General features: G+C 40.8%; 6 protein-coding genes and 2 long non-coding RNA genes across 42 annotated transcripts; 5 read left to right on the top strand and 3 right to left on the bottom strand.

The window, feature by feature from the left end:
• Positions 1 to 29,114: 29,114 nt before the first annotated feature.
• On the bottom strand, positions 29,115 to 42,347 carry LOC103705434 (putative polygalacturonase At3g15720). 9 transcript variants are annotated; one of them, XR_015975497.2, is made up of 10 exons: positions 39,947 to 42,347; positions 32,811 to 32,933; positions 32,219 to 32,353; positions 31,225 to 31,374; positions 31,093 to 31,113; positions 30,755 to 30,962; positions 30,544 to 30,625; positions 29,906 to 30,010; positions 29,511 to 29,698; positions 29,115 to 29,255 (listed from the first exon to the last, which is right to left on the bottom strand). XR_015975497.2 is itself a non-coding variant. In XM_088716338.2 (10 exons), the coding sequence occupies exons 1-9, from the start codon at positions 40,220 to 40,222 to the stop codon at positions 29,629 to 29,631; spliced, it is 1,170 nt and encodes a 389-aa protein (XP_088572464.2). In that variant the 5' UTR covers positions 40,223 to 42,347; the 3' UTR covers positions 29,117 to 29,255; positions 29,582 to 29,628. The 9 variants fall into 9 exon arrangements, 8 of the variants coding, with proteins under 8 accessions (XP_088572464.2, XP_088572467.1, XP_088572463.2 ...); XM_088716338.2 differs by having other exon boundaries at positions 29,117 to 29,255; positions 29,582 to 29,698; XM_088716341.2 differs by lacking the exon at positions 29,906 to 30,010 and having other exon boundaries at positions 29,117 to 29,255; positions 29,582 to 29,698.
• Positions 34,456 to 37,336, top strand: LOC120111280 (uncharacterized). The gene is made up of 2 exons (XR_015975498.2): positions 34,456 to 34,784; positions 36,137 to 37,336. It is a non-coding gene; the product is annotated as an uncharacterized LOC120111280 (long non-coding RNA).
• A 4,304-nt stretch (positions 42,348 to 46,651) lies between the features above and the next one.
• On the bottom strand, positions 46,652 to 51,004 carry LOC103705435 (putative polygalacturonase At3g15720). Its single transcript, XM_089928128.1, has 6 exons — positions 50,612 to 51,004; positions 48,567 to 48,774; positions 48,359 to 48,440; positions 47,702 to 47,810; positions 47,384 to 47,500; positions 46,652 to 47,059 (listed from the first exon to the last, which is right to left on the bottom strand). The coding sequence occupies exons 1-6, from the start codon at positions 50,780 to 50,782 to the stop codon at positions 46,823 to 46,825; spliced, it is 924 nt and encodes a 307-aa protein (XP_089784254.1). The 5' UTR covers positions 50,783 to 51,004; the 3' UTR covers positions 46,652 to 46,822.
• A 4,032-nt stretch (positions 51,005 to 55,036) lies between these two features.
• LOC103705367 (uncharacterized) lies at positions 55,037 to 69,707 on the top strand. 15 transcript variants are annotated; one of them, XR_016399338.1, is made up of 9 exons: positions 55,037 to 55,286; positions 56,795 to 56,828; positions 56,920 to 57,029; positions 57,173 to 57,264; positions 57,365 to 57,612; positions 57,770 to 57,850; positions 57,933 to 58,109; positions 67,565 to 68,856; positions 69,506 to 69,707. It is a non-coding gene; the product is annotated as an uncharacterized LOC103705367 (long non-coding RNA). The 15 variants fall into 15 exon arrangements; XR_016399337.1 differs by lacking the exon at positions 55,037 to 55,286 and having other exon boundaries at positions 55,293 to 57,029; positions 67,565 to 67,648; positions 67,736 to 67,795; positions 68,666 to 68,856; XR_016399332.1 differs by having other exon boundaries at positions 56,795 to 57,029.
• Positions 69,708 to 74,884: 5,177 nt separating this feature from the next.
• LOC103705368 (protein gamma response 1) lies at positions 74,885 to 78,568 on the top strand. 2 transcript variants are annotated; one of them, XM_088716332.2, is made up of 4 exons: positions 74,885 to 75,055; positions 76,053 to 76,124; positions 76,204 to 76,799; positions 77,610 to 78,568. In XM_088716332.2, the coding sequence occupies exons 3-4, from the start codon at positions 76,406 to 76,408 to the stop codon at positions 78,332 to 78,334; spliced, it is 1,119 nt and encodes a 372-aa protein (XP_088572458.2). In that variant the 5' UTR covers positions 74,885 to 75,055; positions 76,053 to 76,124; positions 76,204 to 76,405; the 3' UTR covers positions 78,335 to 78,568. The 2 variants fall into 2 exon arrangements, with proteins under 2 accessions (XP_088572458.2, XP_008787266.4); XM_008789044.6 differs by having other exon boundaries at positions 74,887 to 75,055; positions 76,053 to 76,799.
• Positions 78,569 to 81,704: 3,136 nt separating this feature from the next.
• LOC103705369 (transcription factor bHLH48-like) lies at positions 81,705 to 89,711 on the bottom strand. Of its 6 annotated transcripts, none has more exons than XM_088716334.2 (7): positions 88,717 to 89,711; positions 88,491 to 88,637; positions 88,310 to 88,375; positions 85,356 to 85,478; positions 85,033 to 85,107; positions 84,200 to 84,422; positions 81,705 to 81,937 (listed from the first exon to the last, which is right to left on the bottom strand). In XM_088716334.2, exons 1-7 carry the CDS (start codon positions 89,278 to 89,280, stop codon positions 81,900 to 81,902), a joined length of 1,236 nt encoding a protein of 411 aa, XP_088572460.2. In that variant the 5' UTR covers positions 89,281 to 89,711; the 3' UTR covers positions 81,705 to 81,899. The 6 variants fall into 6 exon arrangements, with proteins under 6 accessions (XP_088572460.2, XP_088572459.2, XP_008787267.4 ...); XM_088716333.2 differs by having other exon boundaries at positions 81,705 to 81,940; positions 88,717 to 89,710; XM_008789045.6 differs by having other exon boundaries at positions 81,705 to 81,940; positions 85,356 to 85,424; positions 88,717 to 89,706.
• Positions 89,712 to 105,303: 15,592 nt separating this feature from the next.
• On the top strand, positions 105,304 to 122,289 carry LOC103705436 (uncharacterized). 4 transcript variants are annotated; one of them, XM_026803981.4, is made up of 13 exons: positions 105,311 to 105,823; positions 113,741 to 113,845; positions 113,932 to 114,075; positions 114,631 to 114,747; positions 115,997 to 116,107; positions 117,273 to 117,335; positions 117,423 to 117,549; positions 119,161 to 119,243; positions 119,328 to 119,544; positions 120,561 to 120,688; positions 121,229 to 121,303; positions 121,410 to 121,530; positions 121,816 to 122,289. In XM_026803981.4, exons 1-13 carry the CDS (start codon positions 105,632 to 105,634, stop codon positions 121,914 to 121,916), a joined length of 1,584 nt encoding a protein of 527 aa, XP_026659782.2. In that variant the 5' UTR covers positions 105,311 to 105,631; the 3' UTR covers positions 121,917 to 122,289. The 4 variants fall into 4 exon arrangements, with proteins under 4 accessions (XP_088572452.1, XP_088572453.1, XP_026659782.2 ...); XM_088716326.2 differs by lacking the exon at positions 121,816 to 122,289 and having other exon boundaries at positions 105,304 to 105,823; positions 121,423 to 121,530; XM_088716327.2 differs by lacking the exons at positions 113,741 to 113,845; positions 113,932 to 114,075 and having other exon boundaries at positions 105,308 to 105,823.
• A 1,909-nt stretch (positions 122,290 to 124,198) lies between these two features.
• Positions 124,199 to 142,692, top strand: LOC103705370 (SWAP (Suppressor-of-White-APricot)/surp domain-containing protein / D111/G-patch domain-containing protein). 4 transcript variants are annotated; one of them, XM_088716330.2, is made up of 10 exons: positions 124,199 to 124,428; positions 124,849 to 125,277; positions 127,866 to 127,992; positions 137,826 to 137,932; positions 138,082 to 138,225; positions 140,953 to 141,087; positions 141,370 to 141,549; positions 141,985 to 142,163; positions 142,251 to 142,304; positions 142,473 to 142,692. In XM_088716330.2, exons 2-9 carry the CDS (start codon positions 124,884 to 124,886, stop codon positions 142,275 to 142,277), a joined length of 1,293 nt encoding a protein of 430 aa, XP_088572456.1. In that variant the 5' UTR covers positions 124,199 to 124,428; positions 124,849 to 124,883; the 3' UTR covers positions 142,278 to 142,304; positions 142,473 to 142,692. The 4 variants fall into 4 exon arrangements, with proteins under 4 accessions (XP_088572456.1, XP_088572455.1, XP_088572454.1 ...); XM_088716328.2 differs by having other exon boundaries at positions 124,200 to 124,428; positions 124,826 to 125,277; XM_088716331.2 differs by having other exon boundaries at positions 124,201 to 124,428; positions 124,941 to 125,277.
• Positions 142,693 to 142,921: the final 229 nt, after the last annotated feature.

Raw genomic sequence — 142,921 nt, 5'->3', positions numbered from 1 at the left:
TTATCACTAGGTCAGTGACGGGATTAATGACAAATGTAGTGACAAAATGTGTGACCATGTCTGTGACGACTAAATCTGTCACTAAAGGTTGTGACAGATCAGTGACCAAACTTGTGACCGCATTCTGTGACAAAATCAGTGACCAAGTTACCTTCGTCACTAACTCCGCAACTAGATAGTGACGGGAAATACATAATTTCTTAAATTTTTAATTCTTGAATTTGTAACGGCTTAGTGACGGCGGTTCTGTCACGGGAGTTAGTGACGGGAATCTCCACCGTCACTGATAATTTAGTGACGCGTGTTTTTGTAACCAAATCAGTGACGGGAGCTCCGGTCACCAATTCCATATTAGTAACCGGAAACACGGTATAGTGACGGGAATCTCCGTCACTATACGCGTGTTTTCTGGTAGTGAAGATCTTCAAATGTTCATCGACATCAAAGAAGGACAAACAAACTAACTAGCTAATGACTCTGATACTTGCACTCTGCGCCCATCCCATCCAAATCTAAGCATCCTGCAACTCTGATAAAAAGAAAGAAGAAAAGGGGATGAGCTTTACAGCCCAGTAAGAATCCCTATGCATCCACACCAACACAATAATAATATAAATCTGAAAATCACGACAAGTCGATGCACATATCATGAAGTCATAAACCGGCTATCAAAGCTCAAATAATCAATATAAGTATGTACATAAAACATTAATAAAAGTCCAGCCACACAAGAATGATATAGCATATGATAGCTTATAAACCTGTATTATAGTTTCAATGCCTTTTCTTCAACTTGATTCGGATTAATTATCTTTCCAACTTTGGGTCAAATCTCGGTCACATTTCTCAGCCTATGGTGGGGCAACCAAATTATCACATTTTCAGCTTGTGGCAGGGCCTGCACAATATAGTTCCACATTTCTAGCCTGTGATGGGGCCTGCCAAAGTATCACATTTTGAGCCTGTGGCGGGGCCTGCACATTATAGTTCCACATTTCTAGCCTGTGAGGGGGCCTACCAAAGTATCACATTTTCAGCCTGTGGCGGGGCCTGCACATTATAGTTCCACATTTCTAGCCTGTGAGGGGGCCTACCAAAGTACCACATTTTTCAGCCTGCGACGGAGCCTGCCATAATAACAAGATAAACCCAAAGTCCCTTTTCATACAATCCAGTTTACATCCACACATCAATTCATTTATATTTATCTTCGGCTTTAAACTAACCACGGTCACGTTTCCAGCCCGTGACGGGGCAACCAATATCACATAGTTAGTTTAGAGTACCACATCCATCAGTCCAATTATGTAGGTGTAAGTTATGCGCATGCATGCATCCATCATAATACCAACCACAAGCGAATACGATCATAATATCAACCACAAGCCAACACGATCAAAATATAATTTAATATAAAACTATTTTTGATTTATCTGGATTATAGCATATCATACATATCTAAGTATAAAAATATTATATCATGCAGGATTGGCGTACAAGGATCCTTACCTTTGTTGAAAATTTAGACAACCAATCACCCGCCCTCACGGCGATAAAGAATCGGAATGCACAGAATCCTGCTCAACATCCTCTCGTCCAACAGATTGTTCCCCTACAGAACTAAATTATCATTAAAATTTACTCAAGATATATGATAATCCAGGACCCCTGTTTAATCCTCTAAAGGGTCCTCTAAAATCTAGTATTCCAAGACTATCCAACAATCCATGATCTCCCTGAATTAAACTAGAGAGAAAACAGACTAATAAGAGACAGCATCTAGAGGGAGAAGATAAAATAACAAAGAAGAGAGAGAGTCGGCTCTCTCTCTCCCCCTCTCTTCCTTCTTCTTCCCGTAAATAAAACAACAAAGAAGAGAGAGAGAGCCAAAGAGTTGGCTCTCTCTCTCTCTCTTCCTCTTCCTTCCTCCTTCCCGACGGAAAGGAGGAGAGCGCTTGGTAGCCGGCGGCCCATGGCCGGCGACGCCCCATGGTGGTGCCACACCCGGCGACGGCCGGCTGGAACGGAAGGGGAGAAGGCCGAACAGAGGCTCGGCTTCCCCATCAGCCCGGCGGCTTCCCGGCCACATCCCCAAAGAAATAATAGCCAAAGACGAAGGAGAAGAAGGAGAAGGTGCTCACCTTGCCTCCGGCGAGCTCCTCCCGGCCGGATCGACGGCGACCGCTCCGGTTCCTCCCGCGGCAAGGTAAAACCCAATCTCCCTTCTCTCTCTCTTTTTTTTTTGTGTGTGTGTGTGGAAGCCCTCGGTTGATGCCCTAGGAGAGGAGAGAGGGGAGATCTTCCTGATTTGGTAGGATTTATCACCCTATTATCTCTCTTCTGGTGGATTCGAGAGGAGGGAAAATACTTTCGAAACAGGGGAGGGAGGCATTTCAATCGGGAGACTCCCTCCCCCTTGCACGTGTTGGGCCGCCCTTGTTCAAAGGCCAGCCCAACTCAAATGTGGGTCTTCACATTCTCCCCTCCTAAAAAAAATTTCGTCCTCGAAATTGACATACCTGAGGTTTCAAAAAGTTGCGGATACTTGACTTTCATCTCTTCTTCGAGCTCCCAAGTAGCCTCTCTTTCTGTATGATTATTCCATTGTACCTTCACGAAAGGAATGGTTCGATGTCGTAGTACCTGATCTTTTCTATCCACAATTCGTACCGGGAACTCCTCATAGGTTAAATCCTCCTGAAGATGTAATGGTTCATATGCTACCACATGACTCGGATCTGGGACATATTTCTTCAACATTGACACATGAAAAACATTGTGCACACTAGACAAAGCCGGTGGTAAAGCCAGTCGATACGCCACCTCCCCAACTTTGTCCAAAATCTCAAACGGACCAACATATCTAGGGCTTAATTTGCCACGAACTCCAAATCTCATCACACCTTTTGTAGGTGACACTCTCAAGAAAACATGATCTCCAATTTGAAATTCCAATTCTCTCCTTCTATTATCAGCATAACTCTTCTGGCGACTCTGAGCTGTACGAAGTCGTTCTCTGATCATTTGCACCTTATCAACAGTCTGTTATACTATCTCTGGACCTAATAATTTTCTCTCACCCACATCATCCCAACAAATAGGAGATCGACACTTCCGGCCATACAACGCCTCAAAAGGAGCCATTTGTATACTTGCTTGATAGCTATTATTGTAAGCAAACTCTATTAATGATAAGTGGCCATCCCACGCTCCTCCTAGATCCATGACACAGGCTCTCAACATGTCTTCCAAAATCTGGATGGTTCTTTCTGACTGTCCATCGGTTTGGGGGTGAAAAGCTGTGCTAAAGCTCAATTTGGTTCCAAGAGCCTTATGAAGACTCTTCCAAAACTGTGATACAAATCTACTGTCTCTATCTGACACAATGGTAACTGGGACCCCATGCAACTTCACAATATGCTCTATATATAAACCTGCCAATCTCTCTAAGGAGAAACCAACTCTGAAAGGTAAAAAGTGTGCTGATTTAGTTAGCCGGTCAACAATTACCCACACGGCATCATTACCTCGTAGGGTTTTAGGCAAGCTAGTCACGAAGTCCATGGTGATATGCTCCCACTTCCATTGAGGAATAAGTAGAGACTGTAATGGTCCCGCAGGTCTCTGATGTTCTGCTTTTACCTGCTGACATACTAGACACTGAGCCACAAATTGAGCAATATCCTTTTTCATACCACTCCACCAAAAATGTCTCTTTAAATTCTGATACATCTTTGTGCCTCCTGGATGCATTGTATAAGCCGAGCTATGAGCCTCCTCTAAAATTTCATTTCTTAGTTCTGGAATTTTTGGGACACACAATCTGCTACCAAATCTTAAAGAACCATCCTCATGCACATGAAATTCACTTTGGACACCAGTTTCTATTGTTCCCCTTACCCTCTGTAATTCTGAATCCTCTTTTTGAGATGACTTAATTCTCTCAATCAAGGTAGGCTGTACCATAAGATTAGCAAGTCGTACCTGAGGATCATGCAATCGTACTACAATCTCATATCTCTCTAGGTCAAACAAAATGTTTCTTTGTGTAGTGATCAAGGCCGCTAATTTATTTGAAGATTTCCTGCTTAGAGCATTGGCCACAACATTTGCTTTTCCCGGATGGTAATTAATAGTTAAGTCATAATCCTTTAATAGCTCGAGCCATCTCCTTTGCCTCAAATTCAGCTCCTTTTGAGTATAAATATACTTCAGGCTCTTGTGGTCCGTAAAAATTTCACAATGTTCACCATATAAATAATGCCTCCATATTTTTAAAGCAAAGATCACAGTTGCTAACTCCAAATCATGAGCAGGGTAATTCAGCTCATATGGTTTCAACTGTCTAGAAGCATAGGCTATCACCTTCTCATTCTGCATAAGAACACAGCCAAGACCTTTGTGTGATGCATCACTATAGATGCTGAAGCCTCCTGTTCCAGATGGAAGGGCCAATATCGGAGCTGTCACCAATCGTCTTTTCAACTCCTGAAAACTCTGCTCACAATCCTCCTTCCATTCAAATTTTACTTGCTTTTGGGTTAGACGAGATAGAGGCATGGCAATACGAGAGAATCCCTCAACGAATCTCCGATAATATCCTGCCATTCCCAAAAAGCTGCGCACCTCGGACACATTAGTAGGTCTACTCCAATCAACAACTGCCTCTACTTTCTTTGGGTCGACAGAGATGCCATCCTTGGAGATCACGTGCCCGAGAAAGGTGATACTGTTTAACCAGAACTCACATTTCTGCAGCTTGCCATAAAGCTTGTTTTCTCTAAGAGTTTGTAATACTATCCTCAAATGCTCCTCATGCTCTTGTGGACTTTTGGAATAGACTAGAATGTCATCAATAAATACTACCACAAATTGATCCAGGTAGGGTTTGAACACCCGATTCATAAGATCCATAAAGGCTGCTGGTGCATTTGTTAACCCGAAGGGCATAACCAAAAACTCATAGTGTCCATATCTAATTCTGAATGCTGTCTTTGGTATGTCTTCAGCCTTTATTCTCAACTGGTGATATCTGGAGCGTAGATCAAGTTTTGAGAAGATTTGTGCCCCTTGCAGCTGATCGAACAAATCATCAATTCTCGGTAAAGGGTATTTGTTCCGCACTGTTACTCCATTTATTTCTCGATAATCTATACAAAGCCGGAAACTGCCATCTTTCTTTTTCACAAATAGTACAGGAGCACCCCAAGGAGAAACACTAGGCCTGATGAAACCCTTGTCTAACAGCTCCTGTAGTTGTTCCTTTAGCACTTTTAATTCAGCTGGAGCCATCCTGTATGGGGCCTTAGAAATCGGTCCAGTGTTAGGAATCAAATCAATGGAGAATTCAACCTCTCTATCGGGGGGTAATCCTGGCAAATCCTCTGAAAAGACACCAGGAAATTCCCTCACAATAGGAATGTCTTCTAGTTTGAGTTCTTCCAGCTGGGTGCCCATTACCATGGCTAAGAATCCTTCATCCCCTTTCCGAAGGAGTCGCTTGGCCTGTATGGCTGAAATTACTTTTGGCGGAGGTAAAATTCTGTTGCCATTAAAAGTAAACTCTGGCTGACCAGAAATTTGAAATTTTACTGTTTTCTCGAAGCAGTCAACAGTGGCATGATATGCTGCCAACCAGTCCATCCCAAGGATCATGTCGAAATCCTTCATCCCTAGGACTAGTAAATCTACTTTCATTTCCCTGCCTTCAATATTCAAGATACAATCTTTGCAGATAAAGTTAACTAAGATTACATCTCCATTAGGGATGGACACACACAGTTCAGTCTCTAGTGGCAAGGAAATCAATGTACTATTTCTTCCAACAAAATCAGCAGATACAAAAGAATGAGTAGCTCCAGGATCAATCAAAATATAGGCATTCATGGATGAGATTTCAATTGTACCTGTCACCACGGTGTTAGAGGCGTCGGCATCGTGTTGTGTAAGAGCATAGACTCGACCCTGAGTTCTAGGCCTCTGCTGTCCTCCTCGTTGTTGTTCATTCTGAGATACTTGATTTGCTGGAGCTCCCGAAATAGGCTGAGACGTTTGTCGAGCCTGTTGCTCACTGCGATTAGGACATGTATTTGCCCTGTGGCCCTGCTGGCCACACGAAAAGCAATTCCCATTGAACCAGTTGCACTCGCTCTGATAGTGGGGTCCGCCACATCTATAGCATTTCACAGTATCCTTGCGCTGAGCCTTATCATTCACAGTAGTTTGTTTCTTGGGCCTGAATTCAGTATTTTTGCCATGCTTATTTTGTAACTCAGCTTGCCTGTTTCTCTTTTTCAAAATTCTTTCCCTCTCTTCTTGAGTGTCATTCAAGCCCCTTTCAACTACCAAAGCCTTGTTAACCACATCCTTGTAGGAAGAAAGCTCGAAGGTAGACACCTGTTGTCTGATTCGGGCTCTAAGTCCACTTTCAAACTTTTCAGCTCGTTCTCTTTCATTCTCCACCTGTCCTGGGGCATACCTGGCCAGTTCCTCAAACTTTGCAGCATACTCTGCGACCGTCATATTCCCCTGCTCTAACCGGGTAAACTCTCGAAATTTCTGCCGTCTCACGCTTTGGGGAATATACTTATCACGGAAAAGCTCCTTAAATCCTTCCCAAGTCAAAGATGTAGCATTCTGTCCCATCTTTCCACATTCCACCAAATATCCGCTTCTCCCAGCAGCATAAATGTAGCAAAAGTGACCCTATCCTCATCAGGGCACTCAGGGCATTGAAAACTTTTTCCATTTCATTCATCCAAGTCTCAGCCTCTAAAGGGTCAGAAGTGCCTTTAAAAGCTGATGGTGCAAACTTTTTGAATTCTGCCAAACTGACATGATGCTCTTGCCGACTTGTAGCCCTCTGTAGATACTGAGGAGTCACCTGCTGCTGCTGATGTTGTAACTGTTGCTGCATAAATTGTTGCTGCTGTTCCATGAAGCGTTGTTGCATCTCCATCATTCTCATCATGTCTGAACGGGAAGTAGCTTGTTGTTGCATCATTGTTTGCATCATCTGAGAAGCACTCAGTGGTTCATTAGGCTGAATTCCAGGCTCACCCGAGGTTCCTGTCCTTGGAGTTTCCGGGGTTCCCATTTCCAGAGCACTACCAACAGGGTTGACGTGGTGTTCCTGCGGGTGCATACTCCTGGCTGGCGAGGGTGGAACACCTTCTTGTTGTTCGGAGGGCGTCCAAGCAGCGGAGCCATCGGCAAAGTGAGTCGGCCTCCTATTACACCCACGTCCACTCCCTCGTGCCATATCAACCTACACAAGTTACTTTTAACATTCTAAGATTGCAAAGAAAATGTATCTATGGGGTACTTTAGTAAGTCATTTAATATTCTTCTCCCCATTCACTCTCACCTGAACCTAAACCCTAGGATACCTTAACCTTTAGCTCTGATACCACTCTGTCATGCCCCGAACCCAGCACCCGGGTTCGGTACGCGACCGGCCGCATGAGCCCTAGAGCAGTGCCCTAAAGATCATGCAAGGCCTATGATTAACAAAGATTCCAATAAATCCACAATTAATCTAGTAATTCAAATAGAGCAGTCCGACATGTCCAAATAAACAAATTAGTTCAATTACAAGATCTTCAAATGTTCATCGATATCAAAGAAGGACAAACAAACTAACTAGCTAATGACTCTGATACTTGCACTCTACGCCCATCCCATCCAAATCTAAGTATCCTGCAACTCTGATAAAAAGAAAGAAGAAAAGGGGATGAGCTTTACAGCCCAGTAAGAATCCCTATGCATCCACACCAACACAATAATAATATAAATCTGAAAATCACGACAAGTCGATGCACATATCATGAAGTCATAAACCGGCTATCAAAGCTCAAATAATCAATATAAGTATGTACATAAAACATTAATAAAAGTCCAGCCACACAAGAATGATATAGCATATGATAGCTTATAAACCTGTATTATAGTTCCAATGCCTTTTCTTCAACTTGATTCGGATTAATTATCTTTCCAACTTTGGGTCATATCTCGGTCACATTTCTCAGCCTGTGGTGGGGCAACCAAATTATCACATTTTCAGCCTGTGGCAGGGCCTGCACAATATAGTTCCACATTTCTAGCCTGTGATGGGGCCTGCCAAAGTATCACATTTTGAGCCTGTGGCGGGACCTGCACATTATAGTTCCACATTTCTAGCCTGTGAGGGGGCCTACCAAAGTATCACATTTTCAACCTGTGGCGGGGCCTGCACATTATAGTTCCACATTTCTAGCCTGTGAGGGGGCCTACCAAAGTACCACATTTTTCAGCCTGTGACGGGGCCTGCCATAATAACAAGATAAATCCAAAGTCCCTTTTTCATACAATCCAGTTTACATCCACACATCAATTCATTTATATTTATTTTCGGCTTTAAACTAACAACGGTCACGTTTCCAGCCCGTGACGGGGCAACCAATATCACATAGTTAGTTTAGAGTACCACATCCATCAGTCCAATTATGTAGGTGTAAGTTATGCGCATGCATGCATCCATCATAATACCAACCACAAGCGAATACGATCATAATATCAACCACAAGCCAACACGATCAAAATATAATTTAATATAAAACTATTTTTGATTTATCTGGATTATAGCATATCATACATATCTAAGTATAAAAATATTATATCATGCAGGATTGGCGTACAAGGATCCTTATCTTTGTTGAAAATTTAGACAACCAATCACCCGCCCTCACGGCGATAAAAAACCGGAATGCACAGAATCCTGCTCAACGTCCTCTCATCCAACAGATTGTTCCCCTACAGAACCAAATCATCATTAAAATTTACTCAAGATATATGATAATCCAGGACCCCTGTTTAATCCTCTAAAGGGTCCTCTAAAATCTAGTATTCCAAGACTATCCAACAATCCATGATCTCCCTGAATTAAACTAGAGAGAAAACAGACTAATAAGAGACAGCATCTAGAGGGAGAAGATAAAATAACAAAGAAGAGAGAGAGTCGGCTCTCTCTCTCTCTCCCTCTCTTCCTTCTTCTTCCCGTAAATAAAACAACAAAGAAGAGAGAGAGCCAAAGAGTTGGCTCTCTCTCTCTCTCTTCCTCTTCCTTCCTCCTTCCCGACGGAAAGGAGGAGAGCGCTTGGTAGCCGGCGGCCCATGGCCGGCGACGCCCCATGGTGGTGCCACACCCGGCGACGGCCGGCCGGAACGGAAGGGGAGAAGGCCGAACAGAGGCTCGGCTTCCCCATCAGCCCGGCGGCTTCCCGGCCACATCCCCAAGGAAATAATAGCCAAAGACGAAGGAGAAGAAGGAGAAGGTGCTCACCTTGCCTCCGGCGAGCTCCTCCCGGCCGGATCGACGGCGACTGCTCTGGTTCCTCCCGCGGCAAGGTAAAACCCAATCTCCATTCTCTCTCTCTTTTTTTTTTTTTTGTGTGTGTGTGGAAGCCCTCGGTTGATGCCCTAGGGGAGGAGAGAGGGGAGATCTTCCTGATTTGGTAGGATTTATCACCCTATTACCTCTCTTCCGGTGGATTCGGGAGGAGGGGAAATACTTCCGAAACAGGGGAGGGAGGCATTTCAATCGGGAGACTCCCTCCCCCTTGCACGTGTTGGGCCGCCCTTGTTCAAAGGCCGGCCCAACTCAAATGTGGGTCTTCACATGCATAATCTTATCTGATCAAGCATTATATTTTCTCATACTAGTGCATTAATTTAAGAAACTAACAGTTGTAACAAAGTAAGCATTTCATATAACAAACCAGTCATAAAACTATGCATGTCCATTTATGCAACTTCATAAACATGGCTATGAATCATAAAACTTTTATCATTATCCCATGCTTTGAAATCCGTACTCGTCATTATTCATGCTTTGAAATCCGTACTCATCATTATTCATGCTTTGAAATCTGTACTCATCATTATTCATGCTTTGAAATCCGTACTCATCATTATTCATACTTTGAAATTCGTGCTCTCAAATGATAGTGCAGCTATGGTCACTATTATTACCCGTGACAGGGCCATAATCTTTACCAACTATTATTCCCCGTTGGCAGGGTCTAAGCCAAGCTATTATAACCCGCTGGCGAGGGCCGTATGCCGAGCTACTATAACCCGCTGGCGAGGGCCATAATATTTGCCAACTATTATTCCCCGTGCTGGGTCTAAACTAAGCTACTATAACCCGCTGGCGAGGGCCGTATAACGAGCTATTGTAACCCGCTGGCGAGGGCCATAATCTTTGCCAACTATTGTTCTCGTTGGCAGGGTCTAAACCAAGCTACTGTAACCCGCTGGCGAGGGCCGTATGCCGAGCTACTGTAACCCGCTGGCGAGGGCCGTATGCCGAGCTACTGTAACCTGCTGGCGAGGGCCATAATCTTTGCCAACTATTGTTCCCCGTTGGCAGGGTCTTCTTCCAGTTACTATTACCCACTGGCGGAGGTCGTAAAGCCAAGTTACTTTTACCCACTGGCTGGGGTCGTATGCCTAGTTACTGTTACCCACTAGCTGGGGTCGTGCATAGCGATCTGAGAGTTCTTAAAAAACATATCATGCTTTTCATAAATCTTTTCTCATCGGTACATTGGAAAGTGAATAATGGCATCATGTTGAATAAAATTCATGATCATGCTGAAAACTTTATTTTTCTTTCCATGCATCTTTCTACATCATCATAATCATGTATAATTAATATAATAATCATGATGGATGCTATTTATCCAAAATCATGCAATCATTTGCTAACACATGTTGGATCCTAATTTTGTGAAAATATAAATAATCATATACAACTTCATAATCAAATAGTCACAAGTATTTGATAAAACATAAGATTATATCCGGATTACTTACATTTTCCACAATTCATATACACAATTCCAAGTCTATAAATAATACTTTTTCATTATATAAAACGTGATACATGATCCATAATAAGATTAAGATAGGTTACTTATATTAATTTGCTCACCAAATGCCAATTCTCCAATACCTAGCAAGATCATTAAATTACATGTCACTTGCACATTTAATTTCTATTTATTTATAATCTTAAAGTCATTTACAGCCCATCCATTGGACTCAATTTTATTTTCGGGTCTGTAGCCTAATTGAATTTCTGGTTCAGATCTAATCTACTTCTTGGCTCAGATTTGATTCAATTACTTGTTCAAGTCTGATTCAGCTTCTGGTTAAAACCTGATTCAACCTCTGATTCAGGTCTGATCCAGCTTCTGGTTCAGGTCTGAGCCAATTCCACCCAATTGCCCTCTGGTTCAGGTCTGGGCCCATTTGCATTCAGGCCCGACGTTTAATTAGGTTCTAGATGAGACCCTTGGCCGGATTCAACTACTGGGCCCATTTGTATTCAGGCCCAGAAACACAATTAGTTAATTTATAATTAAACCTTATCAGTTCTAATTAATTTAAAGGGAACCTAGCCTCAAACTATATTCAATTTAGTCCCTATATTAAAATTTGAGCTTTTCAGGCCCAGTTAGTTTTGGTTTTAAGAACAATGGGCTCGAATCAGGGCCCAGCCCAGCCAGGGCTTCTAAACCCAAGTTTATTTGAAGCCCACTCTGGAAATCAAGCCCATTTCAGCCCACCACATTTTTTTTCTTTTCTTTTCCTTTCTTTTCTTCTTTTTCTTTTCTTTTCTTTCTTCTTTTTCTTTTCTTTCTTCTTCTCCCTTCCCGAACCTTCTCTTTCTTCCTTCTTCGTTCCATCCCGATCTCCTCCCCTTTTCTCCTCTTCTCCCACGAAACGAGCTCGAAAGGGTGCTCGGGATGAGGCCGGCCCGAAGCCGACGGTGCTGCGGCCAACCGGCGGCACCGACGGCGGCCAAGGTCCCACCTGCGGCAGCCGCGGCCCGACTGGCAGCTCTACTCCTCCACCTCCGGTGGAGGAGATGGGTCACGGCTAATTCATGATTTTGAAATCTTGATTTACCAGCTTATAGCTAATGAAACTAATTTAGATGAATGATTTCAGGTAGCCTATCTGATAGACAAACTACCCAATTTCTGGTCTGATTTTGCTATGACTCTAAGCCATGTCCAAAGAGGTCTTACCCTAACCTAAGTTTTGAACTCGATTGGAATTGAAGAGCAATATAGGCTCAGGATTAAAACCTCTACTGGATACAAAAACAATGCTTATAATGTAAAGGCTCCACCTAGGAAAAGTTAGAACCGACCCTTCAAAAATAAGTATTACAAAAAGAAGCCCTACAACCCTAGAAACCCTAACCACCACAATGGAAAACCTATCCATTCTCAGGAGCAGAAGAAGAAGAAAGAGGAAGGTGGTGTTCGTTTTTATTATATCTGTGGTCGGACCAACTATTTAGCTCTCCAGTGCTTCTGTAAGAAGACTGCACCTCTTCAATCCAAGAAGAAAGGTCCACACACAATCAATGCTCAAGTCAACATAGTGACTTCCAGTGCTGGCTCCTTTGAGATTGCTTTAAGGTCTCAAGTGGAGGAGCTGTGATCATGGCAAATAGCTTGGAGGCGTGTGTGCTAGGAGTGGGATATGTAGACTTAAAGCTTACTTCTGAAAAATTTCTGTCCCTACACGACGTCCAACATGTTTTGGTCGTTAGGAGAAACCTAATTAGTGGTTCCTTGCTTGTCCAGCAAGGCTATCATCTTGTTTTTGAGTCCAATAAAGTTGTAATTTCTCATGGTGTAATTTTAATGGAAAAGGATTCCTTAGTGAAGGATTGTTTAAGTTGAATGTAATAGTTCCTTTAATAAATAAAAATTCTTTGATCATGAATATAGAGCCTCCTTCTATTTGGCATGGTAGATTAGGTCATGTAAATTATAATATAATTAAGCAACTAATGAACCTAAATTTAATACCAAAAAGTGATCTTAAGAACCATTAAAAATGTAAAACTTGTGTAGAAGCCAAACTTCCTAGAAAGCCTTTTAAATCTGTTAATAGGGATTCAGATCTATTAGAGTTGATCCATAGTGATATTTGTGACTCTGGTAGAACTTCTAGGGGAGGTAACAGATACTTTGTGACCTTCATAGATGATCCATCCAAGTTCTGTTACATCTACCTAATTAAAATGAATGATGAGGAACTCAGCAAATTTAAGATTTTTAAGATTGAAGCTGAAAATCAACAGAAAAAATATTAAAATTTTTAAATCATATCGAGGAGGTAAATATACATCTAATGATATAACTCAATAGAAGAGAGAAGGGAATAGTTACCCTACCAATACTTTGCTTCTCGTTTGGTTCGTGGGAAGAGGCTAGGAGGGAGAAAGTGTGGTCAACAGAAAAATAGAAAAATACTTCATATTTTGTTGGAGCTTTCAAAGGAGAGAGATAGAGAAGCAGCTTTTCCATGGGAATACGATTTCTTTATTTTATGAGAAAAAAAAATCTATATGGGACATTGAAAAATCTAATTCTCACTTGCTAGGAATTGGGATAAATATTTTTCTAGAAATGCCCATTAGCTTTTAGACAGAATAGGAATAGATTTTTTCTTTTATTAAGGATATAACATGTATTTTACATAACTTTTACATAACTACATCTTGATTCCTTTACCCGCTGATAGTGGTTGCTGATAAGTTGCTGATTCTTCTTGGCCCCTAATCTGGAAGATGAAATGGTGGATGGTAGTGGTTGGTAGTCATCTTTAGAAGTGGCCATAACGTGTAGGTCTAGATTCATTCAGGTATTGGTAAATGTATTAATATTGGCTACAGAATGGCTAAGCAGAGTTGGAGATCTAAGTGGAGGTTAAAATCTTTGGTGAGCTGTCTGGGACGAAGTGGCTATTTGGACTTTTTTTTTTTGTTTTGAGAATTTTATGTAATGGCCCTAATGGGTCATTATAGAATAGAAAATTGGTTTGTTGGATTGTGACCTAAATTTACCATGATAAGTACTGAAGAGGAAATATAAAGTGATGAAGGACAAAATAAAAGAATTAATGGTTTAGTCTTACAGTCTTACATGGCTTGATTAGTATAAAAAGTTTTGGTCGTAAATGGTGATATTATGAAAAGTTGTTCTGCATGTGAATGCACAAAAAATTCTTTCCTTGCTGCACTTGTCCATTTTCTTCCTCCTTTGTAAAAGGATTTGGTGACGAACACCCTAGAAAAGAAATTGAACGCTAAAAATTTCGAAATGGCAAAGACCAAGACATGGATCGATGACCTCCAAATTGTTCCACAATATTATTTAATTTATCGGTTGTTTTTATGCATGCTTTTCTCCATCCTTCATCGTTTGTAATGAGCATGAAAAGTGGATACTGCATTCCTTGATTTCCAAAGGCAGCCAAGTTGGCAAAATGCTTATAGTTGCTGGCCTCCTCAGGTTGGTATAAAGCATGATCATGCTTGGATACTTCTTTGAGATACTCAGGGCATGAGAATGGACAATTTGGCTTGATAACTAGGTCAAAACACATCAAAATTTACTGTATAGATCGCTTCTGTTATTAGCCCACTATAAGTTCAATAGACTTTCGGAATTTTGGTCAATCCTGGAGTTTACACAGACAATCAGAAGCTATTCTGGTGTTGATATTCCAAGAAACAACAATTTCAATTTGGCGTCAAACACGAGAGCGCCGGGACGATCGGATGTTTCTTTGTTCCAAACGCATTGAAGCAGAAGTTTGTGATGTTCCTCCGTGGATCTGCAGATTTGAGTCTGACATTGTCCAGGACAATGTCTGTGCAAGGATGGCTTTGGCTACACTTGATGAGGATGGCTTCATCGGTGGCTGATGATCCCACCAAATCAACATATCGCACGTCACTCACTTGAACAGCCGAAGTCTTCACCAAATGGGACAAAGAGAGGGCAGAGAGAAAAAGAAGTCTCTTGTCAGAGCGAAACTCTGAGAAAGCGCCAACGGCTATCCCGCCGTTGACAGGTTACCGACGTTTTCACAACGGCTAGTATCCCGCCGGAGCACCTTCCGGCGGTGTGCTAGGCGACGGGGTCTCCCCGGTGCTGCGAGAGGCCAGCCGCCTAAGGTCTTCGGGCGGCGGGGCGAGCGACACGACTGCTCGGCTCTGAGAAAGTGGCCCTGAGACGAGGCCGGCGCAGCGGACCAGGGGCACTGAGAAACCGGCGAACCCCTCGGCGGTGTGCTAGGCGACGGGGGTTCTCTGGTGTCGCGGGAGGTCGGCCTCCCAAGGTCTTCGGGCGGCGGGGCGAACGACACGAACACCTCGGCGATCCCTGGGCTGCTACTAAACACTTTCCTCTCTCTTGCAGGGCCTCCGATGGATCCGAAGGGGAAGCAACCGGCGGGGACGGCAACGGAAGGACTGGCGAGAGGAAAAGGTAAGGGCCCTAACGCTTGGACGAGGCCGGGGCCGTGGGTGACTCAGTGGCCCACGGCTGCGGAGGTGGAGCGGCTGAGCCGCTGCTTCCCGGAGGTCCTGACTCCTCCGGAGGAACCGATTGCGGCGGCCCGGCTCGAGTGGGAAGGGAGGGCGGCGGTGGCCCGTAGCTTCGGCCGCCGCGTCCCAGCAGAGTGGGTGGCGAAAGATGTCGCCGCCCGCTCAAAGTTGAAGGAGGTGGTGGCCGTCCCGCTTGCGGACGGCTACCTGGCCCTGAGGTTCCGGTCGACGGAGGACCGGGACCGGGCGTTGAGCGACGGCCCGTGGGTGGTGGCCGGGCAACTGCTCGCCATGACCCCATGGGTTCCCGATTTCGAACCAGGGGAGGAGGCTGTGCAGACGGCCACCGTGTGGCTCCGCTTGCCCCGTCTGCCGCCGGAGTACTGGTCTACGTCGACCATATTCCATATTGCCGCTCGGGCGGGCCGGCCGGTCGCCGTGGACAGCGTCACGGAGCAACGCCAGGCGATGGGATTCGCCCGTGTGAAGGTGGTGGTCGACACGACCAAGCCTCTGCTACCGGGAATGTTGATCCAGGGGAAGACGAAAGTGCGATGGCAGCCTTTCGTCTTCGAAAGTGTCTCGGCACTGTGCTCCCGGTGCGGGCGAATGGGCCACCAGGCAGGGACTTGCCGCTTTCCGGCGACCCCTTGCGCTACTGGGGCTTCGAGTTCGTCCCCGGCGGAGGCGAACCAGGGGGGTGGGCCTGCTCAACCGTCTTCGGGCGGTGGGGAGGAGGCGCAGGGACCGATCTATGGTCCCTGGATGATGGCGTCACGACAGAGACCCCATCGGGAGCCCCCGCCGCGGCCGGGGAAGACGAGCGAGCCGCACTCGGGGCCCGGTTCGTCTTCGACTCGGCCGCCGCCCCCGGTGGCTCGCCCAACTTCGCCAGTGTCCCCGGCGGACACCGACGGCTGGCAAAAGCCAGCGAAGGTGGCACGCCGCCGGTCTCCGCTCGCCGGTGGGGGGGAAGGGCTCCCGGCGCTCTCCTTCGGCCCCCTCCAAGCTGACTCGGACGATCTCCTATCCGAGTTGGGGGACCCGGGGCCGAGTCTGTGTCTCGGCGAAGGCCCGAGTCAGGCCGTTCCGGAGTCCAGCCGGGCGGCTGCGGCCTGCGTCCAAACCCAGAAGCGGCCGAGGCCGCTGGCGGGCCTTGGCCCAGCTGGGGAGTCTCGGCAGGGGGCCCAACTGGCCCTTACTGTTGTGGGCCGGGGCCAACAGCACGGGCCAGCCCAGCGCGCCCGGGCCCAGAGGGCCGGGCGTCGGGGCCGGGGCCGTGGGCCGGTGGGGGCGGCCCAGGATGGGGGCCGTGCGCTCGGCGCGGCTGACGCCGTTGGCGCGCCGCGCGCCATCGGCGCGTCCACATCCAGGGACGCAACGGCTGGGGCTGTGGTCGCGGGGGCCCAGGTTCCGCTGGGCCCGCGCGACGTTACGCGCGGCCAGCAGGCCGCGCGGTCTGCTGTGGAACCGCGGGTGGTGGGCCTTCCGGCCCAGCCCACGGTTGCATCCTTGGGCCAAGCTGCGGCTGGCCCAACGGCCCAGCCAGCTTCGGCCCCGGGGAGTTGCGCCGTACTCGCGGTGCAGGGCCTGGGCGAGGAGTCTGCTGGGCCTTTTCGGTACAGCCACCCCTCTCGAGGAGAGCACGGTGGCCACGCCCCCCTGAGTGAGGTACAGCCATGGGCTGTGCAGGGTGGTACTGGCCCCGATGGAGTCTTCCGGTTTGGCCCTCTGCCCCTGGTTGCGGATGAGCAGGGGGAAGCCTCCTCTAGCGAGAGCAGGGCCAGGGATCACCTCAGGCCTTTTCCGGAGGAGTGTCAGGCCGCGCCACCGAGACCAGGAGAGGGTGCGGACCACATGACTACCGTGCAGCGTATCAGGGCGGCAGTCATGCAGTCCACTTCTGACGAGCAGGGGTTGGGCCCAGGCATCGTACCTGAGGCTGGCCCCGCTTACCAGGGGGAGGATGGGTCTGAGGCCGACTATGTGGACTGTGATCCATGAGGATCCTAGCTTGGAATTGTAGGGGGGCAGCCAAGCCGTCCTTCATGTCTTCCTTCAAACGATTAGTGCAAATTCATTGCCCAGAGATCTGCGTCCTTAGTGAGACCCGGCTATCTGGTGAGGGGCTTGCACGTCTGAGACGACGTCTGGGGAGGGACTGGGAGACATACGCAGTCGAGTCCCAGGGGTTGTCGGGAGGTATCTTGCTCCTGTGGAGGCGTGGAGTGGCGACTTTTGATGTCTTCCACAACTGCTCTCAGCAGGTAGTTATGGTTGTATCGGCACCTGATGCTCCTCCGTGGGTTTTGTGTGGGGTGTATGCGAGCACGAATCACAGGGTCAGGAGGGTCCTCTGGCAGGAGATTGCGAGTCTCACTGCCCAGGGTGTCCCGACAGTTGTTGTTGGTGACTTCAATTGCATCCTGAGTTCGGGTGACAAGAGGGGAGGGGTTGCCTTCACAGATAGAGTGGACAGGAGGGAGTTCCGGGATTTTGTGTCACGCACGGGCCTGGTGGACTTAGGTTACTCAGGACCTCAGTTTACTTGGTGCAATAATCAGCTTGGCAGTGCTAGGGTTTGGGAGCGTCTGGACAGGGCCTTTGCGTCCCCAGACTGGTTTTTTCTCTTTCCGACCTGCAGGGTTACTCACTTACCTCGGATCGCCTCGGACCACTGCCCCCTGCTGATTTCTACATCTCTGGGACCCAGGCATCATAGCCCCTTCCGCTTTGAGAAGGTTTGGCTTTCGTACCCCCAGTCCTGGGATATTGTACGTGATGCATGGCGCCTCCCGGTGCGTGGAGACGCTATGCACCGGGTGTCGCGCAAACTAGAGTTGGCCAAGAGGCGTCTCCGGCGATGGAACCGCGAGGTTGTGGGCGATATCTTCCGGAGAGTGGAGGGGGTTGAGACCGCGATCTCCGAGTTGCAGTCGAAAGAAGATTTGGAAGGCACGCTTTCGTCGAGCGATATGGGTGACCTTCAGGGGCTTCTTGCGACGCACCACTCCCTCCTACGACAGCACGAGATCTTCTGGCGTCAGAAATCTCGAGTCCAGTGGGTGCGTGAGGGTGACCGCAATACTAGTTTCTTTCACCGGACTACGATTATTCGGAGGCAGCGGAGCACGATTCACTCGCTGCGAGATGGGTCGGGACATCGGGTGGAAGGTGAGCCCTCCATTCGTCAGACCTTGGTGGATTTCTTCCGCACCAGATGGACGGAGGAGGAGGAGTCCGACGATAGTGACCCCATCCCTCCTCCGCGGGTGGATGTGAGGATCGAGGATGATGAGAACGAAGCCCTGGTCCGACCGGTGTCGGCACAGGAGGTTCAGGAGGCAGTCTGGGCTTTGGCTCCAGACAAGGCTCCGGGACCAGATGGGTTTCCCCCGTTTTTCTTTCGACGATATTGGGGTATTATTCAGACAGCGGTGGTTGAGGCCATTCAGTGCTTCTTCTCCCAGGCGGTGATGCCAGGGGATTGGAAGGCTACCTTCATCACGCTCATTCCGAAGCGTCAGGAGGCGGCCGAGCCCTGTCACTTCAGACCCATTAGCCTGTGCACTACCTTGTATAAGGTAGTGGCCAGAATTATGGTTCGGAGGATGAAGCCCCTTCTGCCTGGCATCATCAGTCAGGAGCAGGGGGCGTTTATAGCTGGCAGAAACATTTTCCATAATGTTCTGTTGGCTCAGGAGATGATGTGGGACCTTCAGCGAGCATCGAAGCGACATAGCCTGATGGCTATTAAGCTGGATATGGAGAGAGCTTATGACAGGATCAGATGGAGATTTCTTCAGCAGACACTGGAGGCGTACGGATACCATAGGCAGTGGATCGACTGGGTGCTGGGGTGTGTCAGGGGGCCAAAGTTTTCGATTTTGGTCAATGGCACACCTTCTCCTTTCTTTGAGTCTACTATGGGGCTGCGTCAGGGATGCCCTTTATCTCCTTACTTGTTTATTCTTTGTGCTGATATTTTGTCTCGTGATTTGCAGAGGGTGTGTGCCCGTAGGGAGTTGGAGGCCTATGTTCCCGCCCCGGGGGCTAGTCCTCTTTCCCACTTACTCTTCGCTGACGATTGTCTTCTTTTGGCCAGGACGCGGGTTTCTGATGCACGGGTCCTTCGTAGGGTGGTAGCAGACTACTGTATGGCGTCGGGCCAGAGAGTCAACTTCCAAAAGTCAGCTGTCCGCTTCAGTCCGAGTACGGAGAGCAGGGTCAGACAGGAGATTCGTGGGATTTTGCAGATTCCTGAGCAGGAGGAGACATTGACCTACCTGGGAGTTTCCATCACAGGCCGCAGATTACGAGTGGCAGAGTGTTCCAGCCTGGTGCAGCGGGTGGAGAGCAGGTTGGAGGGATGGAGAGCAGTTTCCCTATCTATGATGGGGAGACTGACTTTGATCAGATCAGTGTTGGGGTCCATGCCAGTTTATCTCATGGCCAACACTGTGGTTCCGAAGACGACCTTACTGAGGATTGAGCGACTGTTGCGGTGCTTCCTGTGGGGGTCACATAGCGGAGGCCGCGGGGTGCATCTGGTAGCCTGGGAACACGTATGCCGGCCTACCAGCGAGGGCGGTCTCGGGGTGCAGTCCCTGCTGGAGCGTCGCGAGGCCTTCATTGCTCGGCATGCAGCTCGGTTCCTGCTAGAGCCACACGGGCTGTGGAGTCAGGTGATGGCCGCCAGATATGGACGTGACGGCTCAGAGGTGGCATGGAGTGGGCGGCGAGTCTCCTTCATGTGGCGTGAGATTGGGAGGTATGTGCCGACGGTGTCGGCAAATACCAGGTGGATAGTAGGCGATGGGCGGAGTATTGATGTGACTGCGGACCCATGGGTGGACACTGTCCCACTGAGGTGCTGGCCGACCATGATTGATACTGCGGCGGCGGAGGGACTGCGGGTTTTTGATCTTCTGGCCCCAGGAGAGTCAGCATGGGATGATGCCCGGTTACGTCAGCTGTTCGGGGTACATCTAGCTGAGAGGATCCGGTCTCTTCCGGTGCCAGGCTATGGGGGGCCTGATGTTAGGGTTTGGGGCACTTCCTGCCGATCCAGGGTCCGACTAGGAGATCTCGCCGGTGTTATCCAGCAGGAGCATGAGCCAGGGCCGGACTACACTTGGATCTGGAGGTCAGGGCTTCCCCCGAGGGCTGCACTTTTCCTATGGAAGGTGGCGTGGGACCGTCTCCCGACGAGAGCAGCGCTGAGTAGGCGAGGATGTGAGATCCCTGCGGAGTGCGGGACATGCAGTGTGGAGGAGTCGGTCGACCACGTGCTTTTCCAGTGTTCGTGGGCGAGGTCGGCATGGCAGTGGGCAGGGTTCCCGCAGGAGGTCTGGCATGGGAGGCCTCAGTTTTTACAGACGATGCAGCAGTGGTTGGTCCGCCCTCGGACATGTCAGGAGGCTATTCGAGCGACTTGCACAGCACATCAGATCTGGCTGGCAAGGAACGCTCGTACCCTCGGTGAGCGCAGGGTGTCACCGAGGTTCGTGGTGGAGCTAGCGCGCGTACAGGCATTGGAGATCAGATCCTCTTCAGATGGACCTCTGATAGCTCGGGACACCTGGGGTTCTCTTTCTGCTTCGGCAGCTTCTCAGATGGTGTTTTTCACCTGGGAACCCCCACCCCCGAGTTTCCTCAAGGTCAATTTCGATGGATCGATTTTGGATGGAGGTGCGCGAGGCGGTGCGGGCTTTGTGATACGGGACCTGCACTCCAGAGTCGTGGCAGTAGGGGGCTGTCAGTTGTTCGGCACGTCGGTCCCCGGGGCTGAGTTACGAGCTGCCTGGGCCGGTCTTCGTTATGCGAGGCAGGCTTTGCAGGCTGGCTCGATTGTTTTGGAGGGCGACTCAGCCACAGTCATCAGTTGGATTCAGAAGGGGCTGAGGGGTGAGGGCTCAGACCACCCCCTGGTTCGGGACATAGGGATGATGTGTGGGGTTGGGGTGGCCATTCAGGCGAAGCATGTATTTCGAGAAGCCAATGGGGCAGCCGACTGGGTGGCTGCCTTCGCGGCTCATCATTCAGGATATACCTTGTGGGTGGGAGAGGGGGAGCTGCCTCTGGCTCTCCGTGAGATTGTATTTTTTGACTTTATTGGGTGTATTCGTACACGTTTTGTATGAAAACCCGCTTTTAGCAAAAAAAAAAAAAAATGGGACAAAGAGAAATAAAATTAGAAGTTTGGAATATTTCACATAACCACAGGGCAAAATGATCTTTTACTAATTGGAATCAATTTCATGCGTTGAATATTACACATTTCTTCTTTATTCTCATTTTCTTTTTCTTTTCATATGAGGAATTCTATATACACCCCTACTAGCAGTTGATGTGAGGTTATTGCAAGAAAAATAGATGATTGCAACTCATTAAACATGTATACGGAATGGTTTTCTTTTCACATTAACTACATTATGAAAAAGAAGACCTTTACCTTGTTCGGGCCATCACCATAATATTGGTCTATTATTATCGGAAATTGTACTGAAGTGAAGTTGATATGCTCGAATAATACCCTTTTGGTATATCCGTGTCCACCCTAACAAGAAGGAAATTGAGTTAGCGGACGGAAACTCAAACTTTCATGCAACCATGATAAGAGACCAAAACGATCCCATTCCAAAAGCCAGCCAGACTTATTCAGCTGATTGGCATCTCTCCTCAGCAGAGAGTTCCTGTCTGCAATTCTAAGAACACAACACTAGTTGCTAGGTGAACTACATCGTGATGCTCGTTAATTTTATTTCATTCGAACAAAATCCATATCCAGAGTTTACCTGGCATGTCTTTATTCTTACTCCATTTGTAGTCCCATTGAATTGGCAATGGGAAACACGAATCCCCTCCACTTTGGCTTCGGAGTTGTCTTCACCCAAGCTTCCAATACTGCAAACATTTAAGTAAACACCTTAGAAATGGAGATGGATGTGGGAAGCTTTTCGACCGACTAGTTGACACTTAATTTACTTAGATTATATATGCACATATACATGCATACATATGTACGTACGTACATGCATATGTATATGTGGAGAGGGGGGGGGGGGGAGAGTAATGGTGGTAAAAACACCACCTCACTATTCATCGAGAAGATACAAAGGGCGTGCAGAGGAGGGCAACCTTGAAGAAGGAAAGAGAGGAAGAATGGATAATGGAGGAAGAACTAAAGAAAGAAGAGAGAAACTTATCACTGGAATCTTAGGTACATGAAATTGTGATCCTGGAAGGAAGAATCAGCTTGCCTAGTGGTTCTACCAGTTAGATGCATGATCATTACACCAAGTGTGAAATTTAGTAGAGGCAATAACCTTATACGTTATACATTTGCTCCTAATGATCTTCCTTAAGTGAAACCAAATATTGTGACAAGTGGTGAAAACAAACCTTATGCCATGGCCTGGACCACATCTTACATGACTGATATTAACATCCTTGGTGCTGGTCTCAATAGATATGCAATCATCTCCTGCAATCATATAAAATCATATGGTTGTTCAAAACTTAAAATTTCCTATGTTTTCATTTATTCTATATATTAATATAGCTGTGTCATTTGCAGCGAACAATCTAGATTTATAGTGAAGAAGAGACTACCTGTACCGATGACAGAGTGCGAGATTTGAATGTGACGGCTTCTTTGGACGTGTATACCGTCCGTGTTAGGACTATCTTCAGGAGCTGTAATGGTGATCCCACTCACACTAACCACAAAAGATCTTTGTATGGTGAGGTGCATCATAGGGCTGTTTTTGAAATTTAAGCCTTTCAAGTTGACATGTGTGCACTTTCTAACAACAAATGCCTGCACCGAAACATTTTTTGTGATAAAGTTATGGCTAAACAAGGTTCCTGAAACAGTAAAAGACATAAGTTGCAGAGCAAATTTAGGCCTAAGCCCTTATATATACATATATGCTATTCTTAATCCGTCTGCAGTCAATAAACCAAGTTGACATTTATCACTATCTAGTTTCGTATGATTTCGAATCATAATTATTGTTTCAAAACATGAAAGAAAATTTTTAGCACCTGTATGTGGGATAAAAGGCTGATTTTACACAACGACTAGCAACATTTTGATCCTAACCTTGTAAATATGTAGCCCCTGTATTGCATTTAGGCTTGACAGAATATGGATGACTGCCACTCATTGCTCCGAGATACTCGGACCATGTTAGGTGGAGACGTTATCTTCAAGGCCAAGCATGTCTACATGTAGGCCAATGGAGCTATGGATTGGGTGGCCTCGTATATGGCTGAGCACTCTAGGTGTGCTCTCTAGATTGGTGAGAGGGAGCTGCTTAGAGCGCTCCAAGACTTATTATTTTTGGACTTTTTTGGATGTATTTATACTAAAAGTATATGAGTCATCTATTATAGCAAAAAATAAAAAATACAAAAAATAAAATGGTTCAATTAGAAATATAGTTTTTTGATAAAACAAATAATATTATTGAACGAATGAAAATTACAAAATTTTCGGCTTTCAAATGAAAAAAGTTAAAATGTGTTTTTGAAATAGAGAGAGTTGAAAAACTGAGTCCGTAAATTGTAGTCTCCCAAAGTAGATAATAGTCAATCATTAAACCTGGTGTTCTTGATACCAAATTCAAATCAATATGCTAAAAAGGAACTCATGCTTTGTCATATTGACCATCCAGCCCTAGTTATGGTACTGTACTAAGATTATATGTTATGAATATATTGGAGGTTCAAGAGCACTTACAGTGGGTCCATTCTTGCATTTCTGCAACAGAAAGAAAAACAAGAACATTTAATTACATATAATACTCGAGTAAAAACGGTGGAAATGAAGACATGAAAATGAGAAAAATGCATGGAGAGAGAATTCTAACCTGCTTAGCTCTACAATCATACCAAACAGCGCCTTGACCATCGATGTAGCCTGTTCCATTAATTGTTATCCCTTCAATACCTACAAAGCTAATCCAATGGTTCTCCCTTACCGCCCGAATTTTGTAGGGCGACATAATAGTTCCATCAACCTACATATTCCAAGGTCAACATGATTACGGAATGCTTAGTGATATATTTTGATACCAAACATCTTATCCAATTTCCAATCTCGAGTGCAAAATAAGAATGGAGTCATGCTTGAAGGCACCCATTTCAAAGCGGAGCACGAAATGATCGATTTAGCTTGAAGGATTTGGCGTGGTATGCGAGAGTTAATTATTGGGTTTAAGATATTTTCCCCATGCACGTGACAAGCACACCAAAGCATCTTTCCTTAAAAATACTAAATTTAGAAAACAATATGGGGAAAGAAGCGGAGGCATTGGATATTTGAGTCCCTAAATCCTTAAATTAAAAAAAAAAAATTTATTTTTCGAGAGGAACGAAAGAAAGTCCACCCACATTATTATAATTATTACCCAGTTTAAAGCAAAAAATATATATGACTATTAATACAAGCTCCAATTCACTTAAAATAATATTTTTTATTACTATTATTTTCTTCGGATCTCAAGAATTAACCCTGCACCTTCAATCTAGCATATCGTATTCACTATGTGAGGATGTTCACCAAGAATAGTGAGCCACTAGCAACAGCAGTTATTTCAGCCACTAAATTTGCAAATGACGCTAGAAATAATACCTGTACATTGATGTAAGACTTGCAAGGCCCCCGGAAGTAGAGTTGGTGCGCCAAGAATGTATACCCTGAAGGTATGAGAAAAGTTGGAGCTTTAGAATCCGAGCACGCTGCATTCCATGTGTCCGTCAATGCCTGATGGATGAGACTCAGATTATTACATGAATCCATACTAACACATATAATAGTAGTGCACTTAACGCATTTCTGATGCAAGAGGAAGCCTTCAGTTGATTGCTTATTACTTATCTAACTAGATTTAAATCTATTCTACCACTACATTGTGCTTGTGTTGGGACGTAACTTGTGCATGCATGGTGAAAGCACAGGATGTCCGGATGGCATACGTGCGCATGAAGCGCAATCATATGCTATGATCAGAAATTGCTCTCGTAACTTCCTTATAGCTACAAGCGAGGATAGGTGAGTTAAAACCGCATTTTTTGTCATTGTATTCTTTTGTGACTATGGCATGCTACAAACTTCTAGAAGACAATGAAAGTGAGTATCACCTTGGGTTGTAGATGGGTTAGGTTGAACCGAGGGAAGCTTGACCCCGATCCAATCTGATTCTAAGTCAGATTTTAATGTTGGATCCAAATGATCAAAGCAGGTCAAGTCAGGTCCATAACAAATAGTTTAGACCCTTAAAATCAAAATATTACTAAGTAGATGGTAAATCAATTACTAGCATATTAATGTGATTATATATTTTTCTTAAAACTTCATGAGTGTTGTACAAAATTAAATAAGGCTATAAATAGAATCAGTTATCGGATACAGATTCGGTAGTTGTCTATCTATATTCTTATCTATTTTTATTTGATGGATATGAATACGAATATAGATCTTAGTCGGATGCTTAAATTGTTATTTATATCTAGATAAATTTAGTTAAGAAATGGATATCGACAAAAATCAGCAAAATCACATATATTTTCCATATGTTGTTTGCATTTGTGTGTGCGCGTGCGTGAGAGAGAGATGGGTTGATCAAAGAGGTTTATACCTGGGCGTCGTCTGTTTTGCCATCTCCTTTGGCTCCTTTATCTATGACATTGTAGATCGGACCCGACAATACCCCAACCGCAAGTGAAGCAAAAAGTAGAAAGGTAAAAGCACGCACAGATCCCTGAAATATAAACACTATACTTAACAAGAGACAAACTATACTTAAGAAAAGAGAAACATGAATAGACACAACTCATTTAATCGTATACTGTAGCCAAAATGAAAAAAAAAAACAAAAACAAAATTATCACGTTCCTCACCATGCTATCCTCGGATTACAGGTGAGGAATGAATAAAAAAAGCAGCGCCCACACCCTCCATTATATAGACATCTTGCTCGCTGTACACCTCTCAGATCAAATCATGAAGTACATCCAAGAGTTTCGATTTATGGTGATTATTTTCCTTTCATGCTAGGTTCATTGTTATATGGTCATCCATTTATTAGGGCAAATTTAGGATATGGTTGATTAATTGCGTGCCAATAGAGTCCTAGCTAGTTACCCTAACAGTGAGAAAAAAAAATCCCATGCGAGGTGCAAATTGGAGTTGACAGGCTCTAATTAGGGCAATCATGGACCAAAGGTTATGTAATTAGCCTTAAATTAATCCTCCTCTTATATAGAAAGTTGCTAGCTGCAGGGAGCACAACACCATATATGGCCGGTGATCATTTTCACCGATGCATTGTCATATTACCATCTATTTATCTCCTTCAATGCGATTTGGTCATCAGAGCACCAAATTTTCTTCACATGCTTCGTTCCAAACATGCCTAAAAGATCTCTTTCTTGTCTGATTTTGATTTTTTTTATAATTATCAGTAATTTTTAGAAAATTGCATCTAATACAGTCTAGCACCATAACACTTCTTCATGAAAACATGTAACAGCTTTCAAAGCGAAAGTGAAAGTATGAAAGGTAAAACCTCTTCCTATTTATTTGCGTCTTATTAAGAAATATAAATATAATCTAATAGAGAGAGAGAGAGAGAGAGAGAGAGGAGACAGGAGAAGGGCCATTAACAAACGAATGGAGTCAATTCTTTTTTTTTTTGATGAAAACGGCAATTCATATAGCTCTAATGTGAGTACATCCTGCCAAATCACGAGAAAGTAAAGAGTACAAGAAAATGGGTATATCTGCTGCGGATGTCCAGAGGAACTCTCCAGTGTGTCGGGCGATAAAGGAGGCGATCCAGTCTGCTGCCTGGTTCGCCTCCCGAAACACATGTGCTGCCTAAAAATTGCTCATTTTCTGAACCAATCTGCGAGCCTCCCGGATGATTGGATGCCCATCTCCAAACCTGTCCCCTCTCTGGATCCAGTCAATCACTATAGCAAAATCTCCCTCAAGACACACCCGTGCAGCACCAAATACCCGCCTCGCATAGAATATGCCCTCTCAGGCTACCCGAAGCTTCACCCCAATCACCGGAGTCAAATCTTTGAAACACCCCCGTGAGCCATATCTTTGAAGAGAAGGGTACAGGATTTTTGCAGCCACCAAGGCTGTTGTACACTATATCCAAACTATCATTACTAGCTAATCTGGGACAAGGATATGCTACAAAAGGAAGTGAAAAAATTGCAATTCCATTACTCTAGCTTATCAGTGTGATATCATTAGGCTATCAACAAATTAAATTTTGGTAGTGTATATGGATGGTATTTATCTGATATCTATTATGGAGAAATGGTTGGATTGTTCATTGCATTAATCATTGGGCATGATATCAATGATAACAAGCTAAGGAAATGGTTGGATGTAGAGGATGACATTGATTTTATAGATGACTGCATAGAAGACAGCCTTGTGATATAAATAGGTTTGGAAAATCATCAGAAAAAAAGAGGATAGCTTTAACTATTCTCTTGTATCCTAAAATAACTTGAGTCAATTTTTACTACATTTGAGCTCAAATCTGTGCCAACTCATCCATGCTAGCTAAAATAGCTAAATAGCAAGTACATTCTACATGTGAGACTAAAATAACTAAGCTTTAGCCTTTTCCCTCCTCCCCTGCTTCCCAGACAGAAAAAAAATAAAAATCACAACCAAAATAAAGAATAAGAAATAAAATGAATTGACGATGAGCTCTGATCGACTATGTATATAACAACAAACCCTAAATCATATTTTTTTTGCCATCTATTGAAGGTTTCGAAACTTCATACTAGAATTCAAAAGTGGAGCAAAGTTTCTAGTAGAACAAAAGATGTATCCTAGCTCTTAATTTGGAGGTTAAAATATTTTTATTACTGCATTCTTTAAAAAAAGAACCTGCTGGCTGCTCCATACCCACCCTAACCTACATAGGCATATTGACTAACTCCAGAGATGATAGGGATTTGTCTAACCAAAAGTGGTGGCCAAAAATGCCCATTAAGTCTAAAGCGCCTATTCCTAAACTATTACGTGCCTTATTCAGTGATGAAAAGCTCCGAAAACTTTAAAGACACGTTTGGTTTATAGAAAAAAAATTTTCTCACCGAAATATTTTTTTTGAAAAAATAATTTCTTGAAATATGATGCCTGAGAAAATGGTTTTGGCATATTTGGTTGATCATGAAAGAATGACACATTCCAGAATGGCTTATTTTTAGTTGAACATCTACTTTCCTAGAAAAGTTTTATAAAATACCTATTATACCCATAATAAAAAAAAAGACCTTATCCATAAATTTTTATAGCCTAAGGGTACTTTTGAAAAAGAAAAACAACTCCAATTTCCAGCTAGTAGAAAAGTAGCTTTTTCATGAAATATGGAAATCTTATTTTCATGAAAATGCTATTTTTTCATCTTTTTTTTTTTAAGCTCCAACCAAACAAGAGTCATTTCTTTATTTTCCCCGCAAGTTATTTCATTTATCATTTACATTATTGCATTTACAAAGTGATTGCATTATAGAGACCTTCGGTCAATCATGATCTCTGTTGATACAAGTGATGGCTTTCCAAGAAGCAGTAACTTCATTGCCCGTCGAAACTGGCGAGTGCAGGGATTACCGTACCGTTTATTTTTCCATGTACATTAAAGCAGAAGGCTGTTGCTGGCTCTTTAGGGTTTGCAGATGTGATATTTACATTCGCCAATGTAATGTCTGTGCAAGCTTTGCTTTTGCTGCACCTTAGAACAATGGCTTTATCATCAGCTGATGATCCTGCAACCTTGTCAAATTGCACATCGCTCACTTGAACGGCCGACGTCTTCATCCCCATCGAATGCAACAAAGGAAAACAAACCAAGTGATTTAGAAAAATTTGTACAACCACCAGAAACCAAGATATGAAGTTATATTGCAACTATATATCTTGTTTTTTCCAATCATTAATTTTGTTGCGAGGAGTGCTACACCCATGCACACCTTGAGATGTGAAGCATCTACATGCATTGCAACTATTTTTCTTCATATATGCTCTTCTGTGTGGTCGATGCAAGAATAAGAGACCGTTGCAACTCACCAAGCAGGAAGTGATGTCATGTTCATATTGATTGCTGCATTGCTACATTCTTGAAAAGGTGGACGTTTTACCTTGTTGGCACAGTTGTTGCCATGCTCGCAATAATATTGATCTATTATTATGGGCCTCCTTGTCGAAAACATAGTGATATTCCTAAACAATATCCCTTTTGCATAACCACGTCCACCCTAGCAGGAAGGAACTGAGTTAGCAGGGGGGAAAAACTAAACTTTCATACAAATATTGTAGTAGGGCAAAAAGTACTATTCTAAGAACCAACTGCACTTAATTTCAGATGATTGGCATCTCTTCAGCAGAGAGATCCAGTCCGCAAATGCATAATGTTTATTATTTTTTTACTATAAGAACAAAATACACATTGAGAGTTTACCTACCATGTCTTTATTCTTGCACCATTGGTAGTGTTGTGGAAATTACAGGAGGAAACATGAATTTGCTCTACTTGTGCTATGGAGCCGTCTCTACCCAGGCTTCCAATACTAGAAACAAGCAAGAAAACGAGGCTCGTTGGTTAAGACACGCTCTCAAAAGGAGTTATAAGACATGTCAGGATGATTTAGTCAGGTTCAACATGCCGTCACTTATTTTTCAGAATTTTCAAAAAAAAGATAGAGAGACCTATATTCCATGCTGCAGTTACCTAGCAAGATTGCAGATATTTGGAGATGCATCATTCAAGATTCAAACCTAGAACTTCTGATTACTAAGCAGAAATGTATGATCGCCAAGGCACGCCCCGATTTATCGTTGTCATGACATTACAAAGGCATAAGCATAGTGTTTTGATATAAAATCTCAGACAAACAGTGTTGTCCTCTGATTTTATAAGCTGTTCAATTTAGTTACATTTTAAAGACTATATTATGCTGATCATCCAATTCGGATTATGTTTTTATAATAAGCATTTAGTTTCCCATTTCATCGGCATGAGTGGTGGTTTTCATGGTGTTCACATATTTTCTCTCCATGACATTGCCTATATGAAATGTTGCGACGAGCGGCGAAAACAAACCTTATGCCATGGCCTGGACCACAGTCTATCCGACTGATATTTATGTTGTAAGTGCCGTTTCCAATGGATATGCAATCATCTCCTGTAGTCATAGAAAAACAGACACCAGCTTAGAGTCTAAAATTTCCGATGTTTCTAATATAGTTTGTTTCTAATGTAGATTGTATTATAAGCAACAAACAATCGAAATTTATAGTGAAGAGGAGATTACCTGTACCGATGGTAGAATGAGTGATTTGCACCTCTTGGCTTCTTTCGATGTGCACGCCATCTGTGTTTGGACTATCTGCAGGAGCTGATATGTTGAGCTTGGTGAGATTGGCACCAACAGTGTTGTGTATGCATACATGCATCATGGGACTGTTCTTGAAACTTAAGCCTGTCAGCCGGACGTGCGTGCAACTTCCAATATAGAAGGCCTACTTAAAAACAAGTTTTAACATCTCCTGATGGATATAACAACTTCAGATCAAATCACATCTTCATAATAATATTATCCATTTAAGTTTTATCATCTACATTTATTTGTAGGAAGTTAACAGCACCCACCACGGGCGCTCTTGCACATTGCTGCGATAGAAAAGGAGAACAAAAAGAACCAATGAGCACAGTGGATTGTCGAACAAAAGTAGTGAAATTTTGTAAGTGAAATATATTCAAGTGAGGAGAGAAAATGACAACCTTCTGAGCTCTACAATGCCACCAAATGGCGCCTTGACCATCAATCACGCCCGATCCATTAATGGTTAGACCCTTAATGAACATAAAGTCGATCCAGACTCCTTTCTTTAATATCCAAGTTTTATTGGGTGCCAAGATAGTTCCATCAATCTACATTCCAGGTCCCAAACAACGGTATTAGAAATTCATCAATACACCTGCCAAAGTCATTTCCTTTTTTTTTTTTTAGAGCACGGATCATGTACGATGCACAATTTACACCGCAAAGTGCTGTATAGCACTCGGTGCACTCTATCAAAAGATAAACGGCTATCAAACAAGGCAGTTTTAATTACATGATATACACGGTGCCTTGTAAAAAAAATTCTAGTTAGAAACTATATTTCCAACTCTACAATAGAGGATTATAAGCCAGTCACATATCTTCTTAGAGCCCAGCAAATCTATTGTCTTAAAATGAGGACATGTCTAGATACCAGACATCCTATCCAACTTGTAATTATCTTCCAAGAGTTGAGAACTAAGAATGGAGCAATACTAAGCACACATGTTTCATGTCCATAAATAATTCTTCTACCACGTGGCATGGGGGATTGGTCTAACTTACGATATTTGGTGCAAGACATGGGGGAGAGGTTCGTTAATTACCAATGCAATACTAGCGCACATAAAGGACCGATCGGACCTATTTTCTTAGGGTTGTTAAATTTAAGAAATTAAAAAGACCGAAAGCAGTTGAGACATTGGGTTCCTCGATCCTCAAATTCTTAAATTTGAACCATCAAAAATGTACTTGACCTTTCATTATCTTCAAATTCTAGAAATAAGAAAATCGGGCAGCCTACGTTGTTATGCTTTACCTTCAACCATCCTATTTCATCAACCCATCTCTTCAGTCCTCTACAGTCCAGCATATTGTACGTATACATTGGATATATTAGCAATACTACATACTTTTAACCGATAATTTCGTAACTAATGCAAGAAATAGTACCTGTACATGGATAGAAGATTTGCAAGGCCCCTTGAAGGACACTGCACTCAGCAAGAATGTCTTCCCCGCAGGTACAAGGACGGAAGTCCGAGCTTTAGAATCCGTGCATGCCGCATTCCATGCAGCCATGAATGCCTGCTTGGTAAGAGATACCATGAATACATTATCCATATTGTATCATGTAGCGCATTCGTTAACTAAATTATGGTTTTTTTGGATGGACGGTACGTGTGGCGATGTTAGCTAATCTTGCCATATATAGCTTATTTTGCACTTAGGTGGATGAGAAGATGCATCCTTGCAAGTTGCGAAACAGACGACCAAAAATGGTCTGATGAACGTAGGACCCTTTTCGCCACTGTGAAACATATGCTGCTGTCATGCTATCAACAAGCCGAGCGAGCAGCTAAAAGAGTTCACATCAGCAAAATCACATTGGTTTCCATGCATGTCGCCTAGAGACAAGGAATCGCTCCAAGATTTTCTTCTATGTAGGGTCATTTGTCATATTCTATCTTCAACTACGTGCATCCTTCACACATCTAAATCATTTCGTGTTTGCATGTGTTGAGGGAGAGATTAGAAGTTCCACCAGGGTGTCATCCATTCTGCCATCTCCTTTGGCTCCGTAGCCTGCAACGTTGTAAGTTGGACCTGACAAGACCCCAATAGCAAGTGAAGCAAAAACGAGAACGGGGAAAACGTATGCAACTCCCTGCAAATATATACAGAGATTATATCAAAAAAGAGACAAACGAACAAAGACGCGACTTGTTTAAGCGATATTGGAATCGAGATAAAATATAGAAACAAAATAATCCGCTCCATCACCATGCTATCCTTGGTTTAGTGGTTCGTGACAAGTTGTACAAAGTTGTACAACGTTGAACCCTTCCTACAAACAAAATGTAAAAGCCAGAGCTACTACTCTTATAAGATGGTCAATTAAAAAAGAAGAAAAGAGGGGTGAAGAAAAACAATAATATACCTCGATGATTCAAAACCTGATTCACGGGACTCAACCTTTGTCCTTTTCTTTTCAGAGTACATCTTGAAATATTTCGCCATTACTTGAGGAAAAAAAGAAGAAAAAATGAAAGCAAAAAAGGAAAAAATGACGTAATGATCAAAAGATTGCTGAGAGAAAGCACAAGGCAAAAAATAAGAAAAGGAGACGGAGAAGCAGGATTTGTACTATTCTTGGAGGGCTTGGTATCTTCAAGGATTCGAGTTCGAGTGGCCATAGCTGTTTTGCCCTAGATCACATGAGAAGTGGTGAGAGTGGCAATGGTTTAAGGGTTTCAGGGGAGGAAAGATGTTAGGGTTTTGTTGACTCTAAGAAGCCTGACTTGATCTGCAAAATTTGCTTTATTTCTAAATGGAGGCGGTGGATTGATGTCAGCACCAGAAGAAGGAGGAGAAGAGAGGAGACGCTTATAAGAGCTAGGGCATTAATCGAGAGGGGGCTAATATTTGAATCGATTTGGCCTCCGACGATGCTTATAAGCATCGTTGTAAGTCTAGCCTTTAGACGACACTTTTTAAGTGTCGTCAATTCTGAAGCTTTACCGACGCTTTTTAGAAGCATCAGCAAAGTTTGGCGCTGAACCAAAATTTTCTGATGCTTCCTCCTAGCGTCAGAAAATCTCGCTTTTCCTGTAGCTACTGCTTCATAAATTATAGCACACTTGCTTATTAAAATTAGTGCATACAATTCATAAATCCAGTACTCCTCGCGTTACTGTATTTCTTTTGAACTTTAGAACAGATATATTTTCTATCAAAATTTTATCCCCGGATTGGTACAGCAGAATTTTTGATCAAATTAATGAAAAAAAAATTAATTGCCAAATTGATAAGATAAACCTCTATATTCTTGAATTGATGTGGTGGATCTGAACATTTATAAACTAATGATATGAATATCAATGTATAAGATCGTCATGTCTGAAACTAGATCAAACTCCAGCTCCTAAACTAGATAGGACGCCTACATCACCTGAATTGGTCACCACTCCTCCTAAAACTCATGTCTCCTTATCTGTCACCTTTATCAACTCAGTTTAAGACCTTGGTTATGCCCCATGATAAGCTGTGTTAATAATAAAAATCAAAGATTAATAGCACCGATAGATAAGCCATAAATCCAAAGTTCAAGCAACTACTGGAGTGGCGAGGAGTTTATTAACGTAAATTAGCTATATCAAATGACATGACAAAAAGGAATTATTGACAGAAACAATTGTAGAGTGGGGTGGAAAAATAATGGTCCCTTACTGTGAAAACCAGCCCATAAGACAGTGAGCTAATGGGCCAAGCCCAACATAGCCGGCCCATCTGGAGACCCAGAGGTGGTGATCGCCAGCTGAGGCGGTTACAACCGCCTGACAGCCATGATCACCACCATTCTTCTCCCCCACTCCCCCACACTAGGGCTATAAGAACCTAGGAGTCGGACCGAGAGCTGTGGTGCCGAAGGGGGAAGGATTCTCAGCTCGCCACCTTGTTGTGCCGCCGGAGCAGACAGAGGAGCTCGCCGGAATCCTCCACGGCTCATCGGAGCTTGGTAATCCCTTAATTCCCTTTCTTTTCATTAACGGTTTACCAACTATTAGCTTAGATATATTCTAGTTAGGGGATGATTAACAGAGGAAGAAGGGAAGGGAGAAGATGAAGAGAAGGAAGGAGAAGGATCTAACCAATGATTGGCTGTTATCCGACATTGGCCGGAGATCCTCCTCCTTCACCCGACGGTGGCTTTTCCTTCCCATTAAAACCCTAGATCTAAAGATGTAAAGAAATCAACCTACCTTTGATGCACGGAAGGGCCCTCGGCTCGGATAGATCTGGTTTCCAGGGGTGGAACCAGTGTGATCTTCGCCGGAGGGGATCGGAGAAGACGGCCAAAGGGAGATTTCCCTGTTGACCGTGGGTGCCGCCGGCTCAGTGCACTGCGGACGCCATCCGGCCGACCACAGACATCGGCCGTGCACCACGCGAGCACCCCTGGCTTCGGCTGGGCCTCGTTGCTCCTCGATGGGTGCCGCACCCCATCTCTTCCACTGGAGGTGGAGGAGAGCGGCCATTTGGGCCGCGGCCACTGCAGGAGGGGCCACGGCCGCCGTAGCTGCCGCCGGTTGGCCGTAGCGTCACCGGCCTCGGGCCGGCCTCCTCCCGAGCGCCTCTCGAGCTCGCCTCCCAATTTCATGGGAGAAGAGGAGAAGAGGAAGAGGAGCTCGGGGAGGGAAGAAGAAAGAGGAGGAAAGGAAGGTTCGGGAAGAGAAGAAAAAGAAAGAAAAAAAAAGAAAAAGAAAAGAAAAAAAAAAGAAAAGAAAAGAAAAGAAAAGAAGGAAAGAAGGAAAAGAAAAGAAGAAAGAAAAAATAAATAAAAAATGGCTGTGGGCCAAAATGGGCCTGATTCAGAAGTGGGCTTCAAATAAACTTGGCTTTAGAAACCTGAAGCCGGGCTGGGCCCTGATTCAAGCCTAGTGTTCTTAAAACCAAAACTAACTGGGCTTGAAGAGCTCAAATTTTAATATAGGGACTAAATTGAATATAGTTTGAGACTAGGCTCCCTTTTAAATTAATTAGAACTGATAAGGATTAATTATAAATTAACTAATTGTGTTTCTGGGCCTGGATACAAATGGGCCCAGTAATTGAATCAGGCCACGGGCCTGATCCAGAAACCAATTAAACTTTGGGCCTGAATGCAAATGGGCCCAGACCTGAACCAAAAGCTGGATCAGACCTGAATCAGAGGTTGAATCAGATCTGAACCAGAAGCTAAATCAGAGTTGAACCAGAAATTGAATTGGGCCATGGGCCTGAACCAGAAATTGAACTAAGTTATTAAGAAAGATAGTAATTAAATGAAGTCGAATGTGTAATTAACAAGTAATTTAATGATCTTGTTAGGTATTGGAGAATTGACAGTTGGTGAGCAAATTAAGGTAAGTAACCTGTCTTAATCTTATTATGGATCATGTATCACGTTTTATAAGATGAAAAAGTATTATTTATGCAATTGGAATTATGTATAAGAATTGTGGAAAAAGTACCTGATATAATCTTATGTTTCATCAAATACTTGTGATTACTCGATTATGAAATTGTATATGATTATTTATGTTTTCACAAAATTAGGATCAAGCATGTGTTAGCAAATGATTACAAGATTTTGGATACATAGCATCCATCATGATTATTATTATTATATTATGTACACATGATTATGATGTTATAGAAAGATGCATAGAAAAAAAAAATAAAATTTTTAGCATGATCATGAATTTTATTCAGCATGATGCCATTATTCACTTTCCAATGTATCGATGAGAAAAGATTTATGAAAAGCATGATATGTTTTAAAGAACTCTCAGATTGCTATGTACGACCCCCGCCAGTGGGTAACAGTAACTAGGCATACGACCCCAGCCAGTGGGTACGACCTCCGCCAGTGGGTAATAGTAACTGGAAGATAGACCCTGCAGTGGTAAAGGCCTTGCCGTGGGAATAAGAGCGGCCATAGCTACACTACCATCTGAGAGTATGAATTTCAAAGTATAGAATAATGGCAAAAGTTTTATGATGCATAATCATATTTATGAAGTTGCATGAATGGACATGCATAGTTTTATGACTAGTTGGATTATTTGAAATGTTTACTTTATTACGAGCACAGATTTTAAAGCATGAATAATAACATCACAGATTTTAAAGCATGATTAATGATGAGTACGGATTTCAAAGCAAGAATAATGATAAGTACGGATTTCAAAGCAGTGAATAAAGACAAAAGGTTTACATCTGGTTTGATTATAAGAAATGCTTACTTTGTTACAACTGTTAGTTTCTTAAAATAATGCACTAGTATGAAAAATATTATGCTTGATCTGATAAGATTATGCATTGTTACTTACTGAGCTTTATAGCTCATATCCATTTATTTATGTTCTTACAGATGAATAGGAGATGCTAGGAACAAGGAGCGTGACATGCTTCAGGGTTATGGGGAAAAGAAAATGAAACATTAAATGTTGCTATTTTTAGATGCTTTGTAATCAATCTTTTATTGATGAAATATTTGATAACATTTAAGAATATAATTGTTCATAATTGATTTGAAGTTTTGAAGTGGCTGCGTGTTATTGCGGGTAAAGGTTTGCAATAGCACGGCCGTGTCATGATCCGAATTCGGGGCGTGACATTTAGTGGTATCAGAGCAATAATTTTAACCATGATTAAAAACCTTAAGACTAATCATGGGAATGGGTAGTAAGTTAGCTTTCACATAATCGGAATAACAATAATAATAAGAAAAAAATAGCAATAATAATATTGGTTTATATTGTCTTAGGTGACAATGAGCAACAAAAAGAAGGAATGTAGGGCTAATACAAGCCATTCTAGGGACGTGATTGTGACAGAAAAACTATCAAAGCTTAGGTTAAGATCATTATGAATTGTGATTGGAAAACTGCTAGAACTTAAGTTATGATCACATGGGATTATGACCAAAATTAGAATCAGAGAATAAGTTTAAGATCACTAGGGTTTGTAACAGAAATATATCATAGCTTAAGGTTATGATCACTTAGGACATGACAAAAATAGTAAAATTACATTAAGTGCTTAAGTGAAAGATTACTAAGCATTGTAAGTACCGGGTTTGGTATTCGATGAGTACGGAAGTACTGGATAAGATGTTTTTGATCATGATGAGAGATGTCTGACCAAAGATAAGTGTAGAAAGGTTAAATATGGCATTGCGGTTATACTATGTTCGGATATTGTATAAGTAACTCGAAAGTTTAAAATTGATATAAATTTGGATGTGATTATTAGAGTGTGATTTGTACATGGATTGGTCATAGAATTGGAATGAGTCAAGAAGGATTTTATTTTATATAGTATTATAAAGGATTGTTCTTCAAGGTTAAATCTGTATGCGGATTATAATTGGTATTGGCATACTTAGATATTGCAAATAGTTGTATTTCTATTGGTGGATTAAAATTCTTAAGACCATAGACTGTGCATGTTGATGGGAGAATTCTAGTTATTTGAATTTTCATGTTTGGATTGGGCTATTAGATCTTTTTCATAATTATTGGACACTATTGGGTGTGTTAGTTTAACCTCAAGTCCAGGTTTATGATTTGACAAAGGATCTTTGATATTGAGTGGAGACTTTGATTTTGGAGATACTTATTAAAATCGGAATGCTTGCTAACTGGGCTCGCAACCAAAGTGTGAATAAGCTATGTTGGGAGTCCTCTCAGTGGATATTTCAGGTTATGATTAATTGAATTTTGACCAAAATTTAGTGAAAGAGAATTGATCATGGAATATTATCATATAATGTAATTATTTGTTTATTAGTTAATTTGGAAGTTCATTTTGATATGGGGGGGAGTATGAATGAAACTCTTATGTTGAAGAAAAATATATTGTGAGTTATTGCAAATAGGTCTATTTTGTTATTTAAGAATTGATTTTATTGTATTTATCTTGGTGGAATTACTAATAATTTTAATTATCGCCTTTGGATCCAAATAATAGATCTTATTCATGTTTATCGGGGACTATATGATGTATATGGAATTTCAATTCAAAGTTTAGAATTATAAGTTAATCTAGGATCTTTTGTCAATATTGTTGAGGTTATTGTTGAAACCTAAATTTGCATGAAGAATTTAAATTTTAGAGACGTAGATGGTTATGATGGAAGATCTTTGAGGTTTGACTCATTTGTGTTGAATTAAAGTCTTGTAATTTGGTGGAGCATTAAAAAAAAAAAATCTAGTTATAAGAATTTGACTTGGAATTGTCCAGTTGAATTGATAAGAGAATTAAGATTCAATACATTTTGGGAATTACAGTAACGAGCCTATATGATGATTTTGAATGGAACAATTGACTTGAGAGTTAATCTGTATTAGATGTATTCAAGAATCAAATATTCTTTCTTTTAGGCTTTACTTGGAAAATTGAAAATATGGATCTCTTTAGTTCATAATACAAGTAGTATTTTGATCAAAAGTTATTACTAAATCCAAAGATTTTAGTGTTTTGAATCAGAGTGCGCAGCGGAAACATGGTAGAATGTTAGATAAAAGACTAAGTAACTTCATTTGTTTAAGAATTAAGGAATGTAAATTTCGAGGACGAAATTATTTTAAGGAGGGAAGAATGTGAAAACCAGCCCATAAGACAGTGAGCTAATGGGCCAAGCCCAACATGGCCGGCCCATCTGGAGACCCAGAGGTGGTGATCGCCAGCTGAGGCGGTTACAACCGCCTGACAGCCATGATCACCACCATTCTTCTCCCCCACTCCCCCACACTAGGGCTATAAGAACCTAGGAGTCGGACCGAGAGCTGTGGTGCCGAAGGGGGAAGGATTCTCAGCTCGCCACCTTGTTGTGCCGCCGGAGCAGACAGAGGAGCTCGCCGGAATCCTCCACGGCTCATCGGAGCTTGGTAATCCCTTAATTCCCTTTCTTTTCATTAACGGTTTACCAACTATTAGCTTAGATATATTCTAGTTAGGGGATGATTAACAGAGGAAGAAGGGAAGGGAGAAGATGAAGAGAAGGAAGGAGAAGGATCTAACCAATGATCGGCTGTTATCCGACATTGGCCGGAGATCCTCCTCCTTCACCCGACGGTGGCTTTTCCTTCCCATTAAAACCCTAGATCTAAAGATGTAAAGAAATCAACCTACCTTTGATGCACGGAAGGGCCCTCGGCTCGGACAGATCTGGTTTCCAGGGGTGGAACCGGTGTGATCTTCGCCGGAGGGGATCGGAGAAGACGGCCAAAGGGAGATTTCCCTGTTGACCGTGGGTGCCGCCGGCTCAGTGCACTGCGGACGCCATCCGGCCGACCACAGACATCGGCCGTGCACCACGCGAGCACCCCTGGCTTCGGCTGGGCCTCGTTGCTCCTCGATGGGTGCCGCACCCCATCTCTTCCACTGGAGGTGGAGGAGAGCGGCCATTTGGGCCGCGGCCACTGCAGGAGGGGCCACGGCCGCCGTAGCTGCCGCCGGTTGGCCGTAGCGTCACCGGCCTCGGGCCGGCCTCCTCCCGAGCGCCTCTCGAGCTCGCCTCCCAATTTCATGGGAGAAGAGGAGAAGAGGAAGAGGAGCTCGGGGAGGGAAGAAGAAAGAGGAGGAAAGGAAGGTTCGGGAAGAGAAGAAAAAGAAAGAAAAAAAAAAAAGAAAAAAAAAGAAAAGAAAAGAAAAGAAAAGAAGGAAAGAAGGAAAAGAAAAGAAGAAAGAAAAAATAAATAAAAAATGGCTGTGGGCCGAAATGGGCCTGATTCCGAAGTGGGCTTTAAATAAACTTGGCTTTAGAAATCTGAAGCCGGGCTGGGCCCTGATTCAAGCCTAGTATTCTTAAAACCAAAACTAACTGGGCTTGAAGAGCTCAAATTTTAATATAGGGACTAAATTGAATATAGTTTGAGACTAGGCTCCCTTTTAAATTAATTAGAACTGATAAGAATTAATTATAAATTAACTAATTGTGTTTCTGGGCCTGAATACAAATGGGCCCAGTAATTGGATCAGGCCACGGGCCTGATCCAGAAACCAATTAAACTTTGGGCCTGAATGCAAATGGGCCCAGACCTGAACCAGAAGCTGGATCAGACCTGAATCAGAGGTTGAATCAGATCTGAACCAGAAGCTGAATCAGAGTTCAACCAGAAATTGAATTGGGCCATGGGCCTGAACCAGAAATTGAACTAAGTTATTAAGAAAGATAGTAATTAAATGAAGTCGAATGTGTAATTAACAAGTAATTTAATGATCTTGTTAGGTATTGGAGAATTGACAGTTGGTGAGCAAATTAAGGTAAGTAACCTGTCTTAATCTTATTATGGATCATGTATCACGTTTTATAAGATGAAAAAGTATTATTTATGCAATTGGAATTATGTATAAGAATTGTGGAAAAAGTACCTGATATAATCTTATGTTTCATCAAATACTTGTGATTACTCGATTATGAAATTGTATATGATTATTTATGTTTTCACAAAATTAGGATCAAGCATGTGTTAGCAAATGATTACAAGATTTTGGATACATAGCATCCATCATGATTATTATTATTATATTATGTACACATGATTATGATGTTATAGAAAGATGCATAGAAAAAAAAAATAAAGTTTTTAGCATGATCATGAATTTTATTCAGCATGATGCCATTATTCACTTTCCAATGTATCGATGAGAAAAGATTTATGAAAAGCATGATATGTTTTAAAGAACTCTCAGATTGCTATGTACGACCACCGCCAGTGGGTAACAGTAACTAGGCATACGACCCCAGCCAGTGGGTACGACCCCCGCCAGTGGGTAATAGTAACTGGAAGATAGACCCTGCAGTGGTAAAGGCCTTGCCGTGGGAATAAGAGCGGCCATAGCTACACTACCATCTGAGAGTATGAATTTCAAAGTATAGAATAATGGCAAAAGTTTTATGATGCATAATCATATTTATGAAGTTGCATGAATGGACATGCATAGTTTTATGACTAGTTGGATTATTTGAAATGTTTACTTTATTACGAGCACAGATTTTAAAGCATGCATAGTAACAGCACAGATTTTAAAGCATGATTAATGATGAGTACGGATTTCAAAGCAAGAATAATGATAAGTACGGATTTCAAAGCAGTGAATAAAGACAAAAGGTTTACATCTGGTTTGATTATAAGAAATGCTTACTTTGTTACAACTGTTAGTTTCTTAAAATAATGCACTAGTATGAAAAATATTATGCTTGATCTGATAAGATTATGCATTGTTACTTACTGAGCTTTATAGCTCATATCCATTTATTTATGTTCTTACAGATGAATAGGAGATGCTAGGAACAAGGAGCGTGACATGCTTCAGGGTTATGGGGAAAAGAAAATGAAACATTAAATGTTGCTATTTTTAGATGCTTTGTAATCAATCTTTTATTGATGAAATATTTGATAACATTTAAGAATATAATTGTTCATAATTGATTTGAAGTTTTGAAGTGGCTGCGTGTTATTGCGGGTAAAGGTTTGCAATAGCACGGCCGTGTCATGATCCGAATTCGGGGCGTGACACTTACCATTCCCAAGTTAGTTAAAGGTTACACATGGAACTATAGTTGCAAATAATATTTTCTGTACTGCTCCAAACTGCCTGTTCGGAATGTTCCATACCATACTAGGTCAGCACTGATAGGAAAATATCAATCGATTTGGTACAGGTCTCATACCAATCCGTACCAATCGAAACCAATCTGTACCATCAGTATCGCTTTGAATCAGAAATCTAAATTATAATTGTATTGGGTGTGTAAGATCAAACCACTACATGTGATCCAAAACATGTCAAGCTGAATTATAATGATCTCCTTCTTTCTCTTCCACCAGAAATCTAAATTAAATATGAATTTTTTCATGATGGTCGACAAGCGAAAAAATTCACGCTTTCATGGATCATATATTGATGCTGAAAGGAAAAATAATAATAGATGGACCTAGGGATTTAACGTTAAAATTCTCTACCAATACAAAACCAAAGGAAAAAATTGTCTTTCAAGAAGTCAGTAAAGTGGAAGTCATGAGATTTGCAATTAAGAGAGAAAAGATAAAAAAAAATAAGTAAAAGTTATGATCATATTATTGGAAAACCGATGGTTCTTGAAGTGTTCAACTAAAGAAAGGAAGCAAAAAACGGGCCGGAGAGCTAGAATTCTTGAAAAGGGGAAGAAAAGAAGGCACCAGTGCTTTGGAGGACGATGCAAGGGTACAAAGCTGGCTTCAAACATTGCCCTCCTCCTCTTTATTCTCCTCAGCCCCACTTTGTCTGCTCAATTCTTTCTCTAGTTTCATGAGGACAAGGCTGCGAATGGGTTAAAACGGCCAGCAAGACTCAACTATTTTCTGTAAAGATTACTTTGAGGAAAATATTTGCAACTTCCTAGTTTAATGACAATTTTTATTGGTCCTTGAGTAACAAACTTAGCACGAGAGTCGTTGACTTTACTTACACTCGGCAAGTTTGAAAGACTTTGCTTTACAAAGATAAAGTCAAGAAAAGTTACCTGAAGATTCTTGATTCAGTAGCAAACAATTTTTAAATCACTAGATTACAAGCTTCACGCCAAGTCGGCAAAAGTCTTTGGCAAGCCACACGACTTTTGGTAAGTTTGACGAGGCAAGTTTGGTGCATAATTCGGCTTCCCAATATAGGCGAACTCACTACTAGACCTTCTCCAATCCTTCCCATAATGGCTAGATTTAGTAAACCTCCTAGATCACGTACGTAACCATCCCAAAATTTGGCACGCTCTATGTGTCACGCCCCGAGCCCGAGGCGCGGCAGATGCCACACGCCCGCACGGCGGGCCGCACAAGCGTGCAAGGCAGCAGATCATATCGGAGCAATCACAGATGTTCAAAACTTATTTAAGGATAATCACAGATGCTTAAAATTGACATAAATAATTAAAGTCATTCAAAAGCAATCTTATAAAATTCCAAAATAACATTTGCTAACATAATTCAAATGTCCAAACTAAACTAACTAAAATGCCAATAACTGAAAAATCATCGGAAAATCTAACGCACTCCTCAATCCCGTGAGATCAAACCTCTGGATCTGAAAAATGGAGAAAACAGAATAATGAGCTACACTAGCCCAGTAAGCAACAAAATACCCCAGAGTGGGGTCAAAACATATCAGATCAAAATGCAAAATAATGACTGGGAATAAATCACAAATAATATCATTTTTCTCTTTTCAAAACTTATTACCATTTTTACAAAACTCTGATATCATAATCTCAACATAATAGGCTACGGCCACGTACCCCAGTGGCATGGTTGCACAAAGTGCCAAATCCACTATTTTTATCCACCGATGGCAGCCGGTGTAGCACAAAAGTGCCAAATCCACTATATTTACCCACCGATGGCAACCGGTGTCCAGAAACCACTATTTTAATCACCGGTGGCACGGTGTCGAAACTGGTTCCTCACAGATTACAAGTCGACAGGTCCAACGTATAATCTCCAATGGCGGGGCCAGAACAGAGCAGAACAGATCATAGCCATGCTGAGACTATATATATATGGAAACAGATTTCATAAATTGCCGAGTCATAGTCTACGGATTTCAGAGCATATAACATAATTATCAAATGAAATTTAATATGCCAGACCCATTTTACTAAATACAAAACATATTTCAAAATTTATTCCACTAATAATTATTTTAGAAAAATGTACTTTGAAGTATTAAGTTACTTACCTCTTCTCGCTTAGCCCCTACTTCAGATAGGCGGATCAGGTTCACCTGTTTAAATTTAATTAATTCTTTGTTAATTTTAGAGCTAAGCAGAACTAAAAAATAATAATAATACTATTGTACATGGCCCAACAGGGCCCAGAATTGGCCCATAATGGGCATGGCCCGATAGGGCCCATATCGGACACGGCCCAATGGGCCCGCATAGACTCGGCCTAATAGGGCCCCCAAGGTTGGCTTCTAATTGGTTCATTTATGCAATAAAATTTATTGCGGGGACTAATACTTAATTACAGGATGCTGTTCTATAATAAAACTTGAGTAAAGGAACCAAACAACATATTTGAGGACCTTTACGTAATAAATCTTTCTTATAGGGATCCATCATAAATTACAGAAGACCCTTTTTATGAAATAATATACTATCAGGGCTTAATTGCAAAATTCCATTTATTGGCTAAACAGGTTCCAGGTTTCGGGTCGGGTTTCGGATTTTTGGATTTCTGATTTCGGATTTTGGGTTTTTTTTTTAACCAGGCCCAAGTTGGGCCCACAGTGAACCGGGCCCAAGTCAGGCCCCCGGTGAACAAGGCCCATGCTTGGCCCTGTTCGGCTCGTAGGGGCCTTCTTCCTCCCCAAAACCCCACGGACAGGGAAGGGGGAGGAGGAAGAAGGAACATTGGGGGGAAGGAAGAGGGCCGGCATGATGGCCGGCCTGGGTGGCCGGAGGCCATCCCTCGGTCGATGGCCGGCCGACTGCGGTGGCGGCCGGTGGCCGCTGCGGTGGCCGGCGTCAAAAGAGTAACCGAGAATGATCTCGGTTTGGGGCCAAAATAAAGAAAATATGACATGATTGATCTTAGATTCAAAGGCTGGAGGGAGCTTACCGGCGGTGGCAGAGGCGGTGGGAGGAAGATCTCGACCGCGGGAGCCTCAATCCGATAGCAAGCGGCGGCGGCGACAACACTTTCCGAAGGAGAAGTGATCCAGAAACAGGGGAGGCTCGGGTGGTGGTGGTGGATGGCCGAGGCGGCTCACCGGCGACTTGGGAAGCTGGAGCAGATGAAGGAGAGGGAGAGGATAGGGAGGAGAGGAAGAAGAGGGGGCTTGGAGGTGACCGATTGAGGAGAAAATGAGGGTTTTTATCAACCCCCTCGTAACGGCTCTCCGCCGCGAAAATCACGGCGGTCGAGCGAAATCCACGGCCGTGGTTGGCTGCGGATTGACCGGAGGGGGGGTGCCGCGGGATACCCGCGGCACCCTTGCCCTGTTTTTTCCCGGAGAGGATCGCCATTGCGATCCTCTGTTCCGGCTCTTCCCAAAAGAAGAACGGGACTGAAGTCGGCAGCCGACTTCAGCTCATATCTTACACTATGTAAAGAATATTATTTGTTTAACTAAAACTCATTGGCGATGTTTCAACTAGTTGTGCAAGCTTTTGCCAAGACATGTATATTTTCAGTTTTTTTGGAACATACCCTTGCAAATATAGCTTATTATATTATTTATCCTTCAAAAATCACTATTTACAGACATACTCTGGAAAAACATAGATCTTCACAATATTAGTTAAAGTATTAGAATTTTCAAGGATATCACTGCATAAGGGTAAAAGTGTGTATTTATGCTTGAAATAATTATTTTTAACACTGTTGGTCAAAAATCTAAATGGGGGGTGTAATTGCAAATGAGGGATATATGTGCGGATATTGATTGTTGAGGAACAAATACGCAATGAGCCATATTTATAGGTGTATTTTTGCAAAAAAAAATATATATATACTTTCCATATAAAAGAAAAACAAAAATTTCTTTGATGAGTGCCAACTAGCCCTAGCATGTTGTGTGCCGAGACTAGCTCATACATATTCGGCACTCTAAGTTCCAGCTAATCAATCCTGGTACTCTGCATGTCGAGACTAGCTCGTATTTTACGAAAACTTAGCATCGAAGTTCTAGCAAGTCCACACATGTAACATGCCAAAAATAGTTCATATTTGACATGAAAAAGGTAAGATGAGTTCTAACTAGTCCCAATACGTGACATGATGAGACTAGTTCATATTAATTTGACATTCCAACTAATATTCAAATTTGTCTCGATCGTTTGGACTCCATATGTTAATTTTTTCGAATGAAACTTTTAACTCAATGATTAGCTAAATTTCATCAAAAGTTATTTCATTTATCATTTGCATTACTGCAGTTACAGAGTAGGATAGCATTATAGAGACCTTCAGTCAATCATGATCTCTGTTGATACAAGTGATTGATGTTTTCCAAGAAGCAGTTACTTCATCGCCCGTCCAAACAGGGGACTGCAGGGATGACCGTACCGCGTGTCTTTCCATGTGCGTTCAAGCAGAAGGCTGTTGCTGGCCTTGCAGGGTCTGCAGATGTGATATTTACATTCGCCAATGTAATGCCTGTGCAAGCTGTGCTTTCGCTGCACCTTAGAACAATGGCTTCATTGTCAGCTGATGAACCTGCAACTCCGTCAAACTGCACATTGCTCACTTGAACGGCCGACGTCTTCATCACCATCGAATGCAACCAAGAAAAACAAGCTAAGTGATAAATTAGAAAAATTTGTACAGCCACCAGAAACCAAGATATGAAGTTACATTGCAACTATCTTGTTTTTTCCAATCATTTTGATGCAAGGAGTGCTACACCCATGCACACCTTGAGATGTGAAGCATCTACATGCATTGCATTAACTATTTTTCTTCATACATGCTCTTCTGTGTGGTCGATGCAAAAATAAGGCATCGTTGCAACTCACCAAGCAGGAGGTGATGTCATGTTCATATTGATTGCTGCATTGCTACATTATTGAAAAGGTGGACGTTTTACCTTGTTGGCACAGTTGTTGCGATGCTCGCAATAATATTGATCTATTATTATGGGCCTCCTCGCCGAAAACATAGTGAGATTCTTAAACGATATACCTTTTGCATAACCACGTCCACCCTGGCAGGAAGGAACTGAGTTAGTAGGGGGAAAAACTAAACTTTCGTACAAATATTGTAGAAGGACAAAAAGTACTATTCTAAGAACCAACTGCACTTAATTTCAGATGATTGGCATCTCTTCAGCAGAGAGATCCAGTCCGCAAATACACAATGCTTATTAATTTTTTACTATGAGAACAAATCCACATTGAGAGTTTACCTGCCATGTCTTTATTCTTGCACCATTGGTAGTCTGGTAGAAATTACAGGAGGAAACATGAATTTGCTCCACTTGTGCTATGGAGCCATTTCTACCCAAGCTTCCAATACTAGAAACAAGCAAGAAAACGAGGCTCGTTAGTTAAGACATGCTCTCAAAAAGAGTTAAGACATGTCAGGATGATACAGTCAGGTTCAACATGCCATCACTTATTTTTCAGAATTTTCAACAAAAGATAGAGAGACCTATATTCCATGCTGCAGTTACCTAGCAAGATTGCAGATATTTGGAGATGCATCATTCAAGATTCAAACCTAGAACTTCCGATTACTAAGCACAAATGTATGATCGCCGAGGCACGTCCCGATTCATAGTTGTCATGACATTGCAAAGGCATAAGCATAGTGTTTTGATATAAAAGCTCAGACAAACAGTGTTTAATTTCCTCCGATTTTATAAGTTATTCAATTTATTTACATTTTGAAAACCATATTATAATATGCTGATCATCCGATTCGGATTTTGTTTTTACAATAAGCATTTTGTTTCCCATTTCATCGATCAACAAAATGAGTGGTGGTTTTCATGGTCTCTTCACATATTTTCTCTCCATGACGTTGCCTATGTGAAATGCTGCGACAAGCGGCGAAAACAAACCTTATGCCATGGCCTGGACCACAGTCTATCCAACTGACATTTAGGTTGTAAGTGCCGCTTCCAATGGATATGCAATCATCTCCTGTAGTCATAGAAAAACAGACACCAGCTTAGAGTATAAAATTTCTGATGTTTCTAATATAGATTGTTTCTGTAGATCGTATTATTTGCAACAAACAGTCGTAATTTATAGTGAAGAGGAGATTACCTGTACCGATGGTAGAATGAGTGATTTGCACCTCCTGGCTTCTTTCGATGTGCACGCCATCTGTGTTTGGACTATCTGCAGGAGCTGATATGCGGAGCTTGGTAAGATTGGCACCAACAGTGTCGTGTACGGTTACATGCATCATGGGACTGTTCTTGAAACTTAAGCCTGACAGCTGGACGTGCATGCAATTTCCAATATTGAAGGCCTACATAAAACAAGTTTTATCATCTCCTGATGAATATAACAACTTCATATCAAATCACATCTTCATGCGAGCACCGAGAACATGCTAGCTCTAGCTGTTCTTGTTTTGTTTCGTTTGGTTTTGTTATGACTCGGCAGCGGCGGCAACCATCTATTTATCGGATATTCTCAGAATTCTTTTGCAAACATGATGCATCAATCTTTAAACCTGAATGCATCACAAGAAGTAGGTTTGGCATATCAAGACTAGCAGCATCTCATGCTTCCTTCTATGGGTTGTTATATATGGAGGTTCCATATATACAATGAGATATTGCTCGCCCAGATGCTTGAGATATTTCATAATAATATTATCCATTTAAGTTTTATGATTGTCTTGGCTACTATCTAAGGTAAAAGAAAGTCTTGGCAATGACATGTTAGTAATAAACAGAATATACTTTGACCAACAGATCAACCAATATAACTGTTGCCATAATTGTGTTTAAGAAGTCATCAAAAGAAAATGATTCTACGAAGAATATATATAGATGTTAAATAAATTACCAGTAACAGTTGTAGGAATGAAATGTTCAATGTTTTTGACATAAAAATTGATTTGGCCATTGGAAACACAGAGATTAGTTAAATGGCTAATAATATAATCTCCAAAGCAAAATTCCAGGAATCATATATAGCTACCATTATATGCCATGCATACATGTTTATTTGTAGGAAGTTAACAGCACTCACCATGGGCGCTGTTGCACATTGCTGCGATAGAAAAGGAACAAAAAGAAACAATGAGCACAATTGATTGTCGAACAAAAGTAGTGGAATTTTGAAGTGAAATATATTCAAGTGAGGAGAGAAAATGACAACCTTCTGAGCTATACAATGCCACCAAATGGCGCCTTGACCATCAATCACGCCCGATCCAGCGATGGTTAGACCCTTAATGAACATAAAGTTGATCCAGTGTACTTTGTTTAATATCCAAGTTTTATTGGGTGCCAAGATAGTTCCATCAATCTACATTCCAGGTCCCAAACAAATATATTAGAAATTCATCAGTACACCTGCCAAAGTCATTTCCGAATTTTTTTTTAGAGCACGAATCTCCTACGATGCACAATTTACACCGCAAAATGCTATATAGCACTCGGTGCACTCTATCAAAAGATGGATGGCTATCAAACAAGGCAGTCTTATATATGCAGTGCCTTGTAAAGAAAAATTCTAATTAGAAACTATATTTCCAACTCTATAATAGAGGATTATAAGTCAGTCGCATATCTTCTTAGGCCCCAACAAATCTATTGTCTTAAAATGAGGACATGTCTAGATACCAAACATCATATCCAACTTGTAATTATTTTCCAATAGTTGAGAACTAAGAACATTGGAGCAATACTAAGCACACATGTTTCATGTCCATAAATAATTCTTCTGCCACATGGCATGGGGGATTGGTCTAACTTACAATATTTGGTGCAATACATGGGGGAGAGGTTTGCTAATTACCGATGCAATATTAGCGCACATAAAGGACAATTCAAACCTATTTTCTTAGGGCTGTTAAATTTAAGAAATTATAAAGACCGAAAGCAATCGAAACATTGGTTCCCCCATCCTCAAATTCTTAAATTCGAACCATCTAAAATGTGACTTCTTCTCATTATTTTCAAAATCTAGAAATAAGGAAATCGAGCAGCCTGCATAGTTATGCTCTACCTTCAAACCTCCCCATTTCATCAACCCATCTCTTCAGTCCGGCATATTGTACGTATACATTAGATATATTAGCAATACTACATACTTTTAATCGATAATTTCATAACTAATGCAAGAAATAGTACCTGTACATGGATAGAAGATTTGCAAGGCCCCTTGAAGGACACTGCACTTAGCAAGAATGTCTTCCCCGCAGGTACAAGGACGGACGTCCCAGCTTTAGAATCCGTGCATGCCGCATTCCATGCAGCCATGAATGCCTGCTTGGTAAGAGATACCATGAATACATTATCCATATTATATCATGTAGCGCATTCGTTAACTAAATTATGGTTTTTTGGATGGACGGTACGTGTGGCGATGTTAGCTAATCTTGCCATATATAGCTTATTTTGCACTTAGGTGGATGAGAAGATGCATCCTTGCAAGTTGCGAAACAGACGACCAAAAATGGTCTGATGAACGTAGGAACCTTTTTGCCACTGTGAAACATATGCTGCTGTCATGCTATCAACAAGCCGAGCGAGCAGCTAAAAGAGTTCACGTCAGCAAAATCACATTGGTCTCCATGCATGTCACCTAGAGACAAGAAAACGCTCCAAGATTTTCTTCTATATAGGGTCGTTTGTCATATTCTGTCTTGAACTACGTGCATCCTTCACACATCTAAATCATTTCGTGTTTGCACGTGTTGAGAGAGAGAGAGAGAGACAGGGAGAGATTAGAAGTTCTACCTGGGTGTCATCCGTTCTGCCATCTCCTTTGGCTCCGTAGCCTGTAACGTTGTAAGTTGGACCTGACAAGACCCCAATAGCAAGTGAAGCAAAAACGAGAACCAGGAAAACGTTTGCAACTCCCTACAAATATATACAGAGATTATATCAAAAAAGAGACAAACGAACAAAGACGCGACTTGTTTAAGCGATATTGGAATCGAGATAAAATATAAAAACAAAATTATCAGCTCCATCACCATGCTATCCTTGGTTTAGTGGTACGTGACAAGTTGTACAAAGTTCCTCGAGAGTATACTCAGCCCATAAAAATGAATGAGAGCCCGTCCATTTTATAGAGATCTGGTTCATTGTACACGTCCTCTATCCTAATAAGAAAATTGTTATATAGTGCCCAAAAAAAAATGAAATTAATTGTTATATGGTCATATACACTGATTTTTTTTTTTCCTTATATGGTGCAAATTCAAGGGAAGAGTGATTGCTTCCCAAAACTCTTGACCCGAATACTATGACGTTACAATATCATTTATTTTTCTACTAATATCATTTAATGATGTATATTAATTTCTATCCCTTTTCTTATTATGTATCGCACAATGGTCATTTACTAGCATATAATACACAGCAATCCTTTTAATAACAAGTGGTATAATATTATAATGAATGCGGTATGATATTTTTGTTAGTTTAAGAAATAATATGCTTACTTATCAATTACGTTATTTATTTTTATCTTTATTTTATATCATAGTTATGGATAGTTAATTATATCAATATATTATTGCCAAAAATAGCTTTTGTCTTGAAAGTTTGAGTTAATTATATAAAACTCATGAGTAAGAAATGTAAATCTTGCCATAATAATAATGACAACAACAATAACGATGATGATGACAATGATCATTATGAAAACAAACAAAATTAAGAAGATAATGAAAAGTAGACAATTTATATGTTTAAACAGTTCTTACCATAATAATAATGGCAACAACAATGATGATGGCAATGACAATGATCATTACAAAAGCAAACAAAATTAAGAAGATCATGAAAAGTGGAAACTTTATATCTTTAAACAGTTCTTACCATAATAATAATGACAACAACAATAATGATGATAATTACAATGATCATTATGAAAACAAACAAAATTAAGAATATAATGAAAGGTGAAAAATTTATATCTTTAAATAGTTTTTACTATAATAATAATGACAACAACAATAATGATGATGATTACAATGATCATTATAAAAACAAACAAAATTAAGAAGATAATGAAAGGTGAAAAATTTATATGTTTAAACGGTTCTTACCAGAATAATAATGACAACAACAATAATGATAATGATGACAATGATCATTATAAAAACAAACAAAATTAAAAAGATAATGAAAAGTAGAAAATTTATATCTTTAATTAGTTGGCTAGCAAATCAAATTAGCGAAGCCATTAAACCAATAGAAGAGAGAAGGAAATAGTTACCCTACCAAACACTACTTTGCCACTCGTTTGGTTCATGGGAAGAGGAGAGGAAAAGTGTAGTCAACTAAAAAATAGAAAAATACCTCATATTTGGTTGGAATTTTCAAATGAGAGAGATAGAGAAGTAGCTTTATCATGGAAATAAGGTTTCCACATTTCATGAGAAAAAATCTATATGAGATATGGAAAAATTTAATTCTCACCGGCTAGAAATTGGAATTTTTTTTCTAGAAGTGCTCTTTAGCTTTTAGATAGAATAGAATTAGGTTTTTTCTTTTATTAAGGGTTGCGCAAACTGGAGGGATGGCAGGCCAGTGCTCTCTCCATGCGGAGAGAGTCATCTCGATACGTTCAATCCTGAGCTCGATCCATGTTTATTTGTTGTCCCATACCATGGTGCCATTAGCTGCATTGCGGTGTATGGAGAGACAATTCAGGAGCTTCCTGTGGGGGCGCTAGGGGGGCAGGAGTGGAGTTCATCTTTTGGCCTGGAAGACGGTCTGCCAATCAACCAGGAGTGAAGGTTTGGGGATTCACTCCCTGCTTGAGAGACGGGAGGTGCTCGCGATCAAAGTAGCAGCCATATTTCTCTTGTAGCTGAGCAGCCTTTGGGGTGCCCTGATACGGGCTAAGTACGGGGATCCAGCTGACGCATCTATATTCCGTACTAGTGGTTGCAGCTTTTTTGTCTGGAGAGAGATCTGCGCCCGTGCCCCGGTGGTTCTGCCGGAGATCAGATGGAAGATTGGGGATAGTCAGGGTATTAACATTTTGGAGGACAACTGGTTCTCTGAGGTCCCGCTTCACAGCTGGCCCACCATGATTGATGTCGACTGTCTGGAGGGGTGCAGACTTTATGATTTACTTACCCCGGGAGAGGGGGCAGGCATGGGACGAGGATCTTATTCGACAGGCCTTCGGGGAGCAGCTAGCCGAGCGCATCCTCTCTATACCGATTTCATCTATGGGGGCGGCAGATAGGAGTGTGTGGAGCACGACGGAAAGTTCGGAGGTGAGGGCTCGGGACTTAGCCCAGGTGGTTAGGAGGGTTCCGACCCGACAGATTGAGGGAAGCTGGATCTGGAGGTTGCGCATCCATCCATGAGTGACTATGTTTGTTTGAAAGATGGCCCACCAGAGGTACGCTGGTTCGGCATGGGGTACATGTCCCCTTCGAGTGTCCAACGTCCCTGGAGGTGGAAGAGTCCATCTTTCATGCCATGTTTGGATGCCCGAGGGCCGCCCAGATCTGGGGATGTGCTTGGGGGCCCTATGATCCACGGCTGGGGTGGTCATCGACTAAGGCCCTATTTGGAGGAGCTGTTGGCAGTAGAGCTGTTGGAAGTAGAGCTGTTATAAAAAGCTGTTTGCTGTTTGGTAACTACATTTCTAAATTGCTATGGCACTTTAACATTTATTTGGTAAACAACTGAGAAAGTACTTTTGTATGACAAAATGATCATAAAGGACATTACTAGTATTATACAATAGTGCATAATAAAATATAATATATATTAATACATAAATATATGATATAGTATAATATTAATGTAATGTAACATAATATTATTATAATATAGTACTATAACATTGTATACTATAGGATAATAATTTAATATAATATTAAATTATTTAACATAACATAATATTATAGTATATTATATTTATAGTATAATACAATAATAAATGTATAAAATATTATAATTATTAGTATAAATTAATTTTTTACTCTTTTGATGACCATTTATTTCTCTAACAAATTTTCTAACTAGGTGAAAAAATTGGTTAAATAATTACTAATATTTTTTATTTATTTATTTATTTATTATTTTATTTCATTGAAATATATTTATTTATTATTTTATTTATTTATTTATTCGTTCATTTATATACATATTTATTTATTTATTTATTTTTCTTTTTTTTCTTTTTCGGCGGCATTGAGGAGAAGGAGATAGAGAGGGAGAGAGAGAGAGAGGGGGATGGTAAGAGAGAAAGAGGCGGTGCGATTGAGATTTTTGGGAGGAAAAAGAAACTTTTAAATGGGGGTATTTTGGTCAAAAATACAGCTTCCCGACAAAGCTGAAAACAGCGTTTTCGGAAAGCTCCAAAATTGAGCTTCTGCCAAAAAGCTATTTTCAGCTTCCCGCAAAAGCTGAAACAGCTTCTTAGAAATTTTACCAAACACATTTTTTTACCTAAAAGTACTTTTGGAGGGCCAGAAAGTGCTTTTTGGCCCTCCAAAAGCTCCCCAAACAGGGCCTAAGGACCTCCTGCTCTTCTTGGATACTTCAGTGAGGAGGACGGGCCTGGAGGGACCAGGGATCAGAGTTGCCTATCTAGCCTACTACTGCTAGCTAGATAGGGATGCCCGGATCTTCGACGACAGCGAAGTTCATTCAAGAGTGGTTGCGAACAGGACCCTTCGTTATGCGGAGGAGATCCCCGCACTGTCACGCTGTCAAAGCTGCCTAGCTAGCCTACCATCACCAATACCGAGCGGTCTCCTCCATCCACCGGAGAGGAATGACTGACGTCATACGCATATGAATGTCCTCTTCTTTTTTTTGCGTCAAGGTATGAGTTCTTGGCCTTCTCCCCTGACCGTTCTTGGCGCTTCTTTAGATCTATCACAAGAAAATATCCTCCTCGGTATCACCTTCTCTTTCGATCATTCTTTATGCTTCTTGAGATCGTTCTTGAGATAATTTGCAAGAAGATTTAGGCCTTCGATTTAGGATTTCAGTAGATGTTCTTTTATTGTTTTTATTTCTCGTAGATCCATCGGTTTAATTGAGAAATTCGGGTTCCAATGCTACACATGTTGTGAAGTGAACTACTCATCTTTTAAGGCTGTTCACCAAGGAGCTGCTTAAAGATCAGACGAGCTGGGGAATAGTCGGTCCGTCGGTTATTCAGGCTTTCTTTTGAAAGTTTTAAGCGATTTTTAGAAAAACTTTTTGAAAGTTATCTTTATGATAGCCTATTCCGAATGGGGTATCTTTATGGTTTCCTGAACCCGCCTGCACCTATTTCTAAGGTCTCTCCATATGTGATTTTGTTCTGCTTTTCCTTGATCCCCAAACCAGTTTTTCTGCAGCCAGTGTTTAACCTGATTTAATTTTCTTGGTGCAAGATTTAGTTTTTCAAGAAATCATCTGTTTTAAATTCTTGATAACTTTGTGGGTTGTACACTTATTTGAACGTGTTGCTGTATTGCTTTGATTGTTGATCTAGTGTTATCACTAATTAATTTGTAGTATCTGTTACTGAAGATTTTTTTTTTACTATGGATTACATTTACGGAAATACAAATGGCCTCTCTATTTTATACATACTCATGTTGACATCAGGTTGTGCGGGTCGTCCAAGAACATCTGATCTTTTTGCAATTCCTTTTTTTTTATTAAGTCATTTTTACTATAATTAACCTTATTTATGGTGTCTATTACTGGAGATATCAATTTGTTTCCTCTAGAATTTGGCTTACAGAAGTAAATTTAGTTTCTCCACTCTATATGTGCTATTTTTTTGCGGATTTGTGAAATATTGTGTTGTTTGCATTGTTGGTGGTCTTTCATCATCTGATCTTTTTTGCAATTACACTCTTGGTCATCATTAATTGTTATTATGTTTTGTCATCCTCTAACTTTTAATCTTTCACAACATTTAATCTTCAACCAACTTGGCCTCCATGAAATTCTGTATCAAATGATAGATGCTACACTGCTTATATATTTTTAAGAAAAATGATAAGAAACAATGAAGGTCTTCAGTCATAGCCTAGACAACATTGTTGTTGTCTGATATTAAGTCACCGTCAACAAGTTTTACTTTTGTCATACTTGCCAGCAGTAGTTTTTTCCTTTATATATATATTAGTCCATAAAAGTAGGTAATCGTTCCCTTTAGCATTATGTTAGAAATTAAATGAGCATCCATTCTCAGACTCGTATGCCTGAATCGTTGATGACTAGAGAAGATTAAAGTTAACATGATGTGGAGTGTCTAACAGAGTTGCTCTCATAATTACTTAAACACAAATAGTACTTTGTTAACACCAAACACTTCTATTGAAGCTCCAGGATCTTAGCTCCTCGTTCAAATCTCCAAGAGGAGGTGAGAGCTTTGGCTGAGCTTTTCCTTTCTTCTACCGTCCAAATTTTTCATCAGCATTTCTCTGTTCTTCCATAAAATTTCTCTCTATCAGATTCTTTGGTCTCTATAGCAAGCATATATTGAACAGAGATTGGAGCAGGAGAGAGATGTTGATGGAGGTGTACGTGGAGAATATGAAGAGTTTGTGTGCTTAAATGAACTGTGATTCCTTATACTCTCTTCTTTTGTTGCATTTGGATCTTTGGATCTCTATATATTTGTGGAGTTAGGTTTCGTGTAAGCTAATGAGTTTTCTTTGTTTTTTTCTCTATACATGTCTCGCTATCTTTTGTTTGGGGACTTAGTGATCAAGGAGGACATGGGCATGAGATCCATTGAGGAGCAAAAGTAGAAGCATTGATCAAGGCTTTAGAGAGAGAGAGAGCGCTACAGCTAGGTCTTCTTCTCCTGCCCCAGTTATCCCCTTTTTTGCTCTTGTATGTTTTCTTTTTAATTTCTCTTGTTGCTTCGGTGTCAAATCCTTCTCACACATGCAGATACACCAGTGCGCCCAAATACACAGTCTCACACTGCAGCATATATTAGCAACAGAATAGTCGTCTTTAGCTCTTAAGATGGAAAGAATGAAAGCTCTTTCTTTTTTATGAATCTGACCGGAGAAAGACAAAAATACGGCAAATTAATGGCTTTAAGGGCACATGCGAGCAAAGTAGCTCTTTTGTCATGTCTTCAAAGAAATGGCGGCAATCAGTTTCTTGCTGCCTCTTTGTTCTGGAAAGATCAGGTACAGCTATTCCTACCACCACAAGAGATTGTGGGCCCTCGTGCACTTGACACATGTCCAAAGTGGACTGCTTTTAGCTATTCAATTGTGGCATCCATATTTAGCAGTTGAATTACAATTCACCCGGCTATCTTTCTTGGTTGGCGGCTGACTTCAGCCAGGATCAAAACCCTGCCACCTTGCCCTACTATCTGAGCAAGCACTCGATTGTGTCTTTCTTTAGATTTCATTTAGACAGGTATGCAGTAGATGTTCATATAAAATATCTCGTTCTTCTACATGTTTCTTGTAATTACTTACAATAACTAGTGATATTGAAGGTAGGGAGCCTGGAGAGAGAGCGGCTGAACAAGGTGGTTGAAGATATGGTGAAGATAAAGCCTAGATTGACTCTGAGACAGTGGAGACGAAGCAGAGGAAGCTCTCTTACATGGAGAAAGAATCCTCTACCCTTTCCAATGTCATCATTTTCTAAGACATCCAAAGATATTAACTAGGTATATGATATTCTCATTGATCTTGCCATCAAAAAACAAAAAGATATACTCAATGATCTAAAAAGATATACCCTTCAACAAAAGAGATCTCACCCAACTGCATGTATAGTGTTGTTTCTTTATTTGCAAGTTATTGGAGAAGTATGATATATGGGTTGGCAGTGATTGACCTGGGGACAGGTAGGCAGCATATCTAGGTGTTGTTTAGGTATTTTGACAGCTTAACCATTCTTTTCTTTCTCTCTTCCTTTCTTTCTCCCTTCCTCTCTTTTTTTTGTTTTGTTTTGTTTTGTTTTTTTTAAAGGTTGGGAGAACTCCAATCATCACTTATAGCCAGTTATTTCATTTGTCGAAACATTGGGATCTCTGCCAACTGCATGTATATTGTTTCTTTATTTGCAAATTTAATTGGAGAAGTATGATATGTGGTTGGCACTTGGCAGTGATTGACCTGGGGACAACTAGGCAGCATATATGAGTGTTTTAGGTATTTTGACCGGTTAACTACTCTTTCTTTTCCCCTTCCTTTCTTTCTCTGTTTTGTTTTGGTTTGTTTTTTGTTTTTTGTCCTTGGGAGTACTCCAATTGGTTAACTATTGCAATTGGATCTTTTATAGTCGGAGCCAGGCATCACCTAGAGCCTAGTTACTCCATTGTTCAAAACGTGCACACCTCAGTTTCTCATTGAGTGGGTTTGAGATAGGCCCACCTTTTGGTCTGGAATAGAAATTGATTTGTTCTATATATATTGCAACATATAATTGTTTGAGTTAGCCAGAATCAGTTTATGTGATTGGGACTCAACCTAAATTATTTTGCAGGGACAGCAAATAGACTCGGTGGTACCTGATTGCAATTCTTTTGCATCAATCTAATATATCTGGATTGCAACATGGATATATAAATATAGGATCATCTTAACATTATCATCTACAAATATGTCTCAATACTTTGGAAGTCAGGTTTATTGCAGGTTGAAAAATCATTACAAAACCAAAACAAACTTTGAGATCTAATGGAACTTTCTTGACCATAAAAATAAAAGATATAATTAGCTTAGCTAGTTAGTTTTGTTTAGCATTTTCAGGAAATGATGCGCCTAAATCTGGATAATGTTTGTCTTGTTCCACAGATCTGCCACTTGCTTTTTGTGGTACCTGTTTCTTTTTATAAAAACATGTCCAAATTTAAATTTTCCACTACTTGCCCAGCCTTGTTTTTTGGGTCTGGTAATTGTTCTAGATGGTGATCAGCTTGAGGGAGGACTTGAGTTAAATTCAGTCTTTAACTTTTAAACCTTGATACCTCTATGAGGATCTGGTGCGGGCACCAGAATCCAGAAAAGACTCCAATCAATTAACTCAAGGTCACTGTGGCTTTGATCGAGTCCTGTAAATAAATTCAATAAGTCAGAAAGCAAGCCTCAATAAGTCAGAAAGCAAGCCAAGTCAGGACATGTTGCATGTTTCTACCACCACCTTTGCACACCCTTGGAGCACCACCTCGGCATCCACATCAACATCAGCTGGCCACCTCACCACCACTCCAACCAATGGAAGCACGCCAACCAGGATGAAGTCAAGCATAAGGAGCCGACCACATCATCTCATCAAAGAAACCAATGCAACGTCATGCCACCTCATCAGAAGAACCAATCACCATGCCACCTCATACAAGTTGACACGTCACCCAAATTCAAAGTCCAAGAGGTCGGCCACAATTTAAATGCAAGAAAATTTCAAATGGGAGCCAACAACTTTTCAAATCCTCCCCCTTAAAGCCGGCCAACTTTCTTTCCTTTTCTCTAGCAACCAAGCCTTCAAATGTGGAGCGCCATTCATTATGTGTTTAAATTTCAAATCATGAGGAAAGTCTATAAATACCTCCTCATGATATCTTGTAATTTCAATTGATGAATGAATAAAAAGTGCTTCTTTCTTCCTTAGCAATCTTGCTTTGTCACCTTGAGAGAAGGTTGGGCGTGAGGCCCTTGTTCCAAGTTGGGCGTGAGGCCCTAAAGCCACTACCACATCCACCGCTGCCCTACCTCCTCTCGCCTCCTTTTTCTTTTGTGATTTCCATTCCCCTCTCACGCCAAAGTTCTAATCCCTATTTCTTTGCAGGTCCTTAAAGTACTCCATGTCATTGGGTCAATTATCCTTCCAAACCAATAGCAAAAGGGCCCTGTTGCAACGGAAGATGAAGCTTGGTCATCCAATCATCAACCTTCAAGAGTGAGATCAAGGATCCTCCTCCAAAAAAATTTCAGAAGTTCAATGTTTGGTAAACCTCAACTCTAGGTCTGATTTATTGAAGGAAGTGTCCTAATCAAGTGGTTTCTCAACCACAACGGTCCATTCTTCTAAGTCCTAAATGAATTAGTACATGCGGGTAACTAGTCTTGAAATTACTATGCTCATGTTAATGTTTTCTTATCCCATATGTGACTGAATTTTCTGCTGCTATTAGGTTAGTTAATCAACATAACTTACTGATAATCCTTATGTTTAAATCCCTCGCATTCATCCCGCATCATTTTTGGTATCAGAGCAAGGTTAATTAGGACACGCACATTGATTATGCTGAAATTCTGCACTTGCTGAAATTTCTGCACTTTCCTGAAATCCATTGATGCCAAAATCCTAGTTTGCATGCCTTATTAAGTTTATGAATTAAATCTGAATATTTCAAATTTTAATTCCGAATTTTAGTTATTAAAGTTGAGATCTGATCTCCACAAATTCAGGATTTGAAGTTAACAATTTCAAAGTTAAATTTGAAATTCTAGGTTTGGGCTCCAAATCTGAAATTTCCAAATCTAAAATTTCCAAATCTGAAATTTCCAATATGACTTTTGCATTCGAATTTCAAAACTTGAAATTTTGAAATATTAGATCTGAAATCCAAATTTGAAATTCAAAATTCGAAATTAAAAATGGGAACTTAAATTGAAACAAAAAAAAATTTGAGATTCAAAATTTAAATTTGAAATTTAAACTTGAAATTTGAAATTTGAAATTCAAAAGCTGAAAACTAAAATTCAAATCTGAAATTCAAAATTCAAAAATTTAAATTCGAAATTTGAAATTTGAAATTTTAAATCTCAACTTGTGTGGACATTTAAAATAGTTGCATCCATCATAAATCATATTAAGGGCACTCTAATTGCAACATAAGGGAAGGATTTCATCACCTTTCCTTAGCCCAAAACAACCACCCTCATAAATCTAGAACCTAAGCCTAATTTAAAACTCAACTAGCCAACTTAACTTAGAAACCACAACGAGTCTTTAGGCTAATTGAATTTGGCTAATTCCTTGCTGTCTAGAAAAGTTCCGATCAGGGTCGTGGCTACCATCTTATCTGCCCAGCCCCGTTAAGCGGTTGGTGTCAGCTAAGTATGGTTAATGGCGGTTACATGAACTCTTGGTCCAACTGGCCTGGGCAAGTGGTGAACCAATTTTGATTAGATAAGTCTTTGATTTAGATTTAGCAAACCCTAGCATAGGCTAGTCATTTTGTTTTGTCTTGAGCCTTGTATGACAACTAGATCAGGATCACCCTACAACCCATCACATACACAACCCATTGAAGCCATGGACCCCAATCTTGAGACCATCCTAAGGACTATGACTGAGCAGTTCAAACAATTGAACAATAGGTTTGATCAAGTTGAGGAGAGGCTAGGAACCCTAGAGGAAAATCAACAGACCCGCGTGGAACCTGAATTGACACCCCAACCCCATCGCCACCTTTTCACTCCTGAACATAATCAGCGACGACCACAACAGGATCATGTAGACCAGGATGAACGAGCCCTTAGGAGTATCAGACTTGATGCACCCTCCTTCGAAGGAAGTCTAGACCCTAAGGTATACATTGATTGGGAAAATGACATGGATCAATATTTTGAGTGGTATGAAATGTCGGAAGAAAGAAAATTCAAATTTGCCAAGCTTAGGTTGACACGACATGCAAGGTTATACTGGGGAAATATTGAGAGGATCACTAGGCAAAGAGAAGAACTACCTATCAATACATGGAGACAGATGAAAATTAAGCTAAGAGAGAAATACGTCCCATTATCCTACGAACAGAGGTTACTAGATCAATGGCAAAGATTAAATCAAGGAGGAAAAACTGTATCTGAATACATTACCAAATTTGATGAGTTCGCTATGAGGTGCAACATAGTCGAGTCAGAAGCCGTAACCCTATCTAGGTTTAGAGCTGGTCTTAAGGAGGACATTCAAAGGGAATTGTTCTTAAGGGAAATTCATGATTTAGACCAAGCCTACCAGATTGCCAGAGACTGCGAACGATTCCAGAGGGGACCCATTTTTCGACGACCTGAACCCAATAGGATTAGCAACCCTGGAAGCAGGCCAAACCCAAGTTCAAACCCATCACACAGACCCAATCCTATCACTCCACAGGCTCGTAGGGACGACAAAGGAAAAGCCCCTGAAGGTAGAAAGGAAAACAATGTCCCTTGTTTTAGGTGTCATAAAATAGGACATTATGCAAGCCAATGCCCCACTAGAGCGTTACACATAGGAGAAGTAGAAGAAGAAGATCCTGAGACCCTAGAGAATTATGGAGAAGAAGTCTACGAAGCAGAGACCAATTTGGTAGATGAATATGAAGAAGAGGAAGAAATCATTGAGACGTCTGAATTTCTAGGAGTTGTGAGATGTATATTGACCCAGGCTAAAGAACAAGAAGATTGGCGTAGGACCAACATCCTACAAACCTTTATCAAAATAGGAGAAAAAGCCTGCAAAATCATCTTAGATAGTGGAAGCTGTGTCAATGCCATATCAACCAACACCATCAAGAGTTTAGGGTTGCCTACCGTACCCCATCCCAATCCCTATAAGGTATCTTGGATAAATTCGACCTCAATACCCATTAAACTTAGATGCCAAGTCCAGATACAATTCCAATCCTATCAGGAGAAGGTATGGTGTGATGTCCTTCCTATGGGAGTAAGTAGCATTATCCTAGGCAGACCATGGCTATACGATCATGATGCTACCCTGTTTGGACGATCAAATTCATGTTCCTTCAATCATAATGGAAAGAAAATTGTAGTTCACCCTACCCCACCTAAGGACAACATTAAGAGGGGAGCTAGTAGTAGTCTGAAGGAAAAGAAACCTGGATTGAACCTAATCAATGCTAAGGAATTAGAGCAAGAGATCAATGAAGGTTCACCCATTTGGATGTTGGCTGTTAAGGAGACCCTGGACCAAACCCCAGTAGCACACCCTCAAGAAGTGGTTGAAATCTTAGAGGAGTTCAAAGATGTATTTCCTAAAGATCTTCCTGACAACCTACCACCTTTAAGGGACATTCAGCATGCCATAGACCTAGTTCCAGGAGCCACCTTGCCCAATCTACCCCATTATAGGATGAATCCTTCAGAGCACCAAGAATTGCAAAAGCAAGTTGGCGAGTTACTTAGGAAAGGGTTCATTAGGGAGAGTTTAAGTCCTTGTGCAGTACCTGCCCTTCTGACCCCTAAGAAAGATGGCACTTGGAGAATGTGTGTAGATAGTCGTGCCATCAATAAGATTACCGTCAAATACCGTTTTCCTATTCCCCGTCTAGACGACATGTTAGATATGATGGCCGGAGCCACGGTATTCTCCAAAATCGATCTTAAGAGTGGCTATCATCAAGTAAGAATTAGGCCGGGGGATGAATGGAAAACCGCCTTTAAGACTAAGGACGGCTTATTTGAATGGGTAGTGATGCCTTTCGGTTTATCCAACGCACCTAGTACCTTTATGAGGATCATGACCCAAGTTTTAAGGACATTCATTGGAAAGTTTGTAGTGGTCTATTTCGATGACATTCTTATATATAGCAAAACAAAAGATGACCACTTAAATCACCTTAGACAAGTTTGTCAATCACTTAGACAAGATAGCCTCTATGCTAATCGAAAGAAATGTGAATTCATGACACATAGGACTATCTTTTTAGGATTTGTCGTGACCACTGAAGGAGTATCTGCCGATCCCGAAAAAGTCAAATCCATAATCGAGTGGCCAGTACCCAAAAACATTCATGACGTTCGTAGCTTTCATGGTCTAGCCACATTCTACAGGAGATTCATTAGAGGATTCAGCACAATTGTCGCCCCCATTACTGATTGCCTTAAGAGAGGAAATTTTGAGTGGACCAAGGCAGCTGAAAAGGCCTTTAGAGAGATTAAGGACAAGATGACACAAGCACCTATATTGAGATTACCCGACTTTTCCAAAGTTTTCGAGGTTGCCTGTGATGCATCAGGAGTCGGGATTGGAGGCGTTCTAAGTCAGGAAAACCACCCAGTAGCATTCTTTAGTGAGAAATTAAACGATGCCAAGCTAAGGTATTCTACCTACGATAGAGAGTTGTATGCAGTGGTCCAAGCCCTAAGGTACTGGAGACACTACCTTCTGCCACTAGAGTTTGTCCTATACTCCGATCATGAAGCCCTACGTTTCCTCAACTCTCAGAAAAAGTTGAACCCTAGACATGCGAAATGGGTAGAGTACATCCAGGCCTATACCTTCGTCCTGAAACATAAGGCTGGAAAAGAAAATCGTGTTGCCGACGCCCTTAGTAGACGATCTATGCTCCTCACTTCTGTTAGTACCGAAGTCATAGGTTTTGAAAGGCTCAAGGAGGAGTATGAACATTGCCCCGACTTTAAGGAAACCTACCAATCAATCCGTCAAGGACCCTCGAGCCAATTTTCCGATTTTACCATTCACGACGGATTCCTCTTCAAAGGAAATAAGTTGTGCATTCCCCGTACCTCCACCCGAGACTTTCTAGTTTGGGAAATCCACGCAGGAGGCCTAGCTGGTCATTTTGGTAGGAACAAAACCATCTTAGAAGTTGAAGACCAGTTCTTTTGGCCAGGTCTAAAGAAAAACGTTGCCCAAATAGTAGCCCGATGTCGAACCTGCACCACAGCAAAGCAACAACGACAAAACACCGGTCTATACACTCCCCTACCAGTCCCCGAATGCCCTTGGCAAGATATTAGCATGGACTTTGTGTTAGGATTACCCAAAACCCTGAGAAAACATGATTCAGTATATGTCGTGGTAGACCGATTCTCCAAAATGGCACATTTCATACCTTGTTCCCAGACTTATGATGCCTCAAAAATAGCTAAACTTTTTCTAAATGAAGTGGTTAGGCTACATGGTTTACCCAAGACCATCGTATCAGATAGAGACGTTAAGTTCACTAGCTATTTCTGGAAGACCCTTTGGCATATGCTAGGAACCAAACTCAAATTCTCCACTGCCTACCACCCTCAAACTGATGGTCAGACCGAAGTCGTTAATCGGAGTCTAGGGAACTTATTGAGATGCCTTGTCGGTGACAACCTAGGAAACTGGGATCTCCTATTATCACGCGTTGAATTCGCTTATAACAGCTCAGTCAATAGATCCACAGGAAAGAGTCCCTTTGAGATTGTCCATGGATATAAACCTAGGAAACCTGTAGATCTTATTCCATTACCCTCACATGCACGAGTCTCAGAGACAGCAGAATCATATGCACAACATGTCAGGGATTTACATAATGAAATCAGTAAGAAAATTGACATGAGTAACAAAGCTTATGCGCAAGCAGCTAATCGTCACAAACGGGCTAAGGAATTCATTGAAGGAGACTATGTAATGATTAGACTAAAACCTGAAAGGTTTCCCCCGGGAACTATGAAAAAATTGCATGCCCGCAGTGCAGGTCCATTTAGGATATTAAAGAAAATTGAACCTAACGCTTATGTGGTTGACTTACCCCTTGATTTTGGTATTAGCTCGACCTTCAACATCTCAGACCTTATAGAGTATAAGGGACCAACATTGATACCTAGTGAGCCTTTTGATCATGCTCCCATTGAGAGTGAACCCACACCTGAGTGCCCTCCAGCCACATTTCCAGAATCGAGAGATAGGGTTGAACATGTTTTGGATGATCAAGCTATCACCACCCGGAACAAAGGGTACCAACGCTATTTGGTTCACTGGGAGGGTCGACCAAAATCTGATGATTCATGGATTACTCGAGAGGACCTACAGAGACTTAACCCAGATCTCCTAGAAAAGTACCACAGCCAAACCAACCCCTGTTCGACAGAGTCGAATTCTTCCCACCCCGGGAGAATTGGTGCGGGCACCAGAATCCAGAAAAGACTCCAATCAATTAACTCAAGGTCACTGTGGCTTTGATCGAGTCCTGTAAATAAATTCAATAAGTCAGAAAGCAAGCCTCAATAAGTCAGAAAGCAAGCCAAGTCAGGACATGTTGCATGTTTCTACCACCACCTTTGCACACCCTTGGAGCACCACCTCGGCATCCACATCAACATCAGCTGGCCACCTCACCACCACTCCAACCAATGGAAGCACGCCAACCAGGATGAAGTCAAGCATAAGGAGCCGACCACATCATCTCATCAAAGAAACCAATGCAACGTCATGCCACCTCATCAGAAGAACCAATCACCATGCCACCTCATACAAGTTGACACGTCACCCAAATTCAAAGTCCAAGAGGTCGGCCACAATTTAAATGCAAGAAAATTTCAAATGGGAGCCAACAACTTTTCAAATCCTCCCCCTTAAAGCCGGCCAACTTTCTTTCCTTTTCTCTAGCAACCAAGCCTTCAAATGTGGAGCGCCATTCATTATGTGTTTAAATTTCAAATCATGAGGAAAGTCTATAAATACCTCCTCATGATATCTTGTAATTTCAATTGATGAATGAATAAAAAGTGCTTCTTTCTTCCTTAGCAATCTTGCTTTGTCACCTTGAGAGAAGGTTGGGCGTGAGGCCCTTGTTCCAAGTTGGGCGTGAGGCCCTAAAGCCACTACCACATCCACCGCTGCCCTACCTCCTCTCGCCTCCTTTTTCTTTTGTGATTTCCATTCCCCTCTCACGCCAAAGTTCTAATCCCTATTTCTTTGCAGGTCCTTAAAGTACTCCATGTCATTGGGTCAATTATCCTTCCAAACCAATAGCAAAAGGGCCCTGTTGCAACGGAAGATGAAGCTTGGTCATCCAATCATCAACCTTCAAGAGTGAGATCAAGGATCCTCCTCCAAAAAAATTTCAGAAGTTCAATGTTTGGTAAACCTCAACTCTAGGTCTGATTTATTGAAGGAAGTGTCCTAATCAAGTGGTTTCTCAACCACAACGGTCCATTCTTCTAAGTCCTAAATGAATTAGTACATGCGGGTAACTAGTCTTGAAATTACTATGCTCATGTTAATGTTTTCTTATCCCATATGTGACTGAATTTTCTGCTGCTATTAGGTTAGTTAATCAACATAACTTACTGATAATCCTTATGTTTAAATCCCTCGCATTCATCCCGCATCAGGATCGCCTTAGCTAATGTTCTGCATGCCTGAATTTTCTTTTGTGATATTGCATGCAAGTCCCTCATCATGTGAGCATGAATGGTACTTGTCGGTTTGTAGCATTGTCTGTTCTAGGCTCAGCAAAGAGAACAGAAGAAAAGGGTAGGAAAATTTATTACAGGTTCTGAATTGTATTGACTGATATTGATACATCCTGGTACTCACTTTTGTTTCTCTGCTTCATTGCAGACACTGGAGTTTCTTCAACAAGAAATGGCCATCCTATCAGAAGAAATAAAACAGAAAAAGGTATGCTGCAGTGAGAGTTCTATTACATTTTCTTCATATCGGTTACCAAATTTTTGGTTTTTAATAGATTATACTAATCAAAGATCACAGATGAGTTGAACATCAAACATTAGGCTCTGGTGAAGTCTTTCGAAGCTTTTTTGACCTGTCATATCTCCCCTTTGCTTGTCTTATGCTTCCTGTTTGCAATTCTGTATAACAAAAACTTTTAATATTCATATTTTCCGTTCTTTTTGCCTTGTCGTTAGGACTGGTTGAACTCACATAAGCAGAAAATGATAGAAGATGCTTGACTAGTAAGTTTCAGTAATATTCACTGGGATCCTATGCACACTTGGATACAATATTGAATTGCAAGCACTCCTTGTTTGTATGACTGGTTCAGCTGTACAATAGTAACATGAAAATAGGTACCATATCAATTTTCTTCCTATGAAAATAGTTGTAGTCCTCATATGCAGTTCTTGTTGCCCAAGTTGGACTAATCTCAGCTATTTTTTTTTTTTTGTAAGTTAAAGTTTTTCGCTGTAGAGCATGGATTACTTGTATGTGTACAAGAAAGTTTTAACTCCATCTGTTAGTGTAATTACAGTCTTGCCTACTAATTAGATAAGCTTATCTCCAATTTTACCATTAATCTGATGATTTTACTGACGTAGGCTGAGGAACGTCCCAGTATGACAGTGAATGACTACATTGGTGGTTTGATGCTTCTGATACATATTTGTTTGTTTGTTTACTTGTATTCATTGTTAATAACAGAAGAGTGCAGCATTTTTTTTGGCCGGATATTCTTACATATCCTTTCTATGAATAGTTAGAATCATATCTTGTTTTAACTTATTCTATAATCATCTATATGCTTGATAGTTATGTACAATCGCATCAGCAACATCTGCATAAGAATCTGTGATCTCCTTTATAAAGTGAGTTATCCTCTCTTCATTTGGTTGAGCAATCTGCTGTGACCTGATGTCTCGATCGGACTCTGCAAAAAGCCAAAAACTAAGCTTGAAGAACTAGAAGCAAAAGAATCCGAAATTACTGCAGCCAAGAACAAGGTATACCTTTTTATCATGGGTGACAACGAATTTACAAAGATGAGATCTAATGTTCTAGAATACTTGCACTCTCTACAGGATCAGATCAATCAACTATAAATGTAGTAGACTTCTGTTTCTAAATAAGCTCCGGTAAAAATCACATTTATATGTGCTTAAAATTTGAGAATGTGACCCCAATCCCTGTGTGTGGCCTGTCAAACACTCAAGAAAGGTCCAAAACAGCTGAAATGAATAATTAAATGCTAAACCAGTATCATAGATTACTGATACACAGGTGACTATTTTTATAAGCACTAAATTTAATTTATTTGATGTGCTATTGCAGCACAGCAAGCCAACTTCCCCAATGAGAGGTTTGTGGTCTCTCGCAGCCTGCTCCTGGTGGACCAGGAACTCTGGCAGCTGTGCAGATTTAGCAGAGTTTATGAGCATTTGCCTGATGGCAAATACTTGCGTTTGTTTCCCTGGATTTAATGGATTGAGCACCTTCTAGCTGGAGGAGCGTAAACACTCTTTGAAAAATAGCAGCTACTAGTTTTTCAGCCTGTAATAAAATCCTATAGATGGTAGTTACTGCAGCACCTGCGGTTTGGCAACCTTTGGTAATGATGTTGTAACTTTTGTATTGTATCTTCTTTGCCCACAGGGAATTTCACAAGCTGTTACATGACAATGTGGAGAAGAGTACAGGGTAGAGCTGATGGGTGAAGGTACGGGTTGCATGCTCAAGACCTCAATACTGTTCAAAACTGTGCAATGCACTGAACACTGGTCTTTGTAAAACTGGTAAACACAAAAAATTTGGGGAAAAAAGAAGAAAGAAAACTAATGGTTATATTATTGGTAGACTTGGACTGTGTGATGTGCTGTTAAATTCTACGTTCTTGGGTTCAGGTAAGTAATCATTGCTAAAGATTTGTCACTTGTTTTATTACTCAATTTGATGATCGATTAATCATGAAAAAGATCAGGTTCTTTATGTCCAGATATCACATGTACATGTAACTTGAAGCTGACAAATGTCAAGTAACTTGTGAGCAAATGACTCAATATCATGTTCAAACACAGATTTCAGAATTAGGAACAAATGCTGGAATATGCTGTAGAATGTGAAATGTAATTTGATAGAAGCTTGTGCGATAATAGGGGTGCAAATGGATCAGGTCGGGTCCTGAGTAATCTCGACTCGATCCAGTTTTTTGTTCGGATTCTAATTTTGGATCCAGATTCGACCCAATTGAAGATCGAGTCAGATTGTATCCAGGGCTACAATTTTTTATCCAACAAGTGATTCGGGTTGGGTCGGATTCATGTATAGCTCAAATCCGATCCAAAAAAATTCAGATCCAGATCAGGTCCAAGTCGGGTTCGGTCCAAGTCTGGATTATAACACAAAAAAAAAGAGCTGGAAAAAAGCACTGCACCAAAAAAAAAAAATCCACATACACATGGGTTTTCAAGTTGTAGGGCTAAATGCCCAGTATTTTTATGTTGAGATCAAGGCTAAACTACTAGCCTAGGATCATAGGATTCTGTAAACAAATTTCAACATAAAAAGAAATGGTAATTCAAACAAGAAAGAAAAGGCTGAAATAAGGAAAGAGTGGAGAAGCCTTCGGGCTCGTTTGGTTCGCGGGAAGCATTTTCCTTCCTAGGAATATGATTCCTGGGAAACAAATTCCTAGGAAGAGAATGCCTAGGAAAGTAATTTTGGCATGTTTGGTTGACCATGGGAAAGTGACAAATTTCCAAGGTACTTATGTTTGGTTGGCCATCCACTTTCCTAGGAAAGTTATATATAATTCCTATTCTGCCCTTAATAAAAATTAGGTTTTTAATGCCTCTTTAATGCTTCTTTAATGCTGAAAGGACTTTTTGGGAAAAAGTAAAAATGGAGTGATTCCCACCTCATGGGAAAGTAACTTTCCCATGTTTCTCATGGGAAAGACTTTCCCATGAAATGTGGGAATCACATTCCCATGGGAATATAACTTTCCCTTCTCTCTCCTTTGAAAACTCCAACCAAACAAGAGGCATCTCATTACTTTCCCGTTGACCACACTTTCCCCCCTTCTTTTTCCGCGAACCAAACGAGCCCTTCAAGTAACCAAATCCCTCCTCTCTGTCTCTCCACCCAAAACAAACATACTGTCCCCAACTTCCCAAAATGCCCCTATTCACGCTAGGAAATTCTCCATCTCCCTTCCATCAAGGGAAAGACTTGTAGCCAGCTCCTTTTCGCGTTTTATATGGGGCCTTTGCTGCCTTCTGGTCCCGGACCACGGTTGGACACAGAAAACAGGGCAAGGGACAAACTAGGGACTTCGATGCCGGTGGTCACATGCTTATGTCCTTTGTAGCATGTAGGGAGTCCCTTCTTTCTAGTCGGCACAACGGTCATCGCGAGTTGAAGATATAGGATTTCGGAGGAGGAAGATTTAGGGCTTCGGAGGAGGAAGGATGGAGGATAACAATGTAGAGCAAGTTGAAGATTTAGGATTTCGGAGGAGGAAGATACCTTGGGAGAAGGGACGATGCACGCAGCACGCTGAAGTTGCCGAATGCCGAAGAGGCTTGCTGAATCGCTGCAGATCTAGGGTTTTGCTCCGTAGGAAGGAAAGCTTGAAGGGGGAGAATGGAGATGGACCCGGGAATGAATGGTTCTCTAGGATTCCTCCGCCCCTCAGCACTCAAGGAAGGGAGGGTTCTACTTCTCTAGGGGACTCAAGGCTTTCGATTTAGGCCCTGTTTGGGGAGTTGTTGGCATTAGTGCTGTTGGAAGTAGAGTTGTTGGAAGTAGAGCTTTTATAAAAAGTTATTTGCTATTTGGTGGAGCTTTAACATTTGTTTGGTAAACAAACTGAGCAAGTACTTTTGTATAACAAAATGACCATAAAGGATATTACTAGTATTATACAACAGAGCATAATCAAATATAATATATATTAATATATAAATATATAATATAGTATAATATTAATGTAATGTAATATAATATTATTATAATATAGTACTATAACATTATATACTATAAGATAATAATTTAATATAATATTAAATTATTTAACACAATATATCAATGTATTATAATATTATATTATATTATATTATATTTATAGTATAATATAATAATAAATGTATAAAATATTATAATTATTAGCGTAAATTAATTTTCACTCCTCTGATGATCATTATCTCTCTAATAAATTTTCTAGCTAGGTGATAAAATTGGTTAAATAATTACTAATATTTATTTTATTTATTTTATTTATTATTTTATTTCATTGAAATATATTTATTTATTATCTTATTTATTTATTTATTCATTTATTTATATACAAATTTATTTATTTATTTATTCTTTTCTTTTCTTCTTTTTTTCTTTTCTTTTTTCTTCTCCTCTTCTCCTTCCTTCCTCTCTTTCCTTCTTCTCCTTTCTTCTCCTCCCGCGAGGCCGGCAACGCCGGAAGGGGGCCGGGATGGCGGACCGCAGCGCCTGCTAGGGAGGCGGCGGCCATGGCTGTCTCTTCCTCCCCTTCCTCTTTTTTTTTATTTGTTTTACTTCCCACCACCCGAAAGCTGTGGTGGGTCGCATCGACAAGCCGGCTGTCTGTGCTGGCTCGCCGGGGCGACAGGCCACAGCGGCGGCTAGGGAGGTGGCCACTGGTGGTGGCTGCCACCGTGGGCAGCCACAAGCTGCCTCCCACAACAACCAAAAAAAAAAACACAGGGCCGACGGCGTTGAGAAGAAGAAGGAGATAGAGAGGGGGGAGAGAGAAAGGGAAGGGTGAGAGGGAAAGAGGCAGTGGGATGAAGGATTTTGGGAGGAAAAAGAGACTTTTAAATAGGGATATTTTGGTAAAAAAAAAGCTTTCTGATAAAGCTAAAAATAGCATTTTTGAAAAGCTCCAAAATAGAGCTTCTCCCAAAAAGCTGTTTTCAGCTTTTTGGAAAAGTTAAAACAGCTTTTCAATTTTTTTACCAAATATCGTTTTTCATCCAAAAATACTTTTGAAGGATTAGAAAGTACTTTTTGGCCCTTCAAAAGCTTCCTCAAATGGAGCCTTAATAAAGCTGCAAATAGGCTCATGAGTTATGGGCTTATGGCTGAATCGATGATGGCTCTGGCCTCTAGCTGATGCTTAATCAAATAATCAATAGAATGGGTTATGAGTTATGGGCCTGAAGACTAAAAAAAAATGGGTTAACCAATTAGTGAATAGGTTATGGGTTGCGACCTGCGAGCCTAAACGGATAATCCGGGTTTGGATCAGATCGAATCGGATCATTGGATAAACGATCCGCATTGACCCAAAAAAATGGATCGGATCGGGTCGGATCGAGATTGTGTTGACCCAGACCCAACCCGAAATACAGAACAGGTCCATGGGTCCTCTAAAACGGGTCGGACCAGATCTAACTGAATCGGATCGGGTCGGATCATGAATCTTCGGGTCATGGGTCGCCCGATCCATTCGTAGCCTTACATGATAATTGATAAAACAATACCTAATAAATGTGCCAAAAAGTGACCATTAATAAGTTCAATAACCTACATTGGCACATTGGTCGAGGTAGTTCTGTTAGGAACTTGGAAGATCATTGGGTGAGTGATGCATCTCAAAAGAGGTCAGCGGCTATGTTTGATATATATCAAATCCAAGACACTACAAAAGTCAGCGATTTCATCAGTCAAGAAGGAAATTTGTTTCAAGGACTATTGCAACCTGGATCCTCTCACTTCTTCCAGTGGATGAAATGCATGATGTTATTGGATGAAGAGTTATGAGAAGGTTTTAAGGTCTTCGATGTCTATAAGCAATTCTGATGATAAAAGAATTGGCGGGCAGAGGAAAGCTAGCACACTTTGTATTTTGGACCCTGATGACCATGCTGTCTCCCGGAGTCATAAATTCAGGGCCATAATTGCTATTCACTTGACTGTTTTATTTTTTTATATCAATGTTTACTTTCTTAGAATTATGTCACGTTTACGTGTCTTTTTTTTTTTTTTTTTGGCTACAATATGACACTTTGGATGCAATGCCATCCGTAGCTAGGGGAACGGCCCTAGGTGTTGGAAACTTGTAAGGAATATGATCATGATTTAAGTCCTCTCTGCTTGCTCAATTGTTGCCAACCAAATCCACATTGGCACTTATTGTGGCCAAATCAGAAAATTGGCACTTATTGTGGCCAATTTGCCCACCCTACCCTCCAGATCCGACTCAAATTGGAACCGATCTCTCTCTCTCTCTCTCTCTCTCTTGTGCAAGGAGTAATACCATCCAATCAAGTGTTTGGTTGCTTTTCTATGATTTCATTTGGCACATATTGTATATATTCTTTAAATTTAGTGATAGGGTTGTATATTTCGTGTGAAAGAAAGATTCACCCTCTTTTTTTTTTTTTACATAAATCCACCTTTGGATCACCCATCATGTAGATCTTAAAACACTCCAAATTTTATTATTCATCCATCTATACAAAGCTTAAATTGGACAGTGGTGGATTTGCGTGAAGAAAGATGAATCCGAAGCCAACTCGTCCAATTTATCCCCTTCAAGGTTGGATAGCTAACCTGACTTGTGCCACAAACTCACGGCCAAAAGCTTAAATACTTTGCTTGTTCTTTGGTTGGGTAAGCTGAATTAACGTATGGTTGTTTACGGAATGGAAAGCCTATGACACAAGGTAGCCTAATGGTCCCATCTAAATGATATACATTGTTACAACAGGTCATGCTTCCAGGTTCCGATGAACCATAGAAACCATGGAAGTAGTCAAATGGACATCATCGACCTACGGCATGATTCGCGCCTGCCTCGGCCATGAGTCCCCAGCGCCCTCACCAATCGCTCGAGCCCCAGACATATTGTACAACTCCGCAACGATCTATATCAATTACGGCCTGTATGGATGGTGACGGCCCAATCCTTTGGGCCCATCTAGCGACGCAGGGATCTTTTGGGCTCATGTGGCGACGTAGGGATTTCGGCCCACGCGATCGCTTTTCCCTGGGAGGGAAGCTCTTCGTTCAATGCGAGCCTCCAAAATCAGCCGCGACCGCGCAAGCGAGCCAAAAAAAAGAGATCCAGAGAGAAAGGGTTTTTCTCTCCGAGGAAGAGATCTCTGGCCTCCGAGGTTGCTTTGGGCTCGGCTCTCGGCGAAGCTAGGGTTTCTCTTCTCATTCCCGGTGAGCATCTCTCTGATTCCTCCGCTCTGAAATCTCTACTGCAAATTTCGGTTTTTTTTTGAAAAAAAAATTACAAAAGAAAAAATACCTTTGTTTTGAGGGATGATCTTTGATTCGCGTCCGTTTGCTTTGGCGTTTCGATCCTAGAGGTAGGAAGATTAGGTTATGGACGCTCTCCAACATAGAGAGATAGGGTTTTGCTTCATTAACAAAGGCTGTTAAAAGGAGTTTTCCATATTAAATCACCACAGGTTTCGCTAATAATGAGTCATGTTGGAGTGCTATTTCTTCTCCCGTAAATCTTAGACAAAAGGTGTCTTTGAGCTCGAGAGTCGGTTTCGCTATAATGATGAGTCATATTGGAGTGCTATTTCTGCTCCCGTGAATCGTAGACCAGAGGTGTCTTTGATCTCGAGAGTCGGTTAGCGGTGGAAATTGATGACCGAATTGTGGAATGAGGTTCCAAGAAACCATAACAGATTCGAGCTCCAGTAGAAATAGGGTGCGTTGATATGTCCAACATTAAAGTGCAGTGATCTTAACTTGAAAACTTCGTGCTATGGATTGTGAAAGGGTGTTGACTAGAAAACTTATTTCAGTGGATGGTACAAGAAATTTAAAACATGTCTGACTACGTTCTTCTGATAAGGCTCAGATGGGAGCTCTTCTTTGCATTTCGTGGCATTGATGAGCTGTTTTGCAAATAAAAATCCTAAAGAAAATTTCCTGGACAATTTGAAGAGAATTTGCTTTATTTTGCATATTAATATTCGCTGTTATGTTTTAGTAATTTATAATTCATACTGTTGCATCTTGTTCTGTTGATTATGCTTTTCTGCATTGTTGTTTGGACTTCTGTGTTTTTACCCATTAAGAAATATAAGAAAAAGGCAAATCATAAGCAGCAATCTGTCACGTTGTTCCCATTTCGACTTATTGATGAACAGATATATGGATTTATTCATGATTGTAATTGGTTATTTTATTATGACCGTAGATATGCAAGGGAACCTGCAGATCTCTCCAGATTTGGAGCACTCTACTGACAGTGGCGATTCTAAATACTTATGTGAGCTCAGCACCATTCTCGTTGCTACCATTCAAGAAGTAAAAGACCGGGTTTCTCAAATAGAGTTTATTTTCTGCAGTCAGCTATATCCAAGTTTCCAATCAAGATCAAAAGTTCTACAGAGAAGTCTAGTTGATGCCAGGAAAGCCGCAGAGGATGAGTGGAAGAAAAAAGAAACTTCCCTCTTACATCGAATAGAAGAGATCACTGTCGAAAAGAAACATGATCAAGAAAGAATCCAGGAACTGAAGTGTTCTGCAGAAGAAAGTAAGGCCAGGTTAATGAGCACTGAGCAGTTGCTGAACAAACATGAAGTTGAGAAAAAACTTCTTTTGGATAAACTGGAAAGCATGGAGAGAAATGAAGAGATCATCGCTGAGCTCAGAAGGCAGCTTGAGCAAAAGACAAGGGAGATTGCTGAGGAAAAGGAGCTGCAACAAAAGTTATTGCAACAAATTGAGGTGAAAGATCAAAAATTGTTCGTAGAGCAGGGCAAAAGAAGAGCCTTAATCGAGGATTTTAGTAAATTGAAAGAAAGTTACAGACACTTAAAATCTCAATACTATTTTTTAGTTGGAAAGATTGGTGATACAACAGATAAAAAATATCATCCAGAGAGGATGGAAGATGAAAGGGCATCACCAAGGCCTCATCTGAACAAGAGAAGCCTCAATGGTAAGAGTTTATTGTTTAGCTTACCTTTTAATGTAAGTACATTTAAATTTTAAGAAAAAAGTCTCTAGAAAGCACTTGACCTAAATCAAGTTAGAAGAAATGTGTTCCAGAGAGGACTTTTCTTTTGGTGAATTTTCTAGTATAATGGACAAAAGCGTGATTATGTTAGGAAAGCCGCTAATATTTTACATGGGAATAGTTTTGTATGAATTTGTGAACTAAATGATGTTCATCCAGATTATTATGGTAGTTTGAATGCATAATTGAGATCGGCATTTTATGTGTTGTACTGTACTGGGCAATATGAATGTACTGTACTGGGCAGTATGGGATGTACTGTACTGACCTGTATGGTACTCATGCAGCATAAATGTTTGTTACGCCGTGATATCGACATATGGTATAGGTGATGTATTGACTTCAACCATGTACCACGTGTAGGTACAGCGGCATACCATACTGGCAAGATATCAGTAATACTTTAAACATCGAGACAAATAATCCTTTTCTCTGATTTTTTATCACTTGCAAATTGAGATAAAAAGGAGGGGCACCGAGCTTGCATCCATACCAAGTGAACTGAAGATTGGGAATATCCTTCAAGTATTATCAAGATATTAGATCACTTTAGTATTTTTTATAATGAAAGATGTCGTGCTTTTGTTAGAGAGAGAGTTTTATAATCACTCTCCAATACATAGTATTATAAGGAAATTCTTAATCAGATTTTCTTCATCCTGCCTATTTGTCCAGGACAACTATTTTTTTGAGAAGATATTAAATTAAAATTAAATTTTGACTGTGTTGTAGATATAAAAGAAAGTGATCAAGAGGTCACCCAGCTTGCTTCTAAGCCAAGAGAAAGGACTACTGATATTGTTCTCAATGAAAAGCCTGAGGCCAGCCGAGATTTGGAACTGGTTAAAGGTTCAAATACTGATTTCCGCATCAGTATATCATCGAATTCAAGTGTCCTCCAACCAAAGAGCGTTGCTGTTAATACAAAACCCGAGTCATTATCTGGCATGAGGCGAGCTAGTTCATGTTGGAGGAATACTAGGGCACGTCAAGGATCAGGGGTTGCAGATCCACATGATGACTTTCTTGACAGTCCTATGGAGACTCTGAAAAACTTGAACAGGGGCCTTCTTGAAGAAGCACAAGGTCTTCCTGTCCCTCCTCCGCAGGACATGGATTTTAATAACTCAGATGATGAGACACAAGATATGAATGCTGACGCTGCTCCACGGCAGCAGCATATTTCAATTCTAGATTCAACAAGCAAGGGATTTAAATATGTGGAGCCTGTGAGAAAGAAGGTTGAGCGGGAGAATCTCAAAGGAGTTGAGTGCAAGCAGTGCAAGAAGTTCTATGATGTGGTTTTACCTGATGGAAGTAGAGGAAAAGGAAGCAGTTTGGACACCGTAAGCATGCGTTGTGAGCATCATGATGGTGTTTCAAGGCATAGGTACAGGTATGCCCCTCCGATGACCCCTGAAGGATTTTGGAATATTGGATTTGATTCAGATGTATAAAGTCTTCTCTATAAGCATTCTTTGTTGATCGTGTAGACTGTTATCTGAAGTGGAAGCAATTCTTTTGTTGTTTGCTTATCTTTAATCATGACTGTTAATTTGCTTTTTGAGGTCCAATTAATGTTAGACTTGGGCAACATGAGGTTCTTAAAAGGTAATGGATGGAGTAACGTCTCTCAAATGTTGCTTCTAGAACATTAACTGTTGCAATCAGTTATGCAGCTGACGATTTAGCAATTTCTGGATCTTGAGCATTGGGATGGAAAATTGGCAATCTCTAAATCACTTATAAGTTCCAATATGGATTTACCTATGAGCATTTCCTCCCATTTTGTGACAGAAAGTAACCCCTTTGATCGAATAGACCTGATCGGGGTCATTTTTTTCAGCCATGTGAAACAGCATCAGATATGAATTACTTCTTTCTGATTTCATTTTACTTGCTTATTTAATGATGGTTCTCAGTCATGTTTTTTTTTATTGATTTGATTTTCTTTTCTTTTAAAGTTCCAAGTATATGCAAAACGTGTTTGCGTCGTATTGTGAAATTTGATTAGCATAATGAAGAACTTTAATTTTAGTAATATTTTCAAATTCAGATTCTCATGCACCGCATTTGTCATCTATATTTACAACTCTCCCTAGTAACCAATAGTTTCTTCCCAAAAATCTCACTTTCCAGAAATTTCAGATTAAAGGAATAAAAGAGCATGCTGGTCAATGGTTAAAACATAAAAGCATGCACCAGGCTCTAGACGTGTTGAACTTTGACAGTATGACTGAGATTTTGGATAGTTCCCTCCAGCTTTCCTCTTCTTTTTTCTTTTTTTTTTTTTTGACAAGGAACAAGTGAATGGGAAGCTATTTCAGACTTCAAGTTTCAAGTATTGTCAGATCCTCTCTCTTTCAAATGTAAGGCATTCATGAGTATTCAGTAGGGTATGGCTCTGGTTTCTATTGGTGTGTGCTTCAACAGAAATGTTGTTGATTATTGAGGATGTCCGAGAATGCCATGGCGAGAATTCTGTAAGATTAAGGTGCGGCTAACTATAAAACCCTACCCACATACATCTAGTCTTCTATATTTCCTTCTTTAACCGTTATTTTGCTGTATTTTGGAAATTAGGCCTCCCGCCATAGGCTGATGCCAATTTTTCATCTTGAGTTCTCATTACTTCTTCTGCCAAAAATTATATCATGGATGATACAATGATTTGTAAAACCTTTGAAAGCTCATGTGATTTTAAAGGAACATTTCATGAATGGTTGATATAAAATTATCTAAGTAGAATGACTGATGTAGGTTACATGCACATTAATTGTCATCATTCACGATGAACAAGCGAGAGAGATGCTTCCTTCATATGTTTATTGCTCTCATCGGAGAGGATTTTCATTTTTTCAGTAAACTGTTTTGAGGTTAACAGCAGCTATAAATATCCTTTGTGTAACTTACTACATGTGTACGTTCTTGGCTGCCTCTTTTCGTATGCCATATTTGAACTACTATCTTGGTTCTACTTCTGCACTTCACCCTATTTATCAACCGATATGAAACTTCTGCACTTGATGTATCTAAAGAGGGCAGTGTGGTTGGGCTGAAATTTTTATATAACTGGTCAATATTTTACTGAAAAAATAATGAAATTACATCAAACTTGTTTTAATATTTATTTTTCCAACAAGAGTATAAAAATAAGAAAATGAAGAATGGGTTTTTTTTAAAAAAAAAGTGGGAACTAGGGAGCGATCCATGTCCACAACCTGGTCTTTGCTTGACATTCCCCTTCGACCACGAGCATGTTTGCAGGTGTCGCTTAACTGTTTACCTCTGCACTTTTATTTTTCCACGCCAATGTGATCTCCAATACCAGTTTTCTGTGTCCCTGCCTATGGAAACCTCGGTAAAATAGCCCTTTGTGAAAGTACGCTGAATTCTGTGATGCACTGGAAACTGAAAAAGATCAAATAAGCTAATTGCTGCCCTTCACTGTGCTATCCTAGACCAGTCAAAGTGGTGAGTCCATTCATCAGCTTTCAATGATCACAGCGCGTATCAGAATGGGCAGTGTCAGAAAGTGCATCCCACTTCCCAGCCATCAGTAGTGCTGTGAAGAGGTCACATGCTGCGCGTACAGATGTACTATTGATGATTAACGAATAAATTGCTCATTGGGATCAGGACCACAGCTATAAGAAATTAGTTGAGTATTGCTTATGGAGAAAATATATTGGTCCTGAAGTGCTTGCCGAATGACAAATCATGTAAATCATAACCACGGGCAGTTCGCATCATTGATTTTATTTTTGTTCGTAAATGTCGTTTATATGCTTGAGATTTTGCCATCAAATTTGATTTTTTGCACATGCTACCATGGCATCTTGTTCATATATAAAATTCTGTATACAGAAAAACATGAATGATATTTCTTTTCTTCCTATATGGTTATGTTTACTTGATCAAAGATTAGACTTGAGAGGGTAGATCTCACTAGCCATTACTAACCAAAAGTAAGGGTAAAAATTATACCTGAAAACTCGATAATCTGACCCAATTATTTTTCTCAGGCATATTTTTCTTAACAATCACCTATTGCTGTCTCAATTCCAAGATTCTAGCCTGCACTTAGATTATTATATTTCAATCAGACTAAATATAAATACAAACTTAAATCTGTTTTAAAATTGGTTGATTTTCTTTTACAAATTCAATCATTCACTTTCCATGTCGTACTATTCCTTTTCCATCACAATCTGCCATAATTTCACTGCATATGAAGGACTGTTGACCCTTAACCAGTTGGCACACTAAAATCATGCGCCAAATTGAACCTCAAAAAAACTTGGATCCGATTATTAGTCAAGTTGGGATACAAACTCAGATCTTACTCATTTTAATGGATCTGAATACCAATCTCATTCAATTTTCATATCAAGTTCAGATATGGATATAGCATAGATCCATTATATATCTGGCCCGTTTACAGCCCTAGCTCAAAGCATTAAATTTGGAATTAGTAAAAATATATCTGGTTCCCACATATAACTAAACAGGTATACAACTGCTGAGATAGCATACTGCCTGGTGAGACAAGAAAATAGTCAGATAACTACCACAGACAATAATTACTGGAGCTTGTTCTGCATGCCACAGTTTATATAAATTTGTAAGTTCTTACAACAAAATGTATATATGATCTACATTTTCTTAGCCACGAGAAGTTTAAATTCAGAAACTCATAATGTTGGTTCCCTGATCTAGATTCATCGTGCATTCTTTTTGAAGAAAGCCACACAACCTATGTTGAAGATCATGATGCCCTGTATTGTATTCATGGAGATTCAGAGTTATGTTTAAATTGGAATGCTGAAAACTGAGTAACAAGGATATCATATAAGAAAATAGGGTTTTATCATATTCTGCAATTAATGAGCAGAGAGCTGATAACTCTAAAGAATGTAGAGTTAATACTCTCATCTTCCACTCTACTCAATCTAACAATAGTATCTTTGCTATGTACATCATGAGCATGCTCATAATATGGCAGCAACCACCACTGCGACTTCAGAGTTCCGTCTTCAACTGGTTGGAGTGCAGCGATACTACTTCAGAAACAACAGAAACAGAACATGAAACAAGTCAGCCAAGCATTTCAGTGTTTACATCCCAAAATGGACCCAATGAAGTGCAATGAGACATTTGGTTGTGTGCATGGGTGGTTTTTTTTTATTAGGAGGGGGGATGAGCTGTAAGTTCCAAGGCCACGGCATGATCAAATATTAAAATTTGTAGAGATGCTCATAAACATCATCAGTTCAAATTTCATGACGATATGGTAGCAGGACTTGACTTATAATTATGACATTGAGATTGCTATAAACTTAATAGGCAACAAGCAGCCTCATCACATCATTGATTATATGGTTACAGACATCTTAAGGGACAGAATTAATGTCAGTAAGCAAGTGATCAAGTCTTATTTCCTATTCCAATCCAAGCTGATTCTCTATTTAAAAAATTGGATAGGTGTAGTATCTGGTATGGGACCAAAAAGATAATTGATGAATTGGATGAAGATGACCCTACTACTCAGGTGAACAAGCACCAGCAATAATTTACTAGAGACGTCATGTAGCCAGACGTACAGCAGCAGAACTTCTGAAATCTGGTCCCCATATTGTTTGGGTCCCCACTAGGTTTTATGAATCCATACCGTAGTCTGGGTGGTCCATTAAATCGATGAAGTTAATATGTACAATGGAGTGGTACAGACTCGAACTTCTTTTCAGGAATCTTCATGACCGTAGAGATCTGGGCTGAAATGCACTGCACCTATGCTCTTTCTAAAGCCATGCATCCAGCTCAGGGAGTGCATGTTTGAGTCATATTAGGATTAGTGCTAGCTGGGTTACCTAAAAGCCTAATTTGTTTCAAGTATTTCTGCTGAATAGCATTTTTTTCTTAGCAGCCTTCACTGTGAAAACAGTGGTAGAGAAGATTTGAGGGGAAAACAGAAAAAGGAAAAGATCTTAGAAATATTTCTTTAATTGATTATATACTGCAATCAATGAAGCTTAAGTCCAAGCTTGTCACTTCCTTGGAACTAAACGTACTTTTATCGTCCATCATACTCTCTTTAGGTTAACATATAAAGCATGTGGTGCCTTTTCAGTTCAGGGCCAACTATTCTTTTTGTTTTTGTTTTTCCTTTTTCTTTCCCATCAAGGGTTCAGATTCAGTTGTTGGTAGGTGAAGAGGAATCTAAAGTGAGAAGATAGTGCGTATTGTAGGTTGCTAAGTTTCCCTCTCTTTACTAGGTTGCCATCGGCCACTAATGCAATAGATGACAGTAACTAAAGAAGTACTGCTTGAGTAAAGATGTTAAATTGAGGTCGCCTTACCATATTAGAGGTGAATCTGCTACAGGATTCAGGGATTATAAACATTATGAACTGATCTTTCAATCTCCAGTTGTTTGTGGACCCTCTCAAACATGTATTGGAAACCACTCCCTAACTTTTCGGATGCTTAGCAGTAAGTCTAAAAATTTATTAGAGGTTCTGCAGAAGCAAATGTTCAACAAAAGGTTTCTCAAAAGACCTAGGTGCTAAGCAAGGGGCCCAAGATGCTAAATACAGATGTAAATTCCTCAAATTCAAGGTAAAATTCAAACTCATCTTTCATGATGTGTCGAATGAAAGCAACTGGGGCTGTGAATGGTCCAAAGAACTGGCCCTAGGGCCAGCAGTATTGTGGATCAGATTATATTACAGCAGTGATAAATAGACTTGCGTGTGAGCTGGTTTGCACCAACCTCAGTGTCACAACAGCTGGCCCTAAGATAAGCAGTTTATAAGCGCAAGATCCAATGAGATAGCGAGAGTTAATACGAGGACTTATTTTGGAGTATGGGGTTTGGAACATCAGAGAAAAAAAAGGAGCCATGCTCGGCGACAAAAGACAGTTGTACAAGAGATGGCGGGGAGGGACCACGCGGGGGGGGGGGGGGGGGGGGGGCGAGATTTGAATTGCGGTGGGACGAGTAAATGCGACAGCCCCGTTGCTGCAAGCAATCATTTATAGACTCGGGCCCCACACGGAAAGGAAATGTCACGCCCCACGCCCACCAATCGTGACCGCTGCAGCGAGGGTTCGTAGGGCAGCGGATCTCCAGTTGCCCAAAACCACTCCTCTCTGAATAAATTCTATAGGTTTCCCAGTCTCACGTACCATTTCCCTATTTCTACTGCTGCCATTTAGTACTCAAAAAATCCCAACTGAGTAACTTTCAACGCGGTTATATTTTCACCAGACGACCATAAACAATAGAATATAATAAGAAAGTCAAGCGGTCCAGGGCATACCGGAATTGGCGGGGTCGTAGCCGAAAAGCGAGGTCCCCGGGTGGACAAAGAGGTGGGGCGAGTCGACCCTTTCCCACACCGACGGCGTCTGATGCGGGTGCACCAAATCGACGTGCCAGATCTGCTGCTGCGGCTGCCGTCGACCCTCGTCCGTGGCCTCCGTCCACGCAGACTGCTCCATTCCACCCCCGCCCCGTCCGTTACCCACCGACACCCGTCCACACTGTACCCCAATCACCAAAAACGCCAGTGGTCATGCCTTTTTTTTCTCTTTCAATTTCTTTTTAAAAAAAACACGGAAATAAAGAAAAGGCGCGAGTGGATTCCACGGTGGATGACTAAGGAGAGAGGGTGGGAGGATGCGCGGCTAGACGGTAACAGGGGAAACTCGTGCGAGGATACAAGTTCGTTTACTGTAATACAAAATTTATTATATTTTTCTTACGCCAGCTGTTTCGGGGGTTTCAGATTTGAAGACACTGCTGACCTGAATCCCTAAAACGCCGTGCTGGCCATCAACTCAGAAAAAAAAAAAAAAAAAAAAAAAAAACGTTGTGCTGGACCGAGTTGTAATTTAGTAGGCGACAAGGCCGAGCAATCTGCACTCCAGCGGAAGCGAAGGAGGGAAAAGCATTACGGGTTCGGGTAGTGAGATCGGCCGTCCGTTCCACGGCCGGCATTCCTTCCGGCCAATTAAATTCCCGGTGCTGCTGTTTGCTTGCTCGCAGAGTAGCATTGTGATTGATTGATTGATTTATTATTATTTTCAGATGGCGGCATGTGATTCAGAGAAGGGGGTCGGGACGCAGAGAGAACGGCGCCCGAGGCGTTACCTCTGCCGATAAAAAGCTGTCGAGGCCGCTAAAGTCGATCCGGGGGTGCACCGCTGCCAGCCTCATCGACAAGAGCTGAAATCCAGAGTTGTTATTATTAATAATACAGTCAATCATTTATCATTCGATAAAAAAACAGAAGAACCGGGGCAAAAAAATAAAGGACAAGAAGAATCAACAACGAAAGCCCACCCGATGGCACTAACAGGGGATTTAGTAATTTACGAAATGCTCTAAGAGGGTGGGCATTTTGGTAAATTCGATGGTGTGTTAATTTGGAGGGGAGGGAAGTTGTGGGGGGTGGTGGGACCGTAAAGACGTACCTCAACCTGTCGTTGGAGGGACTGTACGTGGTTGATGATTTCATCCAGCACTAGGGCCGTACCCGATATCTGCAACACAAATGGGCAAGGCTGACTATAGTTTTCTTTTTTTTCCTCCGTCAACTGCGAGTTATGCTCTCATGGCAGATCAAATCCAAAAAACTTTCAGGGACTCAGAAAAATTACAATAAGATGTGATTTGCGAAAGAAGAGAAAGAGCAAACTGAGAGTCCATTTAGCATATGCAAACAATCTGGCAAAGATCCTGTGCCCACGCCCAATCTGGACTTGTGTTGAACTCAAATTGAGCTTGACCACAACTCAAGTAATTTCAAATCTACAACAAGCTGTTAATGTTTAAAAAAACAATTACAAAATTCGTTCTAGAATCACAAAAAGCGATTAAGAAGATATAAAACGTTGCCTACTTTGCTATATTTCGAGCACAAAACAACAGCTAACGGGACAAGTCTCTCGCGCCATGTTTCTGTGTTTCTATTTTCATGTTCTAGGCACGAGTTTAACTAGATTACAAATCAAGTTTACTACTTTGTCAGCACGGGAGGAAAGAAGTTTGATTTTGTATATAGGACTTATCAAGTAAATTATAAAAAAAAAAAAAAAAAATTTATGTTTATTATATTTATACCCAATAGTTTATAAAATCTACACTTACATTCAATTAAATTAACGGCGTTCGTGAATCCATTTACCTCCTATTAAAAGTTAAAATTGTCCTTGAGTGATGAGTAAATTATAAAAAAACTCTGAGATTAGGAATAAATTATACTTATATCCAATAATTTAAAAAATCTACGCTTATTCCTCTAAGATTTATTTATTCAACACTTTAACTCATAACTTACAGAATGTTAGCCAAATCGTTAACTTAAATAGAACCTAAATACCATATAATAAAAATTTTTGAAAAAGACCAAATTAGTCTTAAATGATATAATATCCACCCAATGAGGAAAACAGCTATAGGCACCATGGATTTGGAGCTTGATCTTAATGAATCATCAAAAAAAAGCTATATGCTAAGAAAAAAGCAATCTACATCTATCAAGTAAATAGATGCCTCTAAAATTTTTTCCCGCAGAAAACTAATATCAAGAATTTTATCGCTTGAGCTAACCTGTTTATGGTCCACGCCAGTCTATGAAATTGCAATTGATGCACCCTCAAAAAAAAAAAAAGAATTCTTAAGTACGTACTAATTTGGATCCTTTTGATGATATGCTACTAGAGCCATCATAATTCTATATGTAAATATAAAAATTCTTATGTTAAGGAATCATGTTTACGATATTGGACAAATAGAACTTAGAATCAACGAATGATATACCGACATTCATGATATTTGTGACGTGATGGGTGAAAAAGTGAAAACAAAACCTGATCAAGAAGGATGCTTGTTACTGAATGCTAGTTGAGAATTAAGAATGCTCGTCGCCATATGTCGATTGAGAAAAAAATTTATCGTCATTCACTTGTTAGGAAAGTACATTTATGGTGAGGTGGCGAAGCGAGAAAAAAATCCGAGCCATTCAATCTCGAAAAAAAGAAGACCCTTAAAAACGGAACATTTCAAAGAAATTGAAGAGTTGCGAAAGTGAAAGAGGTACCTTATTTTTTTATAGGGGTAATTGTGAATTTTTACAATAGATAAATAGTTTCGCTAACGATGTCTATTTAACTGGGTGTAACCGTAGATTTTACAAATTATTGGGTACCTTTTGTAACTTACTTAAATTTATTTAAAGACGAGAATTTTTTTTAACTCTTAAAATTTATTCAGCTACAGGGTGATGTACAAATTTCATTTTATAATGGTTGGCAGAGGGGAGCTGCGTCTGTCACCTGCGGTAACAAAAAGATAAATCTTTCTCAAATCCGAAAAAGGCCACCCAAAAAAGAGCCCCCGAATCACATCGTGTTTACTTGCACTTCGTTTCCAGCTACAGATTGCAACTGAAGGCCCAACATCAAAGCATGCGAACCAGGCCAACCGTCGTTCCGTAGGCCTACCCGGAACCACGAATCATGTGGCTCCATTTGATCCCAACCGTCCAGCTACCAACCTCACAGATCAGCCCCAATCCATAGCAAATTTACGAAAAGATAAAAAAAAATTTTTTTGCATGAATACTTTTTTTTTTAATATCGACTTTTGCATGAATACTTTTTTAAAAATCAATATTTGCATGCATCTAAAACACTTGTTTTGCTATTTACTTTTTTTTATTTTTATTTTTACATATATACTCATGATATTTAGCGCCGTTAAAAAAATTAACAGTTTCAAATTAAAATAATTAAAATATTTTTAATAAATAGATGTGAAAAAAATATTTATAACATGATCGCGATTAAAAACAAAAAACAAAAAACAAAATTATATTTTATTTTTAATTAAAATAAATGTGGTTCTTATTAATAGTATTAGAAGAACGGTAATATTAGACGCATTTGTAAAAAAAATATTTTATAAAAATACAAAACTAAATATAAATTTTAAAAAAGTGTTTATATAAATTTAAATATTTAAAAAATACCCATGCCAAAAAAAAAACCCAAAGATAAATAATCATGTAGGTAGACCAAGTCATCCCGAGTGTTTCCAAGATGTCCTAAAGTTCCTAGAATAAATAATTTTTACCGCACTACCTTACTGCGGCCGGCAAAATCGTATCTTTTTAAATAGTTATAAGCAATAAGAAAGGAAGGCTCCATTTGATCTCGACCGTCCAACCACCGGCCTCAAAAATCACACCCAAATTCCACGACAAATTTACAGAATCCTACAGGAGGACCTATAATTACACGTCCTTCCTTTAATAATCTACTGCTCCGACGCTGTGATTTTGCTTAATTTTTAATAAGACGGAGTAGGAGAGTTGGCTAATAGAGGGGAGTAATTATATCAAACCTAGAGGAAATCAAAAACTAACCTTGCTGCAACCGGGGACCAGCTCTTGCAGGAGCTTCATCCGTGCATTTATTTTTTCCCTCCTCGCCTGAAAAATAAATAATAATTAATTTAATTAAAACATGAGTACTTTATTTTAAAATAATCCGGTGATGGAGATGGCTTAATTAATTCAGGAATATCCGCTAATCAAGGGTGATTACCCTCTCCGCGAGGCTGTGGCTATCCGTGGCCTGGCCTCGACGAGCTCGGACGTGCACGTAGGGAAGCTTCTCTCCGGCGGTGTTCTCCTCGGCACCCTTCGCGCTCCCCTCCTCCGCGCTCTTGGTCTTCTTCGCGGCTCCTTTCACCTGCAAAATTCCAGAGATAGAAACAGTTCGCGCCCGAAACCCAGTTACCAGAAGCGGAAACCCTTGAACTCTTCGTTACCTTGTTGCCCTTCTCCGCCTCTTTCCTCTTCGCCGGCCGCTGCGGCCGCTCGCCGGGGATTGGGCAGATCGGCTGGGAGTCGGAGTCCGCTGGCTCCGCCTTGGGCTTCGGAAAGCGGTCGCCGGAGTGGGACGGGACGGAGGCCGCCTCCGGCGAGTCCTCGGCGGCGAAAACGGAAAGCCTCGCCGCCCGCTCCACGAGGGCGGCGTTGGAAGGGAAGGTCGGGGAGAAGCCGGAGGGGAGGGTCAGGGCTTTGGGGTCCCTCAGCCGGAACCGCCACAACTCTCTGCCGGAGGTTGCAGCGGCGGCGACCGCCGGGGAATCGTCGGAATCCGGCTGGTGCAGGAGCTCCACGGCCTGGTTGGCCGGGAGGCCGAGGAGGGCAGTGAAGGAGCTGCTGCCGCCGCCGCCGCCGCTCGCCGGCGGAGGCTCAAGGCTGGGGTGCATCGTGTTGTCCCTCATCAGACTCTGGATCTCCTCCTCGAACCGGAGGGATTCCTCGATTTCCGGCGTGTACGTGCCGGAATTTCCAGATCCGGCGCCGGAGCTTCGCGTGGGTTCCATGGATCACCTCGAACCGAGCAGTTCCTCCCTAAATCCAGCGTCAATTCCCCAGATTCCCTCAAATCTCCAGACCCCTTAGACTTCAGGGAGATCAAAAACTAATTCTCCTCGGAATCAGGAGATGAAACTTAGAACGCCTCCCAGAAGCGATCGGAAACCTGGCGAGAGAGGCGGCGGCCTCGAATTCTTGCGAGGGAATCTGGGAATCGCGTTGGAAACCCGGTAAACACCGGAGAAAACCGGGCTCTGGGCTTGGGAGACCGCCCTCGCAAGCAAAGCGGCAGAGGAAAGGACCGCTAAGTCGAGCTCGAGAGCATTATATAAAGAAGATAAGAGAAGAGGAGCTCTCCGTCTCTGTCTCTCTTCTTTTCCTCGCTACGGTTTTTACCACCTGAAAGAGAAGCTCACCGAAAGGAACCTCCGAAAACCGTGTGAAAAAGATTTGAGCGACAGATATCCGAAAAAGGGAAGAGGAATATGGTCACCTGCGGTGAGGATAAGAACGCGTTTTACCTTTTACGTACAGCAGTAGAGTTTACAAGTACACCCTTGGATTCTTTGTTTTTTTTCAATGGGGTACGAATTTCTATTTTATTTCAGTTCATAAGGATCGCAGTAACGTACATTTTTCCAGCTAGATGGCTCACCAAAGTTAAATGGAAAACATCGCGAGATCGGTTATTAGAAGTGAAAGTTTACTTACACTATAGATGCATGGTGTTTTGAGTCATCACCCAAAAAAAAAAAAAAAATCTTTGCCTTGCAACGAAGTAAAGTATCTTTAAATCAATCAACAAGAATTTCACTTGTGATTACCAGAATTTCACTTGTGATTACCACCAAAGTATTGACGACAACTACTATTCTAAAATAGTCTTCACCAACGATAGGATCAGTAAAATCTAATTTACAACTTCAAAATTAGCGCGCTAATAATTCTTTCCCTTTGAAATCTTGGTATTGTTTAGAACATGTGCCTCATTTCTTCCATAAAAAATGCACCTCCTCCGAATTAAGAGTTGTTATAAGCAGACCTAACTCAAGATTGTCATTTTGTTGAATCAAGAGCTACAAATAATTTCAAACCCTCCTTTATAGTGCTCTGCGTGATACTTTTTGATTCTAGTCATAATTAACAAATTAATGAAAAGAACTATAGTCAATTTGGATATCAATCTTTTCATGGGGATACATTGATTGTATTGATTTTTCAATATAAAAATGGCCCACTCGATGTTTTTAACTTAGTTAAGAATCCAAGTATATCTACTCAAGTACATATAACTATTTTACGTCTTAGAAAATTCTTTAAAAATTTTAATTTTAGCCTTTTTTTTAGAAAAAGCATGCAAGTATATTTTCTAAAACGTATATATAGTACACATGTATAAACTTATATGCACACAAACTATTGCCAATCATATTGTCCACATTCGAAAGGTAGCAGAGTTAGATATGATCTTCCATCTAATCAGACAATTTTTCTACTCTTTATATGATTTATAAATGAATACATTACTAAATATGGAAATATTAACAAACTCGTGGAGAATGAAAATGTATGGAGGTGGTCACAAGTTAAGCCAAGGATTCATGATATGATATTACAATATATGTATATAATTCTGCAAGGTTAACGTCTTCATTAAACTAAACCCCATAAAAGGAAAAAATGCAATAAAATTATTTAATTTTCTTGGATGTCTTGAGATAGTTTGCGAGGGAGGAAATTTGGATATGAAATACAGCATGGTGTTGTTAATACAGTGCAAGCATTATAGTTTGCTGCACCAATTCACTTGATTTTGTACATAAATATAGAAGATTATGCAATAACAAAATTATATTTATTTTTGAATAGTTAGCATTCTTCTTTTTCATTGCCAAATTTTCTAGCCTTATTGATGTGTTCTTAAGTCAACGATGCACAGATGTGTGCATATGTTGTAGCTAATATTCTTATGACAAGAAATGTGATGATCTTAAGTGAAGCAGACTATAAAAATGGAAAGCCCCATTTGTCATAATTTTGTAAATGAAATGCTAGTTGGTATGGCTTTAGTAATCTTTGTTGGTTATTAGCTTAGCCCTGCTTCACATTCATGGAAATAAGTTTTCTTGTTTTATATAATTGATTCTTAGAAAAAAAAACTCCTGGTACATCTATAAGGTTTTAGAAAGAAATTACAAGAGATCCTGTAAAAAAAATGAAAAGGAAACATGTCAATTCTGAATCCTATGTTTATAATTTTTTTATATTTATTTGTATGTCACTATGATAATTATTGCACATAGTTTATATCCCAAAACAATTTTATAAGATAATGGGAAAGTATCATAGATAATTGGTACATCTCTAATCGTCAAATATTCTAAAACTCCTTTCACTTCAAGGTTGTTTTACAACTCTAATCGTCAAATATTCTGAAAATCCTTTCTCTTTGAATCTTCTAACAATACTAACCCAAAAATCTAAAGAAATAGGTTTCTAGAAGACATCGGAACCAAACAACTCAATTTTATTGTGAGCCCAAACCCAAGCAGCCAAACAAATTGGTTTTATTATGTTTCCAGCTGGTTGACTCAACGTTGCATATACTGGCATGCATGAGTTTGGGCCTATATCTGAAAATTGAACTAAGTCAGCATTTTTAGCTATCTTGGATCGAATTGAAAATAGAATTAAGTCTATTTTGGTTCCACTTTTTAAGAACTCAATTGGATTGGGTTAAGGAGTAGGGTAACCTAGTCACTAGATGACCCAGTCCACACATACATACATACCTACATACATACATATAGTTGAATGTATATATATCTATGCATAGGCATACTCATATGCAAACAAATATTAAAATTAGTAAGAGATTAATATATAAAATATAGTTAATTTTAAAGATTCTTCCTTCGTGATCTTGAGAAAATATATTAAAAAAATGCTTTTCAATTGATCTCATCCTTATAATAATAATTTTTCTTTTTATGATAATAACTCAATTTTTTAATAAAATATTCATAATATATGCATGTATATATATATGAATACGAATATTAGGAGATGCAAATAGGTTGGATTCTGGGTGATCCTAATTCGATCCGATTTTTTGTTCGGATTCTAATTTTGGATCCAGATCCGATCCGGTTGAAGATCGGGTCGGATTGGGTCGGATCCGAGTCGGATCGGGTTCGGATCTGAATTGGATCAATTTTTTTTTGCTTTTGGGGAAGAATTTGGCAAATCTAATTTGGTGATGTCATAATTATGAGGTGCTGGGTGATCCCTGACTTGAAAGACTTGCAATTGACCTCCGGTCAGAACAGAGGACCGCTGACTTACTAACTAAGTCGGTCAACAAGCCAAATTTCATATCACACTATTTTTTGTCCATATGACTGATTGGACGGAACTTGGTGTCTCCCAGCTCCCCTCTCATGAGGACAAAAAAAATCTCAGACCTTCCAAAATCCAATTCCATTGCAGAAAACTGGCACATGACCCATATTCAGTTCAGCGTTCCCTCACTTCCTCCCTGCAGAAGTTTTAAAAAACAGAAACCAAAAAACAGAAAGGAACAAAAAAAAAAAAAAAAAAAGCCAGCTACCGAGACACCAGAGGTATCAACAGTGTAATAGATCGAGAGAGGATCTTAACGGACCAATAGTGCCACGACCCACAAAATAAAAAAAAAACTCTTTTTTGCTTTTTTCCCTTCTCTTTCTCTCTTCGGGTCCATTTGGATCGGATTGGATCCGTTCGGTAAACCCGGACCCGACCTAGAAAATGATTCGGATCCAATTTTAGGATCCGACCCGATCCGCGGGTCCTAAAATTCGAATCAGGTCGGATCTACGCGGGTCGGATCTCGGATCGACCCGACCCATTTGCAGCCTTAACAAATATAGTAGAGAAAGAATAGATGAAGATCTTTTTTTATTTTATAAAATTTTTTATTCATTCATTCGATTATTATATTCTATTTCTTTTGTTCATGTTTTTTTGATTCTAGAAGAAGGTATTTGGAAAAAAAAATTAAAGAATTAATTCGTTCTTGATAATCATTTCTTTAATTAGTGAATAGGAGCATACTCGTTATCAGAATCATGGCGAGGTATTTCTTGATCGTTTCTATAAACTTAAAGTCCTTATTATGACTCAAAATTTTGCTTACGATACCTCATGCAACAAATTTAAAAGTTATTGCAATATAAAGTATAATATTTTATAAGCACTATAAAGTATCAGTACAATATAACAACTTTTATTAGCATTCTGCAAAGCTGCATCATTATGCACTTACTATGTTAGCTTTTAAAGTACTACTATAAATTGCCGTCTTTTGTTACGATTATAAGGTACCATAGTAATCAAAAAATATATTTAGTAACATCCATGAATAACTGTTGCAAAGTTGTACACCCTTTTTAAATAGTTTCTAAAATCATTATTGCATAGCATCATTCTTTTGTAACAGGTACAAAATATCAAAGCAACATCCATAAATAGCCCTTATAATATTATAAATTTTTAATAATATTTTTTAAAATTGCCACTATCAAATATAATTTTTTGTAACGGCTATAAGATGCCGTTGCTATTTTTAAAAAATTATTATTAAAAAAAAATTATATGATAAATTTTATCGAATGGTAACCAAAAACTACATTTGCTGTAGTGCCTCCATCTCTCCCGTGAATTAATAAATAAGCCATAAGTCGACCCAACTCGTAAAGCACTGATCTTGTACCGCCCGGCACTAATCAAGAGGGAGCAACGACCAACCTTCCGTTTGTCGTGATAAATATTAAATAGCAACTTGAAAACGGGGTAAGTTCACCGGACGTCAGCTTGAATGCCTGACACTAGAGATCGAGGAAATAAATGTCAAAGGACGAGAAGATTAAGAGAGCAGCAGGAAACGGGAACAGGGAAAGGTGCTAAGAAATTAGAAGAACTTGGGGAGGACAAAGGACGTTTGGGCGCTGGCTTTTTGAAACGGCGGTTTTGGGGGACGGGGGCAGAGGAGTGGATCAGGGGCCGTATGCTTCTCCGTACGCTGTCGCTGTCTCTATACGGGGGGTATATATCCGTAATTCCGTATGTGGGGTCGCACGGGGGGACCGAGCTTCGTCGTCAAAAAAAGAAAAAAAGCCGACACCCTTTTTTTAAGCCGGCGCCTCGACGCGCCGTTTCCCCGGCGTTTATTGGTTTAAGCGTCGGATCCACGCCGTCCGTTTGATTGCCTTTTTTTTGTTTTTTGCTTCCGCGACGCCGTTTTTCCGTCATGACGCCGTCGACGGTTGGTGGGGAGTCATCCCCCGAGTAAGGGTTTATTTTACCAAATTCTCAAACATGACCGTAAAATAGTGTTATTCCGATAAACTTTTTCATTCTAAGTTCTATTTTGTTAAAATGATAAAATAGAATTATTTTACATAGTAGGAGAACTAACCCATCCTTAGTGCAATTTTGTCCCTATCTTATCTTTAGACGTATTGGCAGGAGGGTAATTTTATTCTTGTAGTAAAATCTAAAAAATTATGGAAGTCTGAATCCACTTACTCCTAAAGATGTAGAGCCAAGCAGGCTCTCTACTACTGGGGACTCTCCTCCACATTAGGTTCCCATGCATATAGCCTTTCTAAGTGAACTCATCCATCCCTCTTTTACTTGGTCGGAGAAAGCAGATATTGCTAGATATTTTTGATATATTTCGGAATCGACATATGCTGACAAGACGAGCCGATCAATAAAAGTTTGCTATCTAACCGCAAACTAACTACTCAAAATTTGCAATGTGGTCCATCTAAAACGTATGAGGAAAGTCCTCTGCATCCTGAACTCTCTTCATAAATAGCAACAACTTGGCCATATCTCTAGCTATTTTCTAACACACATGGGCGAATACTGCTACGAAAAACATGGAAGAAATCTATGGACAAGATATGTTACCTTATCAACAAGCGTATGCCCCTCAAACTACTCCACGATGGGTTCTAGCGCTCACATGCATTCTTGGAGCCCTTCAGATAAGTTCTCTTTCGACTCTCTCATGCTACATCTCTCCTTTTCTCAAACTTGCTCTTATTTTCTGAAAATCATGTCTAACTTAGGCATCGGTGGATTTCCCATCAGAGTTCTTTATGTTTTTATTTTTGCTTGAAGCCAGCATCGGAGCGTTGTCCGAAGCCGTATTCGTTAAATCAGTTGCTTTTTTTTATTTTTTTATTCAAGAACTTCTTCGATTTATTAAATCTCTTCCACCTTTTAACTCCGTCTGAGCATTGCCATGGAAGCATACGACGATCATATCCAATCTCTCCAACTCGGACAGCAGGCGAGCCAGAAACTCTAGTGATCACCACTAACGTGGTACGTAGATCCAAAATATCTAGTGGTTTTCTTAAAAACATCGAGTGGTTAACTTCGTCATTTTAGCTTGAGAGCTAGAGGGGTTTAATCACATATATAACTAAACTCAAGAATTTATAGCGGTTCAATACAACTTCAATGGTTTTGCTTAGGAACGGCAATGAGTCGAAGCAGGATTAGACGAGCAGAATTAAACAAAGTGAGTTGAATGGATCAGATAGGATAAAGTTATAATTTTTTTTATAATTTTTTTTTATACTCCAAAAAGAAGATTTATGAAAAGTTATATATCCGGATTATGTTAAAAGTTAATTCTATCATTATCCCTATCTATTGCGGGTAGGATAAAATTTATCCTATTCACTATGTAAGTATAATATTTTAAATATTGGCTATAAAAAAAAAAAAAAAGAAGACAGAAAGCCTTATCCAACAGGTACTGGATTTAAATATGTGGAGCTTGGCTTTTAGAGTTTATAAATAATTCTTTGTTTGTATCGAAGGCTTATGCTGTGAAAGACAGGCTTCAATCCTGTAGCATCACACAAGAAATCGGGACAGGCGCGCTGCAGCAATTTAGACCGTCCAAATAAATACACCACGTCAATGGACCCAATTCCAGTCTGGTTCTACTCATCATCCTGTCTGTTAAGATTCTATCCAAAGGACAAGCCCATCCGTCTCGGCCATCAGCCAATTGATTTCCTTTTTTGTAAGGGTAAGAATTGATGCATTTATGATCAGTGGTCCCCAGCCGTCCATTAGATGTACCCCGGAAGATCTCGCGCTCCAGAATCCCACAAGTGGATGGGACCCGTCCGATGGACGGCCCAAATAAGCCGAGGATACACTGATCACAAGGTGTGCAGGGGAAAGATTCGGTGGCCCCGGTGTACTCCCTTCCACAGAGATCTGCCCGCTGCCCGGGCCGGCCTGCCCGGCCCCGACACGAACACGGCAACTGAAACAGCGATAACAGAACCTGTCCCCATACGGTACCTTATACTCGCGAACCGTATATAACCTTGGGCGGATATCGCCTTTTACGGGTGTGATCGGTATGCGGGCAGTATCAGATTTCCGACCGATGGGCCTGGCCCACTGCTCCGCTCTTCCTTATCCATTATCGCGGGCCCAATGCACCGGTTACCATTGGCTAGGTCCTGTAAAACAGGAAACGCCGTTGGCAACTAATGAGCGGCCGACATGTAATGACCGGGAGGTCAGGGTACATATCATCCACTTCAAGGCAGTAAGAGCTAAACTTCCTAACCTGATCATCATTCTGTTGGACTCATAGATAACACAGTGATGTCACTAAAGCAGCTCGAATCTTAAAGTCCATGCACTTGCATAAGTATATCGTTTACATGAATGGGAATTTCTACCAGGGCAAAGCATCTAGATTTGCATTTCCAATAGAATATACACGATGAGCTTGGGCTCATATTTGCTTCATTTACAATTAAATTGTTGCAGCAAAGTTGGTGTTTGACGCGATGATGGCTATTACCTATTGAGAGTACTCTTTTTTTATATATAAAAAAACAAGAAGATAGGGGGTATATCTAGATATGTGATTGAAATTGGGTGAGAATGAGACTTAAATTCAAGTCATTGTACTAACCTTCGATGATTTTATTAATTATACTAGTCAGCACACTTAAGCACCTTCTTGTGCTATTTGTACATCTTTTATGATTAAGATTTTTGACCCCAATACTAACCAAGATCCTTTTTTTTTTACCATCCTCAATTATATGGTTCAATGGGAGGATTGCTCATAAATCAAATTTGTAACATTTGTTTGACGATATTTTAAGCATGGTAGGTTACGAGAAATCTTATTCCGATTAGGTTAGACTAGTTGGAAACGAACTTTTAAGTGGATGATTGAGTTCCCATGAAAGCTAGCTCAGGCTACATAATTACACGATATCTTGTCGAGTATGATTTTACAAAGATTGTAATTTTAAAAATCTCCATTGATGGTAAAATCAAAGCTAACCCAACTGGTTGCATATTTCTTAGCCCGGCATGCAATTCATATGAATGATTTTTGAAGCATGGATAAAAGAACCCTACTTTATTGTAGAGTAGCTGCTCATTGGAGCTTCTTCTTGATCTTTTAACATAACTTTTCCATCTTTCTATCATAAAAGGAAAAAACGGGGCATAACTAGAAAGCTCTACCAGTAAGCTAATTGCATGCAAGTGGCTCAATTTAGATTGAAGATAGTGAGCTTTAAAGTAAGTCATGCTGAATTAACATAAGGGGAGGGCATTCATCTTTCCAATTGGATACTTCATTGCAAATGCCGATTCCTAATTTAGTTCACAATTAAGCCATATGGTAGCTGAAAAATCATGATATAGTCATAGCATATTCTTGAATAAAAGAACACTGCACTCATGTATCCGCTAACAAAACAAAAGCAACAAGATGAAGATGAATATATATATATAAAGTAAATTATCAACTAATATCAAAAATAAGCTCACCTTCCTCTAGACAAATCAATCCATCCTTGAAGACTTCAGGCGTCCCTTTTCTACCTTCAGCAGTGGTTTATGGTCCTCTCAAATAGAAAGCTAGAGCAGTCTTCAGGTCTAGGACACTGCTAGTGCTTTTAGAAGTCTTCTCTTAGCCTTGAAATGTCAAATATAATATCCCCATATCTTGAATGCCTCAATTAAGCTTGGATGAGGTAACAATAGACCCTAGTTGCTCGATTAAATAAAGGAGCCATCAAGCTGGAGATTCAAGAGGGGTTTGTTCGTTCGTTAGAACCTATGTGCTTTCGGAGCTGGATCCATCCTCCCTTTTCCTCAAAGAGCAAGTTTTGGTTGAGTTTTTTTTTTTACATATTTATTTTTTAAAAAATAATTTTAATTTTTATAAATAATTAATAGTTGTTAGCTCAGTTGGTTGGTAACTTTCTTCTAAAATTTTGCTTGCGGGAGAGGTTTAGATCAAACGACCGTATTTAAGTCATAGCCGAGCTAAACTTATCAAAATTATATCTACGCTTGAATCTAATTGTCCCTGCGACTCCTTTTTTTTTTTTTTTTATGTATATATTGGAAGTGTAATAACGAGACATTCAAGCATTAGTTAGGCCAGAATAAGCACAAAGCTAGTAAGCACAATAAATTTTGGTAATTGCCCTCTTCAACTTTGGGGAAGCAAGTTGACATCTTCAAATCAGCCTTATTTTGAGGGTGATGGAGGTCATGTCATGCGACCCATCGAGGTCTATTCAGCAACCACACCATGAACAAAGGCCTGTAGTTGGGGCCTGATTTGTGACCACTCCCTCTTTGTTGCTTACTGTCTGATATCACCCCTAAAGAGGCTTTGGATGTGATGGTGAGGGATCCTTTCCTTGTGGTCCACTTGGCTCCACTTCTGGAACCATACCATCAGTCCAGCTATTTCCGTTTCCCCATCAGCCTTTGCATCGCCTAATGGAGTCCCCATCATGTCCTGCACTGTCTGGTTGCCCCAGCTTTTCTCCAATGATTAAACCCTTAATCCTGGAGCCTTTTCAAATGCCCACAAAAGGCATGATTAGAATACCCCACCAATCCAAAAAAACATTTCTGTTTCCTTCCTTGCATTTTTCTCGATTGGTGCTTTTTTTTTTTTTTTTTTTTTAGCTAATGCGGATGGATCATACCTGACGGATACGGATACGCCCAATAAATCAAAAAATAGGATACCTCGGAGTACCAAAAGCAGCTCCCCATCTCCAGTCCACGAGGTACCTCCGGAATGACGAGCTACATACGCAACCACCCAATCCGCAGCACCATTGGCTTCACGGTAGATATGCTTGGCCTGAAAAGCCCATCCATCCCTCACCATAGCCCAAATGTTACGGAGTAAGGGATGGTCACTGCCGTCACCCGTAGGACCCCCCAATCCATTGGTGCTTGTTTGCCACAAGTGATTGTGGTTCTTTCTGAAGATAAAACTCATGATCCCTTCATCATTATATATATATATATATATATATATATATATATATATATATATATATATATATATATATATATATATATATGTATGTATGTACGTATGTATGTATGTATGTATGTTTTCGTATTTATTTTTATCATTGATGCTCGTATTCCCTACATTTTTTCAAGGATGGCTTTGAGACTTCTTTTACCTTAACATACTGCTCCATTTCACCAAGTATGATGGCTATGAATCATAGTTTAATTAACAGTTTTCAAGAGAGTAATAATGAAATATATTTCATGATGTAATAATGAAATGACCAGTCTTTTAGATGGTGTTATACAATAGCCTAAAACATTTGTTATGTGATCTCTTCACCTTTTGTGCTTAATTAACATCAATTTCAGCATTCTGGATTTCAATAGCAGCTGCTGTATATTGACAAACAAACAAAATAGTCAAGCATCTGGAGCTTTGATGTCAATTTTATTTCTGACGACGCGTATAAGCGGCGTCTTAGGTCACAATCTATGATAACGCTAATTAGCATCGTTTATGGCTGATGCTTTTTAAAGGCGTCGGCAAATTTTGGTAGACTGAAAATCGCCGCCGCTTGTAAGAAGCGTCGGCAAAAAAGAGTAGTTAAAGAACGTTTTTTCTGTAGTGCCAAAGAGCTGTTAATCATGACATTGATTATAACGTGTAACAACAAACTAAAGATTTGAACGTGGCCACTGCATGACAGATTACGGTGTCCTCGTGACCATGTTATAAACCCCAACATTTTATTGAAGAAATGCAATTAGAGAACTTGTCCCTAGAGGTTTGGTGCAGCATCGGATACCGTGGTGTTCAGGTACCCAAGAACGTACGTCATGAGTTTTTAGCACCCTAAGTTTTTGCCTAGTGACATGCTATTTTAATTCGAATGTCCATCTCCTCTCTTCTGTGGTCCAAACTTAATTACAACATGAAGTTGATGGACTTAATGCACCCAACAAAGATAAACATGCAGTGTCTAAATTTCCTTGTGCCTCTCTATAGTCCACATTAGGGGTGGCAATCGGGTCGGGTCAGATACAAATCGGGTCAAAAAATTATAAATCTGAACCCGACCTGTTTATTAAACAGATCAGGAATTACAACCTAAATCCGACCTGTTTAATAAACAGATCACCTGACCCGATCCGTTTAAGATCCGTTTAAGAAAAAAAATGGAGGCCGGCGGGATGGGAGGGGAAGAGAGAGAGAGAGAGAGAGAGAGAGAGAGAGAGAGGATGAGAGACCGAGAGAGAGAGGCAGAAGGGTAAAGGAGAAAAAAATATTAACTGCTCATCTTCTTCCCCGATCGGCCTCCCTCGCCACGGCTGCGCCCGAGCCGCCACCCCGCACCGCCCGCGGCCTCCCTCGCCATGGCTGCGCCCGAGCCGCAACCCCGCACCGCCCGTGGCCTCCGCCTTGCCGCGTCGTCGCCGGAGCTTTACCAGTCGAACCACTGCCTCAAGATCTGCCGTGACCGCCGCTGTGCCGCCGTTGCAGCGCCGCACCGAGCCACCACCGCTGAGCGCTGTTGCCTCCATCGAGCGCTGCCGCTTTCGTCGAGCGCCGCCGCTTCTACCGCTCCGCTGCTCGAATCCAACGCTCCCTCGCCTTTCCGATCGGACGCTCCACCGCCTTATTCGAGCCGCTCGCCTTTCCGTTCGGGGCTCGTGATTTCTTTCGACAAGAGAGGGAGAGCCGAAGAGGTGGGAGGCGAGGGGGATTCGACGGAGAGAGAGAGAGAGAGAGCCAGGTCCATGGAGGGTTCAACGCGACGAAGGGAGGGATGAGGAGGTTCCCTGACGGTCTGACGAAGGGAGGGATGAGGGTTCAACGCGACGAAGGGAGAGATGAGGGTTCAACGCGACGCCCTGACCCCATCCCATCTCATTAAATCATGCTGGACCTATGGGCTAAGCAACCTGTGGGCTGTGGAGATAGGTAGTAAACAACAGCTATTGCTTTTCTTTGGGCCGAGGCTTGGGCCGGCCCTGTTTGATCCAATCCAACCCATATATTAAACGGGTTAAACGGGTCAGACATTTAAAATATGTATCCGACTCAATTAATAAACAGGTTAAAGGGGTCAAACTGTTTATGACCCGAACTTGTTTAGGCCAAATCCGAACCTGTTTATGGCGGGTCGAACACGGGTCGGGTTGGCGGGTCCGGTCATATTTTGCCACCCCTAGTCTACATCTTGGTTCCTACATAGAATACATGTCGGCGCATAGCCGTAAAACTTATTATGTAGGCAGAGTAAATTTGTGTTCATGTTTATTTGAATGCATGGCTTCTTTTTCTTTTCTTGATAAAATATGTGCATCCTAATATTTGCCATAATTAGGTTTAGTAGGATAAGGTTTCAAACGATTCGGCTGACTCAAGCAAGCTTGGTTGATTATAAGCTTGTGTTACTATTGGGTTGGATTGATTCACTTCTGGCTTGACATTGATTTGTGTCTTCTGGCTTGACATTGATTCACATACATGGAGATATCATTACAACAAAAATAACTTTTGGCGGCAAAATACTTATGACATTTCTTATTAAATACCATTATTCTTTTTTTTGCTGCATTATAGTATAAATGCCACTATTTTTCAACAAGTATTGTTTTATTTGTAGTACTTTATTATAAATGCTGCTATAAGTTTATATTCTACATCATATAACTTGAAGTGCTGAAAAATAGAGCTGCGATTTTGGCATTCAACTAATAGGCGGGTAAATAATATCATAATTTATGTGATGTTGGACAATTGCCACTAAACTTTAAATTATTAATTTTTACATAAAACTTGAGTTTGGTCACACCAATGCCATCAAATTTGTTATCGTACACATATCTTCTTAGCATTAGTACATATAGGTTATTGGTTTGATCAAGCTTGTATTAAAATAGTAAAAATCAAAAATTATTTAAGATAAAAATGTAATGTAAAAAAATACTATCATTTTTTGTATAAAAAATAATGATTACTTTTTATTATAGCATAAATAAAAGTAATCATGAATTAACTATTCTTAAAGAGTTTGTAAAAAAATAATATATATGAATATGTGACAACAAAAGTTAATTTTTAAATATTTTTAACAATAAAACTTTGTAACTATCATAAATAATTAAATAAATTAAGTTTATTTTTGATTTTTATGAAAAATAAAAGTTTTTTTAAATAATGATTAAAATATGAAATATTAAAATGTACATCAAATATTTATTTAATGACATGAATGTGAGTTAATAGGTTAATAAAACAATTTTTATTTAATAACAATACAAGTTGTGACTTGGTGGTTAATATAGTTTAATTTTGATATTTTTTATTGATATTTTTTTGAAAATGCTGATAATTAATTGTCAAACCATCTTAAGCCAATGCATATGGAAATATCATAAAAAATTCTGGTAAAGGTATTTGTGGCATTCTTTCTAGCTTATGGTAGTATTTAAAAATATCGCAAATAATCGTTTTGCTGTAATGTATCTAGAAGATAAATGTTACATCAAGCTATTTGTGAGGCATGATGAGCAAGCTTTTACGGTGCACAATAGCACAATATGCCAATCTTCATCATTGATCTGATTGGGAAGAAAGAAGATTTTTTTCAACCCGCTCAACTTGAATCTTTCGAAAGATAACTATAAGAAGATAGATGATAAGGACATTAGAGCCTTTCATTCTGATGATCTTAAGCCACCGGATTGAGTCAGACCCAGATTGGGTCCATTTGAATCTGAGTCACTTTTATTTTATTACATTATTTGTTTTTGTTTTAGTCAAGATAATTTGGTCATTTTTTTTGTTATTAGACTAGTCAATTGGATTTATGTAGTTGGATCAATTTAGTGGACCAATTTTGGTAAGGGATTAATTGATATAAGGGTCCAAATTTGGTTAGTGTCAATTGATTGATTTGGTCAATTGATTACTTGATTTGGTCAAAATGTAAGGTCTATATAAAGACCATCACTCTCATGTATAATGCAATAGATGATTGAATGAAAAAATTCTAGCATTCTTTTTGTTCTTCTTTTTCTTCCTCCTCTTCTTTTCTTTCCGTGTCTCTATAACCTCTTTTTCCTTCTCTTTCTTTTCTTCTTCCTCTCTCTCTTCCTCCTTACAGTGGTCCGCCATCAATAGATTAATTGTGAAAGTATGCTTGAAGTCCTATTTTCTTTCATTGATGATCAACGCCTCTTAAACTGAAATACATAGCCTCTATCATAATACTAGCAAGATCCCTTATTTAACAATTTGGGTTGAATTCCTATTCTAGTTCGAATATGACTAGATATCCTAAAATAAACACAACTAATAGAAATATTCTAAAAAAGGCTAAAATTTAGAAATATTTTTTACAAAATAAAAATTTTTGAGAAGGTAGATCTCGACTTCTACATTAACTTTGCCTTCTGTCGCTCTATCTGATTTTTCTCGGATAGAGAGCTATACCCAGTCAAAGTCTTACTCGAAAAAGAAACTTTCGATTTTACTAGCTTGTTTTGGGGCCTAATAATGGAATTTCATCCCAAATCAATCTTTTAGTTGTAAATCTTGAAAATTTATCCAATTAAAAAAAGAGTGAACATCTTAATCGGGTATCGTATGACCAAGTTATGGCCTCGGAAAGTTTGACCCGTGACTCGGCTTTCCAATATGGCAGATCTCACTTCTGAACCCTATTCAGCCTGCTTGTAGTGGCCCAAGTGTTCTACATCGGGTCTGATGATCTTCCTAAATACTTGTAGTGGCCAAAGTGATTCACATTGAGTTTGGTGATCTTTTTGAATATTTGTAGTGGCCAAAATAATCCACATCGAGTCTAATGGTTTTTCTGAATAGTCGTAGTGGCCAAAGTATTCAACATCGAGTCTGGTGATCCTCCCAAAGTAGTCTATGTCGAGTCCAGTGATCCTTCTAGATTAGTCAGTAAAAAATATAATAGATTCACTGCAAAATATGAACTCATGAGATTTTTCAAATTTTATTATGTCTTATTACAGTCCTTGTCAAAAGGTGGGCATAATGATTCATTTATCTTCGATAGGTAGCAGAGACTTGATGGTCAAGTTCAAGGCTTTTATTGAAAGAGATAGGTTTTTAAATATAAAAATCATCACACATTATATGATGAAAGCCCTAAGCGAAAAATGATAGACAAAACCCATGAAATCCATGCAAGTAAAGGGCTATTCACAACATCTATGCAAACAGTGAGCCTTGCAATACCCTTACTATGTCAAGATTTTTTTCGACACATCCTGCAAAGAGAAAGGTGATGCAGAGATAGGTTACAAGACTGGTGACCGTGGCATCTGCATTTTGTTGGTTGGTGCTACAAGTTTACATGATTAGATAGTCTCACCGGCACAACTATGGACAAGTAGGATGAGGCTACAGTCAACTACCATTCAGGCCATTGATGTTTGGTTAGATGGTCCCCCTCTTTGATTACTGTAAGGGATATTTCTAGTGCTCTACAAGGCTAGTCTTCATCATTTTAAAGTATCCTACACCTTCAAAAAGGCAAGTCGTGTTTAGGTTAAAGAATCATAAATCTTCTTTCGCGATGCCAACCATTGGATACATCTTGCACATATTTTGAAGTAGTTCAATTTTTTTCTTTTATCTATCTGCACAGATCTTAGAGTAGCTATTGCATGACCCAATAGTTGATGTTGCGGGAATCATTCTTTCGTGCAAAAGATACAACCCGAACCCTAGATATAATGCTGGGAATCCATAATATCAAGTAACCCAGCCCAACTCTAATCAAGTTTAGGCTAAAGCCCAAGCTTTCTTCGGCCCAGAAGAACAACCTAGCCAGGTGGGCCTTCTCCTGTAGGCTGGAGCGCTTGCATTCCCATTTCCAAACCACTCTTTACAGGTGAAAGAAACGGAAAACATGGCGGCAAGGAGACCTCTGTCTTCTTTCATCCCTCGCCTGGCGCTCCGTTCGTTCGCTTATGATCTGTTTTCCTTCGCTTCCTGGGTTGTTATATTATAGTTTTCTAACAGCCACGAAGCCTTCCGCCGAGATGGGAGCCTCATTCCTCTCCCTTAGCCTAGCCCAAGCACAGATCCCGAGCTCCCCCCCGGCTTCCGCCTTCCGCCGGGTTCGGTCCTCCGTCGAAGACCTCAAGGGTCAGAGAGTTGCGGTCAGTCTCCCCACTCATCTGGATTCTTGTTCTTTTTTTTTTTAAAAAAAATAAATTTTTAGAAACAGAATGCGGGAGTTCTACTGATCTGGTTCAGTCTCTTGCACTGATTAGCAGCTATTCATTCACAGGAGCCACATAGTACCGGTGTTGCGCTTCTTTCTAATTTAATGCAATTTCAGTCTATCTATCATAGGATCGATCAAGATTTAGTGAAATTCAATGAAAAGATTGAGTCCTGTGTGAGGAAGTGGTTTTTAGGATGTATAGGGACCATTCTACTGTGTTTAATGTTTGTAGTATGAGCAATATTTAGTCTCATTATTTATTTCTTGGGAAAGCTATACGTTTTTACTTGTTCTTTTTTTTTCTTCTTCTCGTTTATCTATATATAGATTCGTAGCAGGATGGCATCGTAGCTGCCATCCATTTTCACTTAAAAATTATTTTTATTTTGTCGAGCAATTTCAATCTAAGAAACTTATCCATAGGCATTGTTCCTAATTGGAGATGGAAACTATGTAGAATGGAGAGGGTAGGGCGCAACTAACTGGCTGGTTTAGTGTTATTTTATTGAACCAGGCTCTTTCAGTCCAATGCTGGTAGAATGATGTGGTACCTTTGTAAGAACATCTATAAATAGGATCATGAACCAGTCTTCAAATAAAGGAAGCGTACCTGGATCCATTGTTTTCAGGATGATCAAGTCCTTAGTTCGTATCTCCCTCTTGGCCCCTGTTCGAACACCCGGTGATGGAGACCGATGCAGTGTTCCCTATCTAGGCAGAGGGTGAGACCCGTTATGTTATCCTACCATCAAGGATAATGCCTCCACTTCTCACGGGATCGTAACTGACCACGATGTGGTCATGTGGGTCAAAACCCAACATTCTCCCACTTGACCCATATGACCATACTTTGGTTAGAAATGATATAAACATTAGGCGCGCATCATTCTAATCCATAGTCAGTTGGGTCATCATAATACCATAATTAAACAGCTTACTAATGCGAGTCAAGGCGGTTCCATATCAATATAATGACATAGTTCCTTCCAAGTACTACAACACTAGCAAATTATTTAATCATAGTCCATAAATGAGAAGTATCTTTAATAGTCAAACATTATGTCTTTGTCAAAGACAATTCCTGTAATCATACATTCAAACCCATACATGTACATATATTTGAAGAACAGGAAAATCAGAAACATAATCAATTATATCTAAGTGTCAAAGAAATAAACATAATACAATCCTCAACTAATATCATGGATTATAACTAAGACCCATTCTTTCAACATGCTCTTTAAAAGTCTTCGGTTGTAAACCTTTTGTCAAAGGATCTGCAATCATGAGCTCTGTCCTCATATTTTCTATAGACACATTTTGTTTCTGAACTTCCTCCTTGACAACAAAATATTTAAGTTCGATGTGCTTGGCACCATTAGAATATTTGTCGTTTCTGGAGAAATGGACGGCTGCAGTATTGTCACAAAAGATTCTCAGCGGCCTGGCAATAGAGTCGACAATCCCAAGTCCCGAGATGAAGTTACGCAGCCACAAACTATGAACCGTGGCCTCAAAGCATGCCACAAATTCTGCTTCCATGGTGGACGAAGCAGTGCTTGTCTGTTTGGCACTTTTCCATGAGATTGCTCCTCCAGCTAATAGGAACAAATAGCCAAACGTTGACTTTCTACTATCCACACATCCAGCAAAGTCTGAATCCGAATAGCCAATCACCTCAAGGCTATCTGACTTTCTATATGTAAGCATGTAATTCTTTGTTCCTTGCAAGTATCTCATCACCTTCTTTGCAGCTTTCCAGTGATCCATCCCTGGATTACTTTGGTATCTTCCTAGCATTCCAACTGCAAAACTGATGTCCGGTCTGGTACAGGTCTGAGCGTACATCAAGCTACCAACTGCAGAAGCATAAGGTATATTTTCCATCTGCTTACGTTCCAATTCATTCTGTGGGCATTGCATGAGACTAAATTTATCCCCTTTCTGAATTGGAACAACACTGGCTGAACAGTTCTCCATACCAAATCTCTCTAGAACTCTGTCTATATATGCCTTTTGAGACAACCCTAACAATCCACGTGATCGATCACGAAATATTTCAATGCCTATCACGTAGGTTGCCTCATTCATATCTTTCATTTCAAAGTTCTTTGAGAGAAAAACCTTAGTTTCATACAATAAGCCAAGATCACTACTGGCAAGCAATATATCATCAACATATAGGACCAAAAAGATAAACTTGCTCCCACTGACCTTCAGGTATATACACCGATCAACAGTGTTTTCCTTAAAACCGAAGGAAATGATGGTATCATTGAACTTGCGATACCATTGTCGGAAAGCTTGTTTAAGACCATATATTGACTTCTTTAATTTGCAAACCATGTGTTCTTTTCCCTTTAATGGAAAACCTTCGGGCTGGTCCATATAGACTTCTTCATCTAAACTTCCATTTAGAAAAGCAGTTTTTACATCCATTTGGTGCAATTCTAAATCATAATGTGCAACCAAAGCCATAATAATTCTAAATAAGTCCTTTTTAGATACAGGAGAAAAGGTCTCTTTATAATCAATGCCTCCTTTCTGAGTGAAACCTTTGGCCACCAGTCTGGCTTTATGTCGTTCAACATTACCCTTTGAGTCGAGCTTGGTCTTAAAGACCCACTTACACCCAACTGTTTTACAACCTTCGGGCAAATCAACGACATCCCAGACTTCATTCTGATCCATTGATTTCAACTCATCTTCCATGGCATCAATCCATTTAGTAGAATCAACACTTTCTATGGCTTGTTTAAAAGAAACCGGATCTTTTCTTGTCCCTATATCAAAATCAAATTCTTGTAGATAAACCATATAATCATTTGGAATGGCAGATCTTCTTTCTCTTTGAGATCTCCTTAATGTCATCCCTTGTGGTTCCTCTACAACTTGTTCAGTGGTGATAACTTCATTATGGAGTGTTTGATCATTAATTTGTTGTTCATTGTTATTAAACTGTGTGACAATTGTAGGAACAACAATTTTCTTAGAAGTCATGGGTAAAGGGACTTGCACCCTAACTTCTTGAATTTTCACATTTTGTAGTTTATCACTCCCACTGGTTTCACCATTCTCAATGAATTTGACATTACCGGTCTCTATAATTCTTGTACTATGGTTAGGACAGTAAATCCTATACCCTTTGGATTTTTCGGGATAACCTATAAAGTATCCACTAATCGTTCTAAAATCCAATTTCTTTTCATGTGGATTATAAATTCTGGCCTCCGCCGGACAACCCCAAACATGCAGGTGTCTTAAACTCGGTTTCCTTCCTGTCCATAACTCAAAAGGAGTTTTTGGAACTGCCTTACTAGGAACCCGGTTTAATATGTATACAGCGGTCTTAAGGGCTTCCATCCACAACGATATGGGTAACGGAAAATTACTTAACATACTCCTAACCATATCCATAAGTGTACGATTACGCCTTTCATCTACTCCATTCTGCTGTGGCGTTCCTGGCATAGTGTATTGAGCACGTATGCCATGCTTTTCTAAGAGTTTAGCAAATGGGCCAGGGTGTTGTCCTGTTTCATCATACCTACCATAATATTCACCACCTCTATCAGACCTGACAATTTTCACCTTTCTATCTAATTGTCTTTCAACCTCAGTAATGTATACCTCTAGGACATCCACTGCCTGAGATTTTTCATGCAACAAATAGACATAACCATAACGTGAAAAATCATCAATAAAGGTGATAAAATACTTCTCTCCACCAAATGATGGGGAGTCAAAAGGCCCACAAATGTCTGTATGGATAATTTCAAGAAGTTCTTCACTTCTTGTGGCAACTTTCTTTGTGTGTTTGGTTTGCTTTCCCTTAATGCAGTCTACACACATACCGAGATCAGTAAAGTCTAAGTTTGACAAAATCCCATCCTTTACTAATCTCTCTAATCTTTCTTTGGATATATGACCCAATCTTTTATGCCACAAGTTAGAAGATTTTTCATTTATCATGTTTCGTTTAATTCCAACATTACGATGCAAGGTCATAAGAGTTTCAGCAAAATGATTATCAAGATTTACTTTATATAAACCATCACACAAAACACCAGAACCAAGAAAGACATTGTCTTTGAAAAGACGCAAACTATCATTCCCAATTTTAAAGAAATATCCTTTAACATCAAGTTTAGAAACAGAAATTAAATTTCTAGAAATAGAAGGAACATAAAGAGTCTGAAGCAAATCTAAATGACAACCAGTATTTAAAAGCAAACGATAGGTTCCAACAGCTGTTACAGGAACTCTAACTCCATTCCCCAAAACGATAAAACTCTCATTTGGATCTTGCATCTGGGTTGTAAGGAATCCCTGCATCGTATTTGAAACATGAACATTAGAACCTGAGTCAAACCACCAAGTATTAGAAGGAACTTCAGTAAGGTTTGATTCAAAACATACATAAGCCAAAGGCTTACTTTTCTTTTCAAACCATGCCTTGCGTTTATGGCAGTCCTTTTGATAGTGTCCCAATTTTTTGCAGAAATGGCATCTATCTTTGTTTTGTTTCTTCTTATGAACCTCGGTATCATGATGAGGCTCTTTACCCTTGGATGGTCCACTCTTCATGCCCTTTCTTGGCTTCTTCCATTTCTTCTTGGCTCCATGACTTACAAGATTGACAGAATGATATCCTTGTTGCTTAAGTCTTGTCTCCTCTTGAACAAGCATACTGGTCAATTCATTCACATTCCACTTATCCTTAATAGTGTTATAGTGAATTTGAAATGATCCAAATTGAGGAGGCAAGGAGTTCAAAATAAATTGAACTAAAAAGGATTCATTCACATCCATCCCAAGAGCCTTCAGCTTAGCAGCTATATTTGTCATTTCAAGGATATGCTCATGCATCCCACAAGTACCATCAAATTTCATGGTGGTAAGTTTAGCCATTAATGTCCCAGCCAGAGACTTATCAGCAGATCGAAAACGTTCTTCCACAGTTTTCAATAATGCTTGAGCACTGTCACATTCAGGAAGCGTTGACTTGATATTGTTCGCTATACTCATCCGCATAAACATAATGCTCAATCTGTTCGATCTTTCCCAAGTCTTATAAAAAGACCTTTCTTCCGAGCTGCTCAAATCAGTAATGTCAGCCGGTTTCTCAGATCGGAGTGCTAAATCAAGATCCAGAACACCTAGGTGAAACTGGACTTGTTCATTCCATTCTGAGAAATTAGTTCCATTAAAGATCGTAACAGATGAAGCTTGCGAATGAAGCGAAACAGGAATAGATACTGCAATAAGAAAATTAACAATAAGAAAATGCTTACAATATTAACACTTTGAGTTAGCAATAATGATGAATAACATAAACAGTATTACCATAATACACCTTTGGGTAGTAATTATGAAACACTAAATTACTATTATGGTGATTCCCAATTCACCTAGGAATAATTAATGATATAGGTCCAAAATTTAAATAGGTCTGTTGCCTTTGAGCATCCAATACCTATTAAATCAAGGATACTCATTAATTATCCTAACTCAGCAAATCAATCATTTGAAAGTGGTGCACCTTTGGGCCAATCCATAATATCTCATGATTGAAAAACTGTAAGTCATAATTTGCAAAGTCATTATCTTAATACCTGGGATTAGAGTATTTGATGACTTGATGTCTATTAAACATTCTAGTTGGGTTACTTTGGCAACTACCAAACTATATCATAATATAGACATCAAATTAAAATAATAACATTGCACATAATTGACAATTCATAATATGACAAATTAAAATAAAACATGTATTTAATATTTTACAAATCTACACAATCAGTACATGTGTCATATCATGCTATCAAGTATATTAAAATGTAAAATAAATGACAATTTTTTTTTTATTATTATTATTATTTTTTTTTATCACATTATCCTACAAGGACCTCTGCATAAATAATATGTTTTACAGGGACTAAATTAACATATTTTGAGGACCTCTGCATAAATGATATGCTTTACAGGGACTAAATTAACATATTTTGTTTCTTACAGCCCTGGAAGGATGTCAGCATAAATAAAATATTTCACAGGGGCTTAACAGAAACAATTTCATCTTTTAACAGGCCTCTAGGGATTTCAGTATAAATAAAATACTTTACAGGGACTTAATAGAAATATTTTCATTTTGTAACAGCCCTCTAAGACTTTAGTATAAATAGAATGTTTCACAGGGACTTAAACAGAAACATTTCATTCTTTTAACATCCCCGGGAGGGCTGTATGAAAAAATAAAATGTTTCATAAGGGCTTAACGGAAAATTTCCCTTCTATTGGCTAAACGAATTCGGGTTTCGGATCGAAACCCAAAAAAAAAAAAACCCGAACCCATTATGCCTGTTATGCCCTTTTAAATGCAGCGGGTTAACGATTACGGGTTCGGGTTAAAACTCAAAACCCGGACCCGTTATGAATAATTTAATATTTTTTTTTTTTTTAAAAAAGAACTGAAGACGGGTCGATCCCGACCCGTCTTCCTCCTCTTTTAGCGGCGGGCTAGGGTTCCGCCGAACCCAGCCCGCCAGCCTCCGGTCGCCGGGCGACGAGCGCGCCGCCTCCTTCCGGTGGACTCGCCGCCCGGAGGCGAGCCCACCGGCGGTCGCACGCCAGCAGGGGCAACGCCGGCGGGCTAGGGTTCCGCCGAACCCAGCCCGTCGGCCCTTAGGAGAGGCGGGCGGCGATCATGCCGCCGGACGAAGTGCCGCCCGACGGCGCCACCGGGATGGGCCCGACGCCGGACGAAACGCCGCCCGACGGCGTCACCCGCAGGAATACGCCGACCGACGGCGATCATCCGGTGAGTTTTATCTTCCGACCCGTCCCTTTTTTTTTTTTTAGGAGTGGGAGGGAGACCATGGCCGGCGTCTACGCCGGATCCTCTTATGGCTCACGGCGACATATGCCGGCCAGATCCGGCGTCAGCAGGGTCAAAGCACCAGTGTTGGCTGCCCCCTCCTTTATCAAAGGGCCAGAAGGTGATGAGATCGCCTCTATGGTGCCAAAGCCATCCAGGGACAACGCAATGGTCGACTCTCGGCACAGTATCCCGGCATCCCAGTGACGGCCGGTCAACATGGCGATGATCAGATCGCCTCTATGCTGGCCAAAACGATCATTGCCTTGTCCCTGTGATCTACCCTTTCACTGTGATCTGGTTCTAGGATGAACCAGGCTCTGATACCACATGTAAGAACATCTATAAATAGGATCATGAACCAGTCTTCCTATAAAGGAAGCGTACCTGGATCCATTGTTTTCAGGATGATCAAGTCCTTAGTTCGTATCTCCCTCTTGGCCCCTGTTCGAACACCCGGTGATGGAGACCGATGCAGTGTTCCCTATCTAGGCAGAGGGTGAGACCCGTTATGTTATCCTACCATCAAGGATAATGCCTCCACTTCTCACGGGATCGTAACTGACCACGATGTGGTCATGTGGGTCAAAACCCAACAACCTTAATATTGCCTGTAGTTTCTTGCTTATAACTCCGAATTTGTAAACATGGGAGTGAAGCATAGGCAAATCTAAATCTTATTAATCTCAGATTCTGCAGACCAGACTTTTTGGCAATCAATGATGAATGACGGTTGTTACGGCATTTACATAGGCTGTTGCTGAAAGAAATCAAAACTGACTACGTAACTCACCTGAGATTAGAAAAGGAATAGTGATATATGAACACCAAGCTGGACTGTTCATGAGTGATGTTCAACTGGTATTGGACCTACATGATATATGTATACTTTGGTGCAGGCATGCAGCTCTGTTTAAGCAGTTTTTGTTGCCACTCTGGTTTCTTTTGTTCATTTTTGTAATGTTTTGGCAGGTTGTAGGCCTAGGGGCATCTGGGAGGGCTGCAGCAAGGCTTGCTCTTGCTAGAGGTGCTTGTGTTCTTGCCATTGATAAGAATGAAGAGTTGGTCCCTTTAGAAGTATGTCTAATTATGATTGGATTATCAGAAAAGACTGTTCTTTTTATTTAAACCTCTTTAATGACCATGATTTTTTATGGTTCCAGAACGATCCTCTATTTGCGGAATATGCTGATTTGCAAACAAATCTTGGTTATTGTAATGATATGCTTTTAGAAAGCGCAGACAGGATAGTTGTTTCTCCTGGAGTTCCTCTTGAGGAGTATGGTCTTTCTAATTTGCTGCACTCTGTATGTTCTCCTGACCAACCCTTTTCCTTTCTGTTCTTGTTGTTTTTGATGTTGTTTGTGCCTGTTACTGAAGATGTTGTTTAGTCTACTTTTGGCATCTCAATATGCATCCGGTGTTTTCACTGCACAGAGAGAGAAAGATAGAGAGAGCATCCTGCGTGTCGACAATTTACCAAATTCACCATATCATGTCGTAATTTTTGTTGCTTGAAATAAACCTTTTCTACATACTTAAATACATTCCTATGTGAATTATGACTCTGACTAATATCCACCACCACTGTTACATTGGACTTCATTTAAAGAAGCTTGCATTTTCTAAGGATTCAACCTTCATAGGAAAAATATGGACTGGAATTCTTAAAACGAACCCGGGTCAATAGGATGTCACATGTTCATTTGAAATTTTTACAATCTGAAAAGTTAGAGGCAGATTATGATGTTTCACTGACTAAACAATATTTGTTTACTTAATCTATCAGATATGGATTATTCCATCTCTTAAACATACTATTGTTGCTAAAAGGAGGTTGCTTTGCTAATGTGAAATTGCAGGGATGGCAAGTGATGTCGGAGTTGGACTTTGCCGCGGAAGTGTTGCCTCAAAATATCAAAGTTTTGGCAGTGACTGGCACAAATGGGAAATCCACTGTGACTTCTTTTGCTGGACAGGTAACTAGATCTTCTTATCCTCTCCAAGGACTGAGAGTTTTCCCCATTGACCACTTCTTGCAAAATCTTCTAACAGATTCTATGTTTTCTGGCCAAAGAAAAATTTTGAAGGGTGGGTATTATCATCTTCCAATTAGAATGACTAAAAGTTATATACCCAAATTATGTTTCTATGGATATTTGCTTCATTAACCATGTTAGAATAGAATAGGAGCTAATATTTTGATATTATTGCTACCAACCTTTCATTAAAATTGGAAAACATTGGATGCTATACTTGTTGTAGAGTAAACTCTACTTTCTTAGGTAATTGCCAAATGTGGCATCATCTCTCTCTCTCTCTCTCTCTCTGTGTGTGTGTGTGTGTCTGTGTGTGTGTGTGTAAGTTGGACAGTTAAGATGAGGGCGAGTCTTGGCATAATGGTAAGGTTGCTCCATTGTGACCTGGGTGTAAGGTTGCATATATCTGACCCTTCCTAGACCATGTAGTGGCAAGAGCCTCGTGCATGGAATGCCCCTTTTTCAGACAGTTGAGATCCAAACTAGGATTTGGTTGTGAATGGAAAAGGGATTTCTTGAAGTATAGGGCTAGGGTGTAATGTTCTTATATAACTATTATGGAAAATGATTTGGTCAACTGAATAATTGAAAGTTCATTGAAATTTTCGAGTATATATATATATATATTGTGCACTGAGATTCCCTTTTTTTAGGCAGTTAGGATCTAATCTAGGATCTGGTTGTGAATGGAAAAAGGCTTTCTTGTAGTATAAGGCTAGGTATAATGTTCTTATATAACTATTCAGGGAAATGAATTTGTCCACTCTGGATAACTAAAAGTTCATTGAAATTCTTGAGTTTCATGGCAGCTGCCAAATATCAAACTCTCTCTCTCTCTCTCTCTCTCTCTCACGCCCTCCCTCTCTCTCTCTCCCTCCCTCCCTCCCTCCCCCCCTCCCCCCCTCCTCACGTAATCTTTATCTCATTGCAGTTTGTGTTTATATGAATATGCATGATATTCACAGGAACCACAAATCTGTTATGAACATCAACAAAGGATATAACCAAGATTTACCCTGCTAGTTTTGTCAAACAAAAATTTTGGTTCAACTTTTTCTGTCATACAAAGATATATGTATGCTGATTCTTGTGCAGTTAAGTTATCGTTTCATAAACTTTTTCTGCCATGAGCTGGGTTGATATCCAAATACAGTTGATTACTTATTATATTGGCCTATACTGGATGCAGATGCTTCATCATTTGGGCATTGAAACCTTTGTTGGAGGAAACCTTGGAAGGCCACTCTCAGATGCTGCCATTCAGTGCTTACAATCATCTTCAGGAAGGGACATATGTCAGGCAAATATCTTTCTCCCTTGATAGAACATAATCATTGGAATTCTTGTAATTAAAGACATATTGTGTTCACAAATAACATATAAATGCTTTGCCGATGGTTCTGTGCTCAGAGATCTATTTTCTAGTCCATATGGGGCTATCATACAATGCAGTCTTTTGTCTATGTTTTGCCAACCATATGAATTTCTTGTCTGTTAAACTTCATGTGTTGCTTTTGCATGAGAGCCATGAGGAAGGACTGTAGTTCAAATGACTAAAAATTTTTTTTTTTTTGGCTAGGAATCATTGCTAATCATATTGATCTTGAGAGTGATGGCATACAGAAGTGTTAATGGTTTGGTGATTTTTACACTTTAAGCAAACAAGGTGAACTTGGGAAACGCTGACTCACAAACCCTTGTGAGGAGGCCTATTGGCAGTTCCTTGGGTACTTCTGTTTGGATTCTAGCTAATTTTCTGCATCCTCATTGTCTTTTAGTGTCCAATCCATGATAGTTCAAAGAAAGTTGTTAGTTTAAAGTAAGTGGACGGTTATTTGTCATGTCTAATGGTTGTTTTAGACTAGTTAGTTGTTAATAGGTTATTAGACTTTTGGACCTATAATATATATCTTCTCATTCTCTTGTTGTACTTTTGCCAACATAACTAAGGGGCCATAGCTTGGTGCAATAGTAAAAGGCTTGGGCCGACAAGTGCAATGGCACGGGTTCATGTCCTGGGGCAGCCACTATGTTAAAAAATGTCAAGATTAGGTATGTCCCTAATCCACCTCTCCTAGGACCCAGGATTGTCGGAACCATAACTAGGTGATAGCCTTGAGGATGAGCCTTGGCAGAACGATAAGGTTGCTCTGTAGATGACTTTGGTGTCACAGGTTTAAAACACGAAAGCAGCCTTTCCGTGTGTCGGGCTAAGCCGGCATACATCCGACCCTTCCTAGACCTTGCAGTGACATGAGCCTTGTGCACCAGGATGCCCATCTTTAACTAAGAAGTAGAAAACAGCAGCACTAGTTTTATTTGGCCTGCTAAGTTCAGTTGATTTGGAACTTCTTATTTTTGAAGAGTACCTCAAATGCCTCCCTTTTACTTAAATCTAGTGCTCAAACATCTTCTCGGATTTCTTCTTCTGATTAGTTTTAACTTATACAGTTTCATATTCATAGGTAGCTGTGGTGGAGGTTAGCAGCTATCAGATGGAAATTCCAATTAAGTACTTTTCTCCTGCAGTAAGTTGGATTTGGAGATTTCAATTATGTTTATATGAGCATCTAATAATCAAATCATTCTTCAATATTTTTTTTATTACTGTAAAGGTTGCAGTGGTTTTAAACCTCACCCCTGATCATCTAGAGAGGCACAAGACAATGCAGAATTATGCTGCTATGAAATGCCGTCTGTTTTCTCATATGAAGCATAGCAAACTTGCAGTCCTTCCAGTTGGTATTCCCATATGTACCCCCCTGTGAAATTTTGGGATCTTTAAAAATATAAAATAATGTTGCTTTTATTGAGATCAAGTTTTGACAATGCCTTTTCCATGACATTTTCCAGCAAATAATTTTGTAACCTCTAGCTATTTATGTGAAAATGGAAAAATTATTGCATTTGATTCTATTTGTATTTTTTTAAAACTTATTTTCAATTTATTTGATGCTGACAGTAGACAATGCTTATCCATATGTTAGATTGTCTATTCCCATGACGCAGAAGCATATAATTGTTCCAGAGGAGAATATAATTGTTCAAGGGAGACAGAAGTGCATACCTTTGTAAGACAAGCCTTTGTTCTTGTATGTATGACTCTGATTCTCTTCTAGTCAGAAGTCTAGGTGGGTGTTCATGCTTCTTGTTCATGTACTTGACTCTCATGTGAAGCAGTAACTTGAACTTCCTATCAGATTTTAGGCTCTATTACAATGTCTCTTTCGTATTCTATCATAGATTTATGGCTTTTGTCCATAAACCATCAAGATTAGATACACAAAATCATGAGTCTTTCCTTTGATGAGAGTTTGATTATCATTTCCACTATCATAAAGGCTGAGGAAAATAAAAGAGAGTTGTGTAGGACTTTTGAGTCACCCTATAGTATAGGTTAAAGATTGACTTTTTAATTGAACTCCCCTAACCATTTCTGTCTCCAAGATTGAAATAAGGAGCTATATGATGGACTACATTTACAGCTGTAGTATTTATTTCCTTATTCTATATTGTTTGGCTGCTTTTTAGTCATTTTTGTGTTTTGTAAGTGAGCATGAACCAATGAAGTAACATCGTACAGACCTCCCAAATACTGACAAACTAACATTCAACTGCCTGTGAAGGCCTCAAACTATTATAGTTGTGTAATGCAACTCTTCAGTCTAAGTTGTCCGTTTTTGGGCTCGACTATTCCTCCTCTAGGTGAACCTTGGAGGCTTGCTACCCAGTTGCATGACCATAAGTTAAATAGTCAAAATGGTGGACCTACAAATACACCGGTGAAGTAACATTCAACTGTACTTGTGAAGGCCTTGAACTATTATAGTTGTGTAATGCATCTCTTCAATCTGAGTTGTCCATCCTTGGTTCAACTATTCCTTATCTAGATGAACCTTGGAGGCTTGTTACTGAGTTTGAATAGTCAAAATGTTATGTCACCTAGCAGCAAACTGGCCTTTAAGGTTTCATGTAACTGCTTCTCTTGCACCAAGTTGCTTTGTCTAGGAATTTGTTACAACTTCTTGAGGGTTGATATCAGGCTAAAAGCTGGTTGTAGAATGTTCTTATATATAGATCAATCTTGCCTTAACTTTAAAGCCATCCACACATAGCTGGGACAAAGCTAGTTGGTTAAAGTTATATGGAATCAATCTTCAATATCTTGTTTCTAAGGAACCAGAGGATGAAAATAGGCAGAAATATGATACACATATTTCAAGTTGGCATTTGCAGTATGATATAACTGAATGTCTTTACTCATTCTCTTGAATTATAGCATACTTGTAGTTGTCTCAGTGACAATTTGCCACCAATTGTGCTGAATGATGGTATTGGAAAAAATTGTTTCAGGAAATCATTACTTAAATGAAGCTCTTAGCAGTCACGCAAACAGGTGTAATGTTGCTTGGATAGGAGATCATCCAGGCATTAAAGTAAACATTCTCTTTTAGAGTGGGCTCATGCATTTTTGGTCGTACCACCACTTGACCACAACATTTATTTGTGACCTTGTATAGATAGATATTGAGACAAAAGTTGCAATACTCAGCATTCCCACATCTGAATCAGTCACGCGTCTTCAACTGGGATCTCTGAAGGCGATAGGCACCCACAACTATGGTAATGCAGCAGTGGCTGCATTTTCAGTTCTTGGATTGGATGTTGGAATTGATACTGATTCCATCAATTCCACTGTGGAAATCCTAAGCATCTTGCCTCATAGGATGCAAGTTGGTAAGCATTTTTTATCCTTCGTCATGATTAAGCTTTGAATTATATCATGTACCTAGCTATTATGGAGCATGATGAGAGTGAGAGCGAGTACATATGTATGGATGTATGATCACATAAATATATGGCACTAAACTGTTTAGACTCCATTTTTCTTAAAGTAAATTCTATCTTGTTTATAATTGACAACACGATTTTCAATTCTCTACTACAGCTGCTTAATTATGCATTTATGAAAACTAAATGCAACCATCATGAAGTCCCCATTATCAAGAATCTCTTCAAGTTGACTTCAATTATAAAGTTCCAAACATTCGCTTCAAGTTGGTCTAGGAGCATAGGAAAATTTAGAAACATTAACTTGGTGCCACTAGGACCATCATTTCCCTTATTCTGCTAATGTATGCTTTAAAGCCATTAGTGCATATGTTAAAGTTGATGCATCCACAGGCTATTTCACTATCATTGCCTGTTGAGTGATGTACAAGTTCTATATTGACAAATTTAGATGCCCAAATCAGGAATATAATTAGCTCTAGAGCCTCAGTAAACAAACTTTATAAAATTAAACAAGAAGGGTAGTTGCTGAATTCTGTTGCTAGTTGATCGCAACAGTTGTGATGATTTCTTACTGCACAACAGTCTAGATATTGCATGTTATCTTAGGCCCAAACCAATTAAAAATATTTTGTTCGAAGGGTTTACTTTTGTTCCTTTTTAGAAAAGTTTTTATGATGGCTAAATAAATGATATGCACTGGAATGCATGTAATAAACAACAAGCCCCATCTGTTGCTGGCCAGCATCATTGTTTGATTCATGAAGACAATTGGATCAAATTTTGGGTCATGATCTAGGTGAGTCAAGATCTGGCAATATGATTCTCTAAAGAAAAAGGGAAAAAATGCGATGTTTAGCAAAGAGGTTTTTACCATTCACTTGCACTGGTATAAACTGTCTTGTTTGATCTACATTCAAACTTCTATATCATTTCATATTTTTTTTGATGTTCAAATGTAGTTTTCATGGATGCTCATGGAGTGACATGGGTGGATGACAGCAAAGCTACAAATGTTGAATCAACATATACAGGATTAATGGGTCTCAAAGATCACAAGGCAGTCATCCTTCTTGGTGGCCTTGCGAAGGTAACTCCATTTCACTTTCATATTTATAACAAGGGACATGCTTAGTTATTAACCAGTCTTTACTTCTTCTTCTTTTTTTGATTTTTGGAAAAGAATGTGAAAACCTAAATATTTTGAATGTTCAAGAAAAAGCAAACTTATTAGACAAGTCAGACTGCTAGAACCAGCTTTGGTTCATTCGGTAATTGTGTTCAAATAATAAATAGCATCCTTGTTTGTAGAGGGAAACTTTGGAGGGAACCAACTAGTAGATGGTTCAATTAGTCATTTGCCCCTATCCAAGTCAAATGAATGATTTGCCTGTTGGTCCCATTTTGGACCTCCATTATGTTTCCTGTGGCTTTGCCTCTCTATGGCATAGTTCCCAATTTTTTTAAAAAATCCTTATTTTTTGCAACATGTAATAGAAAATTGTCTATTGCGGCAATGTTCTGCAGTATATCAAAGTTACAGCCTCCAATATTAGTTTTACAAATTTATATTAGAAGAATCTATGAGTTCCCTATACATCTTACATTCCATTCTTTTTTGCTTCTTTAGGTCTTAAGCAGTGAAGGATCCAATGGTTTCGAACAACTAGTTGAGCTTCTTAATCATCACAGAGGTGTCATCACTGTAAGTTTTCTGCAGATATATAGCCATTTGTCATTGTTTTATCTAATTAATGAATTGTTCATGGATAAGCTGGCAAACTGACAAAGATGTGGGTAATTGTTCATAGTTTGGATCTTCAGGTGCTATGATCCAAAAGACATTGGGTGATGGTGGACTTAGTATTCCTTGTGTTAGAGCTGTGAACCTCGAGGAAGCTGTGAACTGTGCAAGAAGCATGGCCAGACATGGTTTGTCATCTTCTTGCTGTTAAAAATAAGCATTCATAGTTTACCTTTGTAATGAGTATCATTCAGTGACATATTGCCCTGCCTAGGACTTTTCTGTTCCAGATGTTTATACTAAACTGTACTTAGGACAGTTGCCTGTCTAGCTGTAGGTCTACCTGTTATGTTTTCCCCTTTATATTTCCTTTTTTTTCTGTTATTTGACTACTTTCAGTGTGGACTCTTATTATCTTGACCAGAAACTAATCTCTCTCTCTCCCTCTTGCTCTCTCTTTTAATCTTGTGCAGGAGATACTATTCTTTTGAGCCCAGGCTGTGCTAGCTTTGATGAGTTCAGAAATTTTGAACACCGAGGGAAAGTCTTCCAAGAATTAGCACTTTCATTGTAGTAGATCAAGTGGATTCCGACTCCAAACTTCCATTGTAGGGGGCAACGTAGCAGACCCAGTATGCGATCTGCCTTGTGTTGTAGACATCAGAAATTGACAATGAACCTTTATCACAACTATAATCAGATAAGAAATTCAAGATTTGGAGTTTCTAGCTTTTCAGTCCATTCAGTGCCTCTATTTGGAATCTGCATGCCATCTTTTGTTACAGTTATTAATGAAACACTGATTTATTTTGGGTATAACTGTGGGAGCACCACAATTTGTCTGTGGGAACATTATGTTTATTTCCCGACGACTTAGAACTATGTTTGTTTATAATGGATTTTTAGGTTATACGTGGTAACCTGAATATTTTAAGATTGCAAGATTCTGAACCAGGGCCGGCCCGAGCCCTAGGCGACCGAGGCGGTCGCCTAAGGCCCCGGGCCAATGGAAGGCCCCGGGAGGCTGGCCAAAAAGAAGCAAAGGCCCCATATAAAACGGGATCAGGGGCTGGCTACGAGTCTTCCCCCTTGATGGAAGAGAGGTGGAGAGTTTCCTGACCTGCGGAGGGGCAATAGTTTTGTTTTGGGTGGGGAGAGAGAGAGAGAGGAGGGATTTGGTTGGCTTGATAGACGCCTGAAGTCACTCTTATCTTTCATCCCTTCTCTTTTTTGGTTTTGGTCTTGGTTTTCCCTCCCTCACATTACTCCTGAACCAGCTGGGCCATCCGGAAGAAAGATAGGGGGATTGGAGATGGACTTCTTGGAGGGTGGAGATTCTTTTAGTTTTCTCCTCTCGGTTTCTTCTCCCCTCTTGGGTGGTAGAGAGAGAAAAGGAGGGAGGGGGTTGAATGGCTGCCGTGCTGCGATGTTGCAGTTGCTGCTTGGGTACTCACTTGAAGGGGAGATGGTGGGACGGGACTTTTATTGATTAGATGGAGTGAATTTCCCATAATGACCCTACTTTCTCTTATAGTGACCTTTTTCTATCCGGCTCTTGCTTGACATGGTAAACAGTATTGCTAGGCATTATCTCAGTTATTTAATCAATTTCATGGCCCTTTATTTAGAGTAATTACTTTTATGTGCTTCCATTTAAAAATTATATTAAATTGAAAATGCTTCTTTTCTATCTTGGTTAGATTCATATATCTTTATTGAAATAATATACTTAATAGCTATCTATTTTCATATATTTTTTTAAATATTTTATATTTATTAAAAAAATTATTATTAAAAAAAAGGCCTCGTTCGTTGGATTCGCCTTAGGCCCCGGAATGTATTGGGCCGCCCCTGTTCTGAACCTCAACAATTTTTGAAACATCATTTCTTTCATCTCTTTTCACTGTCAGAAATTGTTTTGTTTCGACATTTCATCCTCATATTTAATTAAATTGAGGCAGCAGATGTATACGTACTGCATGCATGTTTGCTCTTGTAATCTTGTACTTGTTAATGATCATCTCCCTTCCTCTCTTTCTCACCTTTCAGGCCGAAATAAAAGACCCTTAGACTGTTAATCAGGTAAATGATGGAGTTCAAAATTGTTCAATGGGTCACTTCCGGCTTGCAATTTGCTTGACCTATTGAATTGTCAGGTTGTATCTTATTAGGTGTCTGAATTTTCCAATCAGTATAAAGTATAAAGATTATAATGTAAGAAAATTTTACTTCAAAAATATAAAGATGGCATGTGCTATTCGATATGTAACTTAGAGACATTTTGGTCATTCACTTCTATATATTCTGTAAGATGTCCAAATCGAGAAACAAACTGCAGGAACCTACCAGCGACAAAATAATACAGAATCTATTCAGAAACTTATAATTTTTTTTCCTGCATATATATTTCATGTAGAGACTAGACTACTCACAAGCTGCATATATGAAATTAATGATTGGGAATAAGCAATTGCCGACTTAGCACTCATTTTTTGATTATAAAAACTGAAGAATTTTCAGTCATTGCATGAAATTAGTAACTTTGAAAAATAACTGATATATCATTTTACATAGCGTTTAAATTAAAATTAATTTTCGCCAACATACTTTCAGTTTTGGATCTCTATATAAAATTATATTAATAACTCAAAAAAATGCTAGGTAAGCTAAAAAATAACTATGGACCTTTAACTAATTTTTCTCTAAAGGAATTTCATAGCGAGCGCAGCCATATGCGTTTTTAACGCGAACAGCTCAGGGACCTATGGGTAATAAAATATTTCGCTAGGGATGAAAATGATTTTTCCGTCTACCGTGCGGCGGTACGGGGCTTTGTATCGTCGTCATCGGGTCGCCAATAAAACACCACCCTCGACCCTTCGTCTTCTAGTTCCCTCTAATTCCTATTAACCTCCCTTGGTCCTCACCCCCTCTTCTCTCTCTGTGTCTCTGCGAGGCATCCCAAGATTCCATCAGAGGATCGAATCCTGTGGCTCGGCTTCCTTGAAATCTAGGGTTTTCTCGATTCTCCTCTTCCCCTTCTGTCTCAATTATTCTTCTAAGTCGACGACTCTCGGAGATCCGAGGTATGCGAAAATAGGATCTTGACGAAATTATTCATTCGATCTTTTACGATTTTGCTGTTTTTCTCTAGACTCTCAATCTAAGGTTTCGGGATTATTACGAGAACGACTTCTGCTCTTTTTTGAATAGGGAGCGGATTGGGGTTTCTACGTTGTTGATTTTTCGAGTAAAATTCGATTTTATTATCGCCCTTCAATTGGGGTCTGATCGGGTTTTTTTTTTCTTTTCAATTGGGGCCTGATCGGGTTTTTTCTTTCCTTGGTATGGATTGGGTTTGTTAGTTACCAAGGTGGTTAGAGTTTTGTTGTTTGTTTTATTATTTCTTGATTGACCGAGAGAGCTAGGGTTTTTATTTTTTGCTTCATTAGTGCTCTTCTAATCCGTTCTTAAAGAATGCAGCTTATTTTCATTCCCAAATATAGCTTATTTCTATTGTCTGCACCACGAGAAACCGACCATGGAGAAAGGAGTTGGATCTGACCTCTTTGTAAACGATGGTTCTTTTATGGAAAAGTTTAAGCAACTCCAGCAAGAAAAGCAAGAAAACGCGGAAGCTGAGAAGCCTAAATCTAGTACTCCGGCTGGCTCTTCTGTTTTTGTGAAGCCAGCCGTTTTAGGGAACAAGAGGACATTGGATATGAAGACGAAGACCAACCCTCCTGTATCTGGTGGAAAGTTTGCCTTCAGCTTGAAACAGAAGTCCAAGATTGCGGTGGCCCCTGTAAAATTTGTTGCTGATGAAGAGGAGGAAGGAGAGGATGTAGAGGCTGGATCTAATGACGAGCCAGCAAAGCGGCAGAAATTCAGTCAAGAGGATGCCTCTAAGCCATCATCACATCAGGGGGATGTTGGTAATTGCTCGTTTTCCTGTCTGGTATATGCTGCAATTGTGGGTTAGGAAAGCCTTAATATTTTTAGACTATTGCTATTTTCCAGTAATTGCTGGTTGGTAAGGAAATATTAGAATATTTTGCTTAGTCCCATTCTTAAATGGAAGCTGATTCACAAAACATGCCTAGACATTAGAAGAGATATGGGAACTTTTGGACAGAAACTATGAAACTTGTTCTTTTATTTATATTCAATTTGATGAAAATTTTTTTCTCATTACTTTCTATTTTTGCATGCCTGCATGCATGAGCTTATGAATGTAAATGGTTGAATTGGCTGATTCATAAAGTTTTTGCTATTACTTTTTTGTTTTTCTTTTCGGGGGGATGGTTGGATTAAGTCTTGTCAAATATTTCTTTTCCTGTAAATGGTTCTGCTTCAATTGGCATATTATAATTTATATTGTTTTATTTATTGACTCTTTGTGGGTATGATGTTATACGTAAATATGCATTGCAAGCTTGTTCATCTCTCTCTCTCTCTCTCTGTATCTATCTCTGTCTCTCTCTCTCACTCTCACTCTCACTCTCTGTGAACCTGAGATGACCTTTAAGTGGATTTTGTGGGGGGCTGACCTTTAAAGTTAACTATTTCAGAAAGTTCGTATAGGAGACTAGGCCAGTGCTCTATCCTTTTTATATATGATGGTTTTTATATAACATTTTCTTGGATATTAGTTATGACTGTTTTCATTATTTTTAATAGCCATTCATGTTGAGTGATGCATGGCATTGCTGTGAGAATTTCTTCAGAAATATTCTTAAATGTTTGCGCTAAAATCAAATTGAATAACTTATTCCTGTGAAAATTAATTCTCTGTTTACATTTCTATCAGATTATTTGTTACATTGATGATTAACATCCATCATTTTCAGCTGTAATACCTCAGAATTCGGTGCCTTCATAGTTTTTTGCAACTGAATATATTTTTCATTGCATGAGTTATAGGCCTGCAGTATTTTCTTTGAGAAATTGGAGGTGATTTTGTATAGGAGCCAGCATTACCGTTTTCTCCCATCAAATTAACCATTTTTCTTAGGCTTTAACAAATCTTGAAGTCACCTACTGGCATTTGTCTACGAGAGAAAGCAGAAATGTTTTAGTATACTGACTGAAAAGCACTGGAAAGTGCACAGGAGGCCAACTTTCCTGTTCTACCTCTTCATTCTTTTCCTTCTCAAGTTTAGTAAGCGCTCTTCAAACTTCAGATTGTTAGTGTAATTAAGACACCCTTTAGTCTACCACCAGGGTTGTATGTTTCTCATGATGATCCACTAAGAATGGATGGTGTGCTGAAAAATTTGCAAGATCCTTAATCCTACTAGGTTTTGTCTTCCATGTTACCAAATTCAGATGACTCTTTCTTACATAATTCAGCAATGTTGCTGATTTTATCCTAACCTTACTATTTAGGTTCATATCTTGTATATTTTCTAGAAGAAACCAAAATGTCTGATTTTTATTGAAAATGCGAGGGAGCAGCTCTGACAAAGAAGGTGGAACCGTTTCGAACCGCCCGATTCAGGGCACACGGACAATTTCGGCAATGAAATCGAGAAGCCGATGGAGGGGGAGAGAGAAGGAAAGAGAAGAAAAGAGAGAGAGAGAGGAGCGAGGGAGAGGGAGGATGGTGGATGGCTGGTGGAGGGCCGTGGAGTCGCACATAGGGGTGGAGGAGGGGCTTCGTCTCTAGTTTTCCTATTTTGTTCAAAACAAGGATCTCGGAGGGGGGAGGGGCCCTTTTTTAATTTTGAAAATTTTAAGTGAAGTTGGCTACCCTCTTGTCGACTTTATTTTTTATTTTAAAAAAATTAAGTGAAGTTGGCAAGAAAGTTGCCAACTTCACGTAAAATTTTTAAAATTAAAAAAGGGCCCCTTTTCAGAATGCGGAGCACCTCCTCCGCCTCTTTGCACGACTCTGTGGCCCTCCGCCGGACGTCCGCCACCCTCCTCTCTCCCTCCCTTCCTCTCCCTCTCCCTCCCTCCTCCTCTTTTCCCCCCTCCAGTTGTCCCTCTCCCCTGCCTCTATGCGTGTCAGGTTGCGCTCTATTGGTCTTCTCCCTCTCTCTCCCTTCCTCCCTCCCTCTCTTTTCCTCTATCTTGTTCTCCCTCCCCCGTCGCCCACCCCCCCCCCCCCCCCCCCCCGCCCCACCCTCTCTATTGTGTAGGTATAGGCCTGGCATGGACCGACACAGGAGCATATGAATTGTTGCTGAGCAACCGGTCCGGACCTTCCGGTACTGGCACTACAATCCTTGCTTTGATGCTTGACATGTTCACATGCATATTACTACATTTTTCGGCATCACGACTTGCACTCCTTGCTCCATTGCACTAGAGGAGTTTTTATCACATGTAAGATGTGTGCCAGGCTTTCTTGAAGGTTCTTGTCTCATGAATGCAGCTTGTATCTTAAATATCTATCGACCTTGGTGGAAAGAGATGCTGATTGAAAGAATTGGAAAAATATGGCACGCCTGCTACAACAGTAATTTGCATTTCTTTGTTCATTCTCCTGGTATTAATGAGTTCTTTAAGTGATATGCAGCACCATCTCCCCCAAGTGATCCTGCAGTGAGGAAAGTTGCTGACAAATTGGCAAGTTTTGTCGCAAAAAATGGTAGGCAGTTTGAGCACATCACGTGTCAAAGAAATCCTGGAGATACTCCTTTCAAGTATGTATGCTTTCTTACTATGTCTATGCAGATATAAATTGTTTTGCTATAAAGCATGTTTGTGCAGCAGATCTGATGTCTCTACATGGTAGATTTTTAACTCTGTTGTTATAGAATGCTGCTTTCAAATTAATGCGTGTATATTTTGCTATTAGTAATGCATTATATATGATCGATATTCAGCTTCAATGTAAATTATTAATTTGGTTTCTAAAGAAGGAACAGTCACAGACTCGCAGTATTCCCTGTTGCATCTCATTCTGTAAAGATGTGGACTCAAATAGAGTGGATAAAGGTCCTTTATTTTTATTCATTTGCTGTTCCTTTTATCTGTTTGATTTGTTGTAAGTGGGCTGAGTGGGAACTGACTTCGCTGAGGGGACTTTGGCTCCTTACCAGCTGAAGTCACTGCTGGTCCTTGAGCTCAATTTCATTTGGAGTGGGAATTCAGCCACTTCATGGTAACCAATGCCCCCAAAGTAACTTCAAGGTGCTCACTCACGAGCAACCGAACATGCCTTTATGCTAACTCATGGATGCATGTCTGTCTGTCTCGGAGGAGTGGAATAAAATTTGCCATGTTGATACAATGTTAACCAAAGGATTTAACGATAGTGCAAGTTTTTTAGTGTAAAGCTTGTTCTGATAGCTAGGAAATGAGTAAATTTGAGTAGGCAATACAAAATAAAGTGACGGGAATTGGTTGAGATGGTACGGAGAAAAATAATCAAATAATTACCAACTTCAGTAGTGCATGAGCATTTCTTACACAAGAGTCCCTATCTGGTAAGGTTTTGAATATAAACTTGTATATAATGAGTTTCATGTTTTGATAGCTTGATAGTTAGTTGTAAAATATTCTCAAACTTTATTGGGCCACTGGTAAACCACTCAGCACTGGTAATGTATCTTTACTAGCATAAGTTAATACAACACCTTATAACTGTACTTGAGTCGTTATTCTAGATTGCAGAGAAAGGGTAACCATATAAAGGTTTGTGCTTTCATAAATTGGTCTCTCTATTTTCTATTTTTAAGATTTGTTTGAGAATTATCTATCAATGTTATTTTTTTGTCGGCAACACGAATCAAGAGAGTGGCATGCCAAGCTAGTATACTGTTTGGCATCATTCTAGCATCAGGCTGGCAACATGACCAATACAATGCTTGATACCTGTATCGCAATGTATGCAAAAATGACGGGAGGAGGGCATCATAAGAGATGGATTTGTTTGGAAAAGACTTAATTATTGGATAATTTAGTTAACATGATTTGGTAGAATAAAATCCTTGTCAAGAATGAATAGTGATAAAGAAATGTTGAGTCTGACTTAAATATACAACAAGCTTTATTTTGTAGTTTTGCATGGGTGAACCTTATTGTGACACATTATTTTGGAAGTTGGAGAACTTTGGAAATTTGATATGTGATTTGGGGTTGGAATTTGAGTACATGCAATGGTGTCATTTTTAGTTACTTCAGAATTTTGAGGACTTGATGTTCTATTCCTCTGCTCCTGTTTGGTTTAGTGAGACTGGGTTAAGTGGAACAACTTTGGGGCAGAAATGAAGGGCAAATTGGAATAATAAACAGATCCTGGCATTTTAGCAGAATCGTTGTATTCAAGTTTATCAATGCCAAGTGGAGTTAATAAGGAAAAGTCAGATGTGAGTTTTTCTGAAATCCTCCTGTTGCTGCTCCTTTTGCCTCCTTTATAGTGGAGGAAAGATTGTTACTTAGCAGGGTGAGCTGGCATTAACTGGTTTAATTTGTTTGTTCTGTATTATTCTCAAAATAAGGAGGGACTTGAGAGTATATAATGTAAAGAACTTGCATTTTCTTTTTCTATTATAACTTGAATTGTGCATCCCAGTGAAATAAGCTTTCCCTATTGATTATGATATCACATGTATTTAGGAGAACAGGAAGATGAGATTCTTACAGATTAAATAAAAAAAATACATAGTGCCACATGATATCCGATTCCCCTAGGGGTCTTGATTTCATGATGATGGTGCTTATTTACCAAAAAACATGTGCTAGTTTTGATCTGCTCAGGGATGGAGCCAAGATTTTTCCTGAGGGACAATAACAAGTAAACAAAGTCTAAACAAGGCAAAACTTTATTGATTACAAAATGTATTATATATTGAATTTGTGCATTACATTCATAAAAGAAGCTTTATCAAACATTACATTATTTTTTAGATTTGAGCATTTAGATAACAAAAATTGTAGTTTCTAAATATCATATCCCAGTTATGATGAAACATTTTTGATATGTTGATGTGTGTACAGGAAGTTGAATTTTTCATCCAACAAAGGCAAGTGAAATTAAGTGAAATTGAGCTAGAAGAATAGATAAAAGGGTGCATTAAGAGAATAATTTTAAAAGATGATGAGCATGACATAGCCATTCTTGATGAGAAGATATACTCCCCACTGACCCGCCGCGTCCATGGTACCACTTGATTCTATATGTAACATAGCCTCTCTATCCCCCCCCCCCCCCAAAAAAAAAAAAAAAAAAACTCTCCCCCCTCTTCTTTGTGAAGACTAATCTATGTAAAATCTAGACTAGTCGTTATACCTTTCTTTCCTACAGCTAGATTCGACAAGAATATAAGAATATTAGGTTTTTCCGGTCTTTTCTTCTTTCTAAAGAACCAGCGATTTGAGACGTATAAACTATTCCACTTTAAGGCATGCCTCGACCCCTCCCACATGACGGGCCTTGATGTCGATAAAGTCGAGCTGGTCATCGATCAGGGTAGTCAATTTGTTCCTTATTTACTGCCATGTCGCCACCTCTCTGCTCTCTCTTTCTTATTAGTGGGTGCAAACCCTCTTCTCCTCTCTTCCTTTCTAATAGCCATGCCAATTCTCTCCCTTATTTAATTTCCCATCTTAACTACCACAAAATATTTCAATCTTTCCATACTCTGTCTCTCTGTACTCTCTTTGCCTCTTTCCTTTATATTCAAGGAAGCTGATAAAAGAGCCCTAATTGCTGAAGAAGTGGACTTGAACATGATACGTTGGTGACATGCTACTTGATGATAATCACAAAGAGGGGCCATACTCATGAACTTTTAAGAGATTGTTCCAAGCCTGGGGAGCTGTCCTTGGGTATGCCTTTTTCATAGAATTCAAACATCTTTGTAAAGATGATATGTCGGTGTTGCTGGAAATTGGACCCGGGGGCAATCTTCGGTCGAGGGAGAGGGAGCTGCGGGTCACCACGGCGGGGCGGCGACCAGTCGGCGGGCGGCGTCCTTCGTCTGGGGTGGCCGGAGAGAGGGAGCTGGGGGTCCTCACGGCGGGACAGCGATCCGTCAGCGGGCGGCATCCTCCGTCTGGGTGCCTGCAGACAAACCGGTGGCCGGGTTTTCCGGCGCCGGCCCTCCGACGCTCAAGTCAGGGAGGGGGCAGATAGTGTAAGGAGGAGATGAACAGTACTTGTAAGGCGCGGAATTTTCCAACCCCCTCCTGAGAGGCCAAGGCTCCCTTTTATAGGTGGGGGTCGGTTTACCTGTGATGTAACAGGGCGAGGCCATAGTACGGCTCGGCATGTGGCTCAGGTCGGCGCACGGTCAGGCGAATCATTGTACTGATGTCGGCGGTGAGGGCGTCGTACGACCCGAACCAGTACGCTACCAGGCGAATCATTGCATTGGTGTCGGAAGTATGGCCGAGATCAGAGACTTATCATGGTTGACCAGACTCTGCTGGGCTAACTTGCCGTGGAGAGCCGAGGATCCGTAGATGTCAGGAGCCATGCGCATTAATGGTGGAGTAAGCCGGAGATCCACATTAATTGTAGAGTAAGCTGGAGATCCGCATTAATGGTGGAGTAAGCCGGAGATCCGCATTAATTGTAGAGTGAACCGGAGGGTTACAGCGGCCATGCGCAATAAATGCTGAAGCAGTGGCAGGGTATGGTCCTCAGTTGGACCTCAGAGGAGTACGGCCGTAGTAGGTGGCTGGCAAGGGTAGACCTTGAGCATCAAGATTTTTCTAGGTCGGACGTCTTGAGGTCGGACGTTCCGAGGTCGGACGCCGACTTCGGCTGTTCAGGGTCGGCGATCGTGCGGCTTCTTGGGGGCATTTGTGTCACTTGGGGGGAAAAATCTTATTCCCCCAACACTACCCCCCGACTTCCGAGTTCGAGCGGCTTGCGGGCTCGGACGTGGGAAGTAAAGTCTATCATTAAAGTTGGGGGGCGAATCTCGTCCGCGCCCTCATGTTTCTCGGAGTGTTTATGGCGAGACCCGCGCCCTTGGGCGTTTCGAGGTTGCTTTATTCAGCGAACTTATGGTGGAGCTCGTGTCTTTACGTTTCTCGGAGCGGGTGTAACGGGGGTGGCGTCTCTTGGATCGCCAAGATCGCTTTGTGCGGCGGACTCATGATGAGGGTCCTTTGTAGGGAGCGCGGACTAATAGTCGAATTATCGCCGAAGGTTTTCATAGTTATTGCTCTCGGACTCTGCCGAGATTTCAGTGAATAAGGCTGGAATCTCTGAAGATCGCCTTAGTATCTGTGTTCGGCTGGTGCACTTGCGGCCGGGACCGCTTTCTCAGCTAGACATCGGAGTCTATGTATGGGGGCCGAGTTGGGCCCCAACTTACGAAGACTTTGCTCAAGTTGAGACTTGACGAGTGGAGACTTGTCGAACGGAGCATGCATAATGTAATTAGGAGATCGGTCTTAAGCCGACCCATTGGAGTAGCCCGACTTTGGGGCGAGATAGGACTCCAACGTTAGATGATTAGCGGTATGTAGATAAAATTTGACAAGGAGGGCATCGAGTTGGATGTACCTCTTGCATTCTCGGAGTTGTGTTTCACATGGCGGAGTAGGTTGCTTCCCTTTCTCGTCGTCCTCCGGAGTCATTTTGACTTGTAAGGGGGCTCGGGCTTCTCACGGACCCGACGACACCCACCGAAGTTGAGAGGATCTGGGGAGGCTTTATTGATCTACAGTTCTTTTCGAGGTCGAGGGAGCTTGGGACCTTCTGGTCGGACCTCGGGGCGCCCCAACCTTAGTTGAGGAGTCTTGTGTCAGGTCGGCGGGCCTGTGGGCGCTCTACCGAAGTAGGGTGCGCGCTAGTTCAATGGCAGAGCTCTGCTTCAGAAAGTATTGTCCGCTTCGGAGATCGGGGATCGTCGACCGCTCCCGGGGCTCCACTTTGTGGCGCCCCGGGTGGAACCACCCTTTCCACCCCTCACGGCTTCGTCCCGAGGTCGAGGGAGTTTGGAACTCAGCGGTCGACCCTCGGGGCATCCCGACCTTAGTCGAGGGATCGTTCGTCAGGTCGGTGGGTCTGGGCACGCTCTACCGACCTGCGACGCTTCCCGAGGTCGAGGGAGTCTGGTTCTCTACGGGTTCTCTACGGTCGACCCTCGGGGCATCCCGACCTTAGTCGAGGGATCCTTGCGTCAAGCCGATGTTTCATCGTCCTGCGATACTTCTCGAGGTCGAGGGAGTTTGGGACTCTACGGTCGAGTCTCGAGGCATCCCGATTTTGGCCGGAGAATCTGAGGATCACAGACGGCCCAACATTAGAAGAGAATTACAGTCATCAAGATAAGAGAATTATTTGCAGAAAAGGAACTGAGCCCATTGTCCTGATTGTCTTGAACCCCTAGGGGTTTTACTGGTAGTACATTCGTAGATTCTCGGAGTTCCAGCTTTGCGGGATCAGGGTCCCCTCTAGGGACTTTAATTTATACGCCCCTGGTCGTTGCACCCGGGCGATTTGATACGGTCCTTCCCAATTTGGGGCGAGCTTTCCTTGCTCGGTCGGTTGAGAAGCCTCGGCTCTCCTGAGGACGAGGTCCCCTACTTTGAAGAGCTTGGGCTTGACTCTGGAGTTGTAGTATTGGGCCGTTCGCTGTTGGTATCTTGCCATGCGGACCCGGGCGACCTCTCGTGTCTCTTCGACGAGGTCCAAGTTGCTCCTGAGCTGGGAGGAATTGGTGTCGGGGTCATAATGCTTCACCCTTGGAGAAGGCAGGCCGATCTCCAACGGGATGACGGCCTCAGTGCCGTATGCTAGGTTGAAGGGGGTCTCTCCCGTGGGCAGTCGGAACGTGGTCCGGTACGCCCAAAGGACATTGTACAAGTCCTCGACCCACTGTCCTTTGGACCGGTCAAGCCTAGCCTTGAGTCCCTGCAAAATAGTGCGGTTAGTTACCTCAGTTTTCCCGTTTGTCTGGGGGTGAGCAACCGAGGTGAAGCGGTGATCAATGCCGAGCTCGGAGCAAAATTTCCTGAAATGGACATTGTCAAATTGTCGACCATTGTCGGATATAAGGATACGGGGTAGTCCGAATCTGCAGATTATGGACTTCCACACGAAGTCCCGCATCTTTTGCTCGGTGATCCGGGCGACGGGTTCGGCCTCGACCCATTTGGTGGAGTAGTCGATGGAGACGACCAGGAACTTTCTTTGTCCGGAGGCTTGGGGAAAGGGCCCCAGGATGTCGATCCCCCATTGGGCAAATGGCCAGGGGGCGATGATAGAAGTCAGCAGGGCCGAAGGTCGGCGCTGGATATTGGCGTTTCGCTGGCACCGATCGCATTTCCGGACGAAATCCGTCGCATCCTTCTGGAGTGTGGGCCAGTAATATCCTTGCCGCAGGATCTTGTGGGCCAGTGCCCGACTCCCCATGTGATTTCCGCAGATCCCTTCATGGACCTCTCGGAGGGCAAAGTCCGCCTCGGAGGGGCGGAGGCATCTGAGAAGGGGAGAAGTGAATGATCGACGATAAAGTCTATTCTCGTACAGGACATACCGGGGGGCTTGGCGCTTGATTCGGCGAGCCTCCGTCTCGTCATGAGGTAAGGTCCCGTCTTGGAGGTAGCGGACGAGCCCATCGATCCAGCTTGGCTCGGAGTCGATGCACATGGTGGGCTCGGGTTCCTCCGTGCTGGGGATCTGGAGATACTCGAGCGTTGTTCCCTTGGGAAGCTCGCTCATGCGGGAGGTTGCCAATTTGGATAGCTGGTCTGCCCTGAAGTTTTTCGCCCTGGGAATGTACTGAATATTGAAAGAATTCAGGGCAGACGTAAGTTCCCGCACCTTTTGGAGATACTTTTGCATGGATGGCTCTTTAGCTTCAAAGTCTCCTTGGATCTGGTTCACTACCAGCTGGGAGTCGCTGAAGGCCGTCAGGTCTTCCACTTTCAGTTCTTTCGCCAGCTTGAGCCCGGCGATGAGGGCCTCATACTCGGCCTCGTTGTTCGAAGCCGGGAACTCGAGGCGCAAGGCTTGCTCGGCCACCACTCCGTCTGGACTGGTGAGGATGAGTCCGGCTCCACCTGAGGCATTTTGAACCTTGCGGGAACCGGCTCATCCTCGATCCGGCAGGAGAAGGGGGACTTGGTAGTGAACTCAAAGTCTCCCTCCTGCCTCGCCTTCTTACTGTGGAGCGCTGCAATTTGGCGCTCCAAGTGCTCAACCTTTCTGTCGAGCTCCCCCACCCGCGGGATTGTCGCCGCGGTTTACGCCGGCTCACGGCGGTCCGGGGCTGACTCAGCCTCAGAAGGCTGGAGTCTTCTGTTGAGATCCTCCCCCGGTAGCTCTCTCTGGGGGGAAGTCCGTTCTTCGTTATTGGCTCTGGAGGAGCCATGTAGATTCTGGCCGGGGAGAACCGGGCCGTTGGGAAGAAATTCCGGCGGGACCTGGGCCTGCGGGGGAAGCGTTGGTAAAGCTTCCTCGCGTCGCAGGCCCTGAACGGCGGCGGCCAGGGCCTGGACTTACTGTACTAAGGCGTTGAACTGTTCCGGCTGGACCTGAGGAACTGGGTCAGCCGGAGTTGGAGAATTCTGGACAGAGCGTCCAGGACTTTGCGGGGGACGCCGGGAGACGTTGGAGGCTCCCTTACTTCTCAACTTCATGACTGCTACTCGGTCCCTTCCTCTAGCGCCAACTGTTGCTGGAAATTGGACCCGGGGGCAATCTTCGGTCGAGGGAGAGGGAGCTGCGGGTCACCACGGCGGGGCGGCGACCAGTCGGCGGGCGGCGTCCTTCGTCTGGGGTGGCTGGAGAGAGGGAGCTGGGGGTCCTCACGGCGGGACAGCGATCCGTCAGCGGGCGGTGTCCTCCGTCTGGGTGCCTGCAGACAAACCGGTGGCCGGGTTTTCCGGCGCCGGCCCTCCGACGCTCAAGTCAGGGAGGGGGCAGATAGTGTAAGGAGGAGATGAACAGTACTTGTAAGGCGCGGAATTTCCCAACCCCCTCCTGAGAGGCCAAGGCTCCCTTTTGTAGGTGGGGGTCGGTTTACCTGTGATGTAACAGGGCGAGGCCATAGTACGGCTCGGCATGTGGCTCGGGTCGGCGCACGGTCAGGCGAATCATTGTACTGATGTCGGCGGTGAGGGCGTCGTACGACCCGAACCAGTACGCTACCAGGCGAATCATTGCATTGGTGTCGGAGGTATGGCCGAGATCAGAGACTTATCATGGTTGACCAGACTCTGCTGGGCTAACTTGCCGTGGAGAGCCAAGGATCCGTAGATGTCAGGAGCCATGCGCATTAATGGTGGAGTAAGCCGGAGATCCACATTAATTGTAGAGTAAGCCGGAGATCCGCATTAATGGTGGAGTAAGCCGGAGATCCGCATTAATTGTAGAGTGAACCGGAGGGTTACAGCGGCCATGCGCAATAAATGCTGAAGCAGTGGCAGGGTATGGTCCTCAGTTGGACCTCAGAGGAGTACGGCCGTAGTAGGTGGCTGGCAAGGGTAGACCTTGAGCATCAAGATTTTCCTAGGTCGGACGTCTTGAGGTCGGACGTTCCGAGGTCGGACGCCGACTTCGGCTGTTCAGGGTCGGCGATCGTGCGGCTTCTTGGGGGCATTTGTGTCACTTGGGGGAAAAAATCTTATTCCCCCAACAGTCGGCATTTGCATTTTCTCCAGATTTGCAAGTTAAACTGAAAGGATTTGGGCTTCATATGCAATATGATAAGAGTGACTGTGGGAATAGATTCTAGGCTTACAATGTGCTTGATCAGCTGAAATTGTGCCTTGACAAGTTCAGGGCACTCTAAAGAAGAAAATGTTAAGTTATAGAGGGCTAAACAGATTTGAAATGCTGTGGGAGAATAGTTTAAATTTATGTAGCATATAGAGGTTTGACTTCAGGTGTTTTTTTGGCAAAATACTGATCGTGAACAGAAGGAAGAAGCTTTGCGTTTAAATCCTGAAAATGTGTTATATTGTAGCAAACCTTAAATGAATTGGTAGAAAGTGCCATTGGATAATCTGATGACATGATTATTCAGGATCTACTCATTATTGAGAACTTGCTGCAAATGCCTCACCTTCGACACGATTCCACATAAAAATACTATCTTATCACTTCCATGCCCATTGATTAATGCTTATTCGTGTATATGGACACAAGCAAGGATGTATCCTAGTCCTATATATCTGAAGCAGCACATGATGTGGGTCCTTTTTTCAGGAGGAGCCAGTTGTGGATAAAAGTTGGATTTGGGGTTGCCTTACCTGTTTTACAGTAGTTCTAAGAGCACTTGTTCTTGCACAACAATTGGATTTGGGGCTGCCCTGCCTGATTCTATGATAGTTATATGGACGGTTTCTGCATAACTTAGTTTTCTTAAGAGTTTCTTCATTTGCCTTTTTATGCTATTTTTAGACCTACAGATTGACCAAATCTTTGATAGTAGACCATTTGAATGAACATGATCTTTAGGGGCCTAGACATTGTGTGTAAGATAGTTTTTCACATACTCTGGAATATGGATTTTCATTTTTTATCTAGTATATTAATGATTTTTTATTGACATTTTGTGCTTTGCAGATTTTTGTTTGATTCAAGCTGTCCAGATTATAAATACTACGAGTATCGGCTTCTTGAGGAGGAAAAGGCACTTGCGCTGTCAAAGGATTCTCAGGCATCACAAGCTGGTTAGTAATAGCACATGCCTGACTCCATCTTTTCCAAATTCTGAGTAGCTTATTCGATTTGAAGACAGAAGAAAGGAATTTTCTGGCCTGAATGCAATCTGATATATTTAGGTGGTAATTTCAAAGTTATAACCTTCTCTTTCTGACAGCTAATGCAAGTGCTTCAACTTCTAGAACATCAAGTGGTTCTCAAAGGAGCAACTCCCAACAACATTCTAATTACCAAACTCCTGCTTTGGCGTTATATGGGACTTATGAGGAGCCTGCATCTGCAGGAAGAGCCTCCACTAATGGTATGCCCCTTCACTTTCTATTATTTAATTAACTGTTTCAATTGACATCCTCGAGTAAATCTATTTACGTTAATGATTTCACTTTGAGCTAGTTGTAATGTAATTTTCATGAATTAGCTGCCTCTGGATTTGGCATTTTCCTTGCAAGTTTAATGTTGGTGGCATTTTTAGAGGCACTTATAGAAGTGTTCTTGCTCTGTGATGTCCCCAACGCTTATTGATTGAACAACATCAAAGCCAATACCTTTCTTCTGTTTGACTGTTTGCCTTGTTGGCATGTGCTGGTAGAGATAGAGAGGTGCTTGCATAATCATTTTTTTGTTATCGGTATTCATGACCATTGGAGAGTCATTTTTTTTCTTTTGCAAAATTAAATAATAGGTTGATTTTTCTTTGTGAGATTAAACATAATAGGTATTTCTTAGCAAGGATGTTGTTTGACATTTTTTTTGTTGCATGATTATAAAATCGCATCACGACTAGCTGTCTCGCCACAAGATCTAGACTTCCATATTTGTTTCTTTATTACATCATTCCCTGTTGATGATTTTATACCATTTGTTGAAACAAAAGATAATTGAAATTTGCAACATGTAATGCTCTCGGAAAGTTTTGATCTTTCCTTTGACCAAAATGACTCATCATAATCTTTGTAAGTTGCACCAAACTTGGATCAGGTTGAAGTTTTGGGAATCCGGAATTGGACAGTAATATTTTCATGGCTAACCATGAAGAAGACCTCTTTTTTTAATATATATATATATATATATATATATATATATATATATATATATATATGTTGATTTCTAGTGAACGCGGATCTGAGATCCTGGAGGACAGAAGTTGTGATTACAGTAGCAGGGTGAGCATGCTTTGTCTTTTTCGTTTAGATGCTGGCATCTTTTTCTTTTTCTGATATTTAATTTGTAGTCGAGTTTTACTCAGTTTTTACTCTATTGTTATGTGGTTTTTGCACATGAGGATAAATTTCTGGATTTGTAGTTCTGCCATGCTCAGGTTTTTGATGATTGTTAGTGTTGTCAAAATCCAAAGGTTTGATGGAAGGATAAAATTGAACTATTTGATACAATAATGAAGTTAGGGGAGGTTTGGATAATTTTTGCCATGTTCCCATGCAGCCACAATATGGCTTGTCATATGCCGTAGGCATGGCTCTTTTTGATTTGCTTGATTCAGGGTCTATGGCACCTTTCTCTTGTGCTTGTTGATGAAGGAACAAGAGGAGAGCAATCTAGGGCATGCCTGCTTTTCTGCATTCAACACCTCCTCCTAAAGCCATGGCAATGGTTGTAATGCTTTCTAATGCCTAATTACTTCTTGAGGGGTCAAGGGTGGCAGGAACATGTATTCGAGTGTCTTGTGCGGTTTTGGGGATGTGGCAACTAGTGATAGAGAGAGAGGGCGGTGATTGCCATTCTGATAGGATAGGCGAGGTCAAAAAAGGATATGGCCAAAAGGTCTGCCCAATATAGATCCAAACCAAAAATGTGGTAGCAGTGTATGCCGAACCGGCCCATACCGGCCGGTACGGGCCGGTACAAACCAGTCCGGCCAGCTACCGGTACGGCGGAGCCGTGGAAACCGGTACAGGCCGGTTTCTTGCCGGAGACGAAGAAGACGAGGAGAAAAAGAGAGAGCGCGGGGAAGAGAGGGAGGGAGCCCACCTTCGGCCGCCATCGGAGAGCCGCGGAGGGGCGTCGGAGGCCGGTGGGGGGCGGCGGAGGCCGGCGGGGGGTGGCGGAGCCCGCGGGGGCGCTGTGGAGCCCGCGCTCTCTCTGGTTCTCTTCTTCTTCCCCGGTTCCGGCGGGGAAGAGCTTCCCGGTTCGTACCGCCCGGAGCACGGTATGAACCGGCCCGTACCGGTCCGGTAGGCAACTGGTACGCCTACCGGATCCGGTACGGCGGACCTTGTATGGTAGTTAACATGGACCCAAACAAAATATAGCCCCAAAAATCTGTTGCTTAGATGTAGTCTAAATATGTTAAAGTCTGCATGAATAACTTTAAGACTCAAAATGGTTTTAAAGAACTTCAGTATGTCTACATATAGAGAGAGTAAAGCGATTGTGTGGGCACAATTGTGAGGTTGGTCTTGATCGGACGATAGGGGCCCAACACTGACGATCCATGCTGTTAGATGTGATGTACTATCAGAAAATCATGTGTTCTGGAGATCTCTAGCCTACGCATCTAGCGGTCAAAAAACATGCTTTGTTTCATGTTATTTGAACTAACATTTTTTGACAACTCGATACATAAGCTGGGAGTTTCTATCAGATGATAATTGGTTTGTAAGTACTGCTATGGGACACTTGACGGTCATGTTCCATTTTCAGGTGACACGGGTCCTCAGATTTGAGATAGGGTGGGGAGCCAACAACCTTTTCCCTGTATTCCACAAAAACAAATCATACTCATTAATAATTCTAGTTTCAAAAAATGAACTCTGCGCTCATTATGCAGGTTAAGCTATATGCAGCTTTTCTTACTCTTCCCTGAGATGGATGTGGAAGTTGTAGTGACTGATTGACCTAATCTTGTTGAATTATATAGTTTTAGAAACTAAATAACTTCTCCAATTGGTTGCGATATGTGGATCAGAATAAAAATTGCTAGAATAATGTATGCTATGATTGTTTGAACAAGTTCAACCTTCCTTCATGTTGTCTCCCGAATACAAATTGGAATGGATGCATTCTCTTGCAGGTGATTCCAGTGGACCTTCAGGTGCAGATCCTATAGCAATGATGGAATATTACATGAAGAAAGCTGCACAAGAAGAACAAAAGAGGCAACCTAAGCAGTCAAAAGATGAAATGCCACCACCTGCCTCTCTACAAGGTCTTACTTTCTCACTATTTTTTTTTTATATTCTATCTGTTATGTTTCTATTAAGTGATCGAAGGGTTGCATGGTATCAAAAGGACTAAGTTGGTGGAGTTCGAAACTTAAAATCCTACGATAAAGCTACCTCCAGTTCTTGTCCTTTTTCTGATTTAGGACTCGCTGAAAGTACTTTGTGATGACTATATTATATAATTCACAAATAGCTGCGAGCAAAGGGCGCTGATATTACTTAGAGCTTTTGAGGCTTCTATTTTTCTTTTCTTTGTGGTTTTGCAGCTCCTGTCAAGAAGGGCCATCACATGGGTGACTACATTCCACCGGAAGAGCTGGAGAAGTTTCTAGCTGCTTGCAATGATGCTGCTGCACAGAAAGCAGCTAGAGAGGCTGCAGAGAAGGCTAAAATCCAGGCTGACAATATTGGACACAAGCTTTTATCTAAAATGGGCTGGAAGGAAGGTAATATCAATGAATGCCTTTTTAGCTTCAAATGATTGCTGAATAAATTTTGCCTTTCCACTCGTGGAGGCTAGAGCTGGAAAGACTGGCTGCTTTTGTCTCTCTCAGTGAAGCCTAATCTACTTCCAAGATTACCTTGGGTGATAGACCTCACCTTATGGTGACAATCTCTTGTATGGAATCATCCATGTCTTTGCAAAACTGCAGTTGATTAATCACTTTTCTTTTGCTGAGATATGCTCTACTCAAAATTACAATGTTCCCTGCTGAGATTGATGATAGCTTCTTGTACTCAAGAAAGTTCTTGTGCATCATTTTTCCCCTGCTGGAAGCTGATCGAACTGTCTCCTCATTTTTGACAGTAAACTGACATCTTATGGATCATCATATTGTATGACAATTTTTTGTTGGATATAACCTATGTTTTACTTGCAGGGGAGGGGCTTGGCAGTGATAAGAGCGGCCGTGCAGATCCTGTGATGGCAGGAAATGTCAAGTTGGATAACTTGGGTGTTGGTGCACATCAACCTGGTGAGGTCACACCAGAGGATGACATCTATGAGCAGTACAAGAAGCGGATGATGCTTGGTTACCGTTATAGGCCAAACCCACTGGTAAATCTCCGTTTCATTTCAATCACCTGTGACAACCATTAAACATATGCGATGCAATATCTGACCTTCTGGTCTATTCTTATGCAGAACAATCCCCGGAAAGCATATTACTAAGGAGAACACCTGTGGCCTGGTCAAGCTGTAAGTCAGCCATCCGTTGTGTGCTTTTAAAGTTGGCCTCTATTAATGGAGTGATAATTATGAACTTTCATGATAGAATCCGATGGAAAAAAATATTTAAATATGAGGCAACATTCTCAAACTGTATGTATATTACTAATCTCTTCTAGTGGATTTGGTCTTTGACAGGTTTGTGATTCGATGCTTGATCTTTTCATCTTGCAGAAAAAATTGTGGGTTTGTGATTCCAATATTCGTTGTAAGAAAATTAGGAGTTAGAGGATTGTTCAGATATTGTGATTAGTCAGAGTATATGTTGTGTACCGAGCATGCAGTGGTTTTGAACTAGCAGAAAGGGGAAAACATATAACTCATTTAATCTTATTTGTTTCGTCTTCGTTTCCTCAAATTTGACATGTTTCAGTGTGCATAAGTTCAAAATTGTTATTTTTTTTGAAGTCCTTTAAATTATTTTCATCTATTTTGCTATCAGGGAGGAATGCTTGTTTGTAAGAATTTTAAGCTCGGTCCTAGAGTCTTTTTTATTTTTTTTTATTTTTACTACGACGGGTAATTCATACAACATGTGTATGGATACACCCAATAAAGTTAGAAAACAAAATATCATAGAGTTTTTG

This window comes from Phoenix dactylifera, chromosome 2, assembly GCF_051530095.1.
Source record: "Phoenix dactylifera cultivar Ajwa chromosome 2, Ajwa_hap1_PhDact_Kaust_v1.1, whole genome shotgun sequence".
In the NCBI taxonomy this organism is placed as follows: Eukaryota; Viridiplantae; Streptophyta; class Magnoliopsida; order Arecales; family Arecaceae; genus Phoenix; species Phoenix dactylifera.
The sequence above is the reverse complement of the archived record's forward strand: the minus strand, read 5'-3'. Positions and strand labels throughout refer to the sequence as shown.

What these genes read in the sequence shown, in the direction of transcription:
- LOC103705435 (XM_089928128.1), bottom strand. Translation starts at nt 50,782, where the DNA reads ATGGATAATGTATTCATGGTATCTCTTACCAAGCAGGCATTCATGGCT. An exon ending in AATCTTCTATCCATGTACAG is followed by an intron (nt 48,775 to 50,611) that starts GTACTATTTCTT and finishes TGTTTTATGTAG; the next exon opens with GCCTTCAATATTGGAAATTG. An exon ending in GCAACAACTGTGCCAACAAG is followed by an intron (nt 47,060 to 47,383) that starts GTAAAACGTCCA and finishes ATGGTGATGAAG; the next exon opens with ACGTCGGCCGTTCAAGTGAG.
- LOC103705370 (XM_088716330.2), top strand. Translation starts at nt 124,884, where the DNA reads ATGGAGAAAGGAGTTGGATCTGACCTCTTTGTAAACGATGGTTCTTTT. An exon ending in TTCTCAGGCATCACAAGCTG is followed by an intron (nt 137,933 to 138,081) that starts GTTAGTAATAGC and finishes TCTTTCTGACAG; the next exon opens with CTAATGCAAGTGCTTCAACT. An exon ending in GTTATAGGCCAAACCCACTG is followed by an intron (nt 142,164 to 142,250) that starts GTAAATCTCCGT and finishes ATTCTTATGCAG; the next exon opens with AACAATCCCCGGAAAGCATA.
- LOC103705434 (XM_088716338.2), bottom strand. Translation starts at nt 40,222, where the DNA reads ATGGCCGCTCTCCTCCACCTCCAGTGGAAGAGATGGGGTGCGGCACCC. An exon ending in AATGTGCAAGAGCGCCCGTG is followed by an intron (nt 30,963 to 31,092) that starts GTGGGTGCTGTT and finishes GTTTTTAAGTAG; the next exon opens with GCCTTCTATATTGGAAGTTG. An exon ending in GGTCCAGGCCATGGCATAAG is followed by an intron (nt 30,011 to 30,543) that starts GTTTGTTTTCGC and finishes GCTTGTTTCTAG; the next exon opens with TATTGGAAGCCTGGGTAGAG.
- LOC103705368 (XM_008789044.6), top strand. Translation starts at nt 76,055, where the DNA reads ATGCAAGGGAACCTGCAGATCTCTCCAGATTTGGAGCACTCTACTGAC. An exon ending in GAACAAGAGAAGCCTCAATG is followed by an intron (nt 76,800 to 77,609) that starts GTAAGAGTTTAT and finishes ACTGTGTTGTAG; the next exon opens with ATATAAAAGAAAGTGATCAA.
- LOC103705369 (XM_088716333.2), bottom strand. Translation starts at nt 89,280, where the DNA reads ATGGAACCCACGCGAAGCTCCGGCGCCGGATCTGGAAATTCCGGCACG. An exon ending in ACAGCTTTTTATCGGCAGAG is followed by an intron (nt 84,423 to 85,032) that starts GTAACGCCTCGG and finishes ATTGGGGTACAG; the next exon opens with TGTGGACGGGTGTCGGTGGG. An exon ending in CTACGACCCCGCCAATTCCG is followed by an intron (nt 81,941 to 84,199) that starts GTATGCCCTGGA and finishes TTGTTTCTGAAG; the next exon opens with TAGTATCGCTGCACTCCAAC.
- LOC103705436 (XM_026803981.4), top strand. Translation starts at nt 105,632, where the DNA reads ATGATCTGTTTTCCTTCGCTTCCTGGGTTGTTATATTATAGTTTTCTA. An exon ending in TTAAGTACTTTTCTCCTGCA is followed by an intron (nt 117,336 to 117,422) that starts GTAAGTTGGATT and finishes ATTACTGTAAAG; the next exon opens with GTTGCAGTGGTTTTAAACCT. An exon ending in ATCACAGAGGTGTCATCACT is followed by an intron (nt 121,304 to 121,409) that starts GTAAGTTTTCTG and finishes AATTGTTCATAG; the next exon opens with TTTGGATCTTCAGGTGCTAT.